General features: G+C 43.8%; 1 protein-coding gene across 6 annotated transcripts; it reads right to left on the bottom strand.

Moving 5' to 3' along the window:
* Window positions 1-46,036: 46,036 nt before the first annotated feature.
* PRR7 (proline rich 7, synaptic) lies at window positions 46,037-100,401 on the bottom strand. 6 transcript variants are annotated; one of them, XM_075860019.1, is made up of 5 exons: window positions 100,071-100,184; window positions 98,057-98,164; window positions 55,754-56,550; window positions 55,608-55,655; window positions 46,037-47,190 (listed from the first exon to the last, which is right to left on the bottom strand). In XM_075860019.1, exons 3-5 carry the CDS (start codon window positions 56,151-56,153, stop codon window positions 46,811-46,813), a joined length of 828 nt encoding a protein of 275 aa, XP_075716134.1. In that variant the 5' UTR covers window positions 56,154-56,550; window positions 98,057-98,164; window positions 100,071-100,184; the 3' UTR covers window positions 46,037-46,810. The 6 variants fall into 6 exon arrangements, with proteins under 6 accessions (XP_075716134.1, XP_075716131.1, XP_075716133.1 ...); XM_075860016.1 differs by lacking the exon at window positions 100,071-100,184 and adding an exon at window positions 99,513-100,061; XM_075860018.1 differs by lacking the exon at window positions 100,071-100,184 and adding an exon at window positions 99,513-100,061 and having other exon boundaries at window positions 98,069-98,164.
* Between the last annotated feature and the right edge of the window lie 43,778 nt (window positions 100,402-144,179).

Below are 144,179 nucleotides of genomic sequence, written 5' to 3'. Positions count from 1 at the left end.
CAGCTATGGGGGGCATTGTACTGTATGGGGCAGCTATGGGGGTATTATACTGTATGGGGCAGCTTTGGGGGGAATTATACTTTATGGGGGCAGCTATGGGGAGGAATTATACTGTATAGGGCAGCTATGGGGGGCATTATAATGTGGGGGCAGCTATGGGGGCATTATACTGTGTGTGGGGGCAGCTATGGGGAGCATTATACTATATGGGGCAGCTATGGGTTGCAATATACTATGGGGGCATTATACTGTTTGTGGGATAGCTGTGGGGCACTATACTATGTGGGGGGCAGCTGTGCGGGCATTATACTGTGGGGGCAATTATGGGGAGCATTATACTGTGTGGGAGCAGCTACGTGGATCATTATACTGTGGGTCAGCTATGGTGGGCATTATACTGTGGGGGCATCCATGGGAGCTGTTGGGCAAGGTGGCTGGGCATAGCGGTCTGTGATGTTGGGGAGGGGTAGGGGGGCCCATGCTGAATTCTTGCACCAGGGCCCGTGAGCCTTTAGCTATGCCACTGTGGCTAGGTGCTGGATTTTATACACCTGTGGCAATAGGAATGCATGAAACACCTTAATTCAATTATTAAGAGGTGTGTCCCAATACTTATGTCCATATAGTTTGTATGTATATATAGTAATAAAAATGCTCTCACAGGTTCCATGTGAAAAAATGTGTACAAACAATTATTTAGAGTTGCAAAAGAATATAGTATTTGTTCCAAATATAAAGGTACCAAATGAATGATCTATTTTAAACGACTACTATTATGTTATGAAACAGATTCCCGCTGTGAGATTATTGTTTTGTCACCCCTCAGCTTGTTAACAATGTGTCCTGCTGGCTATTGGTTGTTCTGTTAGGTGCCTCTAACTTTTTTGCTCATTATTATCTTTCATCAACTATTTAAAGAAGCTCTGTCACCACAATATAAGTGCCCTATCTCCTACATAAGCAGATCGGCGCTATAATGTAGATCACTGCAGTGCTTTTTATTTAGAAAAACTATCTATTTTTACCACGTTAGGAGCGATTTTAGCTTTATGCTAATTAGCTTCTTAATGCCCAACTGGGTGTATTTTTACTTTATAAGTGGGCGTTGTATAGAGGAGTGTATGACGCTGACCAATCATACACTTCTCCCCATTCATTTAGTCAGTGCATAGTGACACTGCGTTGTTCGCTATGTGCTGTCTTATACTGACATATTAACCTTAGTGAAGTGTTTAGACCGTGAATAGACATTCCTTCCAGCCAGGACGGGATGTCTATTCACAATCCTGATACTTCGGTAACGTTTCTGTGGTACTTACAGCAGAGCAAAGCGTAATCTTGCTGTAACCTGTCATTTACAGCGTGATCTCGCAAGATTACGCTTGCTCTGCTGTAAGTACCACAGAAATGTTAACCAATTACATAGTGAACAACGCAGTGTCACTATGCGCTAACTAAATGAATGGAGAGAAGTGCATGACGCTGATTGGTCACAGATTGGTCAGCGTCATACACTCCTCAGTACAACGCCCACTTGGTCTAAAGTAGAAACACGCCCAGTTGGGCATTAAGAAAGTAATTAGCATAAAGCTAAAATCACTCATGTGGTAAAAATAGATAGTTTTCTAAATAAAAAGCACTGCTGTCCCCTACATTATAGCTTCGATCACATTATGTAGGAGATAGGGCACTTATAATGTGGTGACAGGGTCTCTTTAAAGGTCATTTAATAAAAAAAAAAAATCCCAAAACACCAATAGGCACCATTATTCATCCGTTTATGTACCATTATTGCAAAAAATATACATTTTTAAAGACAATTTTCCAATATGATGCTTGTGCTGCTGACTTACTTTCTAGTTCAGCGGCAGGACTGGGCGCACTGAAAGCCTACAGGTATCGGCATCCTGCTCTTTCCCCTCTAGCTTAAAGAGGCCCTGTCACTAGTTTAGTAATGCCCAATCTAATAGCTAATCTGATAGGCGCTGTCACACTGATAATTCTAGTAAAAATTGTGTCCCAAAAAGTTTATTATTTGAAAAGTTATGAGCTTTTTTCTAAATATGTAAATGAGCCTTTATTAGACAAGTGGGAGGTAACAGCAGCTATTCTCCTGGGGTGGAGCTACCTCAGAGCCTCTGACACCGTCCTATCAGCATGAAGCTGCTTTACCCAGTGTGAGAGAGTGAGGCTGGAGGGAAGGGGGATCACTTCAAACAGCCATATCTCAGGCTGCGGGCCACATGTTCTGGTGGCATATGAAAGAGGAGATTCTAATCTTTCATATAACAGTTTGTAATTCTAGCTGTGACACAACCGGAGAGATCACCAGTTGAATAAGCAGTCGGGAATTGAAGCTTTATACTATAAGATCACGCTGTGTTACTAGGCTGGGAAGGGGGAGAAGCTGTATGCTGATTGGACAGCATCATACAGAAAACATTACACTGCCCAGAGGGAATAGAAAGAGTTATCTCCTATTTGGCTATTAGGGCCAAATTAGCATATTTAGAAAAATGCTCATAACTTTGCAAATATCAAACTTTTTTTTAAAACAAATCACACTGTAGTTAGCAGCAAGGCGCCTATTAGATTGGTTAGGAGATAGAGAATTAATAAACTGGTGACAGAGCGTCTGTAAAGGATTTGCCAGACACAGGTTCTGTGTCGACGCCCGTGGGCAATCAGTCTGCCCCTGCTCCTATGTCTGTGAGACTGACTCCATCTTCCACCACTCAGGATGGCAGGCTTAGGAGTGGGAGAGCCTATCACAGCCTGGCCAGACGGAGCTAGTTCCCGCCCACTGTCTATTTATACCTGCCTTTCCTGTTCCTCCTTTGCCTGTGATTCTTCTATGCTTGTTTCCTGGCTTGCTGCTGCTGCTTGTACTACTGATCCTCTTCTTGTTATTAACCTTGGCTTTCTGACCACTCTCCTGCTCAGCGTTTTGTACCTCGCTCTCTCCAGGCTTGACTCGGCTCGTTCACCACTCTTGTTGCTCACAGTGTTCCGTGGGCAGCTGCCCCGTTTCCCTAGCTTCTGTGTACCCCTGTCTGTTTTGTCTGTCTTGCACTTACTGAGCGTAGGGACCGTCGCCCAGTTGTACCCCGTCGCTTAGGACGGGTCGTTGCAAGTAGGCAGGGACAGAGTGGCGGGTAGATTAGGGCTCACCTGTCTGTCTCCCTACCCTGTCATTACAGCTTCTTTAAGTTTCTATAACCTCCAACTCTACTCACTTGTATTTCCTCCAACCACTGTCTGCTGGAGCTGATAGGTCGGGGTTCGACTCGTACGAGCGCTACTTCCCCTGCATTCCGGTCACTCTCTCACCCTGTGAATCGCCGACACAGATGTGTCAGCGATTCACAGTGTGAGCAAGTAAGGGGAAGCAGCACTTGTACGAGCGCTGCACCCCATTCAAAAAAGCTGATTGGTGGGGGTCCCGGTAGTCGGACCCTGACCCATCAGCTATTGATGGCCTATCCATTGTAGGGACTGGAAAACCCCATTTTAAGCCTACCTTGTGGTAGGCTTAGATACAGGGTCCAGCAAACAGTATCGCACATGCTCATGGGCCCTGTATCTAAACCTACCATATGTGTTAGGCCGTGTTCACATCACCGTTGCCCTTCCAGTCGTCTGCGCTATTGATTCCTTCAACACAACAGAACCCTGTCACAACGGTGACAAACGGAAACCTTTAGCAACGTTTCCGTCACCATGGAGATCAATGGTAAGGGAAACGGAAGCTGAGGTTTTAGTATGCCTTTCCGTTGAAAGGTTACCCGACGGAAACCTCTGACGGAACCCCTCAATGGAAGGGTAGCGGTGATGTGAATAGGCCCATACTAATGTTTTTTTTTTCTGTTTGTGTTTTTTTACAGGTTCGGTCGTTGGACTACGTCGGATTCGAGGGCTACTTCGATGACAGCTTTTTTTTATTATCAATAAAATGGTTAATAAGAGTTGTGTGGGTTTTTTGTATTTCAACGATCCTATTTTTTCTGTCTTTGTATTATTTTTAAACTTTATTACTACTGACTTATTAATGGCTGATTGACAGAATCCATTACTAAGGCAGGGCTTCGTATTAGCCGGTGCAGAGGCTACCACTAATCCCCATTATTACCCTGGTACGCACCGCCACCAGGGGTGTTGGGAAGAGCTGGGTACGATCCAGTACCCGACCATCTGTACAAATGGTCGGGCACTGGGACGGCTGCAGGCTGGTATTATTAGGCTGGGAAAGGCCAAAAACAGTGGCCCTTCCCACCCCGGTAATGCTAGGCTGCTGCTGCTGTTGTATCTGGCTGGTTATGAAAAATCACTACAGATGGTCGGGTACTGGATTGTACCCGGCTCTTCCCGGTACCACTGGTGGTGGTGGGTACCAGGGTAATAATGGGGGTTAGTGTTAGCCTCTTCATATCTAACATTAAGCCTTGTCTTAGTAATGGACGTTGTCAATCAACCAGTGGCCATTACTAAGGTGGTAGTAATAAAGTTTAGAAAAATACAAAGACATAGAGAAAATATTTTATTGAAATAAAAATCCCACACACAACACTCGTTAACCATTTTATTGAGAATAAAAAAACGCTGTTATTGAAGTAGTCCTCGAATCTGACGTAGTCCAATGACCGAACCTGTAAAAAAACACAAACACACAAAAATAATTAGTAACACAAAAAAAAGAAAAACTATTCTTATACTTACCTTTCCTGGGTCCAGCGCTGGAGCCGCCATGTCAGCGAGCTGAGCCCTATATCTAATCCTATCATGTGTGATATTGTCTGCTGAACCACTGTATCTAATCCCATAATGTGTGATACTGTCTGCTCAGCCACTGTGTCTAATCTATCATGTGTGATACTGTCTGCTGGGCCTTATATCTAATCCTATAATGTTTGATAAAGTCTGCTAAGCCACTGTATCTAATCCTATCCATAGCTATAGGGTCGTAGTGCCATAGGTATGCTGTCTCCTATATACACACACGCACACACACATGTATTGGGGCTATTTCCCCGGACGTTTCAAGACCTTCGTGACAACCCTGGCTGCTAGTGCTGCATCATTGGGTCACTTAGGAGACCCAGCGATGCAGCTGAAAGCTGCGGGCCGTCGGCCATGAGAAGTTTGGGGGGCCCAAGAAGAACCTTTGCATCGGGGCCTATGAGCCTTTAGCTACGCTTCTGGGGTACTGTATTCAGCGTATGATACAGCTGCTCTGTATACAGCAGGGGTCTCAAACGCGTGACTCGCTGGCCACATGCGGCCCCTGGGGTTGTCATCTGTGGCCCGCGGGGAGAGAGCAGACAGAAGGCGGAGCGCTCCGGCGCTCCATCATGACGCCAGTCCTTTTCCTGTGCTGCCAATGCATTGGTGGTAGGTGAGCAGTGGCCACAGTCCCTTGTAGTGCAATCTCCCCTGTAGATAGTGCTCCCCACATCCCTCTCCCTCTAGATAGCTCCATTGGGGCTCCTTTCAGGACCGGAATCTCCAACCAGAGCACTGCCGACGCAGTGGCCTGGCATTCCCCTGCTGTAAATAGCACCCCACACACTACACCCTGTTGACAGCGCTACATACCCCCTCCATGTAGGTAGCTCCATTGGGCTCCCTCCTCTACTGGAATTCCTGGCAAGATCATTGCCGGAGATTCTGGCCAGAGATTCCGCTCCTAGAGGTAGCCCCTCTGGCTCGGGATTCTGGTCGAGGGGGTGTGCGTGGCAACATCTACAAAGGGGTTTGCGTGGCAACATCTACAAAGGGGTTTGCGTGGTAACATCTACAAAGGGGTTTGCGTGGCAACATCTACAAAGGGGTTTGCGTGGCAACATCTACAAAGGGGTTTGCGTGGCAACATCTACAAAGGGGTTTGCGTGGCAACATCTACAAAGGGGTTTGCGTGGCAACATCTACAAAGGGGTTTGCGTGGCAACATCTACAAAGGGGTTTGCGTGGCAACATCTACAAAGGGGTTTGCGTGGCAACATCTACAAAGGGGTTTGCGTGGCAACATCTACAAAGGGGTTTGCGTGGCAACATCTACAAAGAGCTTGAATGGCAACAATTAAAACACAGGCGTTGTGTGGCAACATCTACAAAGGGCACTGTGGCAGTATCTAGAGGGCACTGTGGCACGATCTACAGAGGGCACTGTGGCAGTATCTAGAGGGCACTGTGGCATGATCTACAGAGGGCACTGTGGCATTATCTACAGAGGGTACGATCTACAGAGGGCACTGTGGCATTATCTACAGAGGGCACTGTGGCATTATCTACAGAGGGCACTGTGGCAGTATCTAAAAAGGGGCTGCCCAATCTTGACTTACTTGTGTCTGCCAAACGCTGCCAACTGAGTAGCCAGACTGCATTTAGCGCTACTTAAACTGGAAAACTGGATTGTTAAAATAAGCATGTGGAGTAAACTCGTAAATTTCCGGTAAGTTTAAACCTAGCGCTATTATTATAGTAATGTAGTATTATTATAGTAATGTAGTATTTTTATTCTAGTAATGTAGTATTGTTATAGTAATGTAGTATTGTTAGGCTGGGCTCACACAGAGTTTTTTGCAGGAGGAAAATCTGCCTGCACACCGATTTTCGCTGCGTTTTTTGCCAGCGGCCATTGAACACCGCGGGCATAAAACGCAGAGAAATACGCTTTCTCTGCCTCCCATTGATGTCAATGGGAGGTCAGAGGCGTAAACGCCCGAAGATAGGGCATTTCCCTTCTTTTTCCCGCCAGCCAGTTTTTCCGCTCCTGGGAAAAAAACGCCTCCGCCTCCCATTAAAAACAATGGGAGGCACTTTCGCAAAGTTTTCTCGTCAAAAAACTTGTCCAAAAACTCTGTGTGAACTCCCCCTTATAGTAATGTAGTATTATTATAGTGATGCAGTATTGTTGTTATAGTAATGTAGTATTGTTATAGTGATGTAGTTTCATTATAGTAATGTAGTATTGTTATAGAAATGTAGTATTACAATAGTGATTTATTAAAACTTTAGTGTCGTTCAGTACCACCATGGTGCCCATTTGCCATTTAATGCCCCTGGAGCAAATTTTGTCACAGAAGAACAATAGACCCTCATCAGTGCCCCCATTCAACCAAAGCCCACAGTCAGTGACTGACCTGCTGGGCTTCTCACAAACACTGCTGGAGCCACCCTGGAGAAAAACGTTTCCTTGGTGTCCCCACCAGCCAAGGAAAGGCATAGGAAGATAGTGCGTCGTCTCCTTCCTGTCTTGCGTGCTGAATGATGTAATCACGACTGTCTCGTCATTCAGGACGCAGGACAGGAAGAGTGAGCGTATGAGTAGTGGCCAGGGCGCGGGACTGCCAGTATTGAGGTCGGTACCATTAGTGAGTGGCACCTGACACGCTGGCGCCGAATGTAGTGGCCACGGCGCGGGACACGCACACCTGCTTGTGCCCTTCTTACAGTGTGGTGGCTGGCGTCCTGTGCGACCACCGGTCGCACATAGTTAAGGCCGGCCATGCTGACATATATAAATAGTTGTTACTGGAAATTTCACATAAGATTCTAAGCAAATGCCCATTCACATCCCTTACAGTTTGCGAAGTTAAATTTTCAGTGATGTCACCGAGGCATAAGCTTTCTTTAGGGTGCTACAATTCTACAGGTCAGTGGAGGCCTGAGACAACATGACGGTACAAGGGCGATAAGGGGCCATACAAACACCCTGCTTGTCACAGCTTTATTAAGTGTTCTCTTTTTTCTTTTAACATAACCTGTAAGACATATAAAAACAAGTATAAACGTAGTATAACATAGTTAACATATTAACAATAAGTGGCTAAGTACTTGACAACATACAATATAAATAAAGCAATACCCTTAAACCATATAAGGCTGACCATATAAGTTACAATGGATTCACCACGGGTATGCTAAAACACCACACTTCCCAGGGTCCGCCCCTTAGAGAAGCCCAAATCCACCACCATCATAACTTTTAAAATAAAACTGATATATTGTGTCCAAGACAGCAATATATAAACATAACATACCGTTGCCAAGGACCCGCCACAGCATGAAAACTTGACTCCTTAAATTTCATACGCCGCCACACCTGAAAAACAAGGTCCAGGCCCTCCTGGAGCTAAAATGGAAGACATCAAGGCTCATATCCATCAAGTGAACCCCAGCCTTACCAATATAGGACCCCTGAGTCTCCAACAACAACTAAACGCCAATTGTAACCGGACAAACTTAGCCACCATTTTGTTAATTTTCTTTTCCTGGTCCTATTCAGTCCCGATGCAGACAGTGCAGTCCTCTATTTTACTCTCTGAATGATGCCGGATGAAATTATGAATAAATCAGAATGGGCGTCCAAAAAACATAAAAAATTATTTCCAATGTTGTTCCGCATAGGATAACTCCCACTATCATTCCCACCAAAGTGCTCAACTAAAATACCAGATGGGACCCCAAGACCGAACTGTAACCTGGAACAAAGGCCTTACCTTATCCCATATCAGCCCACGCACACCCAACCAAAGCAAATCCACTGCATCCCTGTTCAAAACCAATAACTACCATCTGGACGCGCAAGGACCCGCATCTTTTCCCAATAAATATAAGAATGGGCAATAATCCAGACCACACGTTTCGCTGAATTTGAAAATAAAGAGAAAGGAAGTAAGGGAAAAAACATTAAACAACTGCCCGAGACATACACACCCCTCTGACTAATCCATTAACACTCCAGGAAGTGCGACCGAACATATGACCGGAAACTACCTGAATCCCAATGACCAATCCTCTTAACTGATGCAACGCCCAGACCGAAACGAGCAGTTTTGTTAGCAGCTCCAATGCAAAAAGAATGGGAGCTGTAGTCCAGGTGTGAAAGGCCTAACACACATTTCTTGAAAAGCGCAATAAATTGAAATCTGGACAAAGCTGGACCATCCAAATGCATCAGGAAAGAGGAAAACCATGAGGACGCACCTCAATAAAAATCAAGGAACAACCCAGTGGACACAACATCCCATCCCTATTACAGCTCAAACAAATTTCAAATCCCTTGCCTTTTTATCTGATTTTGAATGATAGCATAATTCCCAGAAACTCCCTCACAGACAACTACATCTCAACTGAATACCACCCTGTACTCCTCTGGAGAGACTAACTAACTCCACCACCCGAAAGCAGCATACAAGGCCAAAGGAAACGCAAGTCTAAATAAAATCCGCTCATAATCAGAATGGCAAACCCAATCCAATTGACAAAAAGGCCTTCCAACATTGTAAATAATACAGTCCTCCGCTTGTCTTGCCCCACTGACCCCTTCCGAAAAACCTTGAAACGCCTTTTTTTTTTTTAAATCTCTTTTTTATTACGTTTTCACATAAACTCAAGGAAAAGTCATAACATTCACATGTGACTTTTTTACATGTGGCCAAAAATAGCTAGTTTGGCACGCAGGCCACATCTGAAGCAAGCATATCTAACAGACTTACATATTTGTAATAAGAAATAATTACATGAATGAACTATATACAAACAATGAATTCCACACTAGTCAGAAAATATGAAAAGAAGTTAAACCAAATAACCTCTGTCTTTTAGAGAATACATCAGATATTAATATGCTCAATGGGTCTTTCTAAAATCTAACCATGGTTGCCAGGTCTTCAAATATCTATAATGACGCCTAAGTTCCCAACCAAGTAACTCTTCCATTCTACAAATGGAGTCCAATTTTCCAAACCATTCCTGTACAGTGGGTGTGTATGTAGATCTCCAGTGAAGAGGTATAATCCGTTTTGCTGCAGTCAGCATATGAGGGGTAAGGTCATGTTTTTTGGGTGTGAAGTCTCCAGAAGGTTCCTAAAGAAGCACCAGAAGGGCATTTAGAGATAAACTACAGTATATCCAGAGACTGTATGTATAGTTTGAGCTACCTCCTGCCAGAATGGCTGGATACGAAAGCAATCCCACCATAAATGTGTCATGGTCCCCCTTTGGTTATGACAATGCCAGCATTTATCCGACCCAACGAGATTAATTCCATGTAGAAAAACAGGGGTCCTATACCACCTAGTAAAAGTCTTGAACAAATTCTCTTGGATTTTAATGCAACTAGAGAAGCCGTGGGAGTGTTTTAATATCCTAGTAGTCTGTTCTTTAGTGAATGTGGTGTGAAGTTCTGTTTCCCATGCAAAAAGATAGCTAGGTGTTGTCAGAGTTCTGTCATGTAGAAGTCCTGAGTAAATTTTGGAAAGCAGGCGTCTAGGTAAAGAGGATAATAATAAAAAGGTCTCTATCCAGGATGGTTCTGGCAACCTCGGAAATCTATGTAGGAATTCCTTCAATAGGTCATCAAAATGCAGTTCTTGCAAAAAGTTTGTAGCGTTGTCGGGCATATCTGGGAGCAAAGAGCGGAGTGCGGGAGTGACGCCGGGCCTAAAGTCCTCAGTAATTGTTATTTTCTCCAGTTCACTCCAGAGAATGTGTTGAACTCGAGTGCCCCAGAATGGAAGGAAGTAAACTTAAAGGAGTAAGGGGTGAGATGTTTGCAGGTGGGTCTCTAGCTGTCATGAATCTACGGAACACTTCGATAGTGCCTTTAGCAGTAGGGCAGGTATCACGGGGTAGGTGTGACGTGACTGTGGGATTCCAAAGTCGTATCGCTCTTGCGGGTGCTATGAGTGCCCTTTCCGCACTAAGGCTAGGCGAAGATTCCTGTAATCTAGTTAGTGCTTTCCATCTGGATAAATGTACAGCTTGGTAATATAACTGCGTATTGGAAAGACCCATTCCCCCAGAAGAGGGTTTAAGCATTAACAACCTGTGAGGTAATCTCGGACGCCTGGAGGCCCATATGTATTTGGAAAATAATTGCCTAATAGTATCGAAGAAGGAATTCGGTATACGGATGGGTAATGCCTGTAAAGTGTACAGTAGTTGAGGAAGGCTGTAAGCCTTAATGTAGTTTTTACGTCCTGTCCACGACAAAAATGGGATATTAAGTAGACCATGGGCCCTGTGCTGTTACCCAAACTTGGGCCCACCTTCCGCACCACCGCCGTGCCACGCCGTAACTATTTTTAACACTACCTTTTTGGGCAAGCATTAACTAATGAGTGTTATGATTCCCCTGACTAGGGGAATTGTCTATCAGTCCTGGACTGCAGAAAGACTTTGTGAAATACAAGGATTTCATATAATAAACATGTCAGGAGAGGTGACAGATTCTCTGTAAATCTAGTGACTCACAGGTGACGACGTCTTAGATGCTAGTAGTTTTTTTTCCTCTCTTCTTCTCCATCCGATCCAGAGCTCATGACGACTTCTCCTGGCCATGACTCATTTCTGCAGCCCCTAAATATAATATCACCATGCACTACGCCCCTGACTATAATTGTCACACACTGTAAAGTAAAGCACCACATACACAGTGCCCCCTGTAGATAGCGCCGACCCCCCATGTAGATAGCGCCACACACACACACACAATACACGTGTAGATAGTGCCACACACACACATCCCCCTGTAGATAGCGCCACACACACATCCCCCTGTAGATAGCGCCACACACACATCCCCCTGTAGATAGCGCAACACACACCCACCTGTACATAGCGCCACACACATACACACCTGTAGATAGCAACACACACACCCCCCTGTAGATAGCGCCACACACATACACACCTGTATATAGCGCCACACGCACACAACCTCCTATAGATAGCAGCTCACTGCCCCCTATAGATAGATCCACACAGCGCTCCCTTCCTTATATATAGTGCCACACAGCGCTCCCCCCTTATATATAGTGCTACACAGCGTCGCAACACTGCATCCCTGGGATGACATTTTATCCCATATGACTGCTACAGCCTGTGATTAGCTGCAGCGGTCACATGGGGTGAAACGTCATCCCAGGAGGCCGGCCTGGACGAAGAAACAGAATTCTGGGCAAGTATGAGATTTTTATTTTTTCTAAATTGCGTTTTTACATAACATCTGCTATCTGTTGTGGGTTTTACCTCCCAATTGAATTAAATGGGGAAAACCCGAAACAAATAAGCAGTATTTACGCAAGTACAATTGACATGCTGCAGAATAAAAAAAACGCACCGCAGGTCAATTTCTGAGCTTTTTTTTCCGCTTATCATTTACGCAGCGTGTGGTGAGAATTGTTCACATCTAATCTACTCTGCTGCTACAGTTTTAGGGCTTGTCCACACTTAACGAAATTGCTGCGAATTTTCTGCCCAGAAAATACGCAGAAAACCGTAGCAGCAAAGTGAGTGAGATTTAACAAATCTCTGCTAGTTTCTGCGGCACTGCTGCAGAAATATATTATATATATATATATATATATATATATATATTACAGTGAAGGAAATAAGTATTTGATCCCTTGCTGATTTTGTAAGTTTGCCCACTGTCAAAGTCATGAACAGTCTAGAATTTTTAGGCTAGGTTAATTTTACCAGTGAGAGATAGATTCTATTAAAAAAAAAAAAAGAAAATCACATAGTCAAAGTTATATATATTTATTTGCATTGTGCACAGAGAAATAAGTATTTGATCCCCTACCAACCATTAAGAGTTCAGCCTCCTCCAGACCAGTTACATGCTCCAAATCAACTTGGTGCCTGCATTAAAGACAGCTCTTACATGGTCACCTGTATAAAAGACTCCTGTCCAAAGACTCAATTAATCAGTCTGACTCTAACCTCTACAACATGGGCAATACCAAAGAGCTTTCTAAGGATGTCAGGGACAAGATCATAGACCTGCACAAGGCTGGAATGGGCTACAAAACCATAAGTAAGACGCTGGGTGAGAAGGAGACAACTGTTGGTGCAATAGTAAGAAAATGGAAGAGATACAAAATGACTGTCAATCGACATCGATCTGGGGCTCCATGCAAAATCTCACCTCCTGGGGTATCCTTGATCCTGCGGAAGGTGAGAGCTCAGCCGAAAACTACACGGGAGGAACTTGTTAATGATCTCAAGGCAGCAGGGACCAGTGTCACCAAGAAAACCATTGGTAACACATTATGCCGTAATGGATTAAAATCCTGCAGTGCCCGCAAGGTCCCCCTGCTCAAGAAGGCACATGTACAGGCCCGTCTGAAGTTTGCAAATGAACATCTGGATGATCTGAGAGTGATTGGGAGAAGGTGCTGTGAAAATTCACTGAAGTGATAAATGAGTAAAATGTATAATTTTTATTTCATAGCTATCTAAAAACAGGGGTACAATCACCACTGTGAAAAGCCCAACCGTGTATTTAAAAAGGTGTTAAACACAATACTCCCAGTCCTAGTTCGTTTGCGAACCCTTTGTGACTGGGTATGTAAACAGAGATATCAAAATATGGAATCAGCGTATAACATTGGTAAAGCAGTGGTTTGGACCCTCGTTCACACAGGAGCCTGCGTTAACCGCACCAGATTCTCCCAATGTACAGATGCACAACAATGCCACTGTCCCCTACGCAAAATTCCCTCACTTCACCCGACCCTACGCGTTTCTATACTTATCATCAGGGGTCTGTCAGTCTGGCCAGGATGCCAGCGATATATCTTCAGCAGCAGGTATTCTACTGCACAACACGGAAGCATGCACGCATAGATGTCAGCGGCATGCTTCACTCTGGGACTCTGAGTCACTATGAACTGAATACTCCGCCCCCTGGCTCCGGCAGCATACATCAAACAGCCAATCACACTGGCCCAGCACATCCATGATGCTCAACCATGTGACTCCCGGCTGTCAGCTGACATACCCGGAAGTAACAATGTAAACAACACAGAGCATGCTGACTCAATGGGAGGCTGCAGAAGTATCTGTTTGATAAAGCCTCATGCTATTCAAGGATGGAGTATAACACTATTAGGTTGGATATATGTTGCGGATCAGCTCAGGACCGCAATTGGACTACCACGATAGGAGCACCTACCCTGAAAATACATAATATATGGATGGAAGAACGACGTAATTGTAAACCTCACATAAAACATATGACACACTCCTGGACTCAATTGCCATACCTGCTACTTATTGATTGATATATTACAAGTGACTACACTGGGACTAGGAATGCATTACCATACCCCCACCCAGAGGACCAAAAAAGCCCTATGACTTGATATGGATTGTATATTAAATAAAACAGGTATAATTTGTTTGCTCGTTTAAACCTTCAGGATGTACGCAAGCCAGTCTGTAGATCCATTGGGCCTCTTTACGCAGAATGAGGTTATCCCAATCCCCTCCCCGTTTAGGAGGACGTACCAATTCAATTGCCTGAAATTTTAAACATTCTGCCCTGCCTTGATGTTTTGCATGCACATGTTTTGATATGGAAGTATCTCTTTCATTTGTAACATCTCCAACATGTTCCCTAATCCGGCGCCGAAACTGCCGTATCGTCTTGCCCACGTAATTCAGTGGGCACGGACATGCGATTAAATAGATTCCTGGAGAAGGTGCTGTGGTCAGATGAGACTAAAATTGAGCTCTTTGGCATTAACTCAACTCGCCGTGTTTGGAGGAACAGAAATGCTGCCTATGACCCATAGAACACCGTCCCCACTGTCAAGCATGGAGGTGGAAACATGTTTTGGGGGTGTTTCTCTGCTAAGGGCACAGGACTACTTCACCGCATCAATGGGAGAATGAATGGAGCCATGTACCGTCAAATCCTGAGTGACAACCTCCTTCCATCCACCAGGACATTAAAAATGGCTCGTGGCTGGGTCTTCCAGCACGACAATGACCCGAAACATACAGCCAAGGCAACAAAGGAGTGGCTCAAAAAGAAGCACATTAAGGTCATGGAGTGGCCTAGCCACAGTATTTGATCCCTTGCTGATTTTGTAAGTTTGCCCACTGTCAAAGACATGAACAGTCTAGAATTTTTAGGCTAGGTTAATTTTACCAGTGAGAGATAGATTATATAAAAAAACAAAAACTGAAAATCACATTGTCACAATTATATATATTTATTTGCATTGTGCGCAGAGAAATAAGTATTTGATCCCTTTGGCAAACAAGACTTAATACTTGGTGGTAAAACCCTTGCTGGCAAGCACAGCAGTCAGACGTTTTTTGTAGTTGATGATGAGGTTTGCACACATGTTAGATGGAATTTCGGCCCACTCCTCTTTTCAGATCATCTGTAAATCATTAAGATTTCGAGGCTGTCGCTTGGCAACTCGGATCTTCAGCTCCCTCCATAAGTTTTCGATGGGATTAAGGTCTGGAGACTGGCTAGGACACTCCATGACCTTAATGTGCTTCTTTTTGAGCCACTCCTTTGTTGCCTTGGCTGTATGTTTCGGGTCATTGTCGTGCTGGAAGACCCATTCACGAGCCATTTTTAATGTCATGGTGGAGGGAAGGAGGTTGTCACTCAGGATTTGACGGTACATGGCTCCATCCATTCTCCCATTAATGCGGTGAAGTAGTCCTGTGCCCTTAGCAGAGAAACACCCCCAAAACATAATGTTTCCACCTCCATGCTTGACAGTGGGGACGGTGTTCTTTGGGTCATAGGCAGCATTTCTCTTCCTCCAAACACGGCAAGTTGAGTTAATGCCAAAGAGCTCAATTTTAGTCTCATCTGACCACAGCACCTTCTCCCATTCACTCTCAGAATCATCCAGATGTTAATTTGCAAACTTCAGACGGGCCTGTACATGTGCCTTCTTGAGCAGGGGACCTTGCGGGCACTGCAGGATTTTAATCCATTACGGCGTAATGTGTTACCAATGGTTTTCTTGGTGACTGTGGTCCCAGCTGCCTTGAGATCATTAACAAGTTCCTCCCGTGTAGTTTTCGGCTGAGCTCTCACCTTCCTCAGGATCAAGGATACCCCACGAGGTGAGATTTTGCATGGAGCCCCAGATCGATGTCGATTGACAGTCATTTTGTATGTCTTCCATTTTCTTACTATTGCACCAACAGTTGTCTCCTTCTCACCCAGTGTCTTACTTATGGTTTTGTAGCCCATTCCAGCCTTGTGCAGGTCTATGATCTTGTCCCTGACATCCTTAGAAAGCTCTTTGGTCTTGCCCATGTTGTAGAGGTTAGAGTCAGACTGATTAATTGTGTGTGGACAGGAGTCTTTTATACAGGTAATCATTTAAAGGAACAGTGTCACGAAAAAAAATTTTTTACATCAGTTTGGTTTTAGTGTTTTATTAAAAACGTTTATATTTATTTGTGTGTTTGTGTTTTACTTTTTTTTATTTTTACACTTTTTCTTCCCTATGGGGGCTGCGATTTTTTTTCCATTTCTGTATGTGTCGATTAACGACACATACAGACATGGAATACGGCACATACAGTCCCATAGTGAATGCGAACGGGGCCCGTTTCATTCACTATGCTGTACGCCGTCTGTGTGGGAACGGCGCATGCGCCGCTCCCACACGGTCCAAGTTGAACTGTGCGCCGTCCGGCGCCATTTTCCTGTAGACCGGAAGTCGCGGCCGGACAGTAAGATTACTACTTCCGGTCGCGGCTTCCGGGCTTGTGCACTTGGAGCAGCGGTAGCGGACGGACCGGAGGGAGCGGCGGCGACTGGAGCAGGTAAGTTATTTCTATGTATGTTCGTGTTTTACTGTTTGTTTACTAGTGTATGTAAACCTACTACACTGTGTGTTAGCTCAAAAAATGGCGACACACAGTGTAGGAGGTTTGACCGTTCAATCCCCTCGTTTCTCCCGGCACTAGCCAGGATAAAGGAGGGGGGGATTCTGAGAGCTCACTAGAGAGAGTGAGTTTTCCCAAATTTTGCAGCATAAAGCAATGTGGTTGCTTTACCACATGCAATGCTGCAATTTTGGGAATTGCTCCATCTAGTGACCAGCACTGGGAAATATTATAAATTAGAATCTAATTTATAATATTTCCTGACTAGTGAAAAAAAGTAAAAAATTTGAACAATGTTTAATCATTTTTACACTAACTGTTCAATTAAAAAAAACAAAAAAAACTTGCAACACATTCCCTTTAAGACTACTGTCTTTAATGCAGGCACCAAGTTGATTTGGAGCGTGTAACTGGTCTGGAGGAGGCTGAACTCTTAATGGTTGGTAGGGGATCAAATACTTATTTCTCTGTGCACAATGCAAATAAATATATATAATGTTGACTATGTGATTTTCAGTTTTTAAAAAAAAATATAATCTATCTCTCACTGGTAAAATTAACCTAGCCTAAAAATTCTAGACTGTTCATGTCTTTGACAGTGGGCAAACTTACAAAATCAGCAAGGGATCAAATACTTCTTTCCTTCACTGTATATATATATATTTTATTATATATATACACACACACACACACACACACACACACACACACACACACACACACACTATATACATACACACGATATAGATATATATATATATATATATATATATATATATACACAAACACACACACAATATATACGTACACTATATTTACATACACACATACACACACTATATATACATACACACACACTATATATACATACACTATATATATATACACACACACACACACACACACTATATATACACACACACATACACACACTATATACATACACACACTATACATACATGCACTTTATATACATACATACACACACTATATATACATACACACGATATAGATATATATATATATATATACACAAACACACACACAATATATACGTACACTATATTTACATACACACATACACACACTATATATACATACACACACACACTATATATACATACACTATATATATATATATATATATATACACACACACACACACTATATATACACACACACATACACACACTATATACATACACACACTATACATACATGCACTTTATATACATACATACACACACTATATATACATACACACACACACACACACACACACACACACACACGCTATACATACAAACAATATATATACATACATACACATGTACACATCACAGACACTCGAATATGCACATTATACACATATAAAGTACACATTGTAAACACACATGCACTTACCTTTTATGCAGGATATTTGTGAAGGGCGTTCAGCAGCTTAATGGCCCGACACAGTGCCGCAGACAGTCTCCCCTCCCCCTCCGTCACGTCCCGACTAGTAACTGCAGAAGCAGGAGCAGGAGGAGAGGTGTGTAGAGCAGAGAAGTGGGGCTGGAGGGGGAGCTTCTAAAGCAGCACAGGGAGAGATCGCAGCACAGACCACGGCTGCTAATACCTGGGAGTCGGGCAGAAACTCACCTCGCCTCATTACAGGTGCGGCCCTGGCACCGGGGCCCCTTTCTGTGCTAGCGACGCCACCAGGCATGAGGGGGTCCGCGCGGTCATGTGCGGTTGGGGTGGCCATGGGCCCCCTTGGAGCCTTGGGCCCCGGGCGGCCGCCCGAAGCGCCCTAATGATGATCCGCCACTGATTAAGTGAGCTAAGGTGATTCTTAAATTTAGTGACCAAGGGAGGATAATTTAAAGAATAAAGCATAGATGTATCTTTAGACAATATTATGTCCAAGTATTTTATGGAAGTAGGGGGCAACGTAAAGGAGCTAATGTTTTAAGTTCAGTAACTTCTCGGTCAGCAATAGTAATGTTAAGTATTTCCGATATGATTGATTCTAAAATGGGATATACATCCAAAGTATTCAAATATGTGCAATACACTTGGGAGCACTTGTCTGGGGTTAGTAATCAATACGAACAGATCGTCAGCAAAGGGGGCTGTCAAATGTGTAAACCCACCCAGTTTGAACCCTTGTGTAACGTCTATGGCCGAGGGCCGTCGCTCAGACTTACCCTCTGACGGCCTCGACCATGGACATCTGTGTTCTCAGTGACATGACCCTCCAGGGAGACGCCGGCACTCACTTCCGGGTTCTGGGACTGTTTCCCAAAGGGCACGTGCGCGTGCACAGCCTTAAAGGGCCAGTATGCGTCCTGCTGTCATCAATAATTAACCCAGAGTGCTGCTGGACTATAAAAAGGGCTCTGCCCACTTGATCCTTGCCTGAGCGTTGTTGTCTACCTAAAGTTTGTCTTGCAAATTGTCTCCCAGTGTTTTCCAGTTCCCAGTGTTACCCGTTCCTGTTGCCTGTACCCTGTATTCCGTGCTATCGTATCTAAACTGAGAGTCAAGTCGTGTCTTCCTCTGCATCTACTAAGCCTTCTACAGTGAAAGACAAGTTGTGTCTCCACTACTGTCTACATTGCCTCAGGTACCCATTCTGGACTATAGACATTGTTTTGTACCTAGTTGGCCAGCTGCTAACCCGCTACGCGGTACGGCCCAGTGGGTCCACATCCCGCGCCATGACCGTACGCTCAGGCCATGGACCCGCTGGTCAATTCAAAGGCATGTCACCCTCCCAAGCCATGAAGGCGGACCTGCAGGTTCTGCGAGCATGACAGGATCAACTCCTTGTGGCAGTAGACTCCATGGCACAGCAGCAAGGGGCGCTAGCTACTTCCTTCACTGCTCCTATTCAGGCTCCTCTGATTGACACTCCTGCTACACCTCCTGTCCGCTTCGGTTCGGATCCTCGACTCTCGTTGCCATTGCCATCTCGGCTTCATGGAGATGCAAGTTCGTGCAGGGGGTTTCAGAACCAATGCCATATCATCTGTACGCCCGAGCATTCCCTTCGGACGGAGCCAGGATCGCCTTCATTATATCTCTACTTGACGGCAAGGCCCTGGCGTGGGAGAATCCAATCTGGGAACGACAGGGACCCAAGACCCGAGACTTCCAGGGGTTTGTGCGGTTGTTCCATACCGTATTCGAGGAGCCTGGACGAGTCTCGTCGGGAGCCACAGCTATCTTTAACCTTCGCCAGGAGGATGCCTCCATGGGCGAATACACCATCCAGTTCCGGACCCTGGCAGGAGAATTGTCCTGGAACAATGAGGCCTTGGTAGCATCCTTCTGGCATGGCCTTTTGCCCGAGATCAAGGACGAAATTGCTGCTCGAGATCTACCAGCTGCCTTGGACGACCTGATTCTACTTGCTACTCGAGTGGACATAAGGCTCAGGGAAAGATCTCAAGAGGTTCGACAGTAGAGACAGCTTCCTAGATTGGCGCCCAACTTCCAGCAACCCCTCTTGACTTCTTCTACTGCTCTACCCGAAGTTCCAATGCAGGTGGATCAGCTTAAACTGTCCGTTCAAGAGAAACAGGGCAGGGGCACCTCTGGACTCTGTTTATATTGCGGCCTCGCTGGCCATGTCGTGCGTCTGTGTCCTCAGAAGCCAAAAACCCCAATGCCTAGGATTGGTTGGAGAGACAACCCTGGGCGATACTGCATTAATAGTGAACTCTCCTGCAAACTGTCCATTCCTGTGACCATCATCACTGGCGAGAGACCTCAATCCAGTCTCTGCCTACCTTGACTCTGGCTCTGCAGCCAATCTCCTCTGCCAAGACCTTGTGGATCTTCTTCAGTTGCCCACTGTTCTGTTGTCTCGGTAGATGGACTGCATTTGCCTGACCCAGTTTTGTCTGTGACCAAGCCGTTAAGACTCCAAGTGGGAGTCCTTCACTCTGAACTCATCTCCCTGTTTGTCCTGCCCAAGGCCGTCAACCCTGTGCTGCTAGGTTTGCCGTGGCTCCGTCTACACGCCCCAGTCCTGGATTGGAACTCTGGAGGGGTTCTCCAGTGGGGCCCTAAGTGTCTCGACTGCTGTCTGGTGCATGTTCATGCCTCCTTGTTACTCTCAGTTCACAGATGTTTTCAACAAGAAGGAAGCAGAGACATTGCCACCACATCGAGCATATGATTGCCCTATCGACTTGGTTCCTGATTCGTCCCCTCCTCGCGGTAGAGTATACCCTCTCTCCTTGCTTGAGAGCCAGTCTATGTCAGCCTACATTAAGGAGAATCTGGAGAGGGGCTTCATACGAAAATCCTCATCCCTGGCCGGAGCCAAGTTTTTCTTGGTCAAGAAGAAAGATGGATCCCTCCAACCCTGCATTGACTACCGAAGCCTCAACCAGATCACTGTGAAACACATGTACCCTTTGCCTTTGATTTCAGAACTGTTTGATTGCATACAGGGGGCGAAAAAAATTTCCAAGCTAGACCTGCGGGGGGCTTACAATCTAATCCGGATTTGTCAGGGTGACGAGTGGAAGAATGCATTTAATATACGTGATGGACACTACGAATATCTGGTCATGCCCTTCGGCCTGTGTAGCGCCACCGCGGTGTTTCAAGAATTTGTCAATGACATTTTGTGATCTCTTCTATGTCTGTGCTGTGGTGTATCTCGATGACGATTTGATTTTTTTCCCCAGATCTTGTGACTCATCAGGGTCATGTCCGTCAGGTGCTGCTTCGATTAAGGGAGAATCCTCTTTATGCCAAGTTGGAGAAGTGTGTGTTCGAAGAGAAGTCTCTACCCTTCCAGGGCTATATCATCTCTGATCAGGGTCTCAAAATGGACCCTGAGAAGACAAAGGCTGTCCTGGAGTGGCCACGCCCCCAAGGCTTAAGGGCCATACAACGCTTCCTGGGATTCGTCAACTTCTACCGGCTGTTCATTCCCAACTTCTCTTCTTTGACAGTTCCCATCTCCACCCGCACTAAAAAGGGTATGAATGCCAAGGTATGGACTCCAGAGGTGGAAGTCACATTTAAAACCTTAAAAAAGGCCTTCACGTCAGCCTCTATTCTTCATCACCCTAATGTGTCCGTACAGTTTTTATTGGGGGTGCACTTTTGTTCCAGAGAGGTTTGAAAGCCAAGACTGTGGTTTGTGGCTACTATTCTAAGCTGTTTTCTCCCGCAGAGCGCAACTACTCAATTGGGGATCGGGAGTTACTGGCCATCAAGCTGGCCCTGCAGGAGTGGAGACACCTACTAGAAGGCGCAGCTCATCCTATCCTGGTCTTCATGGACCACAAGAACCTGTCCTACCTACAGATGGCTCAACGGCTGAATCTTCGTCAAGCCGGGTGGTCGCTGTTCTTTGCTCAGTTCCGGTTCGAACTCCACTACCGACAAGAATGTGAGGGCCGATGTCTTGTCTAGGTCCTTTGAAACCGAGGATACTGTGGAGTCCCCACAGAATATTATCGATCCTTCCTGCATCTACTCTGTTAACCATCTGCAAGTTAGAGACATTCCTCCGGGAAGGACTTTTGTATGTCTGGCAGACAGAGGAAGAATCCTTCGCTGGGGTCACAGTTCCAAGCTTGCAGGTCACGCGGGTGCCTGTAAGACCAGAGACCTAATTGCCCGTCAGTTCTTGTGGCCCACACTGCCCAAAGACGTCATGGACTTTGTCGCCTCCTGTATGGTGTGCGCAGCAAACAAAGTTGCCCACTCCAGACCGGCCGGTCTGCTCCTACCACTGCCTGTGCCCGATGCCCCCTGGTGACATATTGCAATGGACTTCGCCTCTCTGCTGGATGCAGTGTGGTCTGGGAGGTGGTGGATCGATTTTCTAAAATGGTTCATTTTGTTCCCCTGACTGGTCTGCCTTCTGCTGCTCGACTGTCCGACCTCCTCGTTCAACACATCTTCCGTCTGCACGGCTTGCCTCTGCATATTGTCTCGGATCGAGGGGTCCAGTTCACCTCGAAGTTCTGGAGAGTACTCTGCGGCCTCCTCGGTGTAAAGTTGGACTTCTCCTCGGCTTATCATCCTCAGTCCAAAGGGCTAACCAAATTATGGAGAACTATCTGCGGCACTTTGTCTCCAGACAGCATGATAACTGGGTACAGCTGCTCCCGTGGGCTGAGTTCTCCTATAATAACCATACTAGTGAGTCCACCACCTCCAGTCCGTTCTTCATCGTCTATGGCCAACATCCTTGTATGCCTCTTCCTGTTTCTACTATGTCCCAGGTGCCTGCAGCTGACTCTACCTTCAGGGACTTTCTGCAGATATGGCAACAGACACGATCTTCTATTCTGCTGGTGGAGGACCGCATGAAGAGAAAGGCAGATACTAGAAGACGAGAACCTCCCCAGTTTCTTCCAGGTACGAAGGTCTGGCTGTCTTCCAGGAATATCCGGCTGAGGGTGCCGTCTTGCAAGTTTGCTCCCAGGTTCCTCGGACCCTTCAAGATTCTGCTACAGATCAATCCTGTGTCGTACAAGCTTCGGCTGCCTCCTACCCTCAAGATCCCTAACTCCTTCCATGTCTCCTTGCTGAAGCCCGTGGTCCTGAACCGCTACTCCAGGACTCCTAGTTCCGTAGTGGCTCCTGGCGGTTCGTCTGGGACTTTCGAAGTGAGGAAGACCTGGCCACCAAGAAAGTGGAAGGACGATTTATTTGGTGGATTGGAGGGGATTTGGTCCAGAGGAGAGGTCTTGGGAGCCAGAGGAGAACATAGATGCCCCTGTCCTCATGAAGAGATTTCTCTCCCGCTCTTGTCCCAAGAAGAGGGGGTGTAAGAGGGGGGATACTGTAACGTCTATGGCCGTTGGCCGTCGCTCAGACTTACCCTCTGACGGCCCCAGCCATGGACATCTGTGTTCTCGGCGCCATCTCCCTCCAGGGAGACGCCGGCACTCCCTTCCGGGTTCTGGGACTGTTTCCCGCAGGGTATGCGCACCTGCGCGGCCTTAACGGGCCAGTACGTGTCCAGCTGTCATCACTCAATAATTAAACCAGAGTGCTGCTGGACTATAAAAAGGGCTCTGCCCACTTGATCCTTGCCTGGGCGTTGTTGTCTACCTAAAGTTTGTCTTGCAAATGGTCTCCCAGAGTTTTCCAGTTCCCAGTGTTACCCGTTCCGGCTGCCTGTACCCTGTATCCCGTGCTGTCGTATCTACAGTGAGAGTCAAGTCATGTCTTCCGCTGCATCTACTAAGCTTTCTACAGTGAAAGTCAGGTTGTGTCTCCGCTACTGTCTACATTGCCTCAGGTACCCGTTCTGGACTATAGACATTGTTTTGTACCTAGTTGGCCAGCTGCTAACCCGCTATGGGGTACGGCCCAGTGGGTCCACACGCCGTGCCGTGACACCTTGGATAGAGTCCGTTTGGACAATCTTTTGAATCAATGTTTCTATTGTGAGTATAAATAATGCCGGAGAAAGGGGGCAGCCCTGCCTCGTCCCATTTGTTATTTTGAAGGAAGGGGAAAGGGACTAGGGACTTCAGACGCAGTCTCGCACTAGGTGAGGAGTATAGGGATAAATTGCAGCTATGAATGGGGGGGGACGGGACCAAATTTAAGAAGGATTGCGTGCATATAAGACTACCGGACCCTGTCAAATGCTTTTTCCGCATCCGTGCTTAACAACACCTACAGGATCTTTTTTAACTTAGCATAATGTATAATATTAATGAGCCTGGTGGTGTTATGTTTACCTTACCTAGATGAAACAAACCCAACCTGTTCAGGAGAAATAAGCTTATTTAACAGAGGTTTCAGCCTGTTACCGAGGAGTATGGCCCACCACTTAATGTCTGAATTGAGAAGGGAGATCGGACAGTAACTGCTACATTGTGTAACATCTTTATCTTTATCAGTGTGATGTGCGCCTCCAGCGTCTGAGGCGGGAAGTGAGCTTCTTTCAGGAGGTCGTTACACATAACTAAAAATTTAGGTAAAAGGATTTGGCTAAATTTTTTGTAATAGCTTATGGGAAAACTGTCAGGACCTGGCCTTTTGCCATTTGGGATGGTATTAAGAACTCGTAAAAATTTCGGCATGAGTGAAGGGCTCTAAAAGTGATTGTTTTTCTGTAGAGGTCAAAATTGGAAGCAAAATGGAGTCTAGAAAATCAGTGGTCAACTGTTCAGCATCTGGGTGATCTGACAGGCCATACAAAGCCGAGTAAAACGTCAAAAATCAGTTATTCCTTCAATAGTAGCGGTCGGGGAACGAGAACTCTTTCTGATTTCATGAATGAAAGAGAGGTCTTTATGTCTCCTGAGAAGTGCAGACATAACTTTAGAGCCTCTGTCTCCATGAGCGTAGAATTTGAAAGCGCTCCTTTGATATGAACTCGAAATTTTTGAGTTTGTTCCTAAGCTCAGCGAGGGAATGTTGGGTAGAGGCAGCTTCAGTGCATTTACTTATCAACTCCATAGCTGCAATTTGTGCTAAAATAGAGTTAAGTTCGGCCGAGTACTGTTTTTTACATCTAGATCCCAGCGCTATCAGTTCCCCTCTGATGTAAGCTTTATGGGTTTCCCAGATGGTAGGGGAGGCAATTCCTGGTGTTTCATTACATTAAAAAAAAACTCAGGGAGGATTTCAGATAATCTAAGTGTCTAGGATTATCAAGAAGGGTTTCATTTAAGGACCATGACCAGGACCTAGGGGGCAAGTTATGAAAAGAGATAGTTACAGAAAGAGGTGTATGGTCCGACAAAGTAATAGAACCTATATGTGAGGAAGTCGTGGCAGGTAAGTATCTGTTAGAGAGGAGAATATAATCCAATCTGTGATAGGACTTGTGTATGGGTGAGTAATATGTGTCATCTTTTGTCGTGTGGTGATGTATTCTCCAAACATCTAAAAGGTCTGAATACCTAAGCCTAATTTTGAGTTTCTTGAGTAAAGAAAATGAAATACATGAGTTACCGTTGGAGGTATCTATCAAGGGGTCTAGTGCCACATTAAAATCTCCTCCCACTATCAGTTGTCCCTCAGCAAAGTTTCTTAAAGCATCCAGCGTGTGAATCGGCCATTGGACCTGGTGCCTGTTTGGGGCATATAAATTCGCTAATGTGACCGGGTTACCCGCCAGAGTGCCTTTGAGAAAAATAAATCTTCCCTCAGGGTCAGAGCATGTGAGTACATGGACAAAAACGGTACCTTCTTATGAAAGGCTATACTCACTCCCTTTGTTGAGGCTTAGGCTTTGCTCTCAGCGCCCTATGGACACGTTCTATGGTAATTTCGGTAGGGTATGAATCTCCAATGATCTTGATGAAGAGCTGTTTAATGGAGGAGGAAAGAGCTTCCGTTGGGATAGATTCAGGAACCCCTTTTAAACGTAAGTTGTTACGCCTCCCTCGATTGTCTTGATCCTCCAGCCAATCCACTATTTTGTTGAGGTGACTTTGACAGGCTGAAAAGGAGGAGGAAAAAGATTCTGTGTAGGAGATGAGTTGAGTGAAACGTCCGTGGTCGCTGACCACGGACTCCTTCCATCCGGTCGACGCCCTTCTCTCAAGAGATGTCTGCACATACGGCCGTCCTGCTCCACAGTGACCACCAAGGTGCGGTCATGAGCCCAGTCCAGACTTAAGAAGCCAGAGCGCATGCATGTTGGAGATTGAGCTAATTGCTCCCAGAGCACCCTGGGCTATAAGAATGTCCCAGCCCCATCCTCCCACGCCTGAGTGTTGTTGTCGTATTCCTAGTCTGTTTTGAAAATGGTCCCCTAGTGTTTCCTGCTCCCAGTGTTCCCTGTTCCTGTATCCTGTAACCTGTATCCTGTTCTAGTACAGTGCTGAGCTGTAGCCGTGCTGTGCTGTATACCACGCCTGTCCTGCTTCTCCACGCCTGACGTCTACCTGCTGCCTAGTTCCTGCCAAGCCTGCCTTGCTACTGTCCGAAATGCACAGGTACCCTATATGAACTATAGACTCTGACCTGCGCCCTGTTGGCCAACTGCCATACCGCCAAGGCGGTACGGCCCAGTGGGTCCACGAACCCTATGTGACAGTGAGTTTGTGTAGCTTCCAGCTGTTCCACTCTTTGGCCTATCTGTCGAACCTCATGTTTAATGTCAAGTCGTTCCTTTACCACCGGTTCCAAGGCCTTAGTAATAGCTCTACTGATAAAGGAGCGAGAGACCGGTAAATCTCTGGCAGTGGAGGATTCTTCCATGCCACTGTCTTCTTTCATCATAGGAGTTTGTGTTAGTTTTGGAGAGGCAAACTTTTCCGGGAGGAGGCTCTGTGTTTGGTCTTTGGAGTCAAGGTGGGGTTTCTTGACAAAATTATCAAGGCTAGTGGATTTTGTTGTCCCAGAAGTATCCCTCGTTTTTTGAGGACCAATTTAACCATAGTGTCTCTCAGAAGCGCTATCTTAGCTGTTGGAGAACCCCTTAGGTAATAGTAAGGACCATTTAAGGAAGATCTGCTATGAAGGCTGAGGAGACCAAGTAGCGGCTAAGTGTCCCAGTGCAACTAAAGTGTATTAGGATGCAATCATTGCGGGTAGATCAGGGTCCATTCATCTCGTAAAATGAAGATAAAAGCAATATCATGTAGGGCTTCCCAGGCACTGATGTCAGTAAGGAGACAGTCTAGCTGTTCTTCAGAATTATTGTCTTACAGGCTGTTGTCTCAATACCTCAGTTTCTGAGGCTACAATGTCTAAATGTAGCTAAGAGGAGGGAGGAGGGGCTGCTAGGCAGGCCTGTGGCAGCAGTTGGAATCCCACCTTACCTCAACACCTTGTGCAGCACATCCCCTCAGGTCCCAGAAGCCAGTCTCAGGGACCTTCATCTCTTACTTCCTGAGAGACGGTGCCCTCACCGCTGTACTCCTTGTTGGTCTGCAGACAGGTCTCTCATGAGTCTACCTATCCCACTTAACATCAGTGAGAAGGGCCTTGGACCACCAGGAATCCCTGGCAATACTGCAGCTCCCAGGAGCCAAAACGGGCCGTTCCAGCCCGGCCACTCTGGCGGGAGCAGCTGCAAATCGAGGCCGCGGCTTCAGGACTATGTTAAGCCACAGCAGCAAAAAACGCCTGACAGAGGCAAGATGTGATGGCAGCTGATCAGCCCACAATGCTGTATGTGGGCATGGGAGGCCCTGGACCGCAGGTATCCTCGGTATTATACCAGCTGTTGGATCCAAAATGGGCCGGTCCGGCCGCTCCAATCGGGCCGCTCCCATGGGAGCAAGAGCAAATTTAGGCCGTGGCTTCAGGCCAGTGCTAGGCCGCAGAAGGAAACCGCACCCCACGGAGCCGAGACTGGGCTCCAAGTGTTCAGCCTACGATGCCCAATGTCAGGGTAGGCTCAGATTCCAGGTAAGCCTGCTGGAAAGGGTAGGATGGCGCTGGACACTCTGTGCAATGGTGGAGCTCACAGCATATGCATCCGTCCAGTTCCCTCGCTAGCCACACCCCCTTGAAACGTCTTTTTAATAAAAAATGTTTTTTAAGATCAACCCTCCCAACCAGTTTAAACAAAAAATGAAAGAGCCACTACTGACTTGATAAGAGATGAAGCCGAAGACCCACTGTCCATAAGAGACAATAAAAAACACAGCATCCATTCAAAAGAACCACACCGATCCTGCCAGGAATCCTGCAGATGAAACCATTTCACCCACACCCTGGTATAAGCAGCACACGTAGCTGGGGCCAGCGAGCGCTACGCCACCATATCATGTGATCGAAACTACTCTCCACAGATGGTCAGAGCAAGGAGCCGCATCCCGCTCCACAACTGGAGCCAGCAAACAAAAAAGAACCAAACGATGCAATACCGTAATTACAGGAGGAGGAGGATTAGCCGACAGACTATTTATAGCATTAACCACCCCCATGTTATGACAGTGAAAAGCAACAGACTGATTTGACAATAGATTTCCCCAGATCTCCACTGCCACAAGAATCGGAAACGGTGTCAAAAAACACAAATTGCCTGTCAAACCACCTTCCCTCCATTCCCAAGGCCATATACCCACACTCCATCTTCCTTGAAAATAAGCCCCATAACCAATTGAGCCGAAAGCATCTGTGTGCAATTGCAACGCCGCATTTGAAACTCCAGCTGCCATCCACAATAATTTTCCATTATAATTCGTCAAAAACGTGTCCCAAATCCATAAATTTTCCTTGAGCTCACGTCCAAGGCATATAAAATGGTGGAGACTCAGAACCCCCGCAGTAGCTGGGGCCAAACACCTACAAAAATTCGGCCCATGGGCATGATGCTACAGGCAAAATTCAGTTCGCCCAATATGGATTGCATGAGCCGCAGGGTGATTTTTTTTTACTTCACCAGAGCCTCCCGCACCGATGCCCACAAATCATCGTCTGCCGGACCCACACAAAAGAAGTAATCTAGATAATGGATGACTGCTCTTGAGCCGGCCCGCACCCTTATCACCCATTCCAAAAACGTGCTGAAAGCCTCAAAGTACACACAAGAATAGAGCATCCCATAGCGAGGCATCTATCAATGTAACAAAGGCCGTCAAACGAACATCCCAGCAAGGGCATGGATTCCGGGTGTACCGGCAAAAACGAAACACCGCTTTCACATCCACCTTCACCATCAGCGCCCCCTTTTCTGCCACCCTTTCTAAAAGCATTGCCTCCCCGAACGAAGTATAAGATACAGGCGTCAAAGACTCCTCAATATCATTATTTACCGAAGCACCCTTCGGATAGGACAAATGATGAATGAGCCAGAATTTACCCACCTCCTGTTTGAGACACGTAAGTTCAGCACAGGAACATTCTCAAAAAGAGGGTCTAACACACGTCCCAGCTTAACCGCCTTCCCCAACTTTCCTTTCACCACCGCGGGATGTTCCCGCACTGAACGCAAGTTGCTCGGCATAAACCCCGCTACCACCGGGGAAAACGGAATTTTAAAACTGTCCCGACATCCTGCGCTACCAGCGTAGGATTGTCACTGTTGGGGTACCTCTTTTGCTAAGGCATCATGGCCCAGACCCCGCTGTACCACCGCGCGCACGTTTCAAACTCTGAAAAACGGGGTGATTACTGCCTCCACAACCAGCACACTCGTGTCAATACACCGCGTTCCAAGTTATTATGCAAATGTTATTTTTCCTTGATTTTCCTAAATAGTCGATGCAAATGACAGTCCGTATAATCTTCAAGCCATCAACTGTTGGAGTATAATGCAAATTTTATTGAACAAATCTCCTAATAATAACAGATTTTTTTTTAGAAGTAAAAACTCAAAATGCACTGTTTCAAATTATTATGCACAACAACAGAGATCAAGAGATCAAAACATTTTAAAGGTTGTAAAGAGAACTAAAATGGTAATTTGTTGAATTTGCAGTATCAGGAGGTCATATTTACAGAAATCAAAAGCTCTTTCAATCAAAAAAAACTTAGCAGGCCAAGTTACATGTTAACATAGGACCCCTTCTTTGATATCACCTTCACAATTCTTGCATCCATTGAATTTGTGAGTATTTGGACAGTTTCTACTTGAATATCTTTGCAGGATGTCAGAATAGCCTTCCAGAGCTTCTGTTTTGATGTGAACTGCCTTCCACTTTCATAAATATTTTGCTTGAGGATGCTCCAAAGGTTCTCAATAGGGTTGAGGTCAGGGGAACATGGGGGCCACACCATGAGTTTCTCTCCTTTTATGCCCATAGCAGCCAATGACACAGAGGTATTCTTTGCAGCATGAGATGGTGCATTGTCATGCATGAAGATAATTTTGCTACGAAAGGCACAGTTCTTCTTTTTGTACCACGGAAGAAAGTGGTCAGTCATAAACTCTACATACTTTGCAGAGGTCATTTTCACACTGTCAGGGACCCTAAAGGGGCCTACCAGCTCTCTCCCCATGATTCCAGCCCAAAACATGACTCTGCCACCTCCTTGCTGACGTCGCAGCCTTGTTTGGACATAGTGGCCAGTCACCAACCATCCACTACTCCATCCATCTAGACCATCCAGGGTTGCACGGCACTCATCAGTAAACAACATGGTTTGAAAATTAGTCTTCATGTATTTCTGAGCCCACTGCAACCGTTTCTGCTTGTGAGCATTGTTTAGGGGTGGCCGAATAATAGCTTTATGCACACTTGCAAACCTCTGGAGGATCCTACACCTTGAGGTTCGTGGGACTCCAGAGGCACCAGTGGCTTCAAATACCTGTTTGCTGCTTTGCAATGGCATTTTAGCAGCTGCTCTCCTAATCCTATTAATTTGTCTGGCAGAAACCTTCCTCATTATGCCTTTATCTGAACGAACCCGTCTGTGCTCTGAATCAGCCACAAATCTTTTCACAGTACGATGATCACGCTTAAGTTTTCTTGAAATATCCAATGTTTTCATACCTTGTACAAGGTATTGCACTATTTCACGCTTTTCGGCAGCAGAGAGATCCTTTTTCTTTCCCATATTGCTTGAAACCTGTGGCCTGCTTAATAATGTGGAACGTCCTTCTTAAGTAGTTTTCCTTTGATTGGGCACAGCTGGCAAACTAATTATCACAGGTGTCTGAGATTGATTACAATGATCCAAAGAGCCCTAAGATACAATACCAGCCATGAGTTTAATTGAAAAACTAATAATTAAATGTTTGACACTTAAATCCAATGTGCATAATAATTTGGAACACGGTGTAGATACAATTGGTACAGGTGCTCTCTTTATAGAGCCAGCAGACCCCTTTTTATTACCCTGGACAAACCCGCTAATCTAGATCCGCCGGGTGACCACTGAAAACAGACACTTCTACCCTGCCCCCCTGGCCAGCTTCCTTGGGAGCAGTCATAGGGCACATCCATAGGCTTATGTCCTTATGATCCCAATGCAAACGATGCCCGTACCGCCATCTGCTATCCAAACTGCTCATCATATTTTAGCCAAGCAGTTCCCCCATACGTGCTGTAAGCCTCCCAAATGGAATCCAAATAACAAAATAAACCAGAGCAATGGTCCATAAATTTTTCATCCACTACACTCACCACAATGGAAAAAGCTTGAAGCCAATTCCCAAAAGTACACGGAATTAATCGATATCTTCGCCTCTCCTCATTCTCCTCCTTGCAACGCTCCTTTCCTTTTTCCCAACGCTCCACAGGAAAACGTTCCAACGATAACAACGTAAAGATGTCTAAGTTCCCCCGCTTCCAAATCTTCCACCTCGCCTCGGACTTCAAAACAAATATACATACCACCTTTAGCATCCTCGGACACCGGGAATGGCTGGCTAACCCCATCCACATTTTCAGTCTGCACTCAGGCATCGAACGCATTAGGAAAAGAGGTGGGCCGGCAATGACCCTCCCAGCGCTCTCATTTTGAAAGCCTACCGCTAACTGTCCCTGTGATGACCACACCCCCACGGGACCCCCAGCTGTGACCCTTGAGAATTGTCAACTGACAGTAACAGCTGACATAAACCGTCCAAAAATGTACCCAGGACACCACGTGTAAGTACGGGAACCCCGCAAAACCACTACCTAAATTAGCATGACCCAACTGACTAAACTCCCTATGAGACATATAATATACGTGTGTGGTGCAAAAATTGCTGTGACTCACCAAGAGGCTGCCCGCCGCTGGACACTAACGGGGCCGTCCGTCCTGAATCCACCGGCTCTGTCTCCTGACCGATGATCCTGGGCACTCAAAGCGCCCGCCGCAAAGCATTGGTCGCCTCCGATCCGCCATCCGTGCCCGCCGACACCTGTAATGTCAAATGAACAGCCGAAACGCCAGCAATTGGGCTAGCAACACCTCCAGGTGGCGTCGGCCGAGGAAAATCGCCAGCATTCGTCAGGATACCCTGAGGTGGCGCAGCCCTGCCACCACTATTGTAATACAAATTTTGAACAGCAGGTGGTGCTGGCCTACCACCACTGCTGTAATACATATCCTGACCAGCAGGTGGCGCTGGCCTGCCACCACTGCTGCAGTACTGACTTTTTCCAGACAGTGGCGCTCTAACACCCAGACCACAGGGTGTAATTCTGTTTCCTGCCTCCCGTCCAGCAGATGGCGCTGCCGGAGCGCAGGTAACACCCCCCCTAGCAGCCGCATCCTCCCCTATAATCACAATACCCCTCTAGTTGACCCCTTACAGGCCCAGACCCATCATGACCGCCCTCTGCCCAGCTTAGCTCCGGGCTCACAGACTTCACCAATGTGATGCAAAATATCAGAAGATCATTTTGAATGGATTTCCCCTTCACTCAGGATTTCCACCCAAAGTGTGAAAATTACCATATATTAGTGAATCAGAAAATTAATGCAGCAACAGAAAATGAAAAAAATAAATAAATAATAAAAACATAAGAGCAAAGATTTGGTGTGTCGGCCATTTTTGCTGGAAGCAAATGCAGCTCTTTTGGTTGTCCCCTTTGAATTAGCGTTTCAGTAAATTGTTAATTTGTTATTGACAGAACATGTTGACAAAATGGCAGTCTACTGTAATTTTTTAGATACAGTATGGTTTCACTTTTTCTGTTACTTTTGCAAAATTGGAGCTACAACAACAACGCAGAAAAATGCCAATATCTCCCAAAGTTAAACAAACATTATCAAACTTTGGCTATTGATGTAACTTCAGATTTAATAATACATTTCCAAATGTTATGATTGATGTAGAAAATTGTTACAGGGAAGATGGATAACTATTTCTAAAACAATGACCTTTTTATGATTTTAGATATAAAAATGTAATGTACTCCTGAGTGTAAATAGGGCAACATTAAGCTAATAAACGAGCAAACGCTCGTTCATCTGCTGATCGTATCGTTTTGGCAGCATTAATATTGTCGTTGTCGGTAGCACATGTGCTGCCGACATGATGGAAATGTGTAACGATCACTTGTACCCATACATAACCAATCATTGCTCTTTGTAAAAGGAGCAAACGAGCGCCAATCAACAAGCTGTCTCTTTGATCGGCGCTCACTTACACGGCCGATATCGGGCCGTGTAATATGTCCTTAGTCTTAGTCCACAAATGCTAATTTTGCAGCCACTGACGTTTGCATATAAACCTAACATTGTTAGCCATATAAACGCTCCTGGGGCTAATTTGTTTGAGAAGACCCAAAAAGCATTTGTATTCCAGTATGTTTTTAACATATGGATGTTGTTCTTGACTTAATTTGTGACTTGTAGCCGGCTACTGACATGCATGTTAATGTATACATTTTATGCATCTTCCACGCAGTGGTGGATTAAGTAGACGATGGGCCCTGGGCTGTTACCCAAACTTGATCCCCCCCTGCCGCGCCGTAACTATTTTTAACACTACCTTTTTGGACAAGCATTAACAAATGGGTGTTATGGATTCCCCTTGTCACAGGGCTGTGTCCCTACATACTGACAGTATCAAACTGTGCAGGGACACATCCTCCTGACAAAGGGAATTGTCTATCAGTCCTGGACTGCACAAAGACTTTTTGTGAAATACAAGGATTTCCTATAATAGACATGTCAGGAGAGGTGACAGATTCTCTATAAATCTAGTGACTCACATGTGACGACGTCTCAGATTCTAGTAGTTTTTTTTCCTCTTTTCTTCTCCATCCGGTCCAGAGCACATGATGACGTCTCCCGGCCATGACTGATTTCTGCAGAATTTGCCACTCAGATGTCTTCGACTCCTCACTTTTCCAACATTTCCACACCTATAAATTAAAATAAAGTTATCATGGTGCCACATACTGTGCCCCTAAATATAATAGCACCAAACACTGCGTGCCTGAATATAATAATACCACACACTGTAAAACACCACATACACACAGCCCCCTGTTCATAGTGCCACACACAGCCCCCTGTACATAGTGCCACACACAGCCCCCTGTAGATATTACAACCCCCCCATAGATAGCGCCACACACAGCCCCCTGTTCATAGTGCCACACACAGCCCCCTGTACATAGGGCCACACACAGCCCCTGTAGATATTACACCCCCCCCATAGATAGCGCCACACACAGCCCCCTGTACATAGTGCCACACACAGCCCCCTGTACATAGTGGCACACACATCCCCCTGTACATAGTGCCACACACAGCCCCCTGTACATAGTGCCACACACAGCCCCCTGTAGATATTACACCCCCCATAGATAGCGCCACACACATCCCCCTGTACATAGTGCCACACACCGCCCCCTGTACATAGTGCCACACACAGCCCCTGTGGATATTACACCCCCAATACATAGCGCCACACACAGCGCCCTGTAGATATCACACATCCCCCCCCCCCCATAGAGAGCGTTACACACAGCCCCCTATAAATACAAATGAATATCCCCCTAACGGAAATCTTTAGCAAAGTTTCACCATTGAGATCAATGGTGATGCAAACGGAAGCTAAGGTTTCCATTTGCCTTTCCGTTGAGGGGTTAACCAGACGGAACCCCTCAACGGAAGGGCGGCGGTGATGTGAACAGGGCCTTAGATACAGGGCCTTAGATACAGGGCCCATGTGCATGTGTGATACTGTTTGTTGGACCCTGTATCTAAGCCTAATGTAGGCTTAGATACAGGGTCCAGCAGACCGTATTCTTATGCAGTATAAGCTGGGCCCTGTATCTAAGCCTAACACACGGTAGGCTTTAAAGGTTTAAACATTGATGGCTTACCTTCAGTATAGGCCACCAATAGCTGATGGGTTGGGGTCAGACACCCGGGACCCCAGCCAATCAGCTGTTTTGAAGGGGTTGCAGCCGCTCGTACTGTCAGGGATCATTACCATGTATATTGTTTGAAAAATATTATCCTCACACATATGTATATACATTTCAGTTCTTTGTGTAATATACTGATATATATAACAAGTTCTATATTCATGTTGGACACACCTATGGAAGACACCGCCCCCTGGAATGCAAGAAGAGTGAGTCTGAGAAGTTACAGCTGAGAAACTTGGGGCACTCCCACATCTCTGGGGAGGAGGCATGTGTCTCTTTCTGTGTTTCTTTGTTCTGAATAAAAAGTTTTCAGTCTTCCTCCTGGCTGGGAGAGGGAAGCTGTGTACCAAACAACTCTGTGTGGTGTACTTCTCTCCAGGCATGCCTTCAGCTTTCAATTTACAGAGGTGGTTATTCGGTGTGAAATACGGACCTGACCGTACGAGTGCTGCTTCCCCTTCATTTCCCTCACTTGCTCACACTGTGAATCGCTGACACGTCCGTTTCGGCGATTCAGTGTGAGAAAGTGACCAGAATGAAGGGGAAGTAGCGCTGTCTGCAACCCATTCAAAATAGCTGATTAGCGGGGGTCCCGGGTGTCTGACCCCAACCCATCAGTAAAACAATAAAACGAAACGTACCTCCTCTTCGGCCGCTGGTCCTCACTCCATCAAGTGTCGGGACGCTGTGCGCGGCGCATAGCATCGTGACGTTATGTGCTGCACACAGCGCTGTGACATCACAACCTCCGATGCGCTCCAGGAAGAGGAGGGGTAAGTACTGTCAGTTACTATAGTAACAGGGGCCCGTGTAGTTTATTACATAGGCCCCAGTTACTATAGTAACTTTTCATTGATGTGTGAATGTGGCTGCCGCTAGCACCGGGGCCCCCTCCGGTGCTAGCGACGCCACACCGGGCATGAGGGGGGCCGGTCGATCATGTGTGGTTCGGACGGCCATGGGGCCCCCCCGGGAGCCTTGGGCCCCGGGCGGCCGCCCGAACCGCTCTAATGATAATCCACCACTGCTTCCACGCTACACTGTGCAGAGCTATCCTGAAATCTACAGTATATACCTGTCGAGTGTGGAACATATCAAAATGTTTTTTTTCTTATTTGTCCATCGAGGTTGTGACAGACCAGGGTCTTCACCATAATAGCCTATAAGGTTACCAGTTAGTTCTGTACATCATTTGTAGTCAGGTAGGGTGCACCATTGTTATTGGGCCAATAATAGAAGTGTCCTAGTGCTGAACCTAGCGGAGCTCCCTGCAACCCATACTAGGCATACAGAGGTATTCCCTAATCCAGTGGTTCCCAACCGCGGTGCCGCGGCACCCTGGGGGTGCTGTGAGAACCGTCCAGGGATGCCGCCACACTCCACTCATCCACTGTCAGAAAAAAACCAAAAAGCTTTTGCTTGTAGCAGACGTGACGCACGCACGTCTGCTACAAGTTCCACCCACCACCACGCACGTCTGCTACAAGTTCCACCCACCACTTCCCACCAGAAGAGCCTGACGAGAGGAGAGAGCCATTAACCATGAGAGGTGCCATTAACTCTGCGGTCCTGGGCAGCTTAAAGGGGTTGTCCAACTTCTGACAATTGATGACCTATCCAGTGGATAGGTCATCAGTATGTCATTGGTGCGGGTCCGACACCCGGACACCGCACCGATAAGCCGCTCCGGTGGCCTATGGGCACCGGATGTTGTGGCACATAACGCTATGGACGGAGCCCGGAAGCAGTTGGCTCCGTACATAGCATAGCAGCCATGCTGCAAAACTGCAGGTCCGCTCCTATTCTCTTGAATAAAAGCAGAGCTGCAGTACTGCAACTCGGCCGCTATTCTGTGGCCGGTGGCGGAGCTAACTGATGGTCATTTTACTCTGAGTGGGGGCTGATGGTAACTTTACTGCAAGTGGGGGCTGATGGTAACTTTACTGCGAGTGGGGGTCTGTTGGTAATTTTACTGTGAGTGGGGGCTGATGGTCATTTTACTGTGAGTGGGGGCTGATGGTCATTTTTCAGTGAGGTGCGGGCTGATGGTAATTTTTCTGTGAGTGGGGTGGGGCCTGATGGTCATTTTTCTGTGTGCAGGGGCTGATGGTCATTTTACTGTGAGTGGGAGCTGTTGGTCATTTTACGACGAGTGTGGGGCTGTTGGCCATATTGCTGCAAGTGGGGGCCTGATGGTCACTTTACTGTGAGTAGGGGGCTGATATGGCCATTTTACTGTGAGGGGGGGGGGGCCTGATGCTCTTTAAGTGGTTTCTGCCTCTGACCTCCCATTGAAATTAATAGGAGGCAGAAAAAACATGCGGCGCTCATTTGGAGTGCTTTTTTGCCTGCGGTTTTTGCATTAGCTTCAACGGCTTAAAAAAACACGGACAAAAAATACAGTGGAAATAAAAACGTCAAACAACGCTGTCAATTCAAAATCTGCCCAAAATTTCGGAAGAAATTTTAGGGCAGATTTTTTTGTGCCTTACAAAAAACGCTGTGCGAACATTGTTTTAAGCTGTTTTTTGTCTTTTTGTAAACAATTTTTATAGAAGTGCCCTAAGGAAAAAATTTTTTCCAGGGGTGCCTCCAGCCTGAAAAGGTGGGGAAACTCTGCCCTAATCAATCACTTCACTGGCTATTTATCCCAGCTAGCCGAGTTATCCCAACTGTGTACATGATGCATATGAATAGGAGCCAAGTATCTATTAAAAGGGAGCTAAATTGTCTTATTGTTGTTGGTGTTTATATACATCAATCTGCTTAGAACAATGTTCAGAATTGTTTGCACATTTGGACATACGGTATATGCTCACCCTGGAAAGTGGGCACTTCCTGCACTATGGCACATACGCACGACCTGTTGCTTGCAATTAAAATAAACCGACATAGGCATTTTAACGAACAAACAGTTTGGTCGTACTCCCTGAAACATACCCAGAAATTTTTTTGTTCAAATCTTTGTTCAAGCACTTTTGTTACCATTATATAAGGTTCCTAGCAGGCGATTTTCTGAAGATGAAGAAACTATACTTTGTAGATACAAACAAATTATGTTGTTATTACAAACCTTGGATTGAGCGTTGGTGATATTTTTCTTCGCTACACTTCAAATCCTTTCTATATTTTTTTTAAGTACCCAAAACTATGATGTGTCAGCCACATTCTTGCAAAGACATTTAGTTTCCTGTTCCCATCGTCTACTTTATGGCATTTTCCAATTGCTCACAGAGACCTTTCAGATATGTTCTGCAAGATGAGCAGGCAAAATAGTCTTTTATTTTTGTTTCTCTCTAATGAGTCACTGAATAATGGTGTGGGTTTCATATCAAAGTCTTCTAACTGAAAATCAACGGTAATAAAGATACAAAATAAGAAATCAAATCCAGTTTAACTGCATATCTGCTGCTAAAGACTTTTATGTATAAGATTCTGCAATGGTATGGGTCATCGGGCTCTGTTTGGGGTTACCATAGCAAAGTTTAAAATGGGACCCCTCATTATAGTGCCACCCAGGTTTGTTTTCCCAATCACACTCTTTACCCTTGGGCTAATTCCCCTACCTCAGGAGCGTTGCTAGGGTCTTAAAAGATCAGTGGCGGAATCCCCAAGACATAAATTACCCTCACTCCAAAGGAAAAATAAATATATATATATATATATATATATATCTACACACAGTCGAGTCACATTATTATGACCACCGTCTACTTTCGGCGTCGGCAGCCCGTAGCCCATGATGACGGAAGTGATGTGTCGTGGGCTGGCTTTGTGGGTATATAAGGTGTGCGATAGGTTGCCTGAACACATATTACTCGTTCTTGCCATGGGTAAAAGGGGCGACTTATGAGAGTTGCAAAACGGGATGATTATTGGCTTTCGGGCCAAGGGTGGCAGTATTTCTCAAACAGCGCAGTTTGTGAGCTGTTCGTGTGCTGTTGTGGTGAAAGTGTATCGTGAGTGGACAAATGGCACCATTGGGAATAACTGACGTAGAAACTGCGGAACACCACATTGATGTGAGAGGTGAACGTCGGCTACAAAGGTCACTGCTCCTATGCTAACAATGGTACATTCGAAAAAAAGGCTTCAATTTGCACAGCAGTATAGGAATTGGACCACCGATGATTGGCAAAGGGTTGCCTTCTCTGATGAGTCACATTTTCTGCTTCATCGAACGGATGGACGTTGACGTGACAGGCGAGAAACCTCAGAAAACCACCCTGCAACCATTGCTGGAAGAACACAAGCTGGTGGTGGCAGCGTTATGGTCTGGGGAATTTTTGTGGAAGGCACTCTGAACTGATTTGGGTATGAATCCATCGTTGCAGATCACGTCAACCCATACATGCTGTTTGTCTTCCCTGGGACAGATGGAATATTCCAGCAAGACAATGCGAAATGTCACACGGCTAGAAATGTCCGACAGTGGTTGGAAGAGCACGACCAAGACTTCTAAGTACTTCCCTGGCCCCCTAATTCACCAGACTTGAACCCAAATGAGCGTTTGTGGGACCACCTCGATCGTCTTGTTCGCTCTATGGATTCTCCACCACGCACCCTGCAGCAAATATAGGATGCACTGCAGTCTGTAGAGCTCCAGATACCGGAGACAACCTACCAGCACCTTATTGAGTCACTCCTGGCCCGTCTAGCTGCTGTCCGTGCTTCACACGGAGGTTACTCTGGATATTAGCTGGTGGTTATAATAATGTGACTCGATGCAAGCTAGACGTACGTGTTTTTCCTTTGACCGAAATGTTACATTTCCCTCAACGACCAGGTTATATGTAGCCTCTGAATATATGAATATATGAATATGAATATATGAATTTGCATTAAATAACTTGCTTGTGGCATCACCGCAAGGCACATGCTCGACTGTTGCTTACATTTCAATGTTGGAGACGGGTGATCACCTGAAAAGCTAGAATCCTTGAAAAACTTCTTTGGGTTTAAGTCACATGTAAACCCCAGTTCTGTCTACATCTTGAAATGTAAGCCTGTTGGGAAATGTGCTTCCTATCCAATTATATATGCAATATTTGAAACAATCTTCTATTTACCGGTGTCATATATCAAAACTGTAGGGACATCTATAAAATAATAAATGATAATGAGGGTTGCACATAGTTCCAGATGCAAATGAGCCCTTATAATGAGGGAGCCTCCACTGTAAAGCAGGACATGGATATGCAACATCACTCTCGACCCCCCCCCCCCCCCATAAACATGAACAACAGCTGCTCATTTTTATTTCAATAGGGTATGTAGGTTAGTGGCACCAGTGGTGTCTCAGATTGAACAATGGGACTGGACAGATTGTGCAGCAAGAGCACTTGGGTAACCTACCCCTTATAAGCATTACATTGTGTAAGTAAAAATCTATCTTCGGGCTACTTAAACGCTTTGGGCACCTTTCTTTTATTTTTTTATTGGAAAGCATTTATTTAGTGATAAAAAACTGTTTTGTAATTGACAGTTAATAAAAAAAAGTGCAGTTTTACTTTTGAAACTTCCATGTATCACAGTTACATAGAATCTGCAGAAAGGCATTCTAAGCCGAATTATTAGTTCTGATCAAGTCAGAGTGGATTCACTTTGATTTGATCAGAACTGAGCATAAAAATCACTCAGGAGCACACATCATCCCTTTCAGTCATGCATTCTATTTTTGCTCTGTCTTTTTCTTATGATGGAGTCAGGAAATTGAACTTGGCTGAGGCTAAGGTCTTGCAGTTCTTTGTATGTTCTTCTGGGTTATGTGACTCTCTGAAACAATCTCTCTGTGCCCTTCCCCACTTTTCCAAGTGCCTAACTTTTCGGGTGACTTTACAAAATACACTGTCATATGTGTGTACATGAGGAATAACACTATTTTCCCCTCTGCAGGATCTCCTATTCTCCGTTTTTCCCTGAGCTGGTGGGTGGAGCCTAACTGCCGTCATGTCTGCCGTACACTGCACACATACAAAAGAGAAGATCCTGTTCCTCAGTCTCTTTGTAGCACACACTCAGAAGCAGTAGCAACATGGAGGACATCATACAGCAGTACTGAGCAGTATAGCTGTTAATCCAGCACTGGGGTGAGATATAACACTTACTAGAAGCTGTAGCGCCTGTGTCTCACATTCTGCTCCCTCAGCCCTTCTATGACTACTATGGGCAGTTGTAACTTTATCCCTCAGTGAGCTGAGAATATGTCTCGTTTTGAGGAAACGGAAAAAGCAGTAAAATGTAAAAGAGGTTTTTTTCTTTAATCGGATATATTACAATGTTTCTTATATTTGTTTGCACTACTGATTCATGCAGTTTGCTAAAAAGTTAGTGGCCACTTATTATTATTCAATGGAGCCCAAGAGTCTTAGAAATGGCTATGTTTCCATACAGGTATATTTTTCTTATGTGAAATATCACTTGGAATTTCATTTGATCATTGTAGAAACTTTGAGGTGACTAAGAGTGTAATTTTTTTTCGTGTTTTTGCATCAATTTTATGCCACAGTATTACCACGATATAATATGGAAATTGCAGCCAAAAAAAAACATTGAAAACCTACTCATAAGTACACTCATTCCGTTTTATGATAAAATTCAGTATATGTAGTGTGGTCCGGTTGTGATCAAGCTGAATGTCATTATCAATTACATTTTGTCAATTGACTGATTAAGAGGGCAAGATACAGTATGTTGTCATATGGGTGAAGAATTCCAGACACACTGGATGATTGAAGCACAGCCTAGGGGAATCGTGGAACAGTACAAGGCAGGGTGGAGACCGTGCAAGGTTGTACAGTGCTTGGGACACAATGGGGGTGGAGCATGACCAATACACCAGGAGAAGAGCTGAGGGAGCAATCTAGTCCTGAACACGACACAGAACTCTACAGGCCACTATTACTAACATGTCCTACAAGTAAAATGGCGCACAATAAGTAAAGGCGGTTAGGTAGGTCATGTGGGAAGAAATTTATGTTTTCTTAGTTTTGCCTGGAATATGCCTTTAACTTTGTTCCACAAAATCTAGAAACAATTTACACAATGTACTATGTGATTATATAGGTTTCCTTTGTGTAATATTGCATTTTGTTCAAGTAACAAAAAACCTATGAAATAGCAAGATGCACCTAGAAGGAAGGAAATACTTTTCACAGCACGTACCATGATAATTCCACAATGTTATACTCACACTGCATTATTATAGTCTATAAGGATTCTACACATAATGATATAATCAAATATAACAGTGTTGAGTGCCTAAGTATATATCTTTTTCCAGCGGTAAGGAGCTTCAAGCTTACAACACAATAACACAGACATTAGACAAGAGCCAGACTTTTTTATTTACCTGATTTAGCGGGTTGAATTCATCTCTTGGGATCTTCAATTTGTATTGCGGTTCCATTACAAATGCCATTCATTCTGTTAAAGTAGACCCATTGGCTCATGATGCCCATGCTTTTAAATTTCTTATTCAGGTGTATGTCCAAAATAAAAGTCTAACTTCACTCAAAACCTTAAAAGTCTTTCTATCTATACCATACAACCTACATGTCACACAGCAGAAACACCCCTACACTGTGAGGACACCAAACAACTTTTATGTTTATGAGTCATAGAGAATGGGATTTTAGGCTTGATTCTAACAGAGGAATGGCACAATGTAAAGTTGTAAGAAAATATGTGCTTTGTTACAGATTCCACACTGAAAATCTGCAGGAAATACGACAGGTATGAACATTCAGTTTAGTTACAATTCAGTTTAGTTAAATCTGTTTGCATTCATCCCTACCAAAAAATTAAATCTATCCTTTGTGATGAGTCCTCTTATAAAAACTGTCAATCATACTAATGTGAAAATAGGCAAATTTTGTAGCAAATCCCAAAAATTTGAAGTGTAGTAAGTCCCCGTCCATTGTGGTAGGATGTTGTGAAGGCTGAAAGCAAAGAACATTCTTGTGTGTTTGACAGCTCTTGATTTATATTCACTATGAGCCCAGAATTATGAGAAAAAGGATGTTAATGGGAAATATTTGGGTACCAAACAGATAAGATGTTTCCATTGTAGTTTTCAGCACATATCAATGAGCCGGGCTTTGTGTACAGCGGTACTACTAACTGTTAATAATTGATATCTAACGCTAGTAGATTGACATTCAATAAAATAAATGATCAGATATTTGGTCATTTTAAATACCTCCGATCATTAGATACGTGTAGCAAACTTTTTGATTAGCCAATTGTTCCCTACACGGGTTTCCAGCGAGACCGTTTATACACTTTTTCTATGGTATCTTTTGAAGTACCCTCATGCTCTTCAATGACACAAGTTTTGCCATAAACTGTATATATATCAATCTAGTAAATGTTAGTTGTTAAGATTCGCTCAAATGAGATCAATCACAAATGAAAATGATAAGAAGATACAAAATTGCTGTCCCATCTAATGAAAAATTTACATCAAGCTTAGTAAACTTGAGACACATGCTAAAACAGCTCAGCTTCCTAAGTGCCAGAAATATGGGGTAATCCTTATCTCAAAAAGAAGCGCTTAATGAATCATAGATGCCCCTTGACCGTGGATGTTCAATATGCGTGGCAGCTGCCCCCCAAATTATTCCACTTCTGATCTTGGGCATGTTTTTATTCTTTACAATATTGTGTTTGTTCTGCCTGTTATCTAGTATTTATGATCTCAAGCAAAGTCTTACTAAAGGAGATAGTTGACACGATTTGTGCACTGTCTGAGAGGCAAAACAAAGAAATCTACGAGCAGGCGTAGATTTATGGCAAAATTTGTTCAATGTTCAGACTTTTTATTTAATACATTTTCACTAAAACTGTATCTCCTTGGAGACTAGCAGACTTTTCGGCTCACTTTCCAAATTTAGCAAATGACAAGAAAAGTTTTCCTGCAAATTTGTCACATTTCACCATAGGTGTAAACTTCATGATGAATGAAGGCCAATGGAACTTTCCATTCTTGTCGATACGGCCATTTTTTTTTTCAACAATGACAACAGGAAGGAAAGCCATATTGGATGTCCAATTTGACTTATCTTCTCAGAAACTGATGACAAAACGGTCTTCTCTGAGATATATATATATATATATATATATATATATATATATATATATATATATATACATGCTATTATGTTTTGTGTGGCAATAGTCTTGGTTATCTCCATGAGTGTTGCTGTATATTCCTTATTTTGCCTCTGCTGCTGTCAAGTGCAATGCCTACCCAAAATGAGCTGACCTAATACTCGACTATGGACCTGCCTGCAGGAAGTGAAACCTGTGCTTCTTCCACTATCCATTGATTCTGGGTAGTGCTGGTTGGACACTGAGTTGCCTGGGCTTTGTAAGCATTCGGGACTACGGTAATTGTGCTTTTTTTCCTGACTGTAGCCCAGTGAGTTATCATGTATAATACATAACCGCTTATTCTGCAGTTTGTGTAGGAATCATCCTCTTATTTATTGGCGAGGGCTACATTTCTGGCTGTGCTTTCTAAGTACGCCCCTGTTTACAGCCATAAAAGGCTGCTATTCGATTCAAAAGTGTCAAATTCCAATGTTGTGTGAGGTAGCAGCCAAGTGACAACCCATGGTGTTACCTGCATTGAACTTAGCACATTATCAGTTGTGACTGTTGGATGAAGATGCTGCATTCTTCATATATTACTGACGGTTGTGGATGGGACAACATAAAAAAAGCACAAGTGGTTACCTTTCACCCGCAACATCACAAGGCACTGGACCACTGCAATATTGCAGAAACTAAGGAACTGTCACCATTTAGCCTCTGATTCATTTATGCCCTATTAAAGAGGACCTGTCACTAGGTCATATAAGTTGAACTGGTTAACTGACATGAGCAGCGCTATCTCCCTGATTCCAGCGGCGTTTTTCTGTTTTTCCTTGACCCCCCCCTTCCCCCGTTCCAAAGATATGGCCCACTGTTGTGTTGGCAGCTTATATGCTAATTTGCTGTAGTTAGTCAATGAGCATGAACTACCCTAAAGCTGCTTCATGCTAATAAGTAAGCATCAGAGGCAGGGAAGCTAGCTCCACCCCGGGAGAATGAGGGTAGTACACTCCCCCTTGGCTAACTACCGCAAATTCGCATATAGGGAGCTAACACACAGTAGGCCATATCTCTGGAACGGATGGGAGGGGGCAGGAAAAAAGAAATGATGCTGAAATCAGGGAGACAGAGCTATTCAGGTCAGATAACCAGTTCAACTCATATGACCTAGTGACAGGTCCACTTTAAAGGGCAATGAAAGTCCGATAATGACATGTTAATTTCTATGGATGTACCTTTGTGTTGCTGACGCACCTCAGCATCTGTATTATGACTACAATACCCGGGACCTCCCGTGGTTCTTCTGAACCGAATATGGATCACCATAGAACCCTACGGTAATCTAAGATAATTTTAGTAGAACCACAGGAAGGCTGGGTATTGCAGCCTAAACACGTATGTCGAAATGTGGCCACAGTACGAATGTCTGAAATTGGTCTTACACGTCACTACTACTGACATTATATATTAAGTTCACAATGTGCAGTAATATCTAGTTTTAAGTATAGTTTTCTGTCATCAGGACAGCGCCTACTAACAGCTTGATGCTACTACTTGAATCTTTTATCTCACAATTCACTATTTCATTTTTATTTATTTAGAGTTTTTCTTATAACTTAGATAGATTAGGGATTTCAAAGATATCCAATTATGATTAATTATATCTTGATTTAAAATATGAATATTATAAAATGACATTTTTAGTTTTGTTTTACTGGACAGGTCACTTTAGCATCCACAGTGTTGACTTGGCGTATGGCATGTCATTATATCATTTACACATCACAACTTGAAATTGTTCAATGTGAAGCCCTTTCAGATTAAATGTATTGAACATTTTCATATGAAGAACAGAATCTTCTTTTCGACAGTATGTACAACATACAGAAATGGACCCCATGATTGAGCCGGCAGCTAAAATATACACAATGGCTGCCAAACTTTAATCCCACAAAAAGGAAGTGCAACTAAAAAATATAAATAAATAAATAATTAAATAAAGATGGCTTTCAGTTTGTATGAGTCTTCTTAACGTAGAACATGGGATAAAACATCCTCAAAATCCGGTTCAAGCTGAATGTGTATTCGCGGAGAGCTGTACAAGCATACAAGATGCACTTTTGGGGTCCTTTAAATCCATGGTGTCCATGAAACAATTATAGTGCATCAGATTTATTAGTTTTTAGAAAGTTTTGTTTAATTAGATGGTTTATAATCAAACTTATACCCTGATCATCTAAGTTTCTACATGGTCCTATTGTGATGTTCACAGCCCAAACAGTTCCCCCTTTTTATGCTCTTTGGACCACAGCAACTAAGAGATATTTGGTCCAAACTTTAATTTTATTTCAAACAGCTGTAGTCCTGCCCAGAAGTGGAATTGGGAAGATCAGTTGGCAGCCCCTGGGCAGTCTGTGTAGACCCCCACTTCCAATTTCAGAGCCTGACCAGGATGGCCGTCTCACCCCCTGTGCTTCTTGAGGAGGATTAGGTAAAATTGGTGAACTTAGGGCACCTGGAAGTGGTTGCGTATGGAGTGGTCCTGCCAGATGTTGTTTATGGCTCAGGGGTTGTTCTGGTTTCACAAGCTTATCTTGCACAGTGAGAAAAGGACTGAAGATCTTCCTGTAGATACCACGTGTGTCAGTCAGGACCTCACTATAGGGTGGTGGTGGTTCTGCCATAAGCAATGCCTCTTCATAACATGGCGGCTGAGACAAATCTGGTTCTGTAAATTCAATACAAATAGATGATGCTGGTTATTATTCATGCAAAGTGTATTACATAAAATTCATATCTACCATAATGCAATAATACAAGGAATATTATATTTTTATTAACATAATCTGTGACGTAGAACAGATAAACGTATCTTAAATTGCAATGTTAATATAACAATATAAATTAATTTCTGTATTCCAGGAGCATACGCAACAGGACCGCTAAGCATAGAAAATAAACAAAAAGAAATACAAATCCCAGCAATTTTTTCATTAGCCTAGGGCATGACTTTCCAATTTTCATCGAGCTGCCACTGCAGTCCAAAGGAAAACTTTAAGAGCATGCAACTCAGTGCACTCCTGTGGACTGCAGATGTTAAAATTATACTTTTATCAAGCGTTACAAGTTTTTTCTACGAAGATTTCTCAGGGAAGATGTCACTGTGTATGTTTACAAAGATGTCTGCAGGCAGCTATGAGGACAGATAAATGTATGCAGCCCATATATAAACATGTCCTAAAGCTCTGACTCCATGATCTGCGACCAAGTTCCGAAGCGTTATTATAATACAACATTGAAAGGAATGAGGAGTGGTTACACTAAATACTTTCTTTTACTCTTCAGGTGTAGCGTCTAATCGGCCTTGGTTCTTAAAGGGGTTGTCAGACGACAGAAAATGTTCCCAATTGGTTGGGTAATGTAAGATGGAGACACTTACTAATATGCTTAACTGCATTGGAGTGTAGATTTCCCTGCCCTGTCATGTGGTGCTGAAAGTGGAGCTTCTGCCCTTAGCTGTTATCTGTCGACACAGCCTCAAGATGCAGGGAGCTCCCCCCTCTCTGTGTGTTGAGGGGCTGACTGCATGGCTCAGTTCATTAGCTAAGTCAGCCCACTTCTCTGTCATGGCTAATAGATAACAGCTTTATGTCTAGTCTGCAAGTGTTCCTCCTGCTCTCCTTATTATCTGTTATCTTACTTCCCCCTCTTGACTATTAGCATGGAGCTATCTGCTTTCAATGTGAGCCGACTTATTATTGCTGTGTAGGGCTCACATTAAAAGCAGATAGCTCTGTGCTGACAATCAAGGAAGGGTGATGAGATAACAGAGAATAAGGAGAGGAGGGACGCTTGCAGACTAGACATAAAGCTACTGTCCATTAGCCGTGATAGAGAAGGGGCTGGCTTAGCTAATGAACTGAGCCAGGTAGCCAGCCCCTTATTCATGTCAACGACACACAGAAAATGGGGTCTGAGTCTGTGTCGGCACATCACAGCTAAGGCGAGAAGCTCCCCTTCTGGCACCACGTGACAGGGCAGGGAAATATGGACATCCTTGCTGTTTTGAAAGTGAAAGTATATTAAAAGGTCTCTCCATTTTCAATTTCCTAACCAAATAGGAACATTTGTTGTCGGACAACCCCTATAAACATGACGTTGACTTGTGTAATTGTTGCAAATTTTTAGTGCAGAATTCTGAAGCAAAGCTCTGCAACAGATTACAGTACAATGCAAATGAATAGCATATTAGTGCTGGATTATGGTAACACATGCTAGTTTTGCCACGGTTTGGCGTCAACATTTGCAGCAGAAAACTTCCTGCATGTGTGAATTTAGCCAATATGAATACAAACCTTACTGGCATTTACATACACCTTATATTGCATTTCCACTAAATAATATTTATACACGATTCTTCCTATACTGAAATGTGATTTAGGAAATTGTGTAAATGTACTACATGTCTGAATCTTCGTAGCAATCGCTGTCACTTCATAATTTGCTAGAGAATTACATTTACCTACTGTTACTATGGTACATTGCATAAGTCTTGTACTTGTGCATAACACATTCATGCTGTTTATGCTTCCTACATGAAAATTGACCTGGAAATGCTAATGCCATATAATCTACCCATTCACTTTACACTGACAGGTGTCACACTTAATTGTCCCCAAGGATATCCCTCCCTTTTTATTTGGATTTTAGTATTACAGAGATTGATTTGTCAAGTCTGAAGCATCTAAAGAAGTGACAATAATGTAGGCACTAATGCTACTATGCAATAATGGGATAATGACATAATTGGGTTTAAAATAAACTGTCAGATGGCCTTGTTTTTATCGGATGTTTGTTTAATACATATCCTGGAAAGACATTACACTTGGAATAAAACCAAACATTGCCCTTGGCGGATAAGCAGCCTTCTGCTCCTATATCTGAGCTCTAACCTTGTACGCTAGGAAAGCATTTGTAGATTATCACACAATACTATAATTTGATGCTGTGACCCATAGTCAGACAAATGTCCAGATAATTCAGGGGCAGTGGTCTCAGCTGTCCATTTTCAAGTTGCCAGTGCACGGATCCAGCTGCAGGCCATGCCCCCCTCATGACTATTCCCAAAAACAGAGTCAAAGCGGCATAAGAGGACACATGGGACTCGTTTAGTAGTTACTCGGTGTAGATGACAATTGACTATTCTTTCATTATCAAGTGTGGATTACAAATTATCCTGCAATTTTACCTTGAGTGGATTACAAGTTGTTCTACTGAGAGTACCAATTGAATGACTACCCTTCCCTCCAGGCAATTGCTGCCCTAGTTGAAAACCATCACGTTTCTAGAGCTTCATTGCCCCCACCAGTAAACAAAGTCCACATTGAACCGTAGACTCCCGATTAAGAATAACACGTTCTAATAAGGCTTTCTCCATCTTTCACTTATTTGACCCAAGGCATCAAGCACTCCTAGACCATTCTATGTACATCTCAAAAACATCCTCTTCTTTGATCTAAACACCACACCTTTAGCTTGAACCATATTATTATTTTTCCAGTCATCCAATGTTTATTGCCTCTGTACTCTCCCATTTTAACCTTTTCCTTATATTTTCAAGTATGTCTGTTTGCTATTCCTCAAGTAAAGTATCTTGTATCCATGTGTTTACTCCTGCAGATGACATTGGTATTTGGGTAAGTAAGGAAATAAATTCTTACAAAAAAACCCAAGCATTTCTTAGGCCTCATGCACACGACCGTAGTGTTTTTCTGGTCCGCAAATTCCAGGACCGTGTTCCGTGAAATGTCCTCCGCAGTTCATAAGTATGTAATCCGCAGTTCATCCGTATGTAATCCGCAAAATGCGGATATAAAAAAAATCCTAGGTAAAACAGGATGACGACAGAACTCATTCCCGGTCGTCGCCTAGCAACACTTCCGCAAATCCGCAAACTGTGGTTGACACACGGAGGTGTACCCGCATTTTCCACGGGCCCATTGACTTCTATGGGCATGTCCGCATCGAATTTGCGGGCCGTAATAAGACATGTCCTGAGTTTGTGCGGCACGGATTTGTGGACATGCAGGAACCCGTGAAAACACGGATAGTGTGTATGGGCCCATAGAAATGAATGGGTCCGCAATTCTACCGTGGATTTTCGGGGAACTTGCGGACGCAAAAACACGTTCGTGTGCATGGGGCCTTAGTCAGTCCAAATTTTTGCATGCTAGTGTATATTGAGAGAACTGAGGTCTTTCCTATATATAGCCAGCAGCAATGCAGAATGACAGATGTTGTACCCGCCTAGGGCACTGCTGCCTCCTCTGACTGGGTGGATGGCTGTCTACAGTTGTGTTCTGGAATGAATATTCACATAAGCTTCCCTGTTTCATACCAACAGGTTGAACCTGGAGGCAAGTAAGACACAAGGCAATTGATTCCGCACTTTGATGGGTTCTAGAACACAGTGGGCTTAGTTTATTGAAGGTGAGGAAATGGATGAATATTACAGATGAGCGAATCAATTTTAAACAAATCGAATTCGGTCTGAATGTCCCAAAAGTTTCAGATCTACCTAAATCTGAAACTTTTGAGGTTCACGTTGCACAAATCAGAAAAATGGCATCTGCCGCCCATTTTGCAGATTAGAAAAAAACAAGAGCAGCGAGAAGTTTTAAAAAAATATTAATTTTGGCGAATTCGCTCATCTCTAATGGAGATAGAATAGCAACAAGGAGATATGTTAGAGAGAACAAAGTCCAAATTAAGTTTGGATTTCTTGCGACGATCGAAGCAGCTTGTGAGTCACAACTTGGCGACATTTCCTTACATTACTGCGATATATGAAGTGCAACACAGCGATTTTTGGATGCACAACCTGTATTGCAGCCAAAGCCTGCCATGTAACCCTAGCCTTTTTGCAACAACTTGTACGTATCGCCTACTGAGCCTCAGTTAGTGGCTGCATGGGTGTAAGTATTCTATCCATTTTAATGGTACAGTCTTTCAAAGGCAATATTGTCTCATCCCAAACATTGGTGACATATTGCTAGTATATGTCACCAATGTCCAATCGGCGGGAGTTTAACCATAGGTGACAATTGCTAAAATTTTCACTTAATCTCCTGCCAACTCCATCCAAGCAGTGGCCTGGAGAAAGCTAACAGGAGACAAAATAGCACAGCACTTTCTGTTTGTTATAGGGGGCTAAAGGCCATGCTGAGAAGATAGGGTCAAAACACGCTAGTCATAAAATGGAGAGAGAAGTAGGAGGGAGCAGGAGGAGAGAGAGGAGACATAGGCTGCAGTTATATGTCACTCCAGTGCTGGATTCTCAGCTACACTGCTCATTACTTCTTGGTATCCTAGATGCTACTGCTACAGCTTTGAGATATATATATATATATATATATATATATATATATATATATAAAAAATGATAGAAAGAGATAGGAGAGCAGGATCGTCCTCTTCTCTAGGTGTGCAATGTATAGAAGACATGACAGCCGTTAGACTCCACCCACTAGCTCAGAGAAAACTTTGAATTAGAGATAAAGCCTACAGAGGGGAAAACTGCTAGACAATGCACAATACAAGTGAATACAACTGCCAGAAATAGTGTTGTTCCTCATGTACCCACATATGACAGCTTATTCTGAAAAGTTAGGTAGGCCTTAATAGGTGGAAACCCAATGATAGACATAAGATGCAGCAATGTTGGAAATAAATAGGGTATACATTGTCTATTAGTTTGTATACAGCAATCTTTAACCAACCTCATACATAGCAATTTTATATTGCCCAGAGTCAGACTAAACTTCTGTTGGTATTATTTACTCTGTATGTGGTCTCATCATTTGATCCATACACAAAGCAGGTATATGTTGCAAAATCTGAATGATGAAGCAAAATTATTATATCCTCAGTTTCATGTATTATTTATGTTTTTTTATTTGTGCACATTCACTTTGCTACAACTTTAATTCATTTTGGATTCAGCTAGTCAGCTCCCCTCCCTCAATATAATGCTGCAGTTAGATACCTGTGATACCAACACTATGAACTACAGTTAAGGCAGGGGCTTGTAGATGCAGTCATGAGATTTTTATCCGACTATGGTACAAAAAAATATATAAATGAAAAAGACTTGGGTTGGAAAAAAATTGCATGAAACTTGAAAATGAACACTAGAATTGTTTGTGTTTAGTCCCATACTATTGTTGATGTCAGAGATAGGAAAAAAAGAAAAAAGTTTATTAAACCAAGACCTAGCACTTACTTGCCCCAATTCTCCGAAACTATACATCAAAAAACCATAATGGGACAGTCATTTATTTATATAAAAATTAGAAAAGAAAAACGTGTAAGGCATTGTCTGTCTGCCAAGTCATTTCATTGGCTACCAATTTCTTTTAGAATAAAATGTAATGCTTTGTCATCTAAAAAGTACCCTACAATGCTGCACCTTCCTACATTTCTTCTCTTAAACTCTCCCCCACATGTGGCTGGTATACTCCGATTGTAAGCTCTTGCGAGCAGGGTCCTCACTCTTGTTTGAATTGTAAATGAGTTTTGTCACTATGTAATGTCTGATATTGTCTGTCCATGTTCCCTCTAAATTGTAAAGTGCTGCGTAATATGTTGGCGCAACATAAATAAAATTATTATTATTATTATACTTCACAATATAAACAATTTTTAGCAGTTCAATCACTTTTCCATCCCTTCAGATTGTAAGCTTTTGAGCAGTGCCCTCTCCATTTTATTTCAGTTTGTAACTGTTTAGTCAATAATAAATCTGTATATTAAAAAATTCCCTAAATTGTAAAGGGGTACAGAATATGTTGGAGCGATAGAAATACAGAATAATCATAAAATTCCCAATTCTTTGCAGACTCTACCCGTAACAACACTATAAAGGAAAAAAATGCTTCTATAAAAATAGTAAGACCATAAGAACTCTACTTTTGACTACATTGTTCTTTTTGTATAGCTATTTAAAGAGGCTCTGTCACCAGATTTTGCAACCCCTATCTGCTATTGCAGCAGATAGGCGCTGCAATGTAGATTACAGTAACGTTTTTATTTTTAAAAAACGAGCATTTTTGGCCAAGTTATGACCATTTTCGTATTTATTCAAATGAGGCTTGCAAAAGTCCAAGTGGGTGTGTTTAAAAGTAAAAGTCCAAGTGGGCGTGTATTATGTGCGTACATCGGGGCGTGTTTACTACTTTTACTAGCTGGGCGTTGTGCATAGAAGTATCATCCACTTCTCTTCACAACGCCCAGCTTCTGGCAGTGCAGACACAGCCGTGTTCTCCAGAGATCACGCTGTGTCGTCACTCACAGGTCCTGCATCGTGTCGGACGAGCGAGGACACATCGACACCAGAGGCTACAGATGATTCTGCAGCAGCATCGACGTTTGCAGGTAAGTCGATGTAGCTACTTACCTGCAAATGCTGATGCTGCTGCAGAATCAACTGTAGCCTCTGGTGCCGGCACGATGCAGGACCTGTGAGTGACGTCACAGATCTGCACTGCCAGAAGCTGGGCGTTCTGAAGAGAAGTGGATGATACTTCTCATCAGAAAGCCCAGCTAGTAAAAGTAGTAAACACGCCCCGATGTACACACATAATACACGCCCAGTTATACTTTTACTTTTCAACACGCCCAGTTGTACTTTTGCAAGCCTCATTTGCATAAATACGAAAATGGTCATAACTTGGCCAAAAATGCTCGTTTTTTAAAAATAAAAACGTTACTGTAATCTACATTGCAGCGCCTATCTGCTGCAATAGCAGATAGGGGTTGCAAAATCTGGTGACAGAGCCTCTTTAACTAGCACTTGCCTAAAATTATAAATTGATATTTTAGACTCAAAACACCCACGTCATTAAAAGGGTTTCACAACACACAGAGTGCCTATGGCTCCATAAATGGTACTGCCGTGTGCATGAGGATTTGAAGAGGGCCTGCTACCTCTCCTGACATGTGGTTAGTTTTAGTAAATACTTGTATTCACCATGAAATAAAGATTTTTCTTAGAACCCTACGTTGCGCCGTTCCTCTTTGTTCGTACTAGACATTTAAGAATGAATTGACAACTGGGTGTTACCAGTTGGGGGTGTGTCCCTACACAGACTGACACTGTCCAATCAGTGCTGACACAGTGAGACTGTGTAAGGCCACGCCTATTTATTTATTCATACTTTTCTCAGAGGAATAACAGAGGAATGGCACAAATCAGAGTTCTAGGAAAATATGTTCCAGAATGATTTCATTGGGAATACAAGTATTTACTAAAATAGACATATCGTGACAGGTGCTCTTTAAGGGGTTAATATAGAAGTTTGAGGTGCAGACTGCTGCCAAGCTGCTGCTTCCCTTCTCTTCTCACTGCGTCACGTGAGACAGACTCGAAGCTAGGGATACACAGCCAGGCAGGCAGTATGCTTTAGATTAACCGGTGTCAGAAATAGCAGTGAACTTGCAGCAAAAAAGGGACGAGGGAGCTGGACAGGAATGAAACGATGAATATTACTGTCATATTAATGTATGATTATAAAAAAAATGTTGTCTAAAAAACAAAACCCTATTATACCAAGCTCTCTGATTGCAGCCTATAAAAATCATAGCATAGAAAACATGGAGAGGGATTTTGTATAAGTTTACATACACACCTAAAGGAGGATTTCATTATAATGGAGATGTCAATGCATGCATACTTGGCCCCAGTTCTTGGAATTGGTGTGGGTCCTAAAAGTGTATAATGGGAAAACCCCTTTAATTGTGCTGATAATGTCTATACAAAAAAAGAGGCCTTAGCTTGATCATTAAACAAAAAGTTCATTTTGAGGTTTGAACAGACAGTACACAGAACTGTGCATGCTTTTCTACCCTGCCACACATACTCTGATGCCACTCATACTCATAGCAGTATATAGAGGCACTGTAGCAGAGTCAAGAAGCCTACACCAGGGGGTTTCATGGACCATAGATTGAGAATGTGCCCCCCCCCCCCCCGGTTGTCCGTTACCCACTAAATAAAATCAGTATGGTGTGCGGGGGGGGGCATATTTTTTAGAGCTGCATCCTTGTCAGTCGGCCCTACAACTGTTCTGTATAAGACAAGATTCTCACCTTGACTCATGGAAGGAATGTCCCTGTTAGCAGCACTCGGAGTAGGGCCTGTAAACATACAAAAGGGAAAGATATATTATTTTCTTCTTCGCACAGAAGTTTAATGTTGACAATACATAGCTAATTTTTACTGATTTCCCTCTTACCATTTCTGCGGGTAGCAGACCATGGTCGAGCTTGAGCAGCTGGCGGTGGTGGCTGATTTGCTGCTTGTGCCCGGATTCTGTGTGCCACAGGAATGCGTGGGCTGCTGACATATTCCTCATACTGAAGTGGCTCAATTTGTACAGCACGTAAACTCTGCTCCCGCAGTCTTTCCTCCCTGCGTCTCTTCATTCGACGCCTAAGAAAACTGCAGAGGCAGCACAGCAATACTATCAGTCCCCAGATAAGCCAAAATCCAGCAAAACAACTAAGGAAAGTGTATGTGCCCTGAGACATAACCATCTTATTCTGCCATACAGAGGGGCAGGAACCCCCAAACACGCACTGCAGATTCACAGATGGGGGCACCAGCGTCAAGTATTCTTTGTGCAAAGATGGCATATCATCCCTGGCTCTTCCTTTCTGTAATCTTATTATCCATGGTTTCAGTTCTTTTCATATTGTGCTGTGCTTTTTAGTTTTTTTTCGCCCATGAATCTCATTATTCACCAAATGTTTTTTTTGGACAGTCTGGAATGGCCAGCTGTCATTTGGCAACCCTACAACTCAAGTGCGTGTTTTGGTGCGCATGGGTTCTGAAGATCAGCCAGTTCTATAGCAGTAAGCATATTGCTTGAATATAGAAGATAGTCTATTATTCATCTAGCAACCAGTTAAAGGGTTTCTAATGATGTCCATAAAGATGAGCACGTGTCCATAAATAATATTTTCATATTTTAAAGGTTTTGGCATCGCCTTGAGACTGTCTTTTCAGAATGTTTTATTTCAGGTACCTTATCTGCAAACGAAAACATACAATATTAAAATATGTACTATATATATATATGTATATATATATGTATATATATATATATATATATATATATATATATATAATGCCATCATCAATAACATAGCTAATAAGTTTTAAAAAGAGTGTCATCACATTTTCGCCTCCCAAACTGCAAATATCGCAATATAGGGAACGATGATAGTTTTTCAAACATATCTATGTTTCCCAAATGAGCCTATCTTGAACCATTAATAAGTGTTTTTAGTGTGTAAATGAACATTGAAGAGTCCTGCTAGCCAGGAAGCGTCCTGCATTCTAAGCAAAAACCACATAGAATGTTTCCTTCCCTATATAGCGGTATTAGCCATTTGGGAGGTGAAAATTTGATAACAGACTCCCTTTAAATATATAAACAGAAACTTTTTTCTAATCTGTTTTTGTTTTGTATATTTTTTATTCTATTTTCTTTACATGCTGAGCTGTAAGGAGCAGTCCAGAGGTTTTCTCTATAGCAGCCACATAGACATAAGAATACGCAGTCATGAATTTTCCTATTGACTTCTATGAGAGAGTGTTGTGGGCATGCTCTCTGACATGTGCAGAGGTCATTGTGCCGGAAGGGATAGGAGGGGAGCTTTGTCCATCAACTATTGTCAATGGTGCATCCTGTGTTATTTATATATAGGCGTTACCTTTTATTGTAATCCTGCCTGTGACTATAATGAGATGTCTGCTGAGAAGTGATCTCTACAGAACAGGAAGTGTCAGTCTATTGTGAGGCTCAGTGACCAAACCGTTGAGTGTTAAAGCCACAAGATTTCAGACATTATTTTAATTATAGATAGTGCCATGGAAAGAAAAAAAAAAAATTATTTTAGAAGTATGTTTAACATAAAAACCTGATCTCAACAATAGGTAATTTTCAGACGATACATTCCTTTAAATCCAGATCCTTAAACATATATTGGGTTAGTGCTATAAAAATCCAATGGTGAGACACTATCAATTACTTCCTGTTTATGCAACGCAGTCTGGTAAATTCCCTAGATCAAATTAACTCCTAATGTCCTTTCTATTAATTATACCTCTCAATATTATTCATCATAAATGTAGTCCTCTTTTAAATTCAGTTTTTTATTTTGCCATGTGTTGTGTTAGGACGTTTTACAAGTTAATTGCTACCAAAAACCTATTCATATATTGATGATGAATATACAACCGATACCTCCCTCTTAAGCTCCGTTTTTTTAATACAATGCATACAATTGTTTACAGTATATGCCAAACTTTATATTGGCCCTAACTGTGTTTATACTTATTGTTAAAGGCCCTTTTTCAAAAAGATATTCCCTTGCCTTTTGTTGAAAACTTAAGTATACTTTTTATTAACAGTACCTTAAAAAACGAAGGCTAAGTTCACATTACCGTTATAGTACGTTTAACTCTTTTCCGTCGGAGGAAGAGATAAATGAGAGTCCAAACAGAAAGCAATGGTTCCGTTAGAATTACCATTGATTTTAATGCTAATTCTTTTGATTTAGATGCTTTCCGTTTGCTAGGTTTCCATTTTTTTTGCTTCTGTGAAAAAAAGCCAGTGTGCTTTATTGTGAGTTATTCACGCACTCGCAATAGCACATCTTCTTTTTATTTTATTTTATAATTTTCAACTAAATTGATGCGTTAATCACGCACTGCACACGGATGTGCATCCGTGTGTGGTGCGTGGTTTTCAAGCACCCATTGACTTCAATGGACACGTAGGTGCGTGATAATGCACCAATATAGGACATGCAGTGAGTTTCACGCAACGCACTCACGCTGCGTGAAAACGCACAGCTCTAGGACGTGATTCATGCTCGTGTGAATGGGGCCTCAGTCATCTGTCTCTTCATCAGTTTTTTACGCATAGACATACGTGCATTCTCCCCAATTTCCTGTACCAGCACCTTATACAAAGCTGAGGAAGAATATTAAACTATGTGCAAAATCCAAATATCCAAAAATTCAAATCAAGTCAATAGCATGGCCAACATCCAAAATGAAAATGATCATAAAAACTGATCATGTTAGGCCATATGTCCACACAGGCCATTCGCCCATACAATGGAATCTGCACGGTACAATGCATTTGAAAAGGGTTTAACAAAACCCAATGCACATGCAGCTAGAAAAATATTGTGCGGTTTTTAAGGGCATACTGGTGATTTGTAAATCTGCAACATGCCTGATCTGTGCAGTAGGTCAAAACAGTCACAAAATCCGCATAATCCGTTTGAAATCTGCATGTATCACATGGCTTCGGACACCATCTATTTTTCATAAATTCATGGTTGTTCTTATTTTTCTATTAGGTTGTTACAATAGTTATTTATTATTTTTATATTATTACTCATTCATTAAAAGTATTTTCTACAATTATATATATATATTTTTTTGTCTATTTATAACATATTAGGTTCAGATTTTTTATTTTAGAGTTCCTATATGCGTGGGATATGTTTGTCATTAGCAAATTAGTTTTAGCTTCTAACTTTTTGCAAAACTTTGCTTATTTTCTGGCGTAAATTATAATTAATCTGTCGTATCAGCAGAGGCCGCGCTCCTTTGGCTAAGCCCCACTCCCGTCTTTTACCACTTTCGGAATGTGGCGAGAAAGGTTAAAAATGTTAGCGCAACTATGGTGTGCACTAAAATCTGCAACCTTTTTACCAGTTTTCTGCCGTAATCCTGCTGAGATGGAATATATATATATATATATATATATATATATATATATATATTCATTCCCCTTTTGCCTTTTATATCAAGACATGTCAGAGAAGAAGTACTTGTTAGGGCCTGTGCACATCATGTTTTTGCCTATGTTTAACATATACATCAGGAAAAAGCTCCCAACGAAAACGGTATACATAGGCTGTCACTTATAGGCTTTAATGGTATCTGTTTAACAGATACATCATGAACTCTCAAAAACACCTCCCATTAATTTCAAGCATCATGCCCTGTCTTTAGGCATTTCCATGTCTGACCTCCCATTGACATCGATGGGAGGCAAAGAAAGCGGCTTTTGCTGCGTTTTTTGCCCGCGGCACTTAATGACTGCGGCCGAAAAATGACACAAAAAGAACGGCAAAGAGATTGCAGGTACGTCAAAATCCGCCTCAAAATTACTGAAGGAAATTTGAGGCAGATTTTTCACCTGCAAAAAACTCAGTGTGAGCAAGGCCTATAGCATCTATCACAGGCCACCGTTAAAAGTATGCGTCATGAAGCTCCAGTGACTTAACTATTCATATATGGACAGTTATCACTAGTGACCTGCTGTATCGGTTCCGTCTCAGGCAGCCACGAAGGTCTGTTAGTGGACTGGCTTCTGCCTGGGAGAGGGTGATTGTGGCAGGTGAGCACAGCCGGTCCTTAAAAGGTGGTCTGCCAGGGAAGATGAACTTGGTCACAGTAAGAGGTGGGGAGCAGAGTCTCTGCTCCTGGAGTGCTGTGGTGCGATGGGGTTAGGATCCCCATACTTATGTATTCAATTTGGATGGTAAATACAGGTGGCAAAAGCCGCAAAATGTGTGCCAAGAAATTGTGCTTTCTTTTCTGAAGGATAGTATTTGGGGGAGTCCCTAGAGTTTATCAGGTACGCTCTTTATAGCACAAGAACCTAAGTGATTTGTCTTTGCTAAAGGCAAATACCCTCAAAGTAGAGAAGTGTCTGGTTATCTGGTTAGTTAGGCTGCGTTCACTTATATCAGTTGCATCAGCATCCGTTTTTTTCGTCTCTCAAGTGATTACAACAGATGCAAAAACTGATGCAAAAATGTATCAGTTTCCATCAGGTTTTTTCAAAAATTTTACTACAAAACCATCAGTTGTCGTTAGTTGTCATCAGTTTTTACCATCCACTTTTAACATCAGTTTTTACCACACTGGTCCACCAAAAAGGTAGTCTAGGGTCTGAAAATGTGCCAATTTTATCAGAGTGGTGCATAGTTTGTGATAGATTAGATACATCATAGATTAGATACTTGTTGTGCATCATGTCAGGGCTCTCCTCTGCCGCGGCCTTGGCGCTACACTGAAGTCTGACACACACACATTGTACTGTCACACGTGTTATATTCAGTGCAGTGCCAAGGCCGGCGCCAAGAGATAGAGCCCAGAAGGCAGCTGCTGTCCACTGACCTCAGATCAAATATTCGAAGCAGCCATGGGAGCCTGAAAAGATGCCAAACACAAGCCATAACTTCAGGGAGTAGATAGTTTTTGGCGCCTTAACAGCTACCCAATACTACCCCGCATCTCCTACCCACCCCACAACACGCAGGGATTGCTGTTGTTTTTATTCACACAACAGGGTCCGGGTGTCGGCCATTAAAAACAGCCATCTACGCCCGTTTTTGATGCCATTTTGTATCCATTCCGTGTTTTTGACAAATTTTTAAAAACAGATAAATTTCATGTGTAGATAATAAAACTGTGCCCTCTGTATATAATGCCACACACCCCCTGTAACTAGTGTCACAGTGCCCTCTGTAGATAGTGCCACACCCCCCTGTTGATAATGCCACAGTGCCCTCTTTAGTGCTACACCCCCCTGTATATAGTGCCACACATGCCTCTGTAGATAATGCCGCAGTGCCCTTTGTATATAATGCCACAGTACCCCCTTTATATAATGCCACAGTACCCCCTGTAAATAATGTCACACAGCGCCCCCTGTAGATAGAACCACACAGCGCCCCCTGTAGATAGCGCCACAAACACCCCTGCAGATAATGCCGCAGTGCCCTCTGTATATAATGCCACAGTACCCCGTGTATAATGCCACAGTAGCCCCTGTAGATCATGTCACACAGCCCCCCTATAGATGTGCTACAGTGCCCCATGTAGATTCTGCCACATTGCGCCCCATGTAGATTGTGCCACATAGCGCCCCCCCTGTAGATAGCGCCACCCCGACTGTACATAGTGCTACCCCCTTCCTCTGTAGATAGCGCCACTGAAGCTCCCTCTAGCAGAGGAATCCCCGGCCAGAGAATTGCCGACGCTGTGTCCGGGGATTCCCTCACGGAGGACCCCCTGACTCCACTGTCCATATATGGACAGTGATGTCAGGGTTTACTCCCAGAACAGAAGCCCCGGGCACAGCATCACCGATGCTCCAGGAGGAGCCTCTGACGTAAATGTCCATATATGGACAGTAACCTCAGGGGTTTCCTCTAGGAGCCGAATCCCCGGCCAGATCATCGGCAATGGGGATTCCGCTCAACCAGTAGCCACTAACGGCACTGTCCATGTATGGACAGTGATGTCAAGGGCTTCCCCAAGCATAGTGCTTAAAGTAGCGCTGTGCCTGGGGAATTCTTGGCGAGCAGTAGAGCTCCCTCTGCTCTTCCGCTCTGAACTCATTCTGAACCTGATCGTTCCCTGCTTCAGTATTAAGTTCAACTTTGTCTGCGTCCCGAGGACGCAAACACAGTTGACAGCGGGACATACCCCCGGCCGCACGGAGCAGTGTGAATCCGGGACGGGTGGGGGGGTAGTCATCAGGGGCTCCATCTGGAGCAGCATCCCCGGCAATGCTATGACCGTGGATTCCGCTCCTAGCTCATTTCCACATTCCCGCCGGGTGCTGCCGGATGGTGGATGCGGCAGCACCTGGCGTTCATCCGGCCACAATTAAAGTATTCCTGGGAGCCGGAACCAAAAACGCTGCAGGTAACGCCATATGGCGCCACAACTGATGCCAGAACAGATCCCATAGAAAGCTATGGGATCCGTTCTAGCATCAGTTTGCCTCCGGCTTTTCTTCAACACACCGGAGGTAAACTGAAGGGGACGCCGGACATATGTGAACGGCCCATTACATGGTTAATAAGGTTGAAAAAGACACTAAATCCAACCTATAATCTATAGTTTTGATCCAAATCCCTGGATCAATGTCACATCCACAGAATCTAGTACTCTGAACCTGTAATATTATATTTTCCAAGAAAGGCATCAAGGCTCTTCTTGAACAGTTATATATTTGTACATTGTAATTAGATCGCCCCTAAACCATATTTTTTCTAAACTATATAACCCCAAGTATAATAACCTTTCCTAATTAGGTTGGACTCAAAGCATAGGAGAGATGATGGGTTTAAAAGGCAGAGTAATTGGAGCTGGTATCGGGAGAGATAAGGGGAGGGGTTGGTAACAGGGAAAGGGGGATGATGATAAATGAGGAAGAGGAGGGTCTGATGCCATGTTGTGGTTATAAACCTGTAGGGAATAATCTGCCACCACCCTCCCTTAGTAGAGTACTACAGCGGCACTGCTTTATAGTGCTGGGAAATTAATCGAAGAAAAAAAAATGGAACCGAAATTCAGCGCAGATAACCGACATTATCATACGCATTTTTTTTTCTCCTGGTTTCAACTGTATCTGTATGCTCCGGACACAGATACAGTTAAATCCAATGGTAGAGAAGGGGACTGTTTGGTCCCTGCTCTACCATTCACTATGTAACAACAGCCACCCACGGCTTGACACAGACAGGCGCGATGACGTCACTGCCTCGCGCCTGTCTGTACACCTGCGATTTTTTTCGGCTGAATCGCAGCTTTTCCGCTGCAAAAATCGCAATATCTGCTATCTGCTGAAAGTTTTACCTCCTCGTTGAATTCAATGGGGAAAACCCGCAAACAGAAAAGCAGCGATTCCACAACACACATTGACATGCTGCGGATTGAAAAACCGCACTTCAGGTTGCAGGCCTAAGGTTTTTTCTGTCTTGGGAGATTTTATATTATCTTGCAATTGGGACATCTTAGTTTCTGATTGAGAATCTTCTATTGCTGTACTTTCTGAATGCCTACAGGTAGTTTTAGCCATATCTATTTCAACAAATGGATGGCTCAATTAAAGGAAATGTATCACATGTTTAATTTTAGTTTAATGCAGAAGAGAAATAATGAAATTGAAGAGTAGTTGGTGAGAATTGCATCTAATTTATTAAAAAGTGCTCTCTTGTAAAATCTGGTGCATTTGGAAGTGTCTGACTGTTTGTCTTTTTATGCTTGCTATGCATAGAAAGACATTCAAAAAGTAATGCTTTACTTCACTGACAACTGCAATGAACGGGAGTTAATGGTCAGAATAGTGCCCATAAACTAATACATTCTCCAGGAATAAGTAGAGTACAATAGTTCCCTTAGAGACCAGTGAGTGGTAGGGAACTGATCTGAGTGTACGATGTATAGTGTTGCACTTCTGCCTTATGTAGGCCTCCTAGAGTACAATAGAGATATGATTTAAATCCCATGCCCTAAAATAATAATGAGATGACTCTGCTGACTCTGCCTAAGTTTAATCAGCAAAGCTTAAAATTTAGTTGCAGAAGACAAGAAATTGTGTATATTATGTGTGTTCCAGTGGCAAGTGGAAAAACAGCAATGTTTCCAATTTTTCTTTATACGGATAAAAAGAAAAACATACAACTACCAAAAATAATAAATACATTTAGAATAAAAACTTGATTTATACAATATGCCATATGCTAATGTTATATTTTACTTTAATATTAGCCTTTCCAACTTTCCTGCATTACTATTCGGAGTCTCCCATCATAATTATATGGTCACTTATTCAATTCTATTTAAAGGTTATGTACACCTTGTTAATATTGTTTTTTTTTTTGTATTTTTTAAATACAAATGTGTATCAGTGTGTTTGTTGCAACTTTCTAAATACATTTTATTAAAAATAATTTACACTTTTTGACATACAGCAGCTTTGTAACTACTGCTGTGTCACATCCATTTGTAATGTGGTGAGATTCAATGTGGCTATGAATAGAAAGGACACTGTAGCCTTGCTTCAAATAACCCCTGGTATGACATTTGACAAATGCAAACAATACGATGTCTGTTAGGTTATGTACACACAGCGGATTTTGCTTGGCGGTTCCCGCCGCAGAATTATTCCTACCGTCAGCAGGAAGATTCCTACTACCATTCACTTTAATGGGAGGTTTAGGCGGAATTCGCCCAAAGATCGGGCAGGACACTTCTTTTGTCTGCCAGCTGAAAAAAATCAGCTAGTGGGAAATAGAAGCATCTGCCTCGCATTGAAATGAATGGGAGACTGAATCCGTGACAGATTCACGTGTGAATAGTAAATTTAGTTTTTTCTTTTTTCTTTTTAACTCGCCTTCCAAGAACCATAACTTTTTTATTTTTCTGTCAATGAAGTAGTGTGAGGGCTTATTTTTTTGCAAAAAGAGTTGTGGTTACTATTAGAACTATATAAAGAGACTCTGTCACCGCATTATAAGTGCCCTATCTCCTATATAAGGAGATCGGCGCTGTAATGTAGGTGACCGTAATGCTTTTTATTTAGAAAAACGATCTATTTTAAACCACTTTATTAGCGATTTTTAGCTTTATGCTAATGAGATTCTTAATGCCCAAGTGGGCGAGTTTTTACTTTCGACCAAGTGGGCGTTTTCTGTGAGATTCCAGCAAGCCACGCGTAATCTCGCGAGATTACGAGGTAAACGAGATTTCGTTTCCCTTGCTGGAAATCTCACAGAAAAGATTCAGAAGTGTCAGGATTCTGAATACACATGACGTCCAGGCTGGAGGTAATGTATATTCATTATCAGGACACTTGATTAACGTTAATGTCTGTGTATGTGGCTGCACATCGTGTTCTAGTAAGAACGCGATGCTGCTGTGTAAATGAATGGAGAGGAGTGCAGGACCTACATTACAGCGCCGATCTCCTTATGTAGGCGATACGGCACTTATAATGTGGTGACAGAGCCTCTTTAAAGTACCATATAATTTACTGGGAAAATGAAAAAAAAACTGTGATTCCTCAATTTTTTGGAGGGTTTTGAATTTCCATCTTTCACTGTGCAGTAAAAACGACAGCTTACCTTTATTCTGCTGGTCAATATGATTACGGCAATACCAAATTTCTATAGTGTTTTTAATGTTTTACTACTTTTAGGGTATGTTCACACGAGGGCGTCCGTAACGGCTGAAATTACGGGGATGTTTCAGCCTGAAAACGTCCCAGTAATTTCAGCCGTACCGGCATGTGCAGGCGCTTCAACGGGCGTAATTGGCGCTGCTATTCATTGGAGTCAATGAATAACTGCTCCAATTACGGCCAAAGAAGTGACAGGTCACTTCTTTGACGCGGGCGTCTATTTACGCGCCGTCATTTGACAGCGGCGCGTAAATTACGCCTCGTGTGAACAGACAAACGTCTGCCCATTGCTTTCAATGGGCAGATGTTTGTCAACGCTATTGAGGCGCTATTTTCGGACGTAATTCGGGGCAAAAACGCCCGAATTACGTCCGTAATTAGTCAGTGTGAACATACCCTTACTAAGAAACAACTATTTGTTTAAAAAAAATTAGTTTTGTGTCGCCATATTCTGAAAGCCATAACTTTTATATTTTTTTTATTGAATGAGCAGTGTGAGGGCTTATTCGTGCGGGACGAGCTGTAGTTTTTATTGGTACATATGAATACAGAAAAATATATCGCTAAGCTAACTAAAAAACATGGATTCTGTCGTTTTCAATATTTTTTTTTACGACATTCACAGTGCGAGTTAAATAACGTTATATTGTAATAGGACTTTTACGGATGCACCGATACCAATTTTGTTTATTATAAAAAAATTGACATGGCTTTATAGGGAAAATGGGACAAGTGTTTTTTTTTTTTTTATATTTTTTGTCCACCACTGAAAAGTTTATTTTACATAGTACGGTTGAAAAAAGACACATGTCCATCAATTCAACCAAGGGATGGGAAAAGGGAAGGTAAAAATTTCTACACATAGGAGCTAATATTGTTTTGTTCTAGGAAACTATCTAAGCCTTTTTTAAAGCCATCTACTGTCCCTTATGTGACCAGCTCCTGCGGTAGACTATTCCATAAATTCACCGTTCTCACAGTAAAGAAGGCTTGTCGCCTCTGCAGGTTGAACCTTTTTTTCTCCAGAAGGAGGGAGTGCCCCCTTGCTTTTTTAGGGGGTTTTACATGGAACAGGATTTCACCATATTTTTTGTATGTGCCATTGATATATTTATATAGATTAATCATGTCCCCCTTAGTCTTCTTTTTTCAAGACTAAATAGGTTTAATTCTTTTAATCTTTTTTCATAACTTAGATTCTCCATGCCCTTTATTAGTTTCGTTGCTCTTCTTTGTATTTTTTCCAACTCCAGGGCATCCTTTCTATGAACTGGAGCCCAGAACTGAACTGCATATTCTAGATGAGGCCTCACTAATGCTTTGTAAAGTGGTAATATTACATCCCTGTCCCGTGAGTCCATGCCTCTTTTAATACACGACAATATCTTGCTGGCCTTTGAAGCAGCTGATTGACATTGCATGCTGTTATTTAGTTTATGATTTACAAGTACACCCAGATCCTTCTCAACAAGTGAATGCCCCAGTGTAGCTCCCCCTAGGACATATGATGCATGCAGGTTGTTGGTACCCAGATGCATAACTTTACATTTATCTACATTAAACTTCATTTGCCAACTGGATGCCCAAACACTTAGTTTGTTTACATCCGCTTGCAATTCACGAACATCTTCCATAGACTGAACTATATTTCATAGATTGGTGTCATCAGCAAAAATAGAAATAGTGCTATTAATCCCATCCTCTATATCATTAATAAATAAGTTGAATAATAGCGGTCCCAGCACTGAACCCTGAGATACACCACTTATAACCGGGGACCATTCAGAGTAGGAATCATTGACCACAACTCTCTGGATACGGTCCTTGAGCCAATTCTCAATCCAATTACAAACTATACTTTCTAAACCTATAGTCCTTAATTTACCCATTAGGCGTCTATGGGGGACAGTGTCAAATGCCTTTGCAAAGTCCAAAAACACTAAATCCACAGCGGCCCCTCTGTCTAGACTTCTGCTCACCTCTTTATAAAAACATATCAGGTTAGTTTGACAACTTCTGTCCTTAGTAAAACCGTGCTGGCTGTCACTTATGATACTATTTTTGTCACATAATCCTGTATATAGTTCCTCAATAGTCCCTCAAACATTTTCCCTACGATGGATGTTAAGCTTACTCGTCTATAATTACCCGGGGAAGACCTAGAGCCCTTTTTGAAAATGGGCACCACATTTGCCCTGCGCCAGTCCCTTGGCACTATACCAGTCACTAGAGAATCTCTGAAGATTATGAAGAGGGGGACTGAAATAACTGAACTAAGATCTTTAAGAACTGTAGGGTGTAACCCATCTGGTCCGAGGGCCTTGTGCACATTTATTTTATTTAGTTTGGACCATATCTACATTCATCCAATTCAGTATATCAACTGATATATTAACAGCACTGGCACGGCTATATCAGCTGCTCTTTCTTCTGTTGTATATACAGAGTTAAAGAACCCATTTAGTAACTCTGCCTTCTCTTGATCCCCTGTGACCAACTCCCCATTACCACTATTTAAGGGTCCTAAATGTTCAGACCTTGGCTTTTTTGCATTTATATACTTGACTAATTTTTGTATTCATTAATTTAATTTGGTATTTTTGCTGATTTTATTACCTTTTTACAGATTTTATTACGCTCTTTATAATTTAAAAAGGCTACAGATGTATCCTCAGATTTGTATTTTTCAAATGCCCTTTCTTTTATCATGTATTTCCCTTTTTACAGAAGGTGTATGCCATGTGGGGTTTAATTTTAGTAGTTTATACTTGTTAGCTATAGGAATAAATTTTGCACTATAATTACCCAAAGTAGATTTGAAAATCTCCCATTTATCATTTGTCCCATTATTTGACATTAGTTCTTCCCAGTCTATATCCTGAATTGCAGCCCTCATCCTGGGGAAATTGACCTTCTTAAAATTAAGTGTTTTTGCCCTCCCAGCCTGTGTTTGTTTTTTACAGTATAGGTAAAATGTAACTTGTGATATTGTGATCACGGTTACCAAGGTTTTCACGAACATTGACATTCCCAACAAACTCTGCATTATTAGAAATGACCAGATCCAACATTTTACTATTTTAAAATATTAAAGAGGCTCTGTCACCAGATTATCAAATCCCTATCTCCTATTGCATGTGATCGGCGCTGCAATGTAGATAACAGTAAAGTTTTTTTTTTTTTTAAACTATCATTTTTGGCTAAGTTATGAGCAATTTTATATTTATGCAAATGAGCCTTTCTAATGGACAACTGGGCGTGTTTTCTCTTATTTCCAACTGGGCGTGTATTGTGTTTTTAGCAACTGTGCTGTGGATCATGCTGGGCTGGAACAATGAGAAGTGTAGGACACTGATTAGTCAGCCTCATACACTCCTCTGTACAACACCCAGTTGGTAAAAAGTAAAAACACGCCCAGTTGTCCATTGAGAAACTCATTAGCATAAATCTAAACTAGCTCATAACTTGCTCAAAAATGATCATTTTTCAAAATAAAAACCACTGCTGTTATCTACATTACAGCACCGATCAGATTATGTAGGAGATAGGGCACTTATAATCTGGTGACAGAGCCTCTTTAACAGAGGCTCCCAAGCTGCCATGACAACCATCGTCACCCCCAAACACGTCACGGAGGCCAATGTGCTGTCGGAGGGGGCCGCCGCCTATTTCTAATAGATTAGATGCCATGGTCGCTATTGACCGTGGTAGCTAAGTGGTTAAACGGCCAGGAACAGTGCAATCTGTAATGCACAGCTGACACCCGCAGCGTACGGAACGGGTTCAGCGCGTGAGCCCGCTACATACTTCAACTCCCACACCAGGATGTACAGTTACGTCCACGTGCGTGAAGGGGTTAAAACTGGGTGAGGAACAGCCAAACTCTGCTACAAAGGTGAGGTTGTGGAAGACTAGGGTTTCAAGATGCGCTGTTCAAGATTTTTAAGATTTGTAAAGAAATGGGCAATATTGAGGACCATAAACGAATAGGTCGGACAAGAAAACTTAGTGTAGCAGATCACAGACACATGCTTACTTCCCTTAGAAATCGGAAAATGTCCAGCAGTGTCATCAGCTCAGAACTGGCAGAAACCAGTGGGATCCAGGTTCACCCATCTCCTGTTCGGAGAAGCCTGGCCAGAATTTGTCTTCATGGAAGTATTGCAGCCAAAAAGCCATATGTTTGACATGGAAACAAGGATAGGCGACTCAACCATGCATGAAAACATAGTAACTGGGGTGCAGAAAAATGGCAGCAGGTGCTCTGGACTGATTGGTCAAAATTTGAAATATTTGGCTGTAACAGAAGGCAGTTTGTTAGCCGAAGGGCTGGAGAGTGGTACAATAATGAATGTCTGCAGGCAACAGTAAAGGTTGGTGGATGTTTCTTGCAAGTTTCGGGCTGCATTTCAGCAAATGGAGTCGGGAATTTGGTAAGTATTAAAAGGGTTGTCCCACAAAATACATGTATCTCCTATACACAGGATAGGGGATAAATGTGTGATTGCTGGGGGACCCCCCAGCGATGGGAACGGGGCACCAAATTCCCCCGAAGTGCCCCATGAGAATGGAGCGCTTGTGCACATGCCTGACTGGCGCTCTATTCATTTCTATGGGACATCCAGGGCCTGTGTCCGGCAGCCCCATAGAAATGAATAGAGCGCCGGTCAATAGACCCCCAGCGATCACACATGTATCCCCTATCCTGTGAATAGGGGATACATGTGTTTTGTGGGACAACTCCTTTAATGGTGTCCTCAATGCTGAGAAATACAGCCAGATACTTATCCGTCATGCAATACCATCAGGGATGCGTCCGATTGGCTCCAAATTTATTCTGTAACAGGACAACGACCCCAAACATACAGACGATGCTATTAGGAACTATCTTGAGCATAAAGAAAAACAAGGAACCCTGGAAGTGATGATATGGCCCCCCCCCCCCCACAGAGCCCTGATCTCAACATCATTGAGTCCGTCTGGGATTACATGAAGAGTCAGAAGGATTTGAGGAAGCCTACATCCACAGAAGATCTGTGGTTAGTTCCCCAAGATGTTTGGAACAACCTCCCTGCCGAGTTCCTTCGAAAAATGTGTGCAAGTGTACCTAGAAGAATTTATGCTGTTTTAAAGACAAAGGGTGGTCACACCGAACATTGATTTGATTTTTCTTCTGTTTATTCACTTTGCATTTTGTTAATTGATAAAAAAAACTATTAACACTTCTATTTTTGAAAGCATTCTTACATTGCAGCATTTTTCCCCAACTGCCTAAAACTTTTGCACAGTACTGTATATATATTTTTTTCTAAATTACTGTAATTGAACATTAATAAAATAACACATTTTTTCAAAAGTTCATAATTTAATTTTCAGTGATTCCAAACTTTTACATGTGAGTAGAAATTATCACTATAGTAGGGGATATTTATGTCAAAACATTTTCTGACTGCCAATAGACTACACACGTCCTCGTGGTCCACACCTATCTCTACAAGGACGTTTTTAAAATTCCTGCAGAGTATTCCTCTACCACTCCATCAGGGTAAGGCCACAAACAGCGGGATTGATCTGGCCGTGATGCGGTCAACAACCGCATCATGTTTGGCACCGTTGTCAAACAACCTGTTTGTTGCGGGTAAAACAGCCCTTTAACTGCAAAATCATGCGGCCATTAATGAATACACCCTTTATAGACACAATTTTGCAGGTAAAGGGTCGTTTTTCCCCACAATAACGCGGGGCCATTAACATGCTGTTTGACAACCGTGACGAACATGGTGCCTGCGTGGTTGTTGGTCGCATCACGGCCAGGCCACTCAGTGTGGCCCTTACCCTTAGAGTTAAATATATCACTTATTTTATTACACAGTATCGAAGCTCTGTACATATGTTCTGAAAAAAATAAGACCAAAAAATTTGCTATTAAATTGGCACATGGCTAAAACTTGAAGATATGCCTGGTCAGTAAGGGGGTTAAGCTTTGGGTCAGGCAGTGATTAAAAGCCTTATACAGTATATGTTCGCCAACAATATTTCTATTACCAATTTACATTACACAAATGATATCTAAGCCGTCCTGAAACATAATAATCTTTCGCGAGATGAATCATTCATATATATTGCAGAAATTCCACAATATGGAGTCCTAGTTATGAGACTGTTATTCCTATTTTTATTCCTCTTCATCGAAAAATATGAAGCTTCAGCCACTGTGCATGTTTAATGCATGTACACAATAGGGTAGGCCAGTGAATAGGCAGCTTTGAGGTCATGCTGTGCTTTTATAGATCCTTGGCAATCTGTATCACTTGCACTCAGTAATACGTTTCTCCGGTTTTACACAAGGTCGTGATAGTAGCGGTGTGTAAATAGAAACAGGATGCATGCAATGAATATATAGTGACACAAATAGACTTGTGCTACAGCCTACGTCACAGAACATAGATCTCTATTTTGTAGCCAGTAACAAATCCCTATCAAACTATTCCTTTCTTAGAAAATAATCTGGCACGGTTTATTGCCATAAAACATTGTGGCGGACCTGTTGCTACTTTGTTTATTTCATAAGTAGTTAAAGTGGAGTGTACGGATCCTCTAGACAGTACTAGGGGTTTTATTTAAAAAATTGTTCTATAGCAGAGCTGGAAAGAGCCCTGTTGCCATGGTGACTAGAAAATCAGCCCTGATGACGGGGCCTTCCTTCATGCCCAAATGCATAGAGCTTGTCTGTCACTGACCGCATCAAGCTCCAGCTTCCCTGGCGCAGGTGAACAAAGACTGTCTGCTGGGCAGAAAGAGCACACCGTGGCCGTCAGATGGTGAGAGCACTAGGGCAGATTTACTTAGACTGGCGTTTCATACGCCAGTCTTAAAATAAGCGTTGCTGGAATAAGATGCAATCAATTTATTAAGGGACGAAGGCCTCTTAATACATTTGTTGCATCTTTGGCTGTCAGAAAAGGTAATCTACGCCAGATGACATATTTCCACTATCAGTTGTGCTAATTTCTGGTGTAAATTGTAGTAAATGTTTCAAGCTGTAGGTGCCCCCACAAAGAAAGCTGCAGGCTGCGAAAAAAAGATGCAAAATTTGTGCAAATAAATATTTTTTATGCAAATTGCGACTTTTCTACTCCTGAAAACTGTCAGAGATTCCTTAGTAAATTCCCCCCACTGTGTGCTCCACCTGCACCGATTGATGTTGGCAGAGACTGATGCAGGCATAGTAATCTACCCGCAGCAGCCCGTAATAGACTGCTCGCATTCAACTTGCAGCTAGCAGAAGGCACATGCTGGGAACATGTTGCTTCTGAGACTACTGGTGGGAGGCACTGCTGCAGCTACTGGGGGAAAGGTGGTGAAGGCACAGCTGTGAGTAGTAGGTGGGCACTAGTGAATAGACACAGTGCTGATAGAGATACACTATATGGACAACCGTATTGACCCACCTCTTAATCATTGAATTCATGTGTTTCACTCAGTCCCATTGCCACAGGTGTATAAAATCCAGCACATAGCCATGCGTTCTGCCTTTACAAACATTTATGAAAGAATGGGTTGTTCTAAAGAGCTCACTGAAATTTTGCGTGGTACTGTAATAGGATGCCACCGTTGTAACAAGTCCGTTTGTGAAATTTCTTCGCCCACTAGATATTCCACGATTAACTGTGAGTGGTATTATTGCAAAGTAGAAGCGTTAAGGAACCACAACATCTCAGTCACAAAGTGGCAGATCACATAAAGTTACAGAACAGGGTCGCATAAAAGTTGCCAACTCTCTGTTGACACAATAACTGCAGAGTTCCAAAACTCCTCTGGCATTAACATCTGCACAAAAACTGTGCTCCGGGAGCTTCATGGCATGGGTTTCCATGGCTGAGCAGCTGTCTGCAAGCCTTACATCACCAAGGGCAATGCCAAGCGTTGGATGGAGTGGTGTAAAGCACGTCGCCACCGGACTCTGCAGTAGTGGAAACATGTTCTGTGTAGTGACGGATCACCTTTCTCTATCTCGCAGTTTGGGGAAGGCCCTTTGCTGTTTAAGCATGACTGTGCCCCTGTACACAAAGCAAGGTCCATAAAGGCATGGTTGGGTGAGTTTGGTTTGGGAGTATTTGACTGACCCGTACAAAGCCTGACTTCAACCCCATTAAACACCTGAACTATGAACTAGAACAGAGATTGTGAGCCAGGCCCTCTTATCCAACATCAGCATCTGACCTCACAAATGCTCTACTGGGTGAATGGGAAAAAATTCCCACAGACACTTCAAACTCTTGTAGAAAGCCTACCCAGAAGAGTGGAAGTTTTTTTTAGCAGCAATGGAGGGGGGGGGGGGTGGGGGGCGATGACGACAAACTCCATACTAATGTCTATGAATTTAGAATGGGATGTCATCAAAGATCCTGTAAGTGACACAATACTTTTGTCCATATAGTGTAGTGCTGTAATTAATATTGTGGGATAGTTCATTGACTTCTTTGGGAACTAATGTAACTACTGGAAGAAATTGGGGATCACTGCTGTAACTACTGGTGAGAGATCAGGGCACTGCTGTGTCTACCTTTGGGGTCACTACTGTGATTACTGAAGGGCAGAGAGCTGACACTGCTATGATAACTGTTAAGGAAGGTACAGCTGTAGCTTTTGCTAAGGCTACACCTACTGTTAAGTGGGTGCACAGCTGTGCTGTGACTACTGGGGGGGGGTGTACTGCGAATGATGTTTAAGGGAGTTGTTCAGGATTGGTATAATTGTTTTTTCAAATCCCTGTTGCAATTGTTTTTTTCTTTTTTTTAAATGTCAAGATTGGGTCAAATAGGGTAGAATGGTAAAAGTTTATTTCATACTCTTTTTTTTTTTTTTTTTTCTTTGGATCCATCTTAAATTTTAGGGGAAAAACATAACCAATGCACTGCAACCAACATATGTTAACTTGCTTTTCGAGTGTCTTTCCCTTTAGACGTTAAAAAGGTATTCCCAGATTCGACAATTTTCACCTGACCAGATAGGTGATAACTATCTGATCGCTGGGGGCTCCACCGCTGGTACTCCCACATAGTGAGGAGGAGCTCAAATAGAGCGGCGGTCGAGAATGCGCCTGCCACTCCATTTAATGTCTGTAAGATTGACGGAAGTAGCCAAGTGCTGTATTTGTCTGTTTCCGTCAATCCAATACGTTGAATGGGGCAGCACTGTGCATTGTCGACCGCTGCCGCATTCAATGCCTTCCTCACTGCAGAGGAACTGAGGGGTCAAGATCCCCATTCTCGCAAACAGTGGGGGTCTCCCCAGCAATCAGGCAATTAAAACATATCCTGTGGATACGTGATAATTGTCGATTCTGGGAATACCCCTTTAAGACCAGAATATCAGAAAGATTTGATTTGCTGAGGCCTGCTCCATGGGAAAGATTGGGGCCCCTAAATTTTTCCTGCTTCCACTACAAGTTCTGACTGCAGGAGTTCAGGCAAATAAGTTTTCCATATCATGTGCAGCTTTTATCCAATGACAAGCAACCCTATTCACAAAGTTCTAGTGATGTCACAGCAGCTTAAAGAACACCTTTACCTAAAAATTAACCTTTGACTATATACCGTTCAGCCATAAAATGAAAACCACCTGCCTAATATTGTGTATGTCCCCTCATGCAAACAAAATAGCTTTGATTTGTCGAGGCATGGATCCACAAGTTCTCTGAAGATGTCCTGTGGTATCTGAAACCAAGATGCTTGCAGCAGATCCCTTAAGTCCTGTGACTTGCGAGGTGCGCCCTCCATGGATTGGATTTGTTTTTTCAGTATATTCCACAAATATTCAATCAGATTGAGATATGTGGAATTTGGAGGCCAAGTCAAAACCTTGAACTCTTTGTCATGTTCCTCAAACCATTACTGAAAAATGTTTTCAGTGTGGCAGGGAACTTTATCCTGCTGAATGAGGCCACCACCATTAGGGAATACCATATACATGAAGAGGTGTACTTGGTCTGCAACTAATTTTAGGTAGGTGGTACACGTCAAAGTAACATCCACATGAATGCCGGGACCCACGCTTTTCCAGCAGATTGCCCAGAGCATCCTGATGCTATCTCTCCCCAGTTAAGCGACGAACACACACCTGGTTGTCCACATGATATAAAATAAAACGGGATTCATCACACTAGGTCCCCTTCTACCATTGCTCCATGATATAGTTCTTATGCTCACCTGCCTCATGTCACATTTGGCAGTAGACAAGGGTCAGCATGGGCACACTGACTAATGTGTTACTAGCCAGCATTAACTTTTTCAGCAATTTATTATATAGTAGCTCTTCTGTAAGATCGGACTAGACATGCTCCCCATGCACATTAATGAGTCTTGGGTGCCCATGACCCTGTCGCTGGTTCATTCTTTGTCCTTCCGTAGACCACTTTGGTAGGTACTTACCAATAAATACCGGGAACAACCCACAACACCTGTCGTGTTGGAGATGATCTGACCCAGTCATCTAGCCATCACAATTGGGCCCTTGTCAAAGTCGCTTACCCATTTGTCCTGCTTCCAACACAACATATCCCACCCCTTGACAGGTGCCATTGTAAAGGTATAATCAAATTAATTCACTTCACCTGTCAATGGTTTTAATGTTATGGCTGAACGCTGTATATCCCCACTCCCCCATGTCATACTCACAGGGGTCAATAAAAAAAAAAAAACAGGTCTGGGCTACTGTATACCTTGCTTTGGAGTACTTCTTTTGCTGTCCCTATGCTGCCTGAGACATAAAAGTAAAAAGTAGTCACCACTGAATTTCTGTAAATGGTTGTGATAATGCAAATGGAGGCAAAAAGCACTGTTTTCAGACAGAAGGAAATGTAATATATAGGCTGACAATACGCACAATTCTAATAGCTTATAGTAGCACCCGTATAACCATCCTCATTTCAGAATCATGTGCCAGTCTACTGTATTTCTAATAAGGGACCAGAGGGCGGGTGCCTAGGGCAGCAAGAAATAGGGGCGCGGCACTAGTTCATTAATATCTGTGTTTTTTTTTTTCATATGCAGATGCTGCTGCCACAAGATAATTGTTTTTATACCTGGCGGCAGCAGGGGATTGGGCGCTGGGCTGGGACCTGGCGGCACACAGGATAGTGTCTGAATTAGATGCAGAGCAGGACCGCTGGGATGCTGCTTCATTCATCAATAGCGCACTGAGCCAATCAGCAGCTACTTCAGCTTTGGCTACTGACAGTATCAATCATATACACTGTGGTTCCATTCCGCATTTAATTCAGTGGATTATAGCCATACACGTTATCTGCACTCAGCTAGATGATGATGTGTTGATGATCTGTTTAGTTGCTGCTTAGGAGTGTCCTTAGCCTCACAGGCTTTATTACTGTCTTGTTGGTCCTGAGGACATCCCCTACCAGCAGGCGACTCAGCCCCACATACTGTACTATTCCTCTGCACAGGGGGTTCCCTGCAAGAAGCAAAGACAGCAATGAGCACACTGCCTGCAGCTTCTTTCCGTTGCTGTCTCAATAATACAGGAGAACAGTCTGCAGTAAGTAGGAGGTAGGAAATAGCATATGGTGGCTAAAGCCAGTGCAGTGTAGTGTGCATATACCTGCAAGTGTGCAGTGTGTATGTATATGTATAGTGTGTACGCCCATTTTGATATATAAACCCACCATGTACCACTAACGCTACTATTTGAAAGACAACAAGGTGGGTAAGTGTTGGAATTCGTGAAAAAGTGCCTTTGTGCACTGTATGGTGTTTTTTATTCAAACAATGCAGAACTGTCATATGGTGTAATGATGGGGGTAGGGAAACGGAAAAGTGAGCCCTAATCTACCCGCCATTCTGTCCCTGCCTACTTGCAACCAAAAAGTTGAATCTGGTAAAAAATAGCGCCCATCGAGCTTGTCTCGGGTTTAGCCTCCGGGCAGATTCTAGAAAAACCAGATTCTTGTGGTCGGTAAGGACCGTTACCTGGTGCCTAGCCCCCTCCAGGAAGTGGCGCCACTCTTCAAATGCCCATTTAATGGCTAAGAGTTCGCGGTTGCCAATATCATAGTTACTCTCAGTGGGCGAAAACCTCCTGGAGAAGTAGGCACAGGGGCAGAGATGGGTGAGGGACCTGGTACCTTGGGACAAGAAAGCACCCACTCCCACCTCGGATGCGTCAACTTCCACGATAAATGGCTCCATTTGGTTGGGCTGAACCAGCACCGGGGCCGAGATAAAACACTTCTTAAGGACCTCAAAAGCCTGGACAGCCTCAGGAGGCCAGTGGAGGAGATCAGCACCTTTGCGAGTGAGGTCCGTAAGAGGCTTACCGTGACCTTATTCAGGCTACGGTAGTCAATGCATGGCCTAAGACCACCATCCTTCTTCCCTACGAAGAAGAAGCCAGCACCTACCGGAGAAGAAGAGGGACGAATGTAACTCTTGGCCAGGGATTCCTGGATATACCCTCTCATGGCTTCACGCTCGGGACAAGAAAGATTAAATATCCTACCCTTAGGAAGCTTAGCTCCTGGTACCAATTCGATAGCGCAATCGTATTCTCTATGAGGAGGTAACACTTCGGAGGCCTCCCTAGAGAAAACATCAGCGAAGTCCTGAACAAACTCGGGTAGCGTATTCGCCTCCTCAGGGGGAGAAATAGAATTAACAGAAAAACATGACGTACAACATTCATTACCCCATTTGGTTAGCTCCCCAGTATTCCAGTCAAATGTGGGATTATGCAACTGCAACCAGGGAAGGCCTAGAACCAAATCGTACGATAATCCCTGCATCAACAGTACAGAGCATTGCTCCAAATGCATGGAGCCAACAAGGAGTTCAAAAACAGGGGTATGCTGTGTAAAATAACCATTAGCAAGAGGAGTGGAGTCGATACCCACTACCGGGACAAGTTTAGGCAAATCAATCAGAGGCATAGCAAGAGACATAGCAAATTCCACAGACATAATATTAGTAGAGGACCCTGAATCCACGAAGGCACTGCCGGTAGCAGACCTACCACCAAAAGAGACCTGAAAGGGAAGCAAGATCTTAGTACGTTTCCTATTTACTGGAAATACCTGTGCGCCCAAGTGACCTCCCCGATGATCACTTAGGCGCGGAAGTTCTCTGGCTGCATTCTTACGCTTAGGACAGTTGTTCACTTGATGCTTGTCATCCCCACAGTAGAAGCAGAGACCATTCTTCCTGCGGAATTCCCTACGTTGTTGGGGGGACACGGAGGCCCCGAGTTGCATAGGTATCTCTGAGTCTTTCCTGGAGGAACGAAGCAACGGAACTTCGGGAGGCATCATGGGGGAGTCGGAGGAGAAAACACATAAACGTTCATGTTGTCGTTCCCTGAGACGTCGGTCAAGTCGTACCGCTAAAGCCATAGCCTGGTCTAGGGAGTCAGAAGAGGGATAGCTAACTAGCAGGTCTTTCAGGGCATTCGACAGACCCAACCTAAACTGGCACCTTAAGGCAGGGTCATTCCACCGAGAAGCTACGCACCACTTCCTAAAGTCAGAGCAATACTCCTCAACAGGTCTCTTACCCTGACGTAAGGTCACCAGCTGACTCTCGGCAAAGACAGTCCTGTCAGTCTCGTCATAAATAAGTCCGAGAGCAGAAAAGAAACAATCAACGGAGGAAAGTTCAGGGGCGTCAGGAGCCAAGGAGAAGGCCCACTCTTGGGGCCCTTCCTGGAGCCGGGACATAATTATACCCACCCGCTGGCTCTCAGAACCTGAGGAATGAGGCTTTAAACGAAAGTAAAGCCTACAACTCTCCCGAAAGGAGAGAAAAGCCCTCCGGTCCCCTGAGAACCGGTCGGGCAACTTGAGGTGGGGTTCAAGAGGTGCGGTGAGGGGAACTACCAAGGTAGCATCAGGCTGGTTGACCCTCTGAGCCAGGGCCTGGACCTGTAGGGAGAGACCCTGCATTTGCTGAGCCAGGGTCTCATGGGGGTCCATAGTGGTGTCAGGGACCAGGGTAGACTAGGTATGGGCTTGTTATTATGTAATGAACGGGGGGTAGGGAAACGGACAAGTGAGCCCTAATCTACCCGCCACTCTGTCCCTGCCTACTTGCAACGACCCGCCCTAGGCGACGGGGTACAACTGGCGGCGGTCCCTGCACTCAGTAAGTGCACGACAAACACGACAAACATACAAGGGAATACAAGCAAGGGAAAGGGGCAGTTGCCCACGGCAACACCGTGAGCAACCAGAGTGGTGAACGAGCCGAGTCAAGCCAGGAGTGTGCGAGGTACCAAACGAAGAGCAGAAGAGTAGTCAGTAAGCCAGGGTCTGTATGGAGCAGGAACAAAGTAGAAGGAGCTGTAGCTGGGCCAGGAAACCACACGAAAAAGAATAACAAGCAAGGAGGAACAGGAAATGCAGGTATAAATAGATTCAGGTGCTGACTGATTAATTAAGGGAGTTAACCCCGAAGCTGTGCCTGGCAGATCCTTTACACCCACGTTTGACTGGAATACTGGGGAGCTTATCAAATGGGGTAATGAATGCTTGACATCAAGTTTTTCTGTTAATTCTATTTCTCCCCCTGAGGAGGTAAACACGCTACCTAAGTTTGTTCAGGACTTCGCTGATGTTTTCTCTAAGGAGGCCTCCGAAGTGTTACCTCCTCATAGAGATATCGAATTGGTACCAGGAGCTAAGCTCCCTAAGGGTAGGATATTTAATCTCTCTTGTCCCGAACGTGAAGCCATGAGAGAGTATATCCAGGAATGCCTGGCCAAGGGTTACATTCGCCCCTCTACTTCTCCGGTAGGTGCTGGCTTCTTCTTCGTAGGGAAGAAGGATGGTGGTCTTAGGCCATGCATTGACTACCGTAACTTGAATAAGGTCACTGTAAGGAACCAGTATCCCCTTCCTTTGATTCCTGATCTCTTTAATCAGGTTCAGGGGGCCCAATGGTTCTCTAAGTTTGATCTACGGGGGGCGTATAACCTTATTCGCATCAAAGAGGGGGATGAGTGGAAGACTGCGTTTAACACGCCCGAAGGCCATTTCGAATACCTCGTCATGCCCTTTGGGTTGTGTAATGCCCCTGCGGTCTTCCAGAATTTCATAAATGAGATTTTGAGAAATTACCTGGGGATATTTCTTGTAGTGTACCTTGATGACATACTGGTGTTTTCCAAGGACTGGTCCTCCCACATTGAGCATGTCAGGAAGGTGCTCCAGGTCCTTCGGGAAAACAAACTGTTTGCCAAAACCGAAAAATGTGTGTTTGGGGTACAGGAGATACCATTTTTGGGTCAAATCCTCACTCCTCATGAATTCCGCATGGACCCCGCCAAGGTTCAGGCTGTGGCGGAATGGGTCCAACCTGCCTCCCTGAAGGCGTTACAGTGTTTTTTGGGGTTCGCTAATTATTACAGGAGATTTATTGCTAACTTCTCGGTCATCGCTAAGCCTCTTACGGACCTCACTCGCAAAGGTGCTGATCTCCTCCACTGGCCTCCTGAGGCTGTCCAGGCTTTTGAGGTCCTTAAGAAGTGCTTTATCTCGGCCCCGGTGCTGGTTCAGCCCAACCAAATGGAGCCATTTATCGTGGAAGTTGACGCATCTGAGGTGGGAGTGGGGGCTGTCTTGTCCCAGGGTACCAGGTCCCTCACCCATCTCCGCCCCTGTGCCTACTTCTCCAGGAAGTTTTCGCCAACTGAGAGTAACTATGATATTGGCAACCGCGAACTCTTAGCCATTAAATGGGCATTTGAAGAGTGGCGCCACTTCCTGTAGGGGGCTAGACACCAGGTAACGGTCCTTACCGACCACAAGAATCTGGTTTTCCTAGAATCTGCCCGGAGGCTAAACCCGAGACAAGCTCAATGGGCGTTATTTTTTACCAGATTCAATTTTTTGGTTACCTATAGGGCTGGGTCTAAAAATATTAAGGCTGATGCACTGTCGCGTAGCTTCATGGCCAGCCCTCCTTCGGAGGAAGATCCTGCTTGTATTTTGCCTCCAGGTATAATCATTTCCTCGATCGATTCTGATTTAGTCTCTGAAATTGCTGCTGCTCAAGGTTCAGCTCCCGGGAACCTTCCTGAGAACAAGCTGTTTGTTCCCCTGCAATTCCGGCTAAGGGTACTTAGGGAAAATCATGACTCCGCACTATCTGGTCATCCAGGCATCCTGGGTACCAAACACCTCATTACCAGAAATTATTGGTGGCCTGGGTTGCCTAAAGACGTTAAGGCCTACGTCGCCGCTTGTGAGGTTTGTGCTAGGTCCAAGACTCCCAGGTCCCGACCAGCGGGCTTACTGCGTTCGTTGCCCATTCCCCAGAGACCTTGGACACATATCTCCATGGATTTTATCACCGATTTGCCTCCATCCCAAGGCAAGTCGGTGGTGTGGGTGGTGGTAGACCGCTTCAGTAAGATGTGCCACTTTGTGCCCCTCAAGAAACTACCCAACGCCAAGACGTTGGCTACCTTGTTTGTCAAGCACATCCTGCGTCTCCATGGGGTCCCTGTCAATATTGTTTCGGACAGAGGGGTACAATTTGTTTCATTGTTTTGGAGAGCCTTCTGTATGAAGTTGGGGATTGATCTGTCCTTCTCCTCTGCCTTCCATCCTGAAACCAATGGTCAAACATAGAGGACTAATCAATCTCTAGAACAATACTTAAGGTGTTTTGTCTCTGACTGTCAATATGATTGGGTCTCATTCATTCCCCTCGCCGAATTTTCCCTTAATAACCGGGTCAGTAACTCGTCAGGGGTCTCTCCCTTTTTCTGTAATTTTGGGTTTAATCCACGGTTCTCCTCCGTTTCACCTGGTAGTTCCAACAATCCCGAGGTAGAGGTCGTTCATCGGGAACTGTGCACAGTCTGGGCCCAGGTTCAGAAGAACCTAGAGGCGTCCCAGAGCGTACAAAAAACTCAGGCTGATAAAAAACGTTCCGCTAACCCCCTGTTTATGGTCGGGGATCTGGTGTGGTTGTCGTCTAGGAACTTGCGTCTCAAGGTTCCGTCCAAGAAGTTTGCTCCCCGGTTTATTGGGCCGTATAAGGTCATTGAGGTCCTCAATCCTGTCTCCTTCCGGCTGGAGTTACCCCCATCTTTTCGTATACACGACGTGTTTCATGCCTCCCTCCTTAAACGCTACTCCCCGTCCTTGGCTCCCTCGAGGAGACCTCCTGTTCCCATCCTCACCCCTGAGGGGGTGGAATTCGAGGTGGCCAGGATTGTGGACAGCAAGATGGTCCAAGGCTCCCTCCAGTACCTGGTCCATTGGAGAGGTTACGGGCCCGAGGAGAGGACTTGGGTACCCGCCCGGGATGTTCACGCTGGGGTATTGGTCAGGAGGTTCCACCTGCGTTTCCCCAGTAAGCCAGGTCCACTTAGAAAGGGTCCGGTGGCCCCTCATAAAAGGGGGGGGTACTGTAAAGGATCTGCCAGGCACAGCTTCGGGGTTAACTCCCTTAATTAATCAGTCAGCACATGAATCTTCATCCCTGAGACTGACTCCAGCTTCCACCACTCAGGCTGGCAGGCTTAGGAGTGGGAGAGCCTATCGCAGCCTGGCCAGACTCAGCTAGCTCCCGCCCTCTGTCTATTTATACCTGCATTTCCTGTTCCTCCTTGCTTGTTATTCATTTTCGTGTGGTTTCCTGGCCCAGCTACAGCTCCTTCTACCTTGTTCCTGCTCCATACAGACCCTGGCTTACTGACTACTCTTCTGCTCTTCGTTTGGTACCTCGCACACTCCTGGCTTGACTCGGCTCGTTCACCACTCTGGTTGCTCACGGTGTTGCCGTGGGCAACTGCCCCTTTCCCTTGCTTGTATTCCCTTGTATGTTTGTCGTGTTTGTCGTGCACTTACTGAGTGCAGGGACCGCCGCCAAGTTGTACCCCGTCGCCTAGGGCGGGTCGTTGCAAGTAGGCAGGGACAGAGTGGCGGGTAGATTAGGGCTCACTTGTCCGTTTCCCTACCCCCCGGTCATTACAGTGGGATTATGCAACTGCAACCAGGGAAGGCCTAAAACCAAATCTGACGATAATCCCTGCATCAACAGTACAGAGCACTGCTCCAAATGCATGGAGCCAACAAGGAGTTAGAAAACCGGGGTATGCTGTGTAAAATAACCATTAGCAAGAGGAGTGGAGTCGATACCCACTACCGGGACAGGTTTAGGCAAATCAATCAAAGGCATGGCTAGAGACATAGCAAATTCCACAGACATGATATTAGCAGAAGACCCTGAATCCACGAAGGCACTGCCGGTAGCAGACCTACCACCAAAAGAGACCTGAAAGGGAAGCAAGATTTTATTACGTTTCATATTAACGGGAAATACCTGTGCGCCCAAGTGACCTCCCCGATGATCACTTAGGCGCGGAAGTTTTCCGGCTGCTTATTCTTACGCCTAGGACAGGTGTTCACTTGATGTTTGTCATCCCCACAATAGAAGCAGAGACCATTCTTCCTGCGGAACTCTCTACGTTGTCGGGGGGACACGGAGGCCCCGAGTTGCATAGGTACCGCCGAGTCTTCCGTGGAAGAGCGAAGCAACGGGACCTCGGGAGGCATCATGGGGGAGTCAGAGGAGAAAACACAAAACCGTTCAAGTTGTCGTTCCCGGAGACGTCGGTCAAGTCGTACCGCTAAAGCCATAACCTGGTCTAAGGAGTCAGAACAGGGATAGCTAACTAGCAGGTCTTTCAGGGCGTTCGACAGACCCAACCTAAACTGGCACCTTAAGGCAGGGTCATTCCACCGAGAAGCTATGAACCACTTCCTAAAGTCAGAGCAATACTCCTCCACAGGTCTCTTACCCTGACGTAAGGTCACCAACTGACTCTCGGCAAAGGCAGTCCTGTCAGTCTCGTCATAAATGAGTCCGAGAGCAGAAAAGAAACGGTCAACGGAGGAAAGTTCAGGGGCGTCAGGAGCCAGGGAGAAGGCCCATTCTTGGGGCCCTTCCTGGAGCCGGGACATAATTATACCCACCTGCTGGCTCCTAGAACCTGAGGAGTGGGGCTTTAAGCGAAAGTAGAGCTTACAACTCTCCCGAAAGGAGAGAAAAGTCCTCCGGTCCCCTGAGAACCGGTCAGGCAACTTGAGGTGGGGTTCAAGAGGTGAGGTGAGGGGTACTACCATGGCAGCGTCAGGCTGGTTGACCCTCTGAGCCAGGGCCTGGACCTGTAGGGAGAGACCCTGCATTTGCTGGGCCAGGGTCTCACGGGGGTCCATAGTAGTGTCAGGGACCAGGGTAGACTAGGTATATGGGCTTGTGATTATGTAATGATGGGGGTAGGGAAACGGACAAGTGAGCCCTAATCTACCCGCCACTCTGTCCCTGCCTACTTGCAACGACCCGCCCTAGGCGACGGGGTACAACTGGGCGGCGGTCCCTACGCTCAGTAAGTGCATGAGACAAACGGACAAGGGTACACAAAGCTAAGGGAAAAGGGGCAGTTGCCCACAGAAACACCGTGAGCAACAAGAGTGGTGAACGAGCCGAGTCAAACCAGGAGAGAACGAGGTACCAAACACAGAGCAGGAGAGTAGTCAGTAAGCCAGGGTCAGTATGGAGCAGGATCAAATAGTTAGAAGCTGTAGCTGGGCCAGGAAACCACACGAGAAGAATCACAAGCAAAGGAGGAACAGGAAAGGCAGGTATAAATAGACAGAGGGCGGGAGCTAGCTCCGTCTGGCCAGGCTGCGATAGGCTCTCCCACTCCTAAGCCTTCCATCCGGAGTGGTGGAAGATGGAGTCAGTCTCAGAGACATAGACTCAGGTGCAGACTGATTACCTATGGGCGTATACACAGAAGTTGTGCCTGGCAGATCCTTTACATATGGATACAGTATTACATAACCGCTGTATGGCAATATTATTTATGTTTTGTTATATTGGCAAATTGTTACTTTATTTTGGGTGCCTAGTAAAACTATTATTGATCAAAGTATAGTAGTATTATATGGGTATTGGAGGGCACTATTTTATGTTCCATTTTGCAATGTATTTGGAAAGTCTTCAGACCCTTTCAAGTTTTTCGCATTTTGTTATGTTGAGGCCTTGTGCTGAAATTTCAAAAAAAGTTTTTCCCCATAATTCTGCACTTAATGCCCAATAATTCCTTCAGAAATTTCTAAGCAGATTTAGAATTGATAGCGTTGTTTGACCTTTTTTTTTTGCGTTGTTTTTAAGCCGTTGAAGCTAATGCAAAAGACGCAGACAAAGAAGTGCCAAACGGACGCCACAGGTATTTTCTGCCTCCTCTTAATTTCAATTGGAGGTCAGAGGTGTAAACCACTTGAAGACAATCAGCCCACCCACTGACAGTAAAATGACCATCAGCCCGCTACTCACAGTAAAATGACCATCAGCCCGCTACTCACAGTAAAATGACCATCAGCCCGCCACTCGCAGTAAAATGACCATCACCTGCCACTCACAGATTCTCCCTGTAGTGCCACACAGCCCCCTTGTAGGTAGTGCCACACAGCCCCCTGTAGGTAGTGCCACACAGCCACTGTAAATAGTGCCACACAGCCCCCTGTAGGTAGTGCAACACAGCCCCCTGTAGGGAGTGCCACACAGCCCCTTGTAGGTAGTGTCCCACAGCCCCCTGTAGGTAGTGCCACACAGCCCCCTTGTAGGTAGTGCCACACAGTCCCCTTGTAGGTAGTGCCACACAGCCCCTGTAAATAGTGCCACACAGCCCCCTGTAGGTAGTGCCACACAGCCCCCTGTAGGTAGTGCCACACAGCCCCTTGTAGGTAGTGTCCCACAGCCCCCTGTAGGTAGTGCCACACAGTCCCATTTTAGGTAGCGCCACACAGCCCTCTGTAGATAGTGCCACACAGCCCCCTTGTAGATAATGCCACACAGCACCCTGTAGGTAGTGCCACACAGCACCCTGTAGGTAGTGTCACACAGGCCCCTGGTAGGTAGAGCCACACAGCCCCCTAGTAGGTAGCGCCACACAGCCCCCTGGTAGGTAGCACCACACAGCCCCCTGGTAGGTAGTGCCACACAGTCCTCTGGTAGGTAGTGCCACACAGCCCACTTCCTGTAGATAGGGCCACTGTAGCTCCCTAAAGGAGCGGAATTCCCGTGGCCAGGGATTCAGCTCCTGGATTGCTCCGCTTGATGTCTGGAGTGGTATCCCGGGTCACAGAGTTGGCAACGCTGTGGACGGGGATTCCGTTTCAGGAGTTGCCCCTGATATCACTGTCCATATATGGACAGAGACATCAAGCGGAGTGCTCCAGGAGCGGGATCCCTGGCCACACGGGGATTACGCTACTTTAGGAATCTACAGTGGCGCTAGTAGATATCAGAGCAGGGAGATACCTCCCTGCCCTGCTATAGTGGCATCGCTACCGCTGCAGCAGCGGCTGCTAGCGGCGGCGCTGGCCATGGGGGTCCGTTCCGACGAGCGGCACAGGCGCCGTCATGCCCGATGTTGGCGCTAGCAGCCACTATGGCTGCTACAGTGATAGCGACGCCACTAAGTGAAGAAGCGCCTGGGCGGAAAGGCGGCTGCTGAGTCGCCGGGCCCGGGTGCTTCTGAAACAAGCAGAGAAAGGGAGCCAGCGCAGCGCCCCCTTCTGGAGTAATGCGCCCTGTGCAAAGGCACAGGTCGCACACCTCTAAGGCCGGCCCTGCATGACACACTGTAATTTGCACCATTCAACTTTCCATCAATTCTGACCAGTCTCCTTGTCCAGCTGCTGAACAAGACCCCTACAGCATGATGCTGCCACCACCATGCTACACTGTAGGGATGGTATTGGGCAGGTGATGAGCAGTACCTGGTTTCCTCCAGACATGACACTTTGAACTTTTTTTCTTAGTTCTATCATGGTTTCATCAGACCACAGAATCTTCTTTCTCACAGCCTGGGAGTGCTTTAAGGTGCTTTTTTGTAAACTCCAGGCAGGCTTGTGTGTGTCTTTTAGGCCCCATGCACACGAACGTGCTTTTGCGGCCGCAATTCCCCCGAAAATCCACGGGAGAATTGCGGACCCATTCATTTTTATCGGCCCATGCACACGACCGTGGTTTCCACGGTCCATGCATGGCGCAGGAGCCTGGACCGCAGAAAGAACGGACATGTCTTACTACGACCATGTTCTATGGTCCAGGCTCATTGAAAATAATGGACGCGGCCATGTGCACGGGCCGCGATTTGTGGGCGGCTCGCCGGTGACATTCCACCGCCGGCCAACCCGAAAATCACGGCCCTGCACATGGCTACGGTCGTGTGCATGGCATGAGGCCTTGCTGAGGAGAGGCTTCTTTCTGGCCACTCTGCCATAAATCGAAGATTGGTGGAGTGCTGCAGTGAAGGTTGACCTTCTGGAAGTTTCTCCCATCTGCACACAGGATCTTTGGAGCTCATGCCAGAGTGCCCATTGGGTTCTTGGTCACCTATCTTACCAAGGCTGTTCTTCCCCTATTACTTCGTTTGGTGGGGCGGCCAGCTCTAGAAGGGGTCCTGGTTGTTCTAAACTTCTTCCATTTAAGAATTATGAAGGCCACTGTGGTCTTGGTAACTTTCATTGCAACAGAAATGTTTTTGTACCCTTCCCCAGATCTGTGCTTCCACACAATTCTGTCCAGTTCTTTTCTCCTCATGGCTTGATTTCTGATATGCATTGTCAGCTGTGAGACCTTATACAGACAGGGGTGTGTCTTTCCAAATCATGTCCAATCAAATAAATTTACCACAGGTGGACTCCAATCAAGGTGTAGAAACATTTCAAAGATGATCTAGAGAAATGGGAGACCCCCAGAGCTAAATTTCAAGTGTCATACCAGAGGATCTGGTATTGAGTGCAGAAAGATAGGGAAAAATTTAGAATTTTATTTTTATTTTAGCACAAACCTCAACATAACAAAATGTGAAAAAAGTGAAAGGGTCTGAAGACTTTCCAAATGCACTGTAAATCAAAATCACGATTAATTGGACATGTAACCTTGATTATGATAAACTAATAATTATTTAGGCTACGTCACTTATTTGCATGCCACGCCATTAAATATATATATCTCCTGAGCTAGCTGTATACTACTGTCACTGACCCCACACAGTATAATACCCCCATGCAGTATAGACCCCATCGCGGCCCCCCTACACAGTATAATGCCCCCTTAGCTGCTACCCACACAGTATAATACTTCCATAGCTGTCCCCACAAAGTATAATGCCCCACAGCTGCCCCCACGCAGTATAATGCCCCATAGCCGCCTCCACACAATATAATGCCCCAGAGCTGCCCCCACACAGTATAATGTACCCCATAGCTGCCCCACGCAGTATAATAGTCCCATAGCTACCCCTATGCAGTATAATGCCCACATAGCTGCCCTATGCAGTATAATGCCCCATAGCTGCCCCATATTGTTTAATGCCCTATAGCTGCCCCACACAGCCCCAATAGCGCCTTAAAAAAATAAATAAATACACACTCACCTAACCCCGTTCCAAAGACGAGTGGAGGAGATCACAGCACACAGCTCAGCACAGACAGGTGCGAGGCAGTGACGTCATTGCTCCTATCTGTGCCGAGCCATGAGCTTCCGGCGTTACATAATGAATGGTAGAGCAGGGAGGTAATGGCTCCCTGCTCTACCATTGGATTGGAGGACACAGATACAGTTAAAACAGGGAAAATTAAGGAAAAAAACTAAATGTGCAAGATGACGTTGATTATCTGGGTAAATTTCGGTTTATTTTTTTTGGCTAATTGCCCAGCCCTAACCAGGAGCATGCTCATGTGAGACTGCCTTACAGAGACAATATAGCTACAGACAGTACTAATTAGTAAGTAATAGATCTTCAACCACCTGCACACAATTTTAAAATGGAACATGTTTAGCCTGCATGGCTAATTCAGCAGTGATCTATAAACTTTATTGGCCAAAAGTTTGTGGAAACCTGGCCATTACTTCTATATGAACTTGTTGAACATCCCATTCCAAAACCATGGGTGTCAATATGGACCCATTTTTAGGCTGGGTTCACACGACCTATTTTCTGACGTAAACGAGGCGTATTATGCCTCGTTTTACGTCTGAAAATAGGGCTACAATACGTCGGCAAACATCTGCCCATTCATTTGAATGGGTTTGCCGACGTACTGTGCAGACGACCTGTCATTTACGCGTCGTAATTTGACAGCTGTCAAACGACGACGCGTAAAAATACAGCCTCGTCAAAAGAAGTGCAGGACACTTCTTTCAGGTGTAATTTGAGCCGTACTTCATTGAACTCAATGAAGCACAGCTCAAAATTTACGGCTGTCAGACAAGCCTTGCAAAATGCGAGGAGGAGGAATTACGGCTGAAACGAGGCAGCTGTTTTCTCTGTCATTTCAGCCGTAAAAGCCAGCTAGCGTGTGCACATACCCTTAGGCTGGGTTCACACGACCATGTTACGTCCGTAATGTACGGAACGTAATTCGGCCGGAAGACCCGGACCAAACACAGTGCAGGGAGCCGGACTCCTAGCATCATAGTGATGTACGATGCTAGGAGTCCCTGCCTCTGCGTGGAACTACTGTCCCGTACTGTAATCATGATTACAGTACGGGACAGTTGTCCTGCAGCGAGGCAGGGACTCCTAGCATCGTACATCACTATGATGCTAGAAGCCAGGCTCCCTGCACTGTGTTCGGTCCGGGTCTTCCGGCCGAAATACGTTCCGTACATTACGGACGTAACATGGTCGTGTGAACCCAGCCTAACAGTTATAACAGCCTCCACTATTCTGACAGGCATTCCACAAGATTTTTCAGTGCTTCCAAGATTCAGCCAAAAGAGCATTCATAAGTTCAGGCACTGATGTTGGATGAGAAGGTCTGGCTCGCAATCGGCGTTCCAATTCTTCCTGAAGGTGTTCGATGGGTTCGAGGTCGGGGCACTGTGCCACCCAAGTTTACTTCACACCAAAGTTGTAAAACCATGTCTTTATAGAACTCGCTTTGTGCACTGCAGCACATTCATGCTCTAACAGGAAAGGGCCGTCCCCAAACTGTTGCCAAAAAGCTGGAGGCATACAATTCTTTAAAATGTCTTTGTATGCTGTAGCATTAAATGCTATGCTCTCAAACCCAAATCTGTCAGGTCAGCGGGTCCAGCTGTTATCGATTCCATCTAACTTTTCTTAGATGTGACCGATAACAGGTGGATCCTGCCCCACTGTCACCGAAGCTGCTTGTTCCACTGACCTGACGATTTGAGTTTCAGTGCAAGATACAGCACTATGAATTCTGGTAGGTAGCGTTCTCCGGGCATAAAGTAAAACCTTATAAATCACTCCAAACACATTTCCAGTGCTCCAGAGTTCAGTAGCGACGTGCGTTATACCACCCTAGCCTATAAAGGTGGTATCCCCTGATTTCTTCAATACGACCCATACTACTATCAATGTAGCATAAATACTGCAGACTTTCTGAATGGAATTTGTTGCGGAAAATCCGCAGCATAATACAGTAGCGGCAAAGTACATGAGATTCGAAGAAATCTCATCCACATGCTGTGTAAACATTGAGCGGAAAAATGGGTCAGAAATTGGTCTACGAAGTGTTCTTTTTTTAATATGCAGCATGTCAATTGTATGCAATGGGGAGGTAAAACCCGCAACAAATAGCAGAAGTTGCGGTTTTTGGGGGGGGGGGAAAGCAGCGATTCAGCCGCAAAAAATGCAACTCAGAAAAAAATTAAACTCTTACACTTACCCATAATTCTTCACGGGCTGCAGCAGTCACATGGGATGAAACATCATCCCAGGAGGCCGACTTGCAGGACAGCGGAGGGACCCGTCGCCATGGCCACGTAAGTATTCATTTTTATTTTAGGTTCAGTTTTCCACCTCAGACATTCCGGTTGAAAAACTGCACCACAATTTGGTACGGTTTTTCGGCCGGAATTCCCTGTGCCTCCTGGCTGGAGGCAATGTCTTTTCATTCTCCCGACACTCTGGTAAAGTTAATGTGGGAGTAAGTTTGCGAGATCACTCTGTGCTGTGAGTACAGCTGAACATGAATAAAGAGAAGTATATGACAGTGATTGGTCAGCGTCATACACTTCTCTTTACTACGCCCACTTGGTGAAAAGTAAAAAAACGCTCACTTGGTCATTAACCCTTTCATGCCGACAATCTGTACATAGACGTCCTTTTCGCACATACCCCGTGCTGCCAGGACGTGTATGTCCAGATGTTCCAGCCGGCATAGCGCTGTGAAAAGCGCTCGGACGCCGGCTGGGTCAGTGTCTGCGGCTCCCCAGCAACCTGTGCTCTGATTGGTTCGGCTGCAGTAAATTCACGTCGGCGCATGCTGGGATCTGTGCAGCGCCGACGTAAATTCACAGTGGGTGTTAAAAGCGCGATCCGGGTGTCTCAGAGTAGTGCTGACACCCGGATCGCGTTGTTCACCCCTGCCTCTGGTTCCGGAGACATGACCGGGACCTGATTGGTTCAGGTCCCGATCATGTGATCGCAGGGAAAGTTTGTTGCTACAACAAACTTTCCCGAGGACCGATTGCGGATGCTGCCGTCAGTTGCATGGCAAAACGGAAGCCTATGAGGACCAGCTGGTCCTAATAGGCTTCCTGTCAGTGTGACTGTCAGCGTCACACTGGCAGTTTATAATACGTTACACTACCTAAGTAGTGTAATGTATTATAGCAGCCATCAGTGCTGCAGGTCTTCAAGTAGAACAAGTTAAAAAAAAAGTAATAAAAAATGTTTTATAAAAGTGTAAAAATAAGTTATAAGCTACAAAAACATTAAAATGCTTTTTTTCCTATAATAAGTCTTTTATAATAGGAAAAAAAAAAAAACCGTTAAAAAAGTACACATATTTGGTATCACAGCATTCGTAACGACCCCAACTATAAAACTATAATGTTATTTTTCCCGCACGGGTAACACCGCAAAAAAATAATTAAAAAACAATACTAGCATCACTATTTTTTTGGTCATCACCCCTCCCAAAATATAGAATAAAAAGTGATCAAAAATTTGCATGTACCCCAAAATAATACCAATCAAAACTACAACCCGTCCCGCAAAAAAGAAGCCCTTACACAGCTTTTTTGACTGAAAAATAAAAAAATTATGGCTCTTAGAATATTTTATAGAAAAGTGATTTTATTGTGCAAACGCTACAAAACATAAAAAAACTATATACATATGGTTTCGCCGTAATCGTACCGACCTGCAGAATAAAGTAAAATGTCATTTATAGCACACAGTGATTACTGTAAAAAAAAGGACAAAAAAGATTGTCAAAATGTATGTTTTTTTTTGTCACTTTGCTTGCCAAAAAATCGAATAAAAAGTGATCAAAAAATCACATGTACCCTAAAATGGTACCAATGAAAACTACAGATTGTAACGTAACAAATAAGACCTCGCACGGCTCCGGTGGAGAAAAAATAAAAAAAAGTTCTGGCGCTCAGAATATAGCGACAGAAATTGTGCAGTGTCCAAAAGCGGATAAGATTGGGCACCATTTATCAGTGCGACACCGGCAACACATCTATGAATTATTATTTATTTACCACATTATTATACCCTCTTATTATGCCCAGATTACATATGCCACCACATTATAAACTGAAATACCATCAAAACCCCAAACAGAACTATTACCAAGCAAAATCTGTGCTCCAAAGCCAAATGGCGCTCCTTCCCTTCTGAGCTCTGCCGTGGGTCCAAACAGCAGTTTATTACCACATATGGGATATTTCCGTAATCGTGAGAAATAGCTTTACAAGTTTTGGGGTGCTTTTTATTATTTATTCCTTGTAAAAATGCCATTTTTTAATATTTTTTTAATATTTTCATTTTCACAGACATATTCCAATAAATAAAGCAAAAGACCTGTCTGGTCAAGATGCTAACTATACCCCTAGATAAATTCCTTGAGGTGTGTAGTTTCCAAAACCACTTTTGGGGAGATTCCACTGTTTTGGCACCACAAGACCTCTTCAAACCTGACATGGTGCCTAAAATATATTCTACAGAAAAGGAAACCCCAAAATCCTCTACGTGCTCCTTTGCTTGTGAGGCCTGCGTTTCAGTCCATTATCATACTAGAGCCACATGTGGGATATTTCTAAAAACTGCAGAATCTGGGCAATAAATATTGAGTTGCGTTTCTCTGGTAAAACCTTCTGTGTTACAGGAAAAAATGTATTACAAATTAATTTCGGCAAAAAAAATTACATTTGCTTTAATTCCTGTGAAACACCTAAAGGGTTAATAAACTTTCTGAATGCTGTTTTGAATACTTTGAGGAGTGCAGTTTTTAAAATGGGGTAATTTATGGGGTCTATCTAAGGCCCTCAAAGCCACTTCAAAACTGAACTGGTCCTTGACAAAATAGCCTTTTGAAATTTTCTTGAAAATGTGAGAAATTGCTGCTAAAGTTCTAAGCCTTGTAACGTCCTAGAAAAATAAAATTATGTTCAAAAAACAATGCAAATATAAAGTAGACATATGGGGATGTTAATTAGAAACAATTTTGTGTGGTATTACGATCTGTTTTACAAGTAGATTACATTTAAAATTAGAAAAATTATAATTTTTGCACATTTTCTTTACATTTTGGTGTTTTTCACAAATAAGCTATGAATTTATTGACCAAATTTTTCCACTAACATAAAGTACAATATGTCACGAGAAAACAATCTCTGAATCGCTTGGATAGGCAAAAGCATTCCAGCGTTATTACCACATAAAATCACACATGTCAGATTTGAAAAAATGGGGCTGGTCATTGAGGTATCGATGACCCTTGGTCCTGAAAGGGTTAAGAACAAATTTGCATAACACTTAAAATGCTCAACTTTGTCAATAATTAACGTGTTTTTAAAAAAAAATTATATTCATTATTCTGAGGGCATTTGCCATCCCTTCTGTACGATACATATTTACTACAATTAAAACCTGTATCGTTAATAATATTTTTCTTGTTCATTTATAAAAGTAAATAGTGCTCATTTAGGTCACTTTTTACCCTACTCCTCTCTGAGGTCATCCATTTCCATCTTATTATAAAAAAAAACAACACAGATGACAGCAGTGGTAAAAATATTTAAACTTTGATGTTGGCATATGGCAGTGATGCAAATAAGGAATTTGGGATTAAGCATCATCTTAATTGTATTCATGACTGAATTCTTATTCTGTTCTCTGGGCTATGTATACTCCACATATGCGGTGGTCCATATTCTCAGTAAGTATGACTCATTCATGCGCACAGCATTATGGACCTGTAGACAGACACTCCATATGCTGCCATATGGTGCTTGCTTTACTGCACTTGATTATGGAGGTATTGCTTCTAGGTGAGAATACCTCAATAATAAGGCAGCTGATGTAAAATGTTTTTCTCACAAATTCTGTATGAGGCGCATAAGTACAGTATAAGCCAACAGATGGTTCGTACAACACTGATCTATAATACAGTACTTACAGTTTTTGGTCATATTGATCTCAAATCTGGTAGTTTCAAGTCTTATAGCCTCTAGTCTAGCACAAAGTGAAAGGGTATACAAAAGGGTGCACATTCCACAGAGGTAGCCCCTACTCTGCCATGGACTGGATAAGGGAACCCCAGATGATGTTGTCGCACTCCCTTTACCAACGAGAGATCTCAACATGTACATGACCACAGCAAACAAGTGAAAGAATGAATCCGTCCAAGAACCATGTTCCTTTCTTTTCCTTTTCTTTCTTTATAAGCCCTGGACCATGATGTCCTTTGTAATGGGGTGTAAAGGGAACCTCATTTTGATTTGTTATGGGGCGATATATGTACTGGCATAAAAAAAAGCAAGAAATCTAATCAGCGACATTACCTTGAGGCTCCTGGGCCCCAGTGTGAAAGCTATACCATTCCGCTTCACCTAACTGCCTATAACGTTACATGCACTGTATATTATATAAATGACACTGTATACAATCTAAATGTAAAAGTGAAGTTTAATTTGCATTCACTACATTGAGTGAGATTACATCATTAGGCAGTTAGCATGACGTCACAAGTTTTTTATGGTGCAATTGCTTTTGTGTGCCTAAGTTGTGCATTTGCAACCCCTATGGCAAATCATTCACTATAACCATCAAGACCGATAGGGAAAGAAAAGATAGAGCAAGACATAAGGTAGAGCAAGACATCAGCCTTAAAGGGATTTTCCGTTCTTTAAAAATTGTATGCAGATTGTTTAAATGTAATAAGATCTATCTCTTACTAATGTACTGTCTGTAGCTGAAATGCCTCTGTTGCCAGCCTCACATGCAGGCACATGAATATGCTCCTAGTATTTATCTCCCGCTTGTGTGACGTCCCTTACATGCAATACCCTCTCCATGCAGTACCGGAAGTCACACATCACATGCCTCTTATCTTTACTGCTTCCTTTCTTCCCTCCCTGTTTCTGGAGAGGGTGTGTTTCACATGCTAGGCAGCAGATAGTGAAGAGTATAGCAGCAAAGCTGTGTCTCAGGAGCTGACAGTGAGTAATTACAGCACTACCTTAAACCTTGTAATAGAGGGGGCATGCAGGCAGCTGTAAATAAAGACAATGTCTCTCAGAGGAGAGAGGAAACATGCAAAGTACAATCCTTTACATGGTAATCTCACCCAAATGGCATGTAACAAATGGCAGAAAACATCCAACACTAATTTTTCCCTATGTACTTCATGCTATACAATTACAGGCAAAGCACATATTGAACAGGAAAAAAACAGTCAATATACTTTGTATTAGTCCTTTTATTTTTTTTAAAGCGGATCCGTCATGTATTTATGCTGCCCTATTTGAGAGCAGCATAAAGAAGTGACAAACACGCTGAGTTCAGAGGTCTGTCACTTATTAGGTAATGTTAAGAAGTTTAGGAGTATTTAGTAGTTACACTTGCGGCGTGCATCCGGCGCTGCAAGTGTGAGTCATATTCATATATTCCTGCTGCCTACCCCCCGCCCCCCAGCTGCTGAATCACACTTTTATCCCTATTAGGGTATGTGCACACACAAAATAAAAAACGTCTCAAAATACGGAACTGTTTTCAAGGGAAAATAGCTCCTGATTTTCAGACGGTAATCAGTGGCGTTTTTCGCTGCGTTTGTAAAGGCCGTTGTTGGAGCTGGTTTTCTATAGAGTCTATGAAAAACGGCTCCAAAAACAGCTGAAGAAGTGACATGCACTTCTTTTTCGCAGCTGTTTTTTTTACGCGGCCGTTTTGAAAACCGTCCACGTAAAAAACGCCCCGCGGAAACAGAATGCTCCATTTTGAAGAGAACCTTTCACACGTGCACCTGAGTGCAGCATGAATAGGCAGGACTGTACAAACCCTGGGGCAAATTTTTTCCTATCTTCTTCCATTATTTAGATATCGGTTCCTTTATATTTGGCATCCAATATTTAAATAACCCCCTGAACTATCAATGGGGCGTGTAATTGACAAGGGGGCGTGTAACATTGCTGTGACACTGTCCAATCAGCTATGGTCAGTGTCACAGCAAGAGCTGGGGAGAGGGGAGCGTGCGCAAGCGCAGCTCGGAGCTGTGCAAGCATGCGTGCGCGGGATGTCACTTCAGCTCTCGGCAGACAAGCTGAACAAGACTGAGAGATCACACAGTCTTGTCCTTGTCTGCCGAGAGCTGAAGAGTGAGTGCGTACGCGCACCCGTACGCATGCATGCGCGCACAGCTCCGATGCCGCTGCCGAAGATACTCCCGCCGCCATCGAACAGAAGAAGAATTGACATTATTCTTCTTCTTCTTCTGTTCCGTGTTGGCGTCGGTGCTGCGCGTGTGCGCGTGCCCACGCTCTCCTCTCTCCAGCTCTTGCTAGGACACTGTCCATAGCTGATTGGACAGTGTCACAGTGATGTTCCACGCCCCCTTGCCAATTACACGCCCCATTGACAGTTCAGGGGATTATTTAAATATCGGGCACCAAATATAACGGCACCAATATCTAAATATTGTAGAGAAAGATAGGAAAGTTTTTTTCTATAGTGAGACAGGGTTGTACAGCCCTGCCTATTACATGCTGCACATGTATGGGCAGGGGAAAGGTTCTCTTTAACATGTGGTCGGAGGGTTTTGCGGACTGGGTCCAAAGGACAAATTTTTAACCACAGAATATGCCCTGAAAACGCCTTTACTTTGGATTCAAACATGGGCCAAACTCCTCTAGGCCCCCTGCACACGTTACATATTACGTGCGGATTTGCCGCCCATATATTTCTGCTGCAAATCCGCAACGTGATACAGAACCAGCAAAGTAAATGAGGCTTCAAGTAATCTCATCTACACATTGTAGAATTTTTCTGAGCGTAAATTGACCTGCGGTTCGAATTTCAAAATCTGAAGCATGTCAATTTATCTTGCGTTTCCGCCGCAGAATTGTATCTGACAAGTTTAGAAAAAACGCACAAAAACCTGTAGCATAAAACCGCACCTATTTCCGGATCAAAATATAAAAACGCACTATTAAGTGCGGATTTTACCTGCGGAATTACCTGCAGTTCTGAAGCGGGTTTTGCCGTATCAAATTCCGCAACATGTGCATTTAGCCTTAAGATATGTTCTCACAGGCAGGAGACGCTGACGATTTTCTGCAACAGAAAATGCGCAACGGAATGTAAAAAAAACGCAGGTAAATCAGTCACAGAAATCCGTAGTTTTTACTACATTTCCACTGTGCAAACGCTGAACAAACATCCACCTACTTTAGTGGCTGAGCTCAGTAGAAATCCCATTAACTTTGCTGCTGTCGAATTTCCGCACAGAATTCCGTTGCGGAAATTCTGCAGTGTTTACGCTGCGTGGAAACCAAGTCTTACACTTTTCCTCCAATTTGGATCCACTCCTAGCTTTGGTTTAAAAAAAACTGCGAAGGAAACCGCACCAAATACTGCAGGTGTGAATCCAGCCTCAATATCTAAAACCAAAATCACCACAACTTTTGAGCTCCAAAACCAATTTGGCTGTCTGAGAATTAATAAGAATCATAAGATTGTTGATGGTTAGAAGCTAAGGAGTCTAGAAAAGAACTATAATATAATAGACATTTCCACAATGAAGATTATTAATCATCCTACTAATATATATATTAAGATACAGTAGCCCGTGAGGAACTTCTACATGGATGGAAAGTTACACAATGCAGCTATAATGTAGGAAGGCTGTGTGCAATGCGTATATCATTCATGGGGCAATAGTGAAAATATTATAGAGGAGCTATAGGGGTCTCTATATGGAGGCCCGTGTAATAAGAGCAGTATGTGCCCAGGATGCCAGCTGTCTCACTCTTATCTAGATGCCCATCTTCATACATGTACACACAGCCTGTAGAAATCAATGTCTGCTGCTATTACTGAGGCACAACATCCATAGCATGGCACATGCAGCTGAGTACTGTAGAAGCAACAGGGAGATCCAGGTACTCAATACACCATCACATGCATGGATATATATATATATATATATATATATATATATATACTGGCTTTATATCATACACCAATGGAATAGCTACCACATCATTTCATCATTTTTATATACACAGCTATCTACACACACACACACACACACACACACACACACACACACACACACACATATATATATATATATATATATATATATATATATGTGTGCGTGTGTGTCTCTATATATACATATATATATATATATATATATATATATATATATATGTGTGTGTGTGTGTGTCTCTATATATATGTGTGTGTGTCTCTATATATATATATGTGTGTGTGTGTGTGTGTGTGTGTGTGTGTGTGTGTGTGTGTGTGTGTGTGTGTGTGTGTGTGTGTGTGTGTGTGTGTGTGTGTGTGTGAGCAGATGCATGACAGGCAGTAGTTGCTGTCCCCATGCATTTGAATGCAGTGCATGGCACACAGGCAGTATTCCCCCCTCTCGTCCTCTTCCATATCCACTCACCTTTTCTTGTGTCCCCAATGATATATCACCCCTTATCCAATTGCCCCTCCCTTTGCAGGGGTTCCCTGGTACCTGAGGCAGTAGGGTAGCCTTATGATTGGAAGCAGAGCTCTGCAGGAGACAGGCAGACAGAATGGTGCCAGCCTTTTGTTGCCTGGTACACTGAGCTGACAGTCTGTCTTCCTCCTTCCTACAACTCCCTCCCCCAGATTTGGCTTGTATAGATGTGAGCCTCCCCGGGCTGTGTTCTTGTCTGCAGCTCCTGTGTGTGATGTTGGTGGCACACTCCATGCAACATCTTACTCAGTGCCCGCGGCTGGCAGCTCCTTTCAGGCACCTTGTGTAAAGTCCACCCACAGGCTGTAGAGTCACCAGCTCCAGCAGTGCAGGGGGCAGCTGGGAGTCCCTGTCTCTCCTTAGCAGTGACGGAGAGAGAATTCCCTGAGCTGCCTGTGTGTGTGCAGTGCCCGTCTCCTCAGGACCAGCCTCTCCCCCTCATTTCCCGCGGTTCGCCCCATGTCCAGTCACGTCCCCTTCTCTCTCTCTCTCTCTCCTTACCTTTCCGTTAATTTACGCGTCAGTCAGATGGTGTCCTCCCCTCAGCCTGTACCTGTCATCCCTTTCCTCTGTGTTGTACCTAGCTCCAGTCTAGCTACTTCCCCCCCTCCACCCCCATTTTACCTCTATGTGTCTCTTTCATACGCAGCAGTCGCACATAGGGTTCCCTTTTTCCCAGAGGGAGGGGATGAACTGTCTGTGTCCCTAGTCCCTGTGCTGCCTTCTCATGTACGGGGGGGGGGGGGGTGTTCCGGGGGTGTCTTGCCCCTCTGTGTGCGGCACACGTGCACTGTGTATGTGCTGGCATGTGTCGTCGGATTCCTATTCATTACACTGCTAGCAGCTGTTGTCATGGTAACAGAGTAACCAGGAAATCACGACACTCGCAGGCAGCACAATGTGTCAGGCGGTTGGGGGTGCTGAGGGGAGAAGTGCTGTTATAACGGCTCTTGTATACACTGGGGCTTATGACATGGGGCTCTTCTTGTCTGCCCGGCCTCAGTGATACACGGGAACGTGTGCTGCTTGTCGCATAGAGGCGCAGGAGACCCATAACCCTGCGCTGCCCACTTCACGAGGCACCGGGAAAGTGGCGGCGGGGCTTGTGTGTGGGCACAGTGGAAAGGAAATTTCCTAATGTACCTAGAACTACAGCACATAACTGCTCATGTATAAAAAGTGTCAGGGCTGGCAAATGTCGCAATTCAGTCTTTAAAAAGTGGCTGTATGTGCAGTATCATGGCTTTTTTACGACACACACATTTTCAATGCATTAGACTGAGAGTAAAACGAATAAAATGTATAGACCATGGCCCCAAAATTGCTGCAAAGTGCCTCCATAAACACATCAGAGTTCCCTCTTATTAGGGTATGTTCACATGCAGTGACCAAAAATTTATGAAAATACGGAGCTGTTTTCAGACGAAAACAGCTCCTGATTTTCAGACGTTCTTGCATGTACTCGCGTTTTTTACGGTCGTTTTGGAGCTGTTTTTCAATGGAGTCAATGAAAAGCGCCTCCAAAAACGTCCCACATGCACTTCTTTTTCGCGGGCGTATTTTTACAAGCCGTATTTTGACAGCGACGCGTAAAATTAAGGCTCGTGGGAACAGAATACCGTAAAACCCATTGAAAGCAATGGGCAGATGTTTGTAGGCGTATTAGGGGCGTTTTTCAGGCGTAATTCGAGGCGTAAAACGCCCGAATTACGTCTGCAAACACTGCGTGTGAACATACCCTTTCAGTGACAGCCAGCATTTCCCCAATAAACGGTGTAAACCAGAGTTGCAGATAAACAGGACTAGCCTGAGATTCTTCACCTACATGTGTTCTTTGTTTGACATACTGGTTACTAAGGATATATTGGCTAACAACCACAGTCTTTTCAATGAGGTTGTCACTCAGCGTGTCCATAGCAACCAGTCTGTCCCAGGTATCCAGTTCAAGGCAGCGTTACCACTGTACTAAAGGAAGAGGATGAAAGGCTATGGAGACTTGGGGGTACAGAAGACTACCCCTGTAACTTATCACTACAACGGACATATTAAAAGAAGGACATTAGTATAGTATGATGTTCTACTGAGAAAGATCATGTGGTACTTTCTATGACTAAAGAAGCAGAGGAGTCAACCAGTTCCATGTGATTCTTTCTAAGCCAATCATCAACTGAGATGTGATCTACTGTGACTCCACAGAACTTTCTTCCATTCTTCCCTCCCAGGTTAGGCACTTTTAGGGGCTAAATAGTAGGTATAATTGTGCCCACCAGCATAACTCTATGAGGGTATCATATGATGTCATTGCCACCTGAAAATTACCCACTCAGGATCCCCTGTATGAATCAGAACAGAAACCATGCATGCCCAACTGCCCTTGCATGGAAAATTTATAGCCCGATGTACAGAAATGGCGGGCGGTCCAGGCCCTTAAAGCCCACGCCATATCATAGCTACTGCGCCAACTTTGGCTTTCTTCCAAGCGATTGGGCATCTGAATGTCGGGTACTTGGCAGTTAGAGACTGCCAGGATCCCTGGAGAGAACACAGAAGTGGTTTTCGCCCCTTCTGTCTTCTCTGTTCTCATGTACACAGCGCTCAATGAACGCTGTGTATAGAATAGAGGAAGGGCAGTGTTGCTGTCCCTATTGGTCCCTGTGATCAGGTGTCTGGTCACATGATCGCCAGGATGCCGTTAGTGGGAGGCTACTGCTGGGTCTAACATTCACTATAACAGAACTGAAAAATATAGCGGAAAAAAATAAATATATTAAAAAGTCCCCCAATGGTCTATTCTGACCTTTGAGGGACAAACCATAATAATAAAAAAATGCGTTCCCCTCGACAATCATTGTTTTAATGATAGCCCTGACCCAATTACCCTAAAATAGACATGTGATATCGAAAAATATACATTACACAATGACAATCACAAATAAATAGTCTATTTTAGGAGAACACTATATTATTACCAGAAAAAATTAGCTAGAATTAAAAAAGCTATTTTTTTTAGCATTTGTTTCAAACAAGAGGCCAATTTTTTTTCTAAAAACCAAAAAGAATGTGTATATAAATGATGAGAAAAAAACCCTGCATTGTTGGCCAAAAAAAAATGTAAGAATCACGTCGCTAGCCCAACAAATAAATAAGTTATAGCCATTTAACTAACGCATGCTAAAAAGCTAAACGGTGCCTGAAGGTTCAAATAGCCTAGTCCTGAACCGGTTAAAGGGAATGTGTCGGTAGAAAATAATTTTTTTTTTTTAAAGTTAAAAAGTTAGTATATAAATGATTACACATTGTTCTAATTTTTACATTTTTTTCACAAGTCAGGAAATATTATAAATTAGATTCTAATTTATAACATTTCCATGTGCTGGGCACTAGAGGGAGCAATTCCAAAAATTGCAGCATTGGCATGTGGTAAAGCAACCTCATTGCTTTATGCTGCAAAATTGGAGAAGACACAATCGCTCTAGTGAGCTCAAACAATCCCCCCTCCTTTATCCTGGCTAGAGGCAGGAGAAAGGAGGGGGTTGAATGTTCAAACCTCCTACACTGTGTGCTGCCATTTTTTGAGCGAATGCACAGAGTAGGAGGATTAGATACAGTGGTAATCACACAGTACAACACGAACATACACAAACATAACTTACTTGCTCCTGCCGCCGCCGCTGCTCCACTCCCTGTCCTTGCTTCTGAACATATGGACGGAAGCCACGACTGGAAGTAGTCATCTTACTGTGCGGCTTCCGGTCCACATGAAAATGGTGCCGGATGTCGCTCTGCCGAAGAGCTTCCTTTTGGACTGTGTGGGTGCGGCGCATGCACCGTTCCCACACAGATGCCGTACACCATTGTGAATGGAACGCCTCCCGTTCCCATTCTCTATGGGGATGTATGTGCCGTATTCCATCTCTGTATGTGTCGTTAATCGACACATACAGAGATGAAAAAAAAAATGGCAGCCCCCATAGAGAAGTAAAAGAAAGAAATAACAAAAAAGTAAAACACAAAAACACAAATAAATAAAATGTATTTTAATGACATAATAAAAGCAATAACATATAAAAAAATTTTTTTCGTGTCACCTTCCCTTTAAGCCTTGCCGCTCCTTCACAGACTTTCCCACCAGAGAGATGCTCCTGGTTAACACCTCCTGCAAAACACCGCAATGTGGGTAAGTTGTAATTCCCTGCACAGCAGCTGGTTAGGAAGACAGTGCAGAAAAATTGCCGGTGGGATCTCTGACCCTTCATTTTTGAGACTAGTGGGGGTCCCAGAGGTCATACCCCACCTATAGTAATACTATGGCATATTCTAGAGATATGCCATCACATGAAATAATGGAAATACCACTTTAAATTGCATCTGCCTCATTACAGCTGTATTCTGCAGTATATTTGAACGTTGCTCTTAGTGAAGGAGGATCTGCATACTTTACGAACACCATCTTGGTGAATTTATTTCTTAATGTAGTTTTCCTACAAAAGATATGTGTTAGTGAATGGATTTATTTATAGCATTAAAGGAACATTCTGGTCAAAAATTAAAAAAAAAACAGCCAGCACGTGGTGTTTAAATGTGTTCCTTTCTTGTACATGGTATTACATAGTTACATAGTTGATAAGGTTGAAAAAAGACAGGTCCATCAAGTCCAATCTATAATCCTACCATGTTAATCCAGAGGAAGGTAAAACCCCCTGGAGGCTAATGCCAATTGCTCCATTAGGATAAAACTTATTCCCTGACTCCAAATATGGAAATCAGAATCATCCCTGGATCAACATCCCATCTCCGGAATCAAGTACTCATAACCTGTAATGCCCTATACACATGGAGTAATTTTTGTGGCGAATTCTGTCTCCCATTCATTTCGTGACTCATCAGAGAAGGCAACCCTTTGCCAGTCATCGGTGGTCCAATTCCGATTCTGCTGTGCAAATTGGTCTTTTTTTGCGATGCACCTTTGTTAGCATAGGAGCAGTGACCATCCATCTGCTTCGGAGCCCCATACGCAGTATGGTTTAGACACACGTCTGGTAACCCCCTGGTTAATTTTCACGGTGAGCTGTCATTCGGCCCTCGCGCACATTTGTAGCCGACGTTCACCTCTCACATCAACGTGGTGCTCCGCAGTTTCTACGTCGGTTATTCCCAATGGTGCCATTTGTCCACTCACGATACACTTTCAACACAGCAGCACGCGAACAGTTCACAAACTACGCTGTTTGGGAAATACTGACAACCCTTGACCCGAAAGCCAATAATCATCCCGTTTTGACACACTGATAAATCGCCCCTTTTACCCATGGCAACAACGAGTGATATGTGTTCAGACAACCTATCGCACACCTTATATATTCACCAAGCCAGCCCACGACACATCACTTCCTTCATGGACTACACGTTGCCGACGTCGAAGAGTAGGAGGTGGTCATAATAATGTGACTCGACTGTATATTTGTACATTGTAATTAGATCGCCCCTAAGGCGTCTTTTTTCTAAACTGAATAGCCCCGTTTGATAACCTTTCTTGGTACTGCAATCTGCCCATTCCCTTCATTACCTTGGTTGCCACTTCTTTGCACCCGTTCTAGTTCAGCCATGTCCTTCTTATACACAACTACCCAAAATTGTACACAATATTCCATATGTGGTCTGACTAGTGATTTGTATAGAGGCAAAACTATGTTCTTGTCATGAGCATATATGCCTCTTTTAATGCATCCCATGATTTTATTTGCCTTGGCAGCTGCTGCCTGGCACTGGTTGCTAAAGGTAAAAGTACTGTCCACCAATATCCCCAAATCTTTTTCATATTCTGTCTACTAATATCCCCAAATCTTTTTCAGTAGCAGTTTTACCCAGTTTTCCCGAACACTGTTCCTTCTCACTGCATGATCGCAGTGAGGAGGATTTTTAATGGAGCTGCAGTCACTGTGATCATCATTTATCACCTATCCTGTGGATAGTAATTAGGGGCAAATCTCTTTAACCCCTTCCTGACATCATATATATGGCGTAGGCCGGGAGGGAAAGTATGGAGTGGGCTGCTCGCGGACTGAGCCCGCTGCATAACTTGTGAGTGTCTGCTGTATGTTACAGCCGACACCTCATTGCAACGAGCGGTAGCCCACTGACTTTAACCCCATAGATGCTGCGGTCAATAACCACTACGGCATCTAAGCCGTTAGAAAGAGGGGGCAGCCCCCTCCGACATCCCCCTAATGCAGAGGCGTAGCTAGGTTCTCCAGCACCCGGGGCAAAGATTCAGTTTGGCGCCCCCCCCCCCCCCCCAACATCTTTCCCGACATCTCCTTCCCCCTCGTCATGTTTGTTTTCTCTACCAATCGACGTGTCATTTATTTTTATGTGACGCGAGCATAAAAACATTTGTACATTTTACAAGCAATATGGTTCTATACACAACACCAGAACCAAGCTCAGTACATATATACAGCCCCAGAAGCAAGCTCAGTACATATATACAGCCCCAGAAGCAAGCTCACTACATATATACAGCCCCAGAAGCAAGCTCACTACATATATACAACACCAGCACAAATACAGCTCAATTTAGTGCAACCCCTGCCGTATAGGTGTGTACGGCGTAAAACTACAGCTCCCAGCATGGCCCAAACAATGATAAAGATATGCTGGGAGATGCCGTTTCACAAAAAATAAATCCTATCATAATCATACCACCCATCATCTCGCTGCAGATCACACAGTGACTACAGTGCTGATTAGAGGCAGAATAAACATTTACATTAAGTGACTCACCGGTGACGTCTCAGATTATAGTTCTTTTTCTCCATCCAGTCCAGACCTCTATGGTCTCCCGGTCACAGGCCATTTCTGTAGTTTGCCGCTCAGATGTCTTCAGCTTCTCACTTTTCCAACATTTCTGCAAATAAATAAAGATAAAGTTCTCATTATACCACACACTACGCCCCTAAATATAATAGCGCCATACACTGCACCTCTAATTATATTTATTTTATTCTAATTATAATAGCACCATACACCGTGTCACACACACACACACACACACACACACACACACACACACACACACACACACACACACACACACACTGTGCATCCTGTAGATAGTGCCTGCCATAGAGCCCCCTGTAGATAGTGCCTGCCATAGAGCCCCCTGTAGATAGTGCCTGCCATAGAGCCCCTGTAGATAGTGCCCCCATATAGACCACTTCTGTATATAGTGTCCCACAAATAACTCCCCCAATAGTGCTCTACAGATAGACCACCCCTGTATATAGCCCCCTGTAGATATAGCCCACCCCTGTATATAGTGCTCTACAGATAGCCCAACCATGTATGTAGCCCCCCTGTAGATATAGCCCACCCCTGTATATAGTGCTCCACATATAGTCCACCCCTGTATATAGTGTTTCAGATAGCTCACCCCTGTATATAGCCCACCTTGTACATATAGTCCACCCCTGTATATAGTGCTCCACTAGATAGTCCACCCCTGTATATAGTGCTCCACAGATAGCCCACCCCTGTATATACTATATACAAGGGTGGGCTATCTGTGGAGGACTATATACAGGGGTGGACTATATGTACAAGGGGGCTATATACTGGGGTGGGTTTTCTGTGGAGCACTATAGGGGGAGCTATTTGTGGGATACTATATACAGGGGTGGGCTATATCTACAGGGGGACTATATACAGGGGTGGGCTATATCTACAGGGGGACTATATACAGGGGTGGGCTATATCTACAGGGGGACTATATACAGGGGTGGGCTATATCTACAGGGGGACTATATACAGGGGTGGGCTATCTACAGGGGGACCATATCTACAGGGGGACCATATCTACAGGGGTGGGCTATAAACAGGGCTGGGCTATATCTACAGGGGTGGGCTATATCTACAGGGGTGGGCTATATCTACAGGGCTGGGCTATATACAGGTGGTGGGCTATATCTACAGGGGGGCTATATCTACAGGGAGGGCTATATACTGGGGTGGGCTATCTATGGAGCACCATATACAGGGGTGGGCTATATCTACAGGGGGCTATATACTATATAGCCCCCCCCTGTAGCTATAGCCCACCCTTGTATATGGTGCTCCATAGATAGCCCACCCCAGTATATAGCCCCCCTGTAGATATAGTCCCCCTGTATATAGCCCACCCCCTGTAGATATAGCCCCCCCTGTAGATATAGTCCCCTGTATATAGCCCACCCCTGTAGATATAGTCCCCCTGTAGATATAGCCCCCTCTAGATATAGTCCCCTGTATATAGCCCACCCCTGTAGATATAGTCCCCCTGTAGATATAGCACCCCTGTAGATATAGTCCCCCCTGTAGATAGACACACCCCGTAGTTAAAGCCCCCCCCCCATGTAGACAAAGTCCCCCCCTCCCGCAGATACAGCCACACACTTCTATTACAATTTAAATAAAAAATATTCAAACTCGCCTTAATCCCGCTCCCACGCCGTCCGGCAGCCATGGAGACCTGCTCTCTTCTGCGCAGGTCTCCAGGGGGTTGAACACAGCGTCTATGAAAGGCGCTGATTGGCTGGGCAGGATGACTTTCCCTGTCAGTCAGTCAGCGTCTTTCATCAAAAGGTACCAGTCGCTTCATTCGTGGAAAGGCGCTGAATGGCCGGGAACGGAACGTGCCTGGTCATTCATTGCTTCTAATTGTACCTGTGTCCTTGCGACACAGGTACAATTATAGTGCAGGAGGAGGTGGCTCTGAACTGCGCCCGGGGCACATGCCCCGCCTGCCCCCCCTAGCTACGCCCCTGCCTAATGAAGGCCCCTGGTCTGCCATCTTTATGTTAAAAAATAAAAACTTTTCCCATTTTCCCGAAAAGCTATGTAAAAAAATGATTTACATAACTGGTATCGCCGCGTCCGTAAAAGTCTGAACTATTACACTATAACATTATTTAACCCTCACGGTTAATGCCAGAATCACTGTTTTTTGGTCACCTCATCTCCCACAAAAAAATTCATAAATAGTGATCAAAAAAGTCTTACATATCCCAAGATGGTGCCAAGATCCCAAGATGCCCCTGCAAAAGATAAGCCCTTATACCACTCAATCAACAGAAAAATAAAAAAGTTATGGCTCTCAGAATATGGCGACACAAAACAAATTAATTTTTTCCTTGTAAAAGTAGTAAAACTTAAAGAAACTATATAAATTCGGTATCACTGTAATCATTGTGACCCGTAAAATAAAGTCAACATCTAATTTTTTTACGCGCAGTAAATACCGTAAAAACGAAACCCAAAGAATCACCTTTTTTTTTCCCATTACACCCACAAAGAAATGTTTTCCAGTTTTCCAGTACATTATATGGTACAATAAGTGGTCCCTAGAAAAACTATAATTCGTCTCACAAAAACCAAACCCTCTTACGGGTATATCGACAGAAAAATAAAAAAGTTATGGGTGTTGGAAGGTGGGGGGGGGGGGGGAAATGGAAATGAAAAACTGAAAAGTAGCTGCAGTGGGAAGGGGTTAAATGTCAGTGGGCAGGCGCACACAACTAAGCCCCTCCCTGGCTGGAAAAATGAAACTGCCAGTTAGAAACAATACGTCATTGAGCCTGACTGACAGAAAGATGAGGGATTTATACGTTAATATTGTCCAAGCCCCATCATCACTGGTGTCCAACAGGGAGGAGTCATCATTGTTATGTATATTTCCTATACTGACTCCCAAGTGTCTCAGCACACTTAGATTTTTTTTTTCCAGGGACACTTAGGGTGTGGCTGCTTTTGTGGGTGTGTCCTATGGGGGTGTGGCTTACCTGGTGGGTGTGGCTAATAAAGCATGGCTTTCTTCCCTGATACAAATAATTGAACAAAAAGTTCTGCACTAGTTTGGCTGACAATTACTATGGTGGCCAGTATCTCTCTCTGGTTATCCAGTTGTATACAGGCAGGTGATTTCTTACTTTATCACTAAGGCTAGGCGATATGTGCACTACTGGTAGCGTAAAAGCCAGCGTAGATAGTGCCACACTTAGTGACCCTTGTAGATACTGCCACACACTGCTTCCTGTACATAATGCTACATGGTCCCCTTATAGATAGTGCCACACAACCCCCCCTGTAGATAGCGTCAGAGTGCCCTCTGTAGATAATACCACAACACCTGTAAATAATGCCACAGTGCCCTCTGTAGAAAGTGCCACAGTGCCCTCTGTAGATAGTGCCACAGTGCCCTATGTAGATTGTGCCTCACCCTCTGCGTAGATAATGCCACAGTGCCCTCTGTAGATAATGTCAGAGTGCCCTCTGTAGATAATTCCACACCCCCTGTAAATAATGCCACAGTGCCCTCTGTAGATAGTACCACAGTGCGCTCTGTAGATAGTGCCTCACCCTGCGTAAATAATGCCACAGTGCCCTCTGTAGATAATGCCAGAGTACCCTCTGTAGATAATTCCACACCCCCTGTAAATAATGCCACAGTGCCCTCTGTAGAAAGTGCCAAAGTGCCCTCTGTAGATAGTGCCACACCCCCCTGTAGATAATGCCACAGTGGCCTCCAGGGATAATGCCACACAGCCCACTGTAGATAATGCCACACAGCCCACTGTAAATAGTTCCACACACGACCCCTTGTAGATAGTGCCACACACACACCCTTGTATATAGTGCCACACACGCCCCCTTGCAGATAGTGCCATGCACACCCCCCTGTAGATAGTGCCATGCACACCCCCCTGTAGATAGTGCCATGCACACACCCCATTAGTTAGTGGCTCTGGCTGGGGATTCCGCTCGAAGAGGAGCCCTTGACTTCACTGTCCATATATCTATGAGCGGAGTCCCCGGCCAGAGCGTCGTCAACACTCTGGCCAGGGATTCCGCTTCAGGAGGAGTGAATGGAAGATCAAGGAGTTTTCTGCTCTGCCATAGTATTCTGAGGACGCAGATACAATTGAATATGGCAGTTGCTGGGACATGTCCGGGACAGTAATTTGCCAGGACTGTCAAATTCGGGACAGTCCCGGCAAATCCGGGACTGTTGCCAACTATGCACTACTCCATTGTTATGGTAGCACAGGCTTCAGCTCCGGCCTAGTAGGGGAGCTAAGAAACGGCAGTTAAATGAAACTTTGTAAACTTGTAAAGCTCCAGGACTCTGACTAAATCTGAATTTTCAGTTTTTGACTGGAGTGACACTTTAACTTTCATTCAGCACAATTTAATGTATAGTAATCTAATTATAGATTAGTATAGTATTAGTGTAGTATAGAGATATCATTACTTAAAGCTCTTACTAGTTTAAGAGCTTTAATAAAGCTACTGAATTTACAATTCATTATACTTGTAGATAAAGAGAAGTATATAAATATATATTTATGTACGCACAAACACACACACACAAATGTATGTGCCATTCTGTTCCCATTATGTTACTATGGCAACAGTTACCAAGGAAAACGAAACCGTACTTGGGAATTCTTTCTCAAGCTCAAAGAAAAAGCACAACACATGTATATGGCAAGTTGGGCTTACAGAAAACCCAGAAATATAACAGTACAAAAAGAATAGTGCCCACAGATAGTTCACCTGATACTAGTAGTATATATCGATGAGAAGCGTTCCTTGGAAATTCTGCTCATACTAAGAAAAGGAATTCCTGGCTTTTAATTCCGCATATCAGACTGATCTATTTTTAAATAAGAAAGAAAACAAATCCACTGAATTAATTGCTTTCATATTCTACAGTAATCCCATCAGGGACTGTGTTATTGCCCTTTGTGTGCCCTATAACAGGTTCCGGAACTTTTTATGTAGTTTTCTTTGAACAGTCAGGAGTAGAGAACAGTGTTATTAACCATCTGGGAATAAACAGTCCCATAAGACAGGGGCAAACGTAGGATCTTTAAAGGAGGGTTTTTAAGCATGATGATCCCCTCTCTAAATCCCCTCCCCATTATATGGACTTTACAGGAATTTTAGGACGACTGGTAACCCTGGTGTTAACACCTAATATTCCAGGTTGATTGAAATGGTAAAGGGGTAAATTGAGGTGGTCTTATTTCATCTAAATAGTTGGACAATTTTTATATCTGTCAGAGCTCTATTTTTCTTGATACAGAGTTTCAAATCCCCTACTTCCCTTGACACAACAATAGTTACATTATAAACTTCTGGAAAAAAAGGAAACAATGATCCAGCACCTTAAAGTTAAAATGTAACACTGTTCCAATTTTATTCCAAATTCTTTTAAAAAAGGAATGACTCCCAGATGCAAGGGTAAACAAATTCAATGATGCCTACGCGTTTCAGATATCCGGGCTGCTGATATAACCTTTAGAGATTTGTTTGCATTCCAGCACAACTCTGTTCGACCGCAATCAACTTCACCTGTTGATGACCAGATATAAACCTCGACACAATATCACTTTGTTAGCAATAAGCCATGAGGAAGGACGTCGTATACGTCTGAAACGCGTAGGCATCATTGAATTTGTTTACCCTTGCATCTGGGAGTCATTCCTTTTTAAAAGAATTTGGAATAAAATTGGAACAGTGTTCCATTTTAACTTTACTGCGCTGGATCATTGTTTCCTTTTTTTTCCTGTCTTCATTGCCGTGTGCCGTCACAGCGATCCTGGCGCAACTTGTGGTGAAAATCTGCTGAATGGTGAGCTGGAGGATTCCTCCCACAAATTTTCATTATAAACTTCTGTCTGCCTGCAGCCACCACAATGGGGGCTCTTTACATGCGGCGCTGCCACAGACAGGCGTCAGGATATGCTTATGGTGGCTCCCAGAAGTGAACAGGACTGCAGGAATGGGGTAAAGTGAGTATCTGCACATTTGGCCTGGGGTCTGTATTTAGGGGTTTTGGTATAGAATCTGTATTTAGGAGGTCTGCATTTATGGTTTCTGGTCTGGGGACTTTGGTGGTCTGAATTTATTTAGGGGGTCAATTATTGTGTCTGTATTAGTTTAGGGGATCTCGGGTCTGTAATGGGGTTTGTATGGGATTTGTATTTATTTAGGAGGTTTTGTCTTGGTTCTGTATTTAAGGGGTATGGCGTCTGTATTTATTTAGAGGGTCCGTATTAAAGGGGTATACCACCACAAAAACTTCTTACCTATCCATAGAATAGGTTATAAGTTTTTGATCACTAGGGTTCCCACCACTGGGACCCCCACTAGAGAGAACGGGACCCCCGTTCAAGAGAACGGGGGTCCCGAGTGCCATGTACAGCACTCGGCTATCTCTGGTAGTCCCATAGAGAATTAGTGTGACCTGTCGCTCCGTTCATACCGGAGACTCAGGACCCCTGTTCTCTTGATAGATGCGGGTCCCAGCGGTGGTACCCCCAATGATAAAACAATTATAAGTTGTTGTGGTGGGGTAACTTTAAGGAGGTCTGTATATAGGTGGTTTGGGCTGGAATCTGTATTTATTTAGTTAGTATGGTGTCTGTTTTAGTTTAGGAGGTCTGGGGTCTATATGAGTTTAACTCTTTTCCGACATTTGACGTAACTGTACGTCATGGCTAGGAGGGGTAAAACGGAGCAGGCTCACGGGCTGAGCTCGCTACATAGCCAGCAGGTATCAGCTATATGTACAGCCGACCTTTCATAACCTTGATCCCTTGATCACGGCATTTAAGCCATTAGAAGGATCGGTTGGCTACCTCTGTCATAACATCGCCCCCCATGCAACACTGGGTGCTGATGGTGGTCATGGCAGCTTGGGGGCCTAATTAACCCCTTAAGGACTGAGCCACTTTTGGAGCATATGACACAGCCTAATTTTTTAAATCTGACGTGTCACTTTATGTGGTAATAACTCTGGAATGCTTTTACCTATCCAAGAGATTCTGAGATTGTTTTCTCGTGACATATTGTACTTTATGTTATTGAAAAAATTTTGTTGATAAATTCAATATTTTTTGTGAAAAACACCAAAATTTAGAGAAGATTTGCAAAAATTAGCATTTTTCTAAATTCAAATGTATCTTCTTGTGAGACAGATAGTTATACCACACAATATAGTGACTAGTTAACATTTCCCATATGTCTACTTTATGTTTGCATCATTTTTTGAACATCCTTTTATTTTTCTAGGAAGTTACAAGGCTTATAAGTTTAGCAGCAATTTCACACATTTTCAAGAAAATTTCAAAAGCCTATTTTTTTAGGGAACAGTTCAGATCTGAAGTAGATTTGAGGGCCTTATATATTAGGAACCCCCACAAATCACCCCATTTTAAAAACTGCACCCCTTAATGTATTCAAAACAGCATTTAGAAAGTTTCTTAACCCTTTATGCATTTCACAGGAATTAAAGCAAAGTGGAAGGGAAATTGGCAAATTTCAATTTGTTTGCAGATATTCCATTTTAATCCATTTTTCCTGTAATACTGAAGGTTTTTACCAGAGAAACACAACTAAATATTTATTGCCCTGATTCTGCAGTTTTTAGAAATATCCCACATGTGGCCCTAGTGTGCTACGGGCCTGAAACAAAGGCCCCAGTAGCAAAGGAGCACCTAGTGGATTTTTCAGCCTTCCTTTTCTTAAATTATATTTCAGGCACCATGAAGTTAGAAGAGGTCTTGTGGTGCAAAAACAAAGGAAACCCCCCAAAAGTGACTCCATTTGGGAAACGACATCCCTAGAGGAATTCATGTAGGGGTATAGTGAGCATTTTTACCCCACAGGTATTTCATAGATTTCATTAGAATTGGGCAGTGAAAATTAAAAATTACATTATTTTCCAATAAGATGTAGCTTTACCTCAGAATTTTTAATTTTTTTAACAAATAAATGAGGAAAAGCACCCCAACATTTGTAAAGCAACTTCTCCAGAATACGGAAATACCCAACATCTGGTCATAAACTGCTGTTTGGGCAAGCGGCAGGACTCAGAACGGAAGGCACGCCATTTGGCTTTTAAAGTACAGATTTTGCTGGTTTGATTTCTCGGCACCATGTCACATTTGTAAAGCTCCTAAGGTACCAGTACAGTGGTAACCCCCAAAAAGTGACTCCATTTGGGAAACTACAACCCTAGAGAAATTCAACTAGGGGTGTAGTGAGCATTTTGACCCCCCAGGTGTTTCATAGATTTCATTAGAATTGAGCAGTAAAAATGAAAAATTACATTTTTTTTCCACTAAGACGTAGTTTTAGGTCAAAATGTTTCATTTTCTCATCAAATAAAGGAGAAAAAGCACCGTAATATTTGTAAAGCAACTTCTCCAGAGAACGGAAATACCCCAAATGTGGTAATAAACCGCTGTATGAAAACACATCAGGGCTCAGAATGGAAGGAGCGCCATTTGGCTTTGGAGAGGAGATTTTGTTGGATTGGTTTTTCTGCACCATGTCGCTTTTGCAAAGCCCCTTAGGCACCAGTACAGTGGAAACTACCTAAAAGTGACTCCATTTGGCAAACTACACCCATTGAGGAATTCATCTAGGGGGGTAGTGAGCATTTTGACCCCACAGGTGTCTCATAGATTTTATTAGAAATGGGCAGTGAAAATGAAAAATTACATTATTTTCCAATAAGACGTAGCATTAGTTAAAAAATGTTCATTTTCTCCACAAATAAAGGAGAAAAAGAACCGTTTTCATTTTTTTTCTAATAATAAAGGAGTTGATCAGGGAAACAGGGCAAGAGTTGTTTTTATTAGTTCAAACTTTTATTTATTTATTTTTCTTTCACATTTTTTTAAACTTTTTTTTATTACACCGACCTGGGGAATTGAAGATCTGGTCTTCTGATCCCCGGTACTATACACTGCACTACTTATGTAGTGCAGTGTATCGTAACTGTCATTCTTCATGTGACAGTAAGCCTATTACGTCATGCCTCAGGCAGGTCCTAATAGGCTAATGGACCTGGGCAACCAGGAAGCCTAGCAACGGTTTCCTGGTTGCCATAGCAATCATCGCCATCCGCGATCTATCGCGGGGGGGGGGGGGGGCGGGGGGGGGTACAGAGGGAGCTCCCTCCCTCGGTCAACCACTTCAATGCGGCGGACGCCATTGACAGCCGCATTGAAGGGGTTAAATGGCTGCGATCGGCGTTAACTGCCATCGCAGCCATTGCAGCGGGATGTCAGCTGTGTATGACAGCAGACAGCCACTGAAGATAAAGCGCGCACAGCTCCTGTACTCGCTTTATCTACAGGGCGTGACTGTACGCCCGTGTGCGGGAAAGCACTTTGAATTTGGATGTACAGTCACGCCAAAAAGCGGGAAGGGGTTAAAGCCCCTAGGTTTGGCATCTTTGTCCTCCTGTTAAGCCCTGCCAGAAGAATGGCTTAATGGGAGCTAGTAAAAATTAGAATACACTAAAATACATAAGTATTGCAGTGTATTGTACCTGTGATTATACGATCGCTTGTTCAAGTCCCCTAGAGGGGACTACATTTAAAAAAAAGTCTGAACAATATTATTTAACCCGCAGGGTGAACGCCGTTAGAAAAAAACCAACAACAAAAAAAAAAACCACCAGAATAAAAGGAAAATAAAAGTGATGAAAAAGTAATGTACCCCCAAAAATGGTACCAATAAAAACCACAGCTCACCCCACAAAAAACAAGCCCTGACACTGCTCCAGAAAAGCAAAAGGTTATGCCTCTTTTTTTGACAATTAAGCAGCTCATTGTAAAAAAAAATACTGTATACATTTGGTATCGCCAAAATCGTAATGAACCATAGAATAAAGTTAACCTGTTATTTTTCCCGCATGATGAACACCATAAAAACGAAGACCAAAATACAATGGAGGATCCGCTATTTTTTTTTCCCATTCCACCCCACACAGAATTTTCAGTTTCCCAGTATATCATATGGTACAGTATATTAAATGGTGCCATTAACCTTTTAACGCATTATCACATACATGTATGTGATTAGCGTCAAAGGGAAGTATGGGGTGCGCTCAAGGGCTGAGTGCGCCCCATACTCAGCGGGTGTCAACTGTATAATACAGTCGACACCTCAGTGCTACAGACGGAATCAAAGATCACTTTTGATCACTTCATAGGAGACTGTCCGTATAACGATATACTGCAATACATTAGTAGTATATCATTCTGTTTTTTTTGCGGAAATGCGCAGTTGACTGCGCTATTGTTTCCGCCCAAAAACTGAAAACTTACGGAACAGAGACAAACGGAAACCATATGCAACGGAAGCATTTCCATTGAAAAAAAGGTATGGTTTCCATTTGGATTCTGTCCACGAGTTCCCCTAAGGGAAAGGTCTGATGGAACCCATGAACGGAAGCCAGACGCAGATGTGAACAAAGCCTAATACAGGTCCTACTCAATACATTAGAATATCATCAAAAAGTTAAATTATTTCAGTAATTTAATTCAAAAAGTGAAACTCATATATTATAACGATTCATTACACAGAGTGATCTATTTCCAGCATTTTTTTCTTTTAATGTTGATGATTATGGTAACAGTTAATGAAAACCCAAAATTTAGTCTCTCAGAAAATTAGAATATTATATAACGACCCAATTTCAAAAATGATTTTTAAAACCGAAATGTAGGCCTACTGAAAAGTATGTACAATATATGCACTCAATATTTGGTCTGGGCTCCTTTTTTGCATGAAATACTGCATTAATGCGGCGTGGCATGGAGGCGATCAGCCTGAGGCACTGCTGAGGTGTTATGAATGTGGCGTGGCATGGAGGTGATCAGCCTGTGGCACTGCTGAGGTGTTATGGAAGCCCAGGTTGCTTTGATAGCGGCCTTCAGCTCGTCTGCATTGTTGGGTCTGGTGTCTCTCATCTTCCTCTTGACAATTCCCTATAGATTCTCTATGGGGTTTAGGTCAGGCGAGTTTGCTGGCCCATCAAGCGCAGTGATACTGTGGTTATTAAACCAGGTATTGGTACTTTTGGCAGTATGGGCAGGTGCCAAGTCCTGCTGGAAAATGAAATCAGCATCTCCATAAAGCTTGTCAGCAGAGGGAAGAATGGGGTTCTCTAATATTTCCTGGTAGACGGCTGTGTTGACTCTGGACTTGATATAACACAGTGGACAAACACCAGCAGATGACATGGCTCCCCAAACCATCACTGACTGGGGAAACTTCACACTGGACCACAAGCAACTTGGATTGAGTGCCTCTCCACTCTTCCTCCAGACTCTGGGACCTTGATTTCCAAATGAAATGCAAAACTTCCATCTGAAAACAGGACTTTGGACCACTGAGCAACAGACCAGTCCTTTTTCTCCTTAGCCCAGGTAAGACGCTTCTGACGTTGTCTCTGAGTGGCTTGACACAAGGAATGCAACAGTTGTAGCCCATGTCCTGGATACGTCTATGAGTGGTGGCTCTTGAAGCACTGACTCCAGCCGCAGTCCACTCCTTGTGAATTTCCCCCAGACTTATGAATGGCCTTTTCTTGACAATCCTTTCGAGGCTGCGGTTATCCCTCTTGCTTGTATTAATATGCTTGGATACAGCACCATGTAAACAGCCAGCATCTTTAGCAATGTCCTTTTGTGGCTTTCCCTCCTTGTGGAGGGTGTCAATGACTCTCTTCTGGACAACTGTCAAGTCAGCAGTCTTGCCCATGATTGAGTAGCCTACTGAACCAGACTACAATCTTCAACTTTTACCCAATATTCAAATTTTCTGAGAGACTAAATTTTGGGTTTTCATTAACTGTTAGCCATAATCTTCATCATTAAAATAAAAAAAATACTGGAAATAGATCACTCTGTGTGTAATGAATTGTTATAATATATGAGTTTCACTTTTTGAATTGAATTACTGAAATAAATTAACTTTTTGATGATATTCTAATTCATTGAGAAGGACCTGTATATAAATTTTTTTTTAAATGTCTTAGAAAAAAGAAATGTGAAAACACTAAACACATACATTAAATAATAATAAAAAAGGTTACAAAGGTGTACATAGACTTTAAGGGTCCTGGTCTTGGGTTTGTATTTATTTAGTCCGTTGGTATGGGTGTTTTTTAGGCATCTGGTATGGGGTCTGTATTTATTGAGGGGGGTCTGTATTTGTTTAGTGGGTTTGCGGTCTGCATTAATTTAGGGGCGCTGGTGTGTAGGTCTTTATTTGTCTAGGAGGTCTGGTCTTAGGTCTGTATTAGTTTAGGGGTTCTGGTCTGGGATCTATGTGTATTTAAGGGATCTGGTCTGGGGTCTATTAATTTTGGGTGTCTGGTGTAGGGTCTGTATTTGTTTAGGGGGTCTGAGCTGTCTTATTATTTTTGTGGGGAATACATAAAAAAAAAAAGTTATTTTTTGCAATTTTGTATCCAGTTTAGGCAATCTAATACATCTGAGCCAGCACACTTATCTTTTTGTTTAATACAATGTATCTCTTTGTAGCTAGAATGTATCAATATGAACTCTAGACTATTTATCTTACAGACGATTGCCTACATTTGATACAATTATAACAAACTCTAGCTGTGAGAAATATTTGGTCTGTACCGGTTTTCACCTGCAGAACATAAACCACAAATGTTTTCATTCATTGATAGCAAACAGAGATTTTGAAAATGGTGAAGAATTGAAGCACAAAGTAAAGCTGCATAACTTAAAGTGTCACCCTCATTTCAGGTGAATTTTCTGAATTTAAGCCGTCACATGTGTGTACATGAGTAACAACACTATTATTGACCGCAGTATGACTTGTATCCTGCAGTTTTTAGCAGTTTCCAACACTGCAGGCTCGATATCTAATCATCAGTTTTTCATAAGCTTCCAGGAGGAATGGAGACTATCTGATATAATGTCTCCCATACACAGCACACAGAGAGATGCATGGAGTACATTATACGTATAGTGGTACCAGCTCTGGGATGAGATAGTATAAGGCTGGGTTCACACGACTTATTTTCAGACGTAATGGAGGCGTTTTACGCCTCGAATTACGTCTGAAAAAACGGCTCCAATACGTCGGCAAACATCTGCCCATTACTTTCAATGGGCTTTACGATGTACTGTGCCGACGACCTGTCACTTTACGCGTCGCTGTCAAAAGACGGCGCATAAAATTACAGCCTCGTCAAAAGAAGTGCAGGACACTTCTTGGGGCGTAATTGGAGTCGTTTTTCATTGACTCCAATGAAGAACAGCTCCAAATTACGTCCGTAATTGACGCCTCGCAAAACGCGAGTGCATGCAATTACGTCTGAAATTCAGGAGCTGTTTTCTCCTGAAAACAACTCCATAATTTCAGACGTAATTGCAGTTATCTTGTGCACATACCCTAATGCTCAGTAGAAGATGATGACATAAATCAGGAGAAGTGAGAGAAAGCTCAGTCTGTGCTGTCTCCTGTGTCTGCACATGGTATGCTCCTGGTTCATATGCTGAACATTTTCATAGAGTCCCATTGACCTGACATATGCCAAAACAATGTTCTTTTGGCACACACCCGTGCGCTATGCATCAGCGTTACTTTTTTTTTTACCTGTATTGAATAGTGTAGTTCCACATGAAATGTTTTAGCTTCCCTTGTGGTGTTCTACACTTTGGGCATCTATCGGTCTAGCTATAGATCTTCTTTTATTTTATTTTTTTCATTTGATAGGGTTATAGAGCGCTATGTACAACAGGAACAACTTTGAGGCCCTCTGGGGAAGCGACAAACCTAGTATCTGGAAATCCCATTCTGAGCAGTCCAGAATTTTTTTTTCCAGTGAAAGGGAATTTGTCACATTGAAAATGATGCCCAATTTGTGGGCAGGATGTTCTAGAGCAGGAGGAGCTAAGCAGGTTGATGTTTATTTTTGTAGTAAAAGATTCAGTATAACTATAGTATAATTTATTCATTTAAGCCTCTGCTCATTCTGGGCTTAGGAGTCCAGTGGGCGGTCCTACACTGTGATTGACAGCCTTCCCTTTAGAAGTGTAAATACAGAAATAACTGTCAATCACTGTGTAGGACCACTCCCTGGACTCCTAAGCCCAGAGTGAGCAGAGGTTTATAGGAATAAAGTACAAGTTATACTAAATCGTTTGCTACAAACATATACATCAACCTGTTCAACTCCCACTGTTCTAGAAAATTCTGCCCACAGATTTGACTGCATTTTTAGTTTCAAAAAGGGTTTTATTGGTTTGAAAACGAGCAAGAAAAATAGGGCATTACAAACAAATCATAAAGATGAAAATTAAAATAAATGAAGTATATAAAGCAAGAAATAATGCAAGATAAGATAAATCATAATGTGGGGAAAAGGAACTATATACAATGGGGAAATTCACATGGTCATATATGAAATACACAAGGATGGTAAAAGCTCGACAAGCAAGATAAGTTGCTAAGAGGCACAAACTGGGTTACTAGCTTACAGCTCAAGAAAGCTGAAATATATCATCTGACAAGAACATTCGTGAGGTTTCTCAAAAAGTCAAGTAATATGATAAATTAGAAGAATGGGAGGAGAGCAGCCAGGGCTGCCACACTCTATAATATTGTTCCACCGTATCAGTATGAACTGCTTCAAATTTAAAGGGAACATAGCGCAGTCATACGGGCTTATCACCTAGCAAACAAACTGAGGGCACCTTATGAAAAGTATGACAAAGAACATCAGAAATGAGCCCACAGATGGAGTCCCAAAATGCACTAGCAATACATCCCCACCACGTATGGTACATGGAACCCACAAACCCACAATCCCTAACACGGAATGGGGAAGATGCAGGATATATGGAAAGGAGACATTCAGGTACTAAGTAGGTTCTATGGAGAACCTTCATAGATGTTTCCGAGTAACTTGCCAACTACCTATATGGAGAAAATCGCAACAACTTTTTCACTTCTCTAAAAAGAGCTGACACTGGATATCCTCCTCCCATTTTAACATACAGGGTAATTTCATCCCCTCCAACTGGGAATTCAACAGTTCACATGTATAAGACATAAGGCCCACCCTCTCAAAAGAATATAAAACAAATCGTTCAAGAACAGTGCATGAAAGTGGGGGCGAACGTCCCAATACAGAACGCCAAAATGAGAGGATGTGTACCAGTCCTCACGGCTCACTCAAAGGGGGTTTGTATCGATGTCGGAATTGATTAGGAGAAATCAGGGCTCCGTTAGTTAAGAAATTTTGTAGTCTGACAAGTTTGTGAGTACGCCACCAAGAGAATGCATTATTCTGCATTCCCAAAGGGAATGCAGGATTTCGAAATAGTGGGGTAAGTGGAGAAATCGGAAATTGTAGATTATGTTTAAAACGCACAGCCCTCCACAATAGCAAAGCATAATAAGATAAGATGGATTTGGTCTTAACATCTCTTGGTAAAGCACACGTACTCCATAAAAAGGTAGTCCCGGAGAATGGAGCGAGGAGTTCAGATTCCGGACCCACCCATTGAGGAACATTGCAGGATGTATGTATCAGCATAAGTTGAGCTAACCTGGCTGCTCTATAATATTTAATAAAATTAGGAACGGAGAAACCTCCCGCCCGCTTACGAAGAAACATGATGGAAGCACGGATTCTGGGGTGTTTGCCTGAAATAAAAATGTATACTGACGTATACCAGAGGAGGCCAGAAGGGCACTCTTTTGGCCTTTATCGGTCTAATAGAGCTATATGGACATGTCTAGCATGTACGTTGGGAGCTTTCCTGATGAACACCCTGGACGTAGGGGATAAAAGTGATGTGAACAGGGCTAAAAGCACCATAGACCTCCAAGGATATTAGATATACTGTACATTATACACAGTCATTATGGGATAATATCTTTTATCCATGGGGGTCTATAGTGCTTAAGTTGTTAACACTTATGTTATTGTTTTTATATTATAGTTACATAGGTTGAAAAAGACACAGGTCCCTCAAGTCCAATCCATATGAATATATAATATTATTATATTGCTTAGGATGGTGCGTTGGTTAGTAGTAGTATTCCAGTCATACTGCTGGTTTTGAAGTTAATACCCAATATCTCTGGTGGTCTAAAGTGAAGAAGGGGTTACTATTGATATACATTAAACATGATGATTATGGGATTCAATATTAACCCCTTCTTCACCTTAGACGAGATAAATTAGGTATTAACTGCGAAACCACTATAGTGCACAAGTATGACAGGAATACCATTACTTATCACTAATGTCGTTGGCAAAGTATGTATAATCACTCCATGTTGTTGACACACTCCCTGAAATACTTTTAACTCAAGTTGAAGTACTTTCCCAAGGGTATTTATCCTTTTTCTCTTCCAGTTTATAAATCCAGATAGTTTGTATTTCTCCACAGTGTCAGGTCCCTGATCTTCCATACACTTTTCATGACATCTATTATCTTTTGCATCAAATAGCCTGTCAAATAATTTAGCAGAGAACTCATTTTTTTGTTCCAACACCCCAAATCAGATTTTTCTACTATGTGTTGAAGTAGTTTGCCCTGAAAATTGGGCTAAATGCCTTCTCCATGGGCCTTTAGTTTTTTATGTAGAATCGTCATCCACCAAACCAAATACAGACATTATTACTTTTAGGAATCCCCACTTGACTGTGTCAAAAACCCTCGGTGCCTCTCACGATAGCAGAGAACAATTGCCAGGCCTGAGAGGGGTCCCCTGCATATCCAGGAAAAGGCAACAAATATTCTTCGACGTAGACCTCGCCAGCATAAAGTCTGCCTGGTACCATCTGGTTTCTTCTTGTAAAACTTTGGCTAATCTATTCGCCAATATCTTTGTCAGTAACTAAATATCAGAGTTCAACAATGATATTAGCCTATAGGATGCCGTATTTTTCTCATCCATTTCTGGCCTCAAAATCACAATAATTGCAGTTTTATACATAAAATCCGGGACTTCCACTGTAGCCAAGGCTTTGCTAAAGGTACGTAATAAACATGATAGAAGAATACAGTCATATTTTTTGTAAATCTCAGATGGAAGACCATGTGTACCAGCTGAATTGTTTAAATGATCTCTTGCAGTTCCTGGAGCTAATACTGGGCATCCAGGAATTCTACACTATTAGATGATAAAGCATACCTCCCTACTTCCAAGTATTGCAAAGGACGACAACTGAAGCCACGCCTCTAACCCCGCCCTTACACACCCGGTTTAGCCCACACAGTATATTGCCTTCAGAGATAGCTGCCCCCATACAGTATAAGGCCCACACAGATGCTCCATACTGCATTATGCCCCATACAGTATAATGCGTGCATAGATGCCCCATACAGTATAATGAACCTATACAGTATAATGCCCAGACAGATGCCTCCATACAGTATAATACCCCCATAGCTGCCCCATATAGTATAATGCCTCCATAGCTGCCCCATACAGTATAATGCCCCATATAGTATAATGCCCTCATAGCTGCCCCATACAGTATAATGCCCACACAGATGCCCCATACTGTAGAATGTCCACACAGATGCCCTCATAGCTGCCCCCATACAGTACAATGCCCACACAAATTGACCCATACAGTATAATGCTCTATAGCTGCCCCAAACAGCATAATGCCCCACAGCTGCCCCATACATTACAATGCCCCTATAGCTGCCTGCATACAGTATATTGCCACCTTCACTGCCACCATAAAGTATAATGCCCCATACATTATAATGCCCCTATAGCTGTCCCACACAGTATAATGCCCCATAGCTGCCCCATACAGTATATCTCCTTAGCTGCCACCATACAGTATAATGCCCCCTTAGCTGCCCCATATAGTATAATTCCCCATAGCTGCCCCATACAGTATAATGCCGCTTTAGCTGCCCCATACAGTATAATTCCCCCTTAGCTGCCCCATATAGTACAATGCCCCCTTAGCTGCCCACATACAGTATAATGTCTCTTTAGCTGCCCCATACAGTATAATGCCCCCTTAGCTGCCCCATAAAGTATAATATCTCCTTAGCTGCCACCATACAGTATAATTCCCCATACAGTATAATTCCCCATAGCTGCCTCATACAGTATGTCGCTTTAGCTGCCCCAAAAGTATAATGCACCCTTAGCTGCCCCATACAGTACAATGCCCTATAGCTACCCATACAGTATAATACCCCCATAGCTGCCCCATACAGTATAATACCCCCTTAGCTGCCCCCATACAGTATAATGTCTTTTTAGCTGCCCCCATACAGTATAATGCCCCCTTAGCTGCCCCATACAGTATAATATCTCCTTAGCTGCTACCAAACAGTATAATGCCCCCATACAGTATAATTTCCCATAGCTGCCCCATACAGTATAATGCCGCTTTAGCTGCCCCATAGAGTATAATGCCCCATTAGCTGCCCCAAAGTATAATGCCCCCATAGCTGCCCCATACAATATAATGCTCCCTTAGCTGCCCCCTACAGTATAATGTCTCCTTAGCTGCCCCATACAGTATAATGCCCCCTTAGCTGCCCCATACAGTATAATATCTCCTTAGCTGCCACCATACAGTATAATTCCCCATACAGTATAATGCCGCTTTAGCTGCCCCATACAGTATAATGCCACTTTAGCTGCCCCATACAGTATAATGCCCCCTTAGCTGCCCCACACAGTATAATGCCCCATAGCTTCCCCATGCAGTATAATATCTCCTTCGCTGCCACCATACAATATAATGCCCCCTTAGCTGCCCCATACAGTATAATTCCCCATAGCTGCACCATACAGTATAATGCCACTTTAGCTGCTCCATGCAGTATAATGTTCCCCTAGCTGCCAAAGTATAATGCCCCCTTAGCTGCCCCATACAGTACAATGCCCCATAGCTACCCATACAGTATAATGCCCCCATAGCTGCCACATACAATATAATGCCCCCTTAGCTGCCCCCATACAGTATAATTCCTCATAACTGCCTCCATACAGTATAATGCTGCCCCATACAGTATAATTCCCCATATCTGCCCCATACAGTATAATGCCCTCTTAGCTGCCACCATACAGTATAATGCTCTATAGTGCCTGAAATTTTTTTTTTTAATACTTACCTAGTCCCGTTCCCATGAGGAGTGGAGTAGAGCCCTCTGCTTCTCCACTCTGCACTTTGAGTGGCTCGACGCAGACAGATGCGATGATGTCACTGCTTCGTAGCTGTCTGTGCCAAGCAGTTCATGGCCGCTTCACAAGTGAATGCTGAAGCAGGGAGCTGACAGTTCCTTGCTTCAGCATTGGATTCAGCATAGTTGACACCAGGACACACCGCTGGCCGTCCGGGACAGTGGGACACCGCCCGGAATCTGGGACTGTCCCACTGAATCCAGGACAGTTGGTAGGTTTGGATAAAGAAAGTAGATTAATATAAATTCAACTGTTAGATTGATATGACTTCATACTATTCATGGAATCCTACATCTTTCTTTATTAATACACCCTTTTTTTTTTTTACCCAGATGTCGTTATTGCTTTGCTTTGACAATGTTATCAATGGTCCCTCTGCTAGGATCTATACCTGTTTTACATTAAAAATATGGTATGCAGAATGGACTCTATTATGTTCCTCAAAGAACTCAGTCACGAACATAAAATGAAGCATAGAACCTTGCAACAGCTGTATGCTTCCAGAGCTTTAGTTTGTTTTCATGTATAATAACATTGTATAGAATTGCTGCAAATGCTATGCTTAGTGAAACATGCAAGTGCAAAAAAATCTGCAATATCAATCCCAGTGGATTTGAAATTTATTTTGCTGTTTAACCCCTTCCCGCTGCAGCCAGTTTTGACCTTCCTGACAGAGCTCATTTTTTAAATCTGACATGTGTCACTTTATGTAGTAATAACTTTGAAATGCTTTTACCTATCCAAGCGATTCTGAGAATATTTTCTCATGACACATTGGACTTTATGTTACTGGTAAAATTTGGTCGATACATTTAGTATTTAATTGTGAAAAACACCGAAATGTAGCGAAAAAGTAAAAAAATTAGCATTTTTATACATTAAAATGTATCTGCTTGTAAGACAGACAGTAATACTACACAAAATAGTTGCTAATTAACATTTCCCATATGTCTATTTTAGATTGGCATCGTTTTTTTGAACATCCTTTTACTTTTCTAGCATGTTACAAGGCTTATAACTTTAGCAGAAATTTCTCACATGTGGCCTTAGTGTGCTAATGGACAAGCACAGGCCTCATAAGGAGCACCTAGTGGATTTTGGGGCCTTTTTTTTTAAAATTCATTATATTTTAGGCACCATGTCAGATTTGAAGAGGTCTTGTGGTACCAAAACAAAGAAATACTCAATTCTGGAAACTACACCCCACACGGAATTTATCTAGGTGTGTAGTGAGCATTTTGACCACACAGGAGTTTCATAGATTTTATTAGAATTAAGCTGTGAAAATGAAAAAAAATTTTTTTTCAATAAAACTGAATTTTTTAATTTACGCACGGACTAAAGGAGAAAAAGCACTCCTACCCCATATATGGTCATAAACTGCTGTTTTGAAACAGGGCAGGGCTCAGAAGGGAAGGAGGTCCAATTGGCTTTTGGAGCTCAAATTTTGCCGAAATGGTTTGTGGAGGCCATATCGCATTTGCAAAGCCCCTGAGGGGACAAAACAGTGGAAACTCCCGACAAGTGACCCCATTTGGGAAACTACACCCCTCAAGGAAATTATCTAGGGGTATAGTGGCCATTTTGACCCCACAAGTTTTTTGCAGAAATTATTGGAAGTAGGCCTTGAAAATTTAAATCTACATTTATTCCAATAAAATGTAGGTTTAACTTTTTTTTTTTTTACATTTCCACAAGAACTAAAGGAGAAAAAACATTCAAACATTTGTAAAGCAATTTCTTCCCAGTACAACAATATCCCCATATGCGTCATAAACAGCTATTTGGACACACGGCAGGGCTCAGAAGTGAAGGATTGCCATTTGGCTTTTGGAATAGTTTCTGGGCGCCATGTCACATTTGCTGAGCCCCTGTAGTACTAGTTCAGTGGAAACACCCTAAAAGTGACTCCATTTTGGAAACTACACCCTTGAGGAATCATCTAGGGGTATAGTGAGAATTTTGACCCCAAAGGTTTTTTTCTGAATTAATTAGAATTAAGCTGTGAAAATGAAAAAAATTTTTTTTTTTCCAATAAGATGTAGTCTTAGATGGGCATTTTTCATTTTCCCAAGGAATAAAGAAGAAAAAGCACCCCAACAATTGTACTGCAATGTCTCCCAAGTATGGTAATACCCCACACGTGGTTATAAACTGCTGTTTGGACATATGGGAGGGTTCAGAAGAAAAGGAGTGGTATTTGACATTTGGAGTGAAGATTTTGCTGGAATGGTTTGCGGACGCCATGTCACATTTGGGCACACTGTAGGGCTTTGGTTGTAGTTATGTTTCTTAGTTTTACTGGTATTTCAGTTTATAATGTGGGGTCATATATAATCTGTGCGGAGTATATCAGGGCATCATAAGAGGGTATAATAATGAGGTAAATAATACAATTATCCATAAATGTGTGGTACGCTGTGAAGCAATCCATTATGCACAGGCCAGTGTCGCACTGATAAAGCGTATTTTTTTTTTTTTAATCCCGCTTTTGTAACACTCTGCACATTTTGGGGACTTTTTCTCCATTGTAGTTTGGGAAATTTTGCTGGGAAAGTGTTGCGCTGGTATAATACGGGCACCCTAGATTCCAACTGATGTGCTATGTCCCTTCCCTTCCTAGTTCCTAATGACTAGGGCCCTGAAACTGAAGGAATGTTCCCCTGTCCGTTGAAATAACTGACAGCAGACGGACCCATGCATTTCAATGGGGCTATTCTGACATGCATGAGTTTTCACACAGTGAGTGTCCGTTGCGTGAAACTCACTGCATGTCCTATATTGCTGCATTTTTGCGGACGTGGTCGCCTACTGATGTGTATGATTGCGTGAAAAACATGGACAGCACACGGACGACATCCGCGTGCTGTCCGTGTTTCACGCATCAGATGCTAAGAAATGCAGAGAAATAAAAAAACTAAAGATGTGTTTGCACGGACGTGAAAAACAGATACCACACTGATGCCATACGCAATGCACACTGATGGCACACGGACATGAAATTCAGGAAATACGCTGTTTTTTGTGCACGCAAAACGGACACGCTCATGTGAATGCAGCCTTAGCATTCCATTATTTGATTGGTCATCCATCATTATACACATTATATGGACAAAAGTATTGGGACACACCTCTTAACCCCTAAATGACCGTGCCTAAAAAGGCCTTAACCCCTTCACGACTGCCATATGGCTACATACGTTCTAACTGCCGATGCCCTGTGCAGATAGCATGTTTATAGACGTTTTTAAAAAAATAAAAAGAATAAATTTAAGAAAACGACGTGGCGTCCCCCCATTTTCATAACCAGCGAAATACAATAAAACAGCAGCAGCCTAGCATTACCAGGGTGGGAAAGGCGACTGTTTTTAGCCCGTCCCATCCTAATAATACCAGCCTGCGGCAGCTACAGTGCCCGACCACCACTACAGATGGTCGGGTACTGGATCATACCCGGCTCTTCCCGATACCCCTGGTGGAGGTGGGTACCGAGGTAATAATGGGGGGTTACTGCTAGCCATTTTACTGGCTAACACTAAGCCCCGTCTTAGTAATGGACATTGTCAAACAGACAACTGGCATTACTAAGGGTATGTGCACACACACTAATTACGTCCGTAATTGACGGACGTATTTCGGCCGCAAGTACCGGACCGAACACAGTGCAGGGAGCCGGGCTCCTAGCATCATACTTATGTACGATGCTAGGAGTCCCTGCCTCTCCGTGGAACTACTGTCCCGTACTGAAAACATGATTACAGTATGGGACAGTTGTCCTGCAGAGAGGCAGGGACTTCTAGCATCGTACATATGTATGATGCTAGGAGCCCGGCTCCCTGCACTGAGTTCGGTCCGGGACTTGCGGCCGAAATACGTCCGTCAATTACGGACGTAATTAGTGTGTGTGCACATACCCTAAGGTGGTAGTAAAGTATTAAAAAAAAATAGATATAACTCCCTGTTCACACAGAGCTTGCTGGCGCTGATTTTGATATGGAAATCACGTCGGAATCAGCTCCATAAAACCCTGAAATTTCCCCGCATTGATTTCAATGGGCGGCAGAGGCATTTTTTTCCCGTGTGGCTTTTGCCCGCTCACGGGGGAAAAAAAAGCGGAGTTTCCTTTCTTGCGGCTTCTGCCTGTGACCTCCCATTGAAATTTTTTTGGAAGCGTTTTTCGTGTCGATTTTGCCTGTGGTTCCTGCACTATCTTCAATGGCCGAGGACGAAAACTGACGTGAAAACAGCGGAAAAAAACTCTGTGTGAACAGGGCCTAAGGGTGTAGACACAGTGCAGTTTTGCCGCGTCTTTCCGACACGAATCGAATAGCGCATGCGTTTTTAGCACAATTTTTTTCTATGCGGTTTTTGGCTGTGTGGTGAAAACGCGGCGAAAATGCAGCAAAAACGCACTGTTTGAATACACCCTGAGAAAATATTTTTTTATTCAAATAAGTTTTTTAAGAAAACGTAGATCATCGAAGTAGTCCAGCGTATCTACGCTAAACTGTCTAGTAGAACATGCAAAATTACAAAAATGAAGTTCTCACCTACAGCGACTTCTGTCTTCTCCCTGCACCGCAATAGAAACTACAGGCCATTGAAAAATAATTCCCTTAGGGCATGTTCACATGCTGCTCAAAAAAAAAAAAAACTACGTGTAAGGTGTAAAAAGAACTTGCGTTTCTTGTGAAACGCCTTGATGCATTTTGAGTAATTAGGAGTCTTACGCTTTACGTGCCAAAGAATTGACAAGACACTTTTTTTTCTGCAACACGTTTTTTGAAAACGCTCGCGTAAAAAATTGTGTTGTATGTACTAAAGGCGCGCATTCCCATTGATGTAAGATTAATCAAGTGTTTTTTGATGCGTCTTTCAAGTGGCTTTTTTACACGTTTTGTGTGTGCTTTTTGCATGTTTTTGGGCGCATAACTAGGAGTCCCATTGACTATGGGAACATTTGGTGCACTTTATGTGCCAAAGAATTGACAAGACGCTTCTTTTTTCCGCAACGCTTTTTAAAAAAATGCTTGCTTAAAGAGGCTCTGTCAGCAGATTTTGCAACCCCTATCTGCTATTAGATAGGCGCTGCAATGTAGATTACAGTAACGTTTTTATTTTTAAAAAACGAGCATTTTTGGCCAAGTTATGACCATTTTTGTAGTTATGCAAATGAGGCTTGCAAAAGTCCAAGTGGGTGTGTTTAAAAGTAAAACTCCAAGTGGGCGTGTATTATGTGCGTACATCGGGGCGTGTTTAATACTTTTACTAGCTGGGCGTTCTGATGAGAAGTATCATCCACTTCTCTTCAGAACGCCCAGCTTCTGCCAGATCACGCTGTGACGTCACTCACAGGTCCTGCATCGTGTCAGACGAGCGAGGACACATCGGCACCAGAGGCTACAGTTGATTCTGCAGCAGCATCAGCGTTTGCAGGTAAGTAGCTACATCGACTTACCTGCTAACGCCGATGCTGCTGCAGAATCAACTGAAGCCTCTGGTGCCGATGTGTCCTCGCTCGTCTGACACGATGCAGGACCTGTGAGTGACGTCACAGCGTGATCTGGCAGAAGCTGGGCGTTCTGAAGAGAAGTGGATGATACTTCTCATCAGAACGCCCAGCTAGTAAAAGTATTAAATACGCCCCGATGTACGCACATAATACACGCCCACTTGGACTTTTACTTTTAAACACACCCACTTGGACTTTTGCAAGCCTCATTTGCATAACTACAAAAATGGTCATAACTTGGCCAAAAATGCTCGTTTTTTAAAAATAAAAACGTTACTGTAATCTACATTGCAGCGCCTATCTGCTGCAATAGCAGATAGGGGTTGCAAAATCTGGTGACAGAGCCTCTTTACCCTAAAAAAATAGTGTTGTATGTACGAACGGTGCACTTTCCCATTGATGTAAATAGGAAGCTTAATCAAGCTTTTTTTAGTGCGCAAAATGCGTCAAAAACTGAGTCAAATACACGCTGTGTGAACCCGTCAACTGAAAAGTCATTCACCATAGGGTCTTCCCTCTTGACTTTCATTCATTCTGAGCCTTTTGGTGTGTCCTGTGGCTTCTGCCAAAATCACTCCCAAAATGAGAGCTGGACACTGCTTAACAATTTGAAGAGACCTTTTCCTGACTTGTAGCCAAAAATAGGGAGGCGTTGAGATTCCCTCCCACATTTAAAGCAGGTGTAGGTCAGACTTCTTTGCTATAATTCTGGGAAGTGCTCCCTCTGGTGACCAACATAGGAAAACATGTCCAATTATTATTACATTTTTAATACTTTCCACCGTGTGGAAAAAAAAAAAAATACAGCAAAAAAACTTAAAAATATATAAAAATAAGAAACTTACATAAAAACATTTTTTTTTGGGGGCGACACATTTCCTTTAACTCTTTAGTCTTCCCTCTCCTGGATCCCCTGTGAGGGGAGAGTGAAGAAGGCTAACTGGAGAGCTGCAACTGTGAGTGTATATATATATATATATATATATATATATATACATAGATTTATATATATGTATATACACACACACACACACACACACACACACACACACACACACACACACACACACACACACAGATAAATAACAGATAAATATTTAAAAAAAAGTTACAAAAGTGTTTTTTTTCACATTTTTATGGATTTGTCTGCTCATAATAAAAATGTAAAACATGGAATTAATTGAACTAAACTAGAAAATGAAAGCCTCATAATTCTGTAAAAAAAAAACAAAGTAAAAATAGTTGTGATATTCAAAGTGGTTGCAAAGATATTATCATTTAACCCCTACCCGCTCCTGGACGTACTATTAGGTCATGGTAACTGTATCGTTCGCGCTCCATGACCTAATAGTACGTCACCGGAGGAACGGCCATTTCGGCCGTCTTCCCGACACATACAGGAGCTGTGACAGCAGCTGTCTCGTACAGCAGTTGCCGCAGCTCCTATAGCGGGGACCGATTGCTGTGTCCCCGCCGATTAACCCCTTAAAAGCCGCGTTCAATAGCGATCAAAGCTTTTTAGGGGTTAAACCACCATTGACGGCCCGCTACCTGATAGCAGGCAGTGGTAGTTGCTATGGCAACTGGACGCCGAATAATGGCATCCGGCTAGGCCATCTACGGAAACCTAGTGGGTCCTGACAAAGTCAGGACCCACTATGCTTGCTGTCAGTGAGTAGCTGACAGCTGTAATTCACTGCACTACGCATGTAGTGCAGTGTATTAAAATTGCAATCAGCGCCTCCTGTCCTCAAGTCCCCTAGTGGGACAAAGTAAAAAAAAGTTGCGTAAAAATAAGAAAATAAACATTTTAAAAGTAATAAAAGTAAAAATCCCCCTTTTTCCCTTATCAGTCCTTTATTATTAATAACAAGAAATAAATAAACAAATAAACTATAGATAATTGGTATCGCCGCGTTCGTAACGGCCTGAACGTCAAAATAATTTTGTTATTTATCCGGCTCCGTGAACGCCATAAAATACATTAATAATAAACCATACCAGAATCACAATTGTTTGGTCACTTCACCTCCCAAAAAATAGAATAAAAAGAGATCAAAAAGTCGCATGTACCTAAAAATGGTCCTGATCGAAACTACAGTTGGTTATGCAAAAAACAAATCCTCGCAAGGCTTTCTTGATGGAAAAATAAAACGTTATGGCTCTTAGAATAAGACAACACAAAAAGTTAATGATTTTTTACAAAAAGTATTTTATTGTGCAAACGCCATAAGGGCGGATTTACACGAACGTGATTTGCGTCCGTGCAACCCGCGTGAATTTCACGCGGGTCGCACGGACCTATGCAAGTCTATGGGGCAGTGCAGACTGTCCGTGATTTTTGCGCAGCGTGAGTCACGCTGCGTAAAACTCACGACAGGTTCTATATTTCGGCGTTTTCCAAGCATCACGCACCCATTGAAGTCAATGGGTGCGTGAAAATCACGCGCACCACACGGAAGAACTTCCGTGGGACGCGCGTTATTCGCGCAACAGCAGTAAAAAAATGAATGTAAACAGAAAAGCACCACGTGCTTTTCTGTTTTACAAACATCCAAACGGAGTGTCATTTATGATGGCGGCTGCGTGAAAACGCACACGCTCGTGTAAATCCGCCCTAAAGTGAATATGTCATTTATAGCGCTCGGTGAACGCTGTAAATGTTTTTTAATAAAATACAATAGTAGAATTGCTGTTTGTTAGTCACCACGCCTCTTAACCCGTTAGTGACCGGCCCATCGTGTTTCTACGTCGGTGACTAACGGGCCTTATTCCGATGCCATAGACTTTTTACGTCACGGCATCGGAATAAGTAAACAGAGCAGGGAGCTGTCAAATCTCCCTCTCAGCTGCCAGAGGCGATATTAGTATATTAGGATATTAGTATCGATCTCACCCGTTTAACCCCTCAGATGCGGTGCACAATAGCGTGCACCGCATCTTAGTGGTTTTGGAGAGAGGGAGGAAGCTCCCTCTCTCTCCCACCGACACCCGGCGATACGATCGCCAAGTGTCTGTGTCTCCAATGGCAGCCGGGTGGTCTAATAAAGGCCCCCAGGTCTGCCTGGAGTGAATGCCTGCTAGATCATGCCGCAGGCATGACCTAGCAGATGCCTGTCCGTGTTAAACGGACAGGCAGTAATACACTGCAATACAAAAGTATTGCAGTGTATTATAAATGCAATCGCAGAATCGCATATTATAGTCCCCTAGTGGGACTAGTAAAAAAGTGAAAAAAAAGTTTAATAAAGTTAATTAAAAAAAAAAAATGTGAAAAAAAAATGAAAAACCCAGCTTTTCCCCTTACAAAATGCTTTACTATTAAAAAAACAAAATAAAGTTAAAAAGTTACACATATTTGGTATCGCCGCGTCCGTAACGACCCCGACTATAAATCTATTACATTATTTAACCCGCACGGTGAACGCCGTAAAAAATGTAATAAAAAAAACTATGGAAAAATTGCTGTTTTCTGTGAATACTGACTTTAAAAAAATGTGATAAAAAGTGATCAAAAAGTCGCATCTACTCCAAAATGGTACCAATAAAAACTACAAGTCTTCCCGCAAAAAAAAAGCCCTCATACAACCGCATCAGCGAAAAAATAAAAACGTTACGGCTCTTCAAATCTGGAGACACAAAAACAAATAATTTTGAAAAAAAAGCGTTTTTACTGTGTAAAAGTAGTAAAACATACAAACACTATACAAATTTGGTATTGTTGCAATCGTAACAACTCGCTGAATAAAGTTATTGTGTTATTTATATCACACGGTACACGGCGTAGATTTAAGACGCGAAAAAGAGTGGCGAAATTTTTTTCTATTTCCCCCCAAATAAAAGTTAATAAAAGTTAATCAATAAATAATATGTCCCCCAAAATGGTGCTATTAAAAAATACAACTTGTCCCGCAAAAAACAAGACCTTATACAGCTATGTCGACGCAAAAATAAAAAGGTTATAGCTCTTGGAATGCGATCATGGAAAAACTTAAAAAATTGCTTGGTCATTAAGGTTTAAAATAGGCTGGTCATTAAGGGGTTAAAAATAGAATAAAAACTGATCAAAAAGTCGCATGCACCCCATGAAAACTACAATGAATTCCTCAAGGGGTCTAGTTTCCAAAATAGGGTCACTTTTGGGGGGTTTCCACTGTTTTGGCACCACAAGACCTCTTCAAACCAGACATGGTGCCTAATAAAAAGGAGGCCTCAAAATCCTCTAGGCGCTCCTTTACTTCGGAGGGCGGTGTTCAGTCCTTTACCCCACTAGGGCCACACATGGGATATTTCTCAAAACTGCAGAATCTGGGCAATAAGTATTGAGTTGTGTTTCTCTGGTAAAACCTTCTATTTTACAGAAAAAAAACTGGAATAAAAAGGATTTTCTGACAAAACAAAAGAAATATGTCAATTTCACCTCTACTTTGCTCTAAATTCCTGTGAAACACCTAAAGGGTTAATAAACTTTCTAAATGCTGTTGTGAATACTTTGAGGGGTCTAGTTTCTAAAATGGGGTGTTTGATAGGGGTTTCTAATTTATAGGTCCCCCAAAGCAATTTCAGAACTGAACTGGAACCGAAAAAATAAATAAATTAGGCAATACTTTGCTTCTTACATTATGCTGATAATGAGCAGCACCCACCCTGAGATGACCCCAGTTTTGACCGTTTGTATAAACTGAGACCCCTATTAGACCATTTCAGTGCCCGGTTTTCCCAAGCATACACCCCCGAGAAGTGTATTTCTATTGAGGAGTCCTTGGTACATTTTAAAGGGAGGCTTCAATTCCGCCAGTACCTGCCGAGTAAGAGGGCAAGGTATGGTGTGAAGATGTATAAGCTGTGCGAGAGTGCATCAGGGTATACCTACAGATTTAGGATGTATGAAGGGAAGGACACCAGTCCCCAGAATGCCCCCCCTTACTGGGAGTTAATGCAAAAATTGTGTGGGATTTGGTGCACCCACTGCTGGACCAGGGTTACCACCTCTACCTGGATAATTTTTATATCAGTGTCCCACTCTTCAAGTGCCTTGCTTCCAGAAGTACTGCGGCATGCGACACTGCTAGAAGAAATCTGAGAGGCCTCCCTAAGACTCTGCTTGGGCAAATACTCAGAAGGGGTGAGAGCAGGGCACATTCTAGCAGCAACATATTGTGTGTCAAGTACAAGGACAAGAGAGATGTCCTTGTATTGACAATAATACATGGCCACACCAGCACCCATTAACCTGTACGAGGTACCAGTACAGAGACCCCCAAACCAGACTGCATCCTGGACTATAATAGGTACATGGGAGGGGTGGACTTGTCAGATCAAGTCCTGAAGCCCTACAGTGCCATGCGGTGTGGTATAAGAAGCTGGCCGTGCACATCATACAGATGGCATTGTACAATGCGTACGTGCTATGTCAATGTACAGGCCAGACGGGAACTTTCCTGGAATTTCAAGAGGTGGTTATCACGAACCTAATCTTTAGGAACCAAGAAGGGGGGGGGGGCACCCAGTTCTTCTGGAAGCGAGGCCACACGCATCGTACCAGGGCAACACTTTCCAGGAGAAGTTCCCCAAACTGGCCAGAAGGGAAAAAGTGAAAAGAGGTAGAAAGTCTGCTATAAGAGGGGGATAAGGAGGGACACAATATATATAAAAAAAAAAGGAAATATCCAATAACCCAAAGGTTTGTGGCACAGATCCCACATGGTGCCGTCCTAGTAAATTAACTATAAACCCAAAAATAAAAAAACTATCCAGGACATATCAAGCACTCATACGGGTATAAAAATATGGTATGAAAATATATACTTTATTTATTTGTAGAAAAAAGAGGGAAATTGGCGAACTAATTCCCATAGGAAATACCTATACAATGAAGATAATACTATTTAAAAACTACCTGGCCAGGAAATACATTATTTAGAACATAAAGTAACGTATAATTATATATAGATGATAACAATGTGTGAAAATGTAGCCGATTGGTGTAATAACCGGACGGAATATAAACAGAATCACATGGAGCTAAGGAAATTTCCCATTACGTACTATTGGATGGAAATGTTATCACTTGTATCTACATATATATAATAAATTGAATATAATGCATAAATAGGTAAAATACATGTACCACCATTATACACAATATATCAATGTGACACGTGTCCCGAAAAACCAGGGCTCTGTATGAAAGAGTGTTTTAAAATTTATCATACTTCCCTTGATTTTTAATCTACCCCAGTTTTACTTACCCTGATGCACTCCGCACAGCTTGTTAACAGCCACATTGCGGGTATTGCCATACCCGGGAGAACCTACATTACAGTTTATGGGGTGTATGTCTCCGGTCAAAATGCTCACTACACCTCTAGATGAATGCCTTAATTCAGGGGTCTCAAACTCGGCAGGGTAAGTGGTCCGCATATAGAAAAAATGGGACGTTGACGGGCCTCATTACTTTAAAATTTGATACAATACAAAATTATTGTTAATAAATTACTTATTTGAACTACTATAACACTATATTACTATAATAATAATAATAATACTACATTACTATAAAATTAATACTACATTACTATAATAATACTGCTAGGTTTAAAATTTGAGATATTTCTCCACGTGCTTATTTCAACAATCCAGTTTTCCAGTTTAAGTGTAGCTAAATGTAGTCCGGCGGCTCAGTTGGCAGCGTTTGGCAGACACACATGTCAAGATTGGGTAGCCCCTTTTTAGATAGTACCACTGTGCCCTCTGTGGATGCTGCCGCAGTGCCCTCCGTGGATGCTGCCGCAGTGCCCTCCGTGGATGCTGCAGTGCTTGTACTAGAGCTCTGCACTGGACTCCGGCTCTGGGGAAGCCCCAGACATCGCGTGTCCAAACATGGACACCGATGTCAGGGAATTCGACAGAGTCCCGGAGCAGAGCCGATACTAGCGCTCTGCTCGGGTCTCCGCTCTGGGGAAGACCCTGACACACTGTCCATATATGGACAGTGATGTCAGGGAATTCCACAGAGTCCCGGAGCAGAGCCGATACTAGCGCTCTGCTCGGGACTCCGCTCTGGGGAAGACCCTGACACACTGTCCATATATGGACAATGATGTCAGGGAATTCCACAGAGTCCCGGAGCAGAGCCTGTACTAGCGCTCTGCTCGGGACTCCACTCTGGGGAAGACCTTGACACACTGTCCATATATGGACAGCGATGTCAGGGAATTCTACAGAGTCCCGGAGCAGAGCAGGAGCGTAGTCAGTAAAGCCAGGGTCAAAAATGAAGCAAGGTCAATAATCATAGCAGGAGCAGCAGAGCCAGGAAACAGAAAAGAATCACAGGCAAAGGAGGAGCAGGAAATGCAGGTATAAATAGGCAGAGGGCGGGAGCTAGCTCCATCTGGCCAGGCTGTGATAGGCTCTCCCACTCCTCAGCCTCCCAGCCTGACTGGTAGAAGATAGTGTCACTCTCTCAGACATAGGAGCAGGTGCAGACTGATTACCCACGGGCGTCGACAGAGAAGCTGTGTCTGGCAGATCCTTTACACAGAAGCCGTGCCCTTTTTATAGTTCAGAATGATCTGGGAATAATAAAATTATTTACATATGTAACCCTCTAGTGAGCTCTACGAGACAGAGCAGATGCATGTGCCGGCATCTCCGGGGAGGGAGAGGCGGGCAGGAAGAGGAAGATCTGCTGGAGGCAGGTAAGTGGAGGTGGCGGTCCGTGACCGCGGCCGTAACACATACTTTGTCACTATGACACAGGCTGCTGTTAGGGCAGCACATAGTGCAGGCTTACTGAACAGACAGCCCTGGGGTTCTTTGTAGGTCCCCAGGGTTGACTGCAGAGGGATTCCCTGCTCTTTGATCACGTCACCGGGTGTCCAGTGACGCGATCAAAGATGGAAGTTCCCTTTGATCATGCCGCAGTCATCAAAGGGTTAAACAGCTGTATTTAACAGGCTGCTCTAAGATCAGGAGCTGTAAGTTACAGCTCCTGCTTAGAGGATGAGCGCTCACAGGAGCACTCATCAGCCTCTTCCACAGCGACGCCAAAAGACATCGCTGTAGACTAAGCACATGCACTGTCTGTCATCAAAAGACGGTGGGCGGTTGTTAAGGGGTTAATCATTGTGTTTCAGTCAGTCCCATTGCCAAAGGTGCATAACATCAAGCACCTTAGCCATGCAGTCTGCCTTTACAAAATTACTGAAAGAATGGGTTATCCTAAAGAGCTCACTAAACAAGTCAGTTCATGATATTTCTTACCTCCTAGATATTCCACGATCAAATGTGAGCACTATTATTGCAAAGTGGAAGCATTTAGGAACCACAGCAACTCAGCCATGAAATTGCAGACCACATAAAGTTACAGAGCGGGGTAGTCGCCAACACTCTCCTGCCTGAATAACTGCAGAGTTACAAAACTTCTCTGGCAAAAACGGTGCGCCGGGAGCTTCATGGCATTGGTTTGCATAGCCGAGCAGCTGCATGCAAGTCTTACATAACCAAGCACAATGTCAAGAGCCGGGTAGACTCGTGTAAAGCACCTGCTACTGAAATCTGGAGCAGTAGAAATGTGTTCTGTGGAGTTACGAATCACACTTCTCTCTGTTTGGGTTTGGCAAATGGCAGGAAAACGTTACCTGTCTGACTGCATTGTGCTAACTGTAAAATTTGATGGAAGAGGGATAATGCTATGCTTTTGTTTTTCAGGGGTCGACCTAGGCCCCTTAGTTCCAGTGAAGGGAAATCTTAATGCTTCAGCATACCAAGACATTTTGGTCAATTGTATGCTTCCAACTTTGTGGGAAAAGTTTGGGGAAGGCATTTTCTGTTCCAGCATGACTGTGCCCCAGTGCCCAAAGCAAGGTCCATAAAGGCATGGTTGGTTGTTTGGTATGGAAGAACTTGACTGACCCGCACCTGACCTCAACCCCATCAAACACCTTTGGGATGAACTAAAATGGAGATTGCAAGCAAGGCCCTCTCATCCAACATCAGTGTCTAACCTCGCAAATGCTCTTCTAAATAAATGGGCAAAAATGACCACAGACACATGCCAAAATCTTGTAGAAAGCCTTCCCAGAAGAGTGGAAACTGTTTTAGCGGCAAAGGGGGGACAAACCCCATATTAATGCCTATGGTTTTAGAATGGGATGTCATAAAAAATCCAGTAGGTGTATTCTGTAGGTTCATTACAATATAATTTTGGGTACCATGTGTTTTATAGTTTGTAAGGTTGAAAAAAGACATAAGTTCATCTAGCTCAACCTATTGTTCTGCAATGTTGATCTAGAGCAGGGGTCTCAAACTCGGCCGGGTAAGTGGGCCACATATAGAAAAAATTAGAAGTTGACGGGCTGCATTTCAACAATCCAGTTTTGTGACACAGAGCCCTTTGTAGATACTGCCACAGTGCCCTCTGTAGAGACTGCCACAGTGCCCTCTGTAGATAATGCAACAGTGCCCTTGGTAGATAATGCCACAGTGCCCTCTGTAGATAATGCCACACACCCCTAGATAATCCCAGTGTCCTCTGTAGATACTGCCACACACTCATCCATAGATAATGCCACAGTGCCCTCTGTAGATACTGCCACAGTGCCTCCTGTAGATGCTGCTACAGTGCCCTCTGTAAATGCTGCCACAGTGCCCTCTGTAGATGCTGCCACAGTGTCCTCTGTAGATGCTGCCACAGTGCCCTCTGTAGATGCTGCCATAGTGCCCTCTGTAGATACTGCCACAGTGCCCTCTGTACATGCTGCCACAGTGCCCTCTGTAGATGCTGCCAAAGTGCCATATATGGACAGGGATGTCAGGGGCTTGCCCAGAGCTGGAGTCCCGGAGCAGAGCCGCGTCTAGCACTCTGCCTGAGACTCCAGCTGTGCTTCTGACATCACTGTCCAGCTCTGGGGAAGCCCTAGACATCGCTGTCCATACGTGGACAGAGATGTCAGGGGATTCCACAGAGTCCCGGAGCAGAGCCTATACTAGCGCTCTGCCCAGGACTCTGGCTCTGGGGAAGCCTCAAACATTGCGTGTCCATATATGGACAGTGATGTCAGGGGATTCCACAAAGTCCTGGAGCAGAGCCTGTACTAGCGCTCTGCCCGGGACTCCGCTCTGGGGAAGACCCTGACAACACTGTCCATATATGGACAGCGATGTCAGGGAATTCCAAAGAGTCCCGGAGCAGAGCCTATACTAGCGCTTTGCCTGGGACTCTGGCTCTGGGGAAGCCCCAGACATCGCGTGTCCATATATGGAAAGTGATGTCAGGGGATTCCACAGAGTCCTGGAGCAGAGCCTGTACAAGCGCTCTTCCCGGGACTCCGCTCTGGGGAAGACCCTGACAACGCTGTCCATATATGGACAGCGATGTCAGGGAATTCCACAAAGTCCCGGAGCAGAGCCTGTACTAGCGGCTCTGTGTCCTGCGGGCCGCAGATGACAGCCTCAGATGACAGCCGCATGCTTGAGACCCCTCATCTAGAGGAAGGCTAAAACCCCCTTGAGGCATTAGCGATTTTTTTTCATCTTCCCAATCTAGAATCTGGCAATCAGAATAAATCTCTGGATAAACAACCCATCTCCAGTAATCTAGTGCCCATAACTTGTAATAACATTACACTAAAGAAAGGCACCCAGACTCCTTCTAAACTCTTTCAGTGAATTCACCATAGCAACTTCTGGCAGAAAGTTCCAGAGTCTCATTGCTCTTACAGCAGGGGTGGGGAACCTTTTTTCTGCCAAGGACTATTTGTATATTTATAACATCATTCGAGGGCCATACAAAATTATCAACTTAAAAATGACCCTGCTATATTTGGTCAAATATCGAATTAACTTACCCCTAATGTGATTGCTGGAACAGCTTGTCTTTGGTGAGGCGTGTGATGTTAGATGGTATTGATGATGTCGCTACTGCGTTGATCAGTCTGGAGCGCAGTCGACTCTTTGCAATGGTAAGTTTTGAAAATAAATGCTCGCAGCAGTAAGTAGTTCCGACTTACTTACTTAAAGGGGTTTTCCCATCAGGGAAATTTAGGACATATCCACTGGATATGTCATAAATGTCAGATAGATGCGGGTCCCACCTCTGGGACCTGCACCCGACTCTTGAATGGGGCTCTCGAAAACACTGTTCTATCTCACTGTGTTACGGCTGACTTCCAACCATGAAGAAGAAAACAGCATAGCTCGCTGAGCTACACTGTTTCCGTATTGATTCTGTTACGTTGTGCACTAAAGGGGTAGTACGAGATTGAAAAAAAGATTTTGTTTTTGACGACTATTTTTCTAATATTGGTCTACCCCTTTAAATTATGTAATCATACACCGAAACAATAATGATGGCAGAGGAAGAGTAGAGAGAATAAACATTCTTATAAGCGTAGGCTCACACTTGCGTTCCTCTGGAGAGATTTTTTATTGGTTTTTAGGCTTCAGTTCTAGCTTCTTATTCGTAATGGCTGCGGTCACCGATTGCCGCCGTCCCTCACTGTCAGACTCTCGGCCTCCTGCCAGCGTCTCCCTCCTCTGAGACGCCAGCTCGTGCAGCCTTTCTGCCCTAGCCCGTGTTCTAAAGTGCACACACGTGCTCGTCCCGCCCTTATAGGGTCAGCGCACGCACATTCTAAAAGTTCCCTAATCAATCGCCAGATCACCCTGGACTATAAAAATGGCTCCGCCTTTTCACTCATTGCTTAAGCTTTGTTGTGTCTACCCACGTTCGTTAAGCAAATGGTCCCAAAGTCGTAAAAAAATGGCCCGTCGGAACAGAACAGCGTATTTCCCATTGAATGGGCAGATATTTGGAGGCGTTCTGCTCCCGAAAATAAGCCGTGTGCACATACCGACTGTTATTGACTATTTTCTGGCCAGCTGCTTCTCTTCCACGGCAGAGCGGTCTAGTGGTTCCACATACCCCACAGGCGTGACGGTACGCTCAGGCCATAGACCCCGATGGTCAACCAAAGACCTTGACGGCTTCGCAAGTAATGCAGGCAGACATGTGACACTTCTGGTCACAGCAGGACCAAATCCTACAGGCGGTGAACACCTTTGCACATCGTCTGGATGCTCAAGCTTCAGTCTTCACGGCACCTGCTCTTGCTGTTCCTCCTGCTACTCCTCCTGTCAATACCGATCCCAAACTCTCCCTGCCACTACCCCCTCGCTACAATGGGGACGCAAAGACACGCAGGTGATTTTTAAATCAATGCCAGATGCACTTCAGGTTGCATGCGAGGTAATTTCCTTCAAAATTATTCTAAGATCGCTTTCATAATCTCCGTCCTTACTGGCAAGGCCCTGTCATGGGCGAACCCCATTTGGGAACGTGAGGGACCAGAGACCTGTAACCTAGAGATGTTCCTACAGACTTTCCGTATGGTATTTGAGGAACCTGGGAGAGCATCTTCTGCAGCTGCATCTTTGCTGACCCTTCGCCAAGGAGACATCTCCGTGGGCGAGTATGCAATCCAGTTCCGTACTCTGGCCTGAAACTTGGTGGCTACCTTCTGGCAGGGACTGTCCTCTTGCATTAAGGACGAGTTTGCTGCTCGTGATCTGCCACCTACCCTGGATGCTCCCATTCTTCTGGCTACCCGGATTGACATGAGGATCCAGGAACGGGCACAAGAGGCCCGCTGGGACAGAAGATTCCCTAGGCTGGCTCCTACATTCCAGCAACCCCTGCTGCCCTCATCAATTGTCCAGCCAGAGGAGCCCATGCAGGTGGACTGACTCAAGTTGTCAGTCGAGGAGAAACAATGCAGACGCACTTTGGGACTCTTTCTGTATTGCGGACTTGGAGGCCGTTTTGTGCATTTGTGCCCCCAGAAGCTGGGAAATTCCATCGCCTAGGATTGGTCGGAGAGACAACCCTAGGTGGAACGGCGCTGAATACTAAATCATCTCCCAAACTGTCAATTCCAGTGACCATAGTGTCCGGTGAGAGAACACACCATGTCTCTACCTACCTGGACTCTGCGGCAAACTTAATCCAACAGGACCTAGTGGATCATCTCCAGTTGGCC

This window comes from Rhinoderma darwinii, chromosome 3 (assembly GCF_050947455.1).
Source record: "Rhinoderma darwinii isolate aRhiDar2 chromosome 3, aRhiDar2.hap1, whole genome shotgun sequence".
Taxonomy (NCBI): domain Eukaryota; kingdom Metazoa; phylum Chordata; class Amphibia; order Anura; family Rhinodermatidae; genus Rhinoderma; species Rhinoderma darwinii.
This window is presented reverse-complemented; position numbering and strand designations above follow the sequence as displayed.

Bases quoted from the DNA above. Each gene is read 5' to 3' on its own strand.
- PRR7 (XM_075860020.1), bottom strand. From the start codon at position 56,153: ATGCCATCTTTGCACAAAGAATACTTGACGCTGGTGCCCCCATCTGTG. The intron at 55,656-55,753 runs GTAAGAGGGAAA...GTATGTTTACAG, and splicing joins GTCTGCTACCCGCAGAAATG to GCCCTACTCCGAGTGCTGCT. The intron at 47,191-55,607 runs GTGAGAATCTTG...TTGAATTTACAG, and splicing joins CATTCCTTCCATGAGTCAAG to AACCAGATTTGTCTCAGCCG.